Source organism: Bufo gargarizans, chromosome 8, assembly GCF_014858855.1.
Source record: "Bufo gargarizans isolate SCDJY-AF-19 chromosome 8, ASM1485885v1, whole genome shotgun sequence".
Lineage (NCBI taxonomy): Eukaryota > Metazoa > Chordata > Amphibia > Anura > Bufonidae > Bufo > Bufo gargarizans.
Window position 1 is genome coordinate 24589908 of NC_058087.1, and position 122004 is coordinate 24711911.

A 122004-nucleotide genomic window follows, 5' to 3' on the forward strand; every position below is an offset into this window, starting at 1 on the left:
TTAGTAGCCGGATTAAGGAACATGTTCCCTTTCATCATGAGGTTGCAGTTAATGCAGTGATAACAAGGGTAGCAGCCAGTCCGCGTGGAGCCACACATTGCTCTCACACTGGTCTTGGCACTACCCACGTCAGACTTCACCAATTTATCCCCCAAATTGCGTCCTCTACGATAGGAGAATAAAGGAGGTGTATCAAACTCCTCGACCTGAGGGAAACTATTCCCTATCATCCTCCAGTGTTTCCGAATGACAGCCGCGATTTGCGGACTGTCAGCGAAAAACTGGGAGATGAAGGGAATAAGGGATTTTTTGGGGACCAATTTAGAATTTGTGTAGTACCTTTATTATGCACTCGCCGAATTCTATCTCTGATCAATTTTTTGGAATATCCACGAGTGGCAAATCTCTGACCCATTTCTGTGAATCTTATGTCTCTGGTGTGTCCACACTTCACGATCCTCTGGACCCGGAGGAACTGACTGAAGGGTAATGACCGAATCATGGGGCGGGGATGATGACTGTCATAACGCAGCAGCGTATTTTTGTCGGTAGGCTTCACAAACAGGTCAGTCCTCAACCCCCGTCCCATGATCCGGACCTCCGTATTAAGGAACTGTAACTTCTCAGTTGAGTGGACCACAGTGAATTTGACTGTTGGATTGACTTCGTTGAGAAATGCGTGGAACGTGAGAAGGCCCATCGTGTCGCCCGTCCACACCAGGAAGATATCGTCGATATAGCGCCACCAGCCCAGAACAGGTCTGAAGTGGTGGCTGCCATATATGGACGACTCCTCAAGGTGGGCCATATAGATGTTGGCATAAGTGGGCGCCACGTTGGACCCCATCGCCGTCCCACGCATTTGTCATCCTGAAACAGAAAATAGTTTTTGGTTAAAACAAATCTCAATAGTGATAGCATGAAAGTTTGGCAAACCTCAGTGTAATCAGATGTTTTAAGGCATGTTTCCACCGCCTGGAGGCCCAGCTCATGGTCAATCGACGTGTATAAACTACACACGACGAATGATACCAGAGTAGCGCCCAAAGGTATATCAAGGTCACTTATCTTGGATAAAAAATCACCTGTGTCTCTAATAAAAGACTTCACAGAGATGGCATATTGGCGCAACATTTTATCCAAGAAAATAGCCACTTTACAGAATAGTGACCCCCTCCCGGAAACGATTGGACGTCTGGGGGTGGGGGGGACACCAAGCTTCTACAATAAAGAATGTAGAATATAACGAATATACGAATTCGCGAATATATGACGAATATTCTACAAAATATTCGCTAAATATCACAAATTCGAATATGACCCCTGCCGCTCATCACTACTGTCAGTGTTGGGTCTTCCATGCATGTAAAATCCTAGGATTAAGACAAATTTGGAGCAGTAGAGCAAATGCATTTGGCTCTGACTGAGAGCATCTTTAACAGTACCCCGACACCCTGAGCGGACTCCTTTTCCCAAAATAAATTGTCCAAGGATTAAACTTTGGTTCCTATACTTCTATATGGTAACTAAACATATAGGTCTAAATGTGAACAGAGCCTTACATTGATCCACTGTAATCTAATCCTCTTCTCCCTGCCTGCAGCCGAGATCCCAGCCCCCACCACACAAACACTTCTGCTATGGGGGAAGTTTATTTTTTGATTGACATGGGGTGGGGCTTCTAATCATGTGTGAGGCTTTCCAAAAGCAAGAGTCATCTTGGTGGAAGGTTAGAGATCTTTGAATCTTTCAACTGGGCCACTTACCAGAATGTAAATGATTAAAGTAAGCTCTGTACAGACACACAGCCTGCAGGCAAAGTTGAGGGATTTCAGCTCTGAAGCCTGCAGACTAGTGAGAGCAGCTCTGAAGTATAATACAGAATGTAACTCAGGATCAGTACAAGATTATGTATATACACAGCGACTCCACCGGCAAAATAGTGAGTGCAGCTCTGGAGTATTATACAGGATATAACTCAGGATCAATACAGGATAAATAATGCAAATGAGCTCTTAAAAAGCTTTGCCTCTAACATCTGGTGGCATTAGAGACAAAGCTTGTTAAGAGCTCATTTGCACTTCTTCCCTCCCAGAATTCCAGAGGAGCATGTATGGCCTATAAGTCTCCTCACACTGATTAAGGTGCTCTCTCCCTAAGGAGAGTTAGTTCCCCCCTTGCTAGGATAAGTAATGTAATGTATGTACACAATGACTCTACCAGCAGAATAGTGAGTGCAGCTCTGGAGTATAATACAGGATGTAACTCAAGATCAGTACAGGATAAGTAATGTATGTACACAGTGACTGCACCAGCAGAATAGTGAGTGCAGCTCTGGAGTATAATACAGGATGTTGTTTGTGATTGAATAGGTATGCTAGTGTAGCATTCATTGCGATGTACAGTGTAGGTTATATAAGTGAAAGTAGAGGGATGGCACTCAACACCTGAGGTGTATGGAAAAATAGTGTTTAATAAAGAATAGCTGATGTTAAAAATATATTAAATATAATGGCTGTATATGTACATAATTAGATAAATAAGTACATGATGGTAATAGAGATTAAAAGATAAAAAACACAAATATAAAAAATACAATAAAAAATATGAGTGAAAAATATGAGGGTGGTTAAATGTCAATTCAATTAGATCCTGCTGGAAAAAAAGGATGAATCCTGCTGGAAAAGGAAACAGATAATCTGCTGAAAAAAAGTCTTTTTCTTATATTGTAATGACCAGTGATATGGTGGCCAATATTATCCTGGTACAGTGTCAATGATGTGGAATCCTGTTGGGAGAGAAAGATGCTCCTTCCTATAAAAGGTCTAATTCATATATCCCAAGATTTTGGGTTTAAAACTCAATCCAATTCTGGTATTGATTATTTATTCACAGATCCAGTGTTGGTGGGCTGTGGAATAGAGACTGCTTAGTAAGCAGGTACGTTACCCTCCTTGCGGCTGTTGATGCGCTGTTCAGCGGCTCCTGTCCGGGCGGCGATGTCCACGTGTGCCGTTCCCGCTCGCTGGTATCTCCGGCCGTTGGTTGCTATTAGGTGTCGTCACTTCCGGTGACGTCACCTGCGTTCCTCGGATCTCCCGCTCAGTGCTGATGGAGCTTGCCACGTGGAGGCTAATGGCGGGAAGTGGAGACTCTGTAGCTTTTTAGGAGGGAAGTGGATAGATAGCTCCGGAGCTCATCTGTAGTTGTGGGATCCTTCTTATTCGTTGCTAGCTAGATGTCATAGGCTTACTCAATGCCCCATACGCGTTTCAGAGCTTCCTGCTCCTTCATCAGTGGGAATGAGTAGCCTATTTCTTTTTGGGAATATATATGCATCTGATTAGGTCCAATTAGTGGATATGGGTGTGGTTAAAGTTTTTTTCAGATATGGGAGTGGTCAACAGTTTGTTTAAAAAAAAAAAGGTTTTTCTTCTTCTTTCTTTCTTTCTTCTCTCTTCTTCTTTTCTTTGGATAATAAATTGATTCAAAGTCAAGGACAATTCCTTGTAATGTAGAGGATGTAAGCGCAATTGGCGACAATGGTCACGTGCCTGGTGTGGGGGAGTGTCCCCTATCCACCCGAATCTCAGTTATGATCATACAGTGTAGGTTAGCCTGTACTTTACATAACAATACCATGCTCGCAAAGACGATTGTAAGTAATTTATTATGTACTGATTCGTGGCCTGTACTGCGTCACAGTACTAAAGTATGTATGTATGAATGACGACTGATTGTAATAAAGGTGTTTCAATCAAAAACAGGATAAGTAATGTAATGTATGTACACAATGACTCCACCAGCAGAATAGTGAGTGCAGCTCTGGAGTATAATACAAGATGTGATTTTCCGGCAGGGCAGACTGGGAACTTAAAGTGGCCCCATGTTGGAGGTTGGCCCAAATCGACAGAAGATGGGACAACAGATGTAGGCAGGGCTAGCAATACCATAGTGCTGAACAAAATACTGCCCCAGCAGTACCAGATACCACAGTACAGCACAACATACTGCCCATGCTACAGTATGAAATCGTATCATCGTCCTGAGAGAGGCAATACAGTTGAATACAGGAGGGCACCTGCGGAACATAAATACCTAATGCTTCTACAATAATCAATAATGAGAACATCAGATCTTTATATACCCGGCTGGCTGCCAATAGGAGTGCTTGGGCGGGACGCTGTACATCGCCCACTGGGAAATTTCCCTGTAGGCTCTATGGTCAGTCCCATGTTCTAAGACTAACGAAAGAGTAAAGCTTCTACAGTTTATAACTAAGCATTGCAAAAAGCATATTTTAGTGTGTCAATAGCAGTGTTCTGTATATTTTTCCAAATTACACCAGTTTTTCTCCAAAAACCTGTCGCAATTTTTCTACTGTTTATAATGAAAAAAATAGACATCAAAGGAGACATCAGATAGTCATACTCAATTTTTCTGGATGATTGAAGCACTGGCATATCCATCTATTCAAGTTTCATCCAATGTCAAAAGAAGGAGGGACAGCTGGAACCCATCATATACATAAAACCCCAAAATAAGAAATTGACTTTTTAAAAAGTTCAAACTTTACAAAAAGTTTTAAAAAGTAAAAAAAAAAAAGAGTATAGAGCCAAGTTTATTGTTCTACTTAGTCACATTTATTAAACATTATAGATTAATCAAAGCAGAATCGCAAACCTAAAATAAAAAGCCCTTACAAGAAATAACAAGACGAGTGGCGAGGAGCGAGGCACCATCCTTTGCAGGAGCACTTGACATGGCAGCATGACCCAGGGACTTCTATTGCAGTTTATTCCTTTTAGCTTGTTAGCACAACCGGCCCATAATAACCAGTGACTAATTAAGAAGATGGTGCCATATTTAAAAATCAGAACTATGGAAAACAGGACAGCCTTAGACAGCCTTAGAGCTCATATTATTAGCATTGAGATTCTTAAGGTCAGCAGCACCTGGGTCTCAGGTCTCAAGGGGCTGGTTGTATTGTCTTCGTCTTGGGTAAGGTTGGTTCCTTGACTTGTACAAGACATTCACTAGGAATGTTGTTTTTCTTAGGCTACTTTCACAATAGCGTTTTTACAGATCCGGCAGAGTTCAGCAAAAACGCTTCCGTTACTGATAATACAACCATCTGCATCTGTTATGAACTGATCCGGTTGTATTATCTTTAACATACCCAAGACGTATCCGTCACAAACTCTATTGAAAGTCAATGGAGGAAGGATCCGTTCCCATTGACTTGCCATGCCGCATCCGTCTTCCTCCGCATCCCAGGACGGAAAGCAAACTACGGTTAAACTTTTGCGGTTTGCTCTCCGGTCTGGGAACGCAACTAAATGGAACAGAATGCATTTTGGAGGATTCTGTTCTGTTCAGTTTTGTCCCCATTGAAAAAAGTTTTTTTCCCGGTATTGAGCCCCTATGACTGATCTCAATACCGGAAAACTAAAACGCTAGTATGACAGTAGCCTTAATATGGTTGTCCGGCCAAAACATGTGGCATGGAAAGGCGCTGCTGCATGGCAGACGGGGCAGCTGACGATCTGACATCGAGCATGTAGAGGCGAGTATGGGTAGAGATGAGCAAATTGATTCTACAATAATGAAATTCAGTTTGAATTTCCTAAAAACTTTTGTTGCCAGCAAATCCAAAACAATCCAACATGAACCGCTCAAAATGTTGCCTGCTATTTTACAGATCCGAAGGCTCTTCACTTCCTGGTCCCGAATCGACTTATCCGATCACTTGTGGTGGACCACCTTAGCCCGTGATTGACTTTTCCAGGTATTTGTGGTGCATTAAACTGGGACCTAAACAAAAAATTTATACAATGGGATAATCCTATAGTAGGACACATGCACAAAACTAGGTGTTGGACCCATCTTTGTGACTCTTACCTATTGAGAAGAGTCCTGTTGCCGATTCTGTGTGTCTAGTGCCCCATATATTTAAACAGAGGGCTGGTTAAGCTTGTATATGGCGCTCTGCATTGGACGTGTATGAGACTTACGGATGGGGCATTGATTAAATTATGGATGGAGAGATTGTAGGTTTTGTCCCTTGACCCAAAAAAACTAAATATGAGGAAAAAGCATAGACTATGGAGAGGTGTAGAGAACCCCTAAGCCTTCCCACCTTGTTCCTGAATTCCACTACATTTACAGTTCCCATAATAGCAAAACGGATGACCCCCAATCTTTTTAAACATCGCATCTAAAAACAGTAAAAAGGAGTCAAGATTTAGAGAATTTTTGCAATCACTGAGACCAGTTGCTTGGACGCGCCCATTGTTCCTCATATCTATCCACTCCCCACCACTATAGCACTAAGATTACCATTTAAAATGATCTTTCCCTCTTTAACAGAGCTGTACTTTGGGCACTTGAGATCTTGAAGTATTTCCTCTCTCAGCTCGGGAGGGGCATTTTTGTTAAAATCATACGTCAACGTGAGAAAATCCAACATCAAGTCCCCGTTCCTGTTCCCATCGATGAAGCATTCCGTGATGTTAATATAAGATGGCAGCTCATAACTCTGATACTTTGTGCCCTCTGATCTCAGCACGTCTGCAATGTCGTCCGCTGAGATGCACTGGTCCTCTTCTGGTCCGTACTTCTTCCATATAATAGCAGATCCGCTATTTCCTGATGGGAAGAAAGAAAAGTTGGATGGAACTTGAGGAAGGGACATAACTTATAGAAAATGATGTGATATAAAACCAGGCCCGATCAGTAGGATCTGCTTAAATAGAATCTCTAAGTGGCCATCACTTGACAGTCCCTCCTTCAGATCTTTAGACATGAATCGTCTGTCACATGGCAGTCACTCCTTTCTGTACTGATATCTGTGGATCATCCTCCTGTTTTGAACTAGCTATCTCAAGTCTGGCTGTCCAGTAATGAAGCCCGGGAGTCGTGCCCAAATGATCCGTCTTCAATATGGCCAGATCATATGGGACCTTATACTGAGACAGGATAATCTGCCAATAGGCTCTTTACCTTACCGGATACAAGTATTATAAGGAGTTTTCCATTCGGTGTCAATAGGCTCCTGAAGAAGGTCAGTGTTGCTGGCACATCTTCTACATAGTACAGCATCTGGAAGCATAAAGAACAATAGACATCTATGCCGAGGACATATTTCCACTTGTGTACTCTTCATGTAGATGCAGTCAGTCTTCTTGTGTGTATTTTATTTTGCTACTGTTGTGTATTTATGGACCTGTTGAAATAAATGCACCTCAAGTATGTAGGTGGGCATGAGTTTTCAAAACGGAGCTGTCACTTCTCCTGACATTTCTGTTTTAAGTAACTACTTGCATTCCCCTTGTACTAACTCTGTGGTGTGCCATTCCTTATATTATTCATGCTAGAAGTTATGAATTGCTAGCAGTTTGCAATGAAGGTCCAGCTGGGTGTTACCAGTTGGGGGGGGGGGGTGTCCCTGCACAGTCTGACACTGGCAGAACTAATTGTATAGTTTCAGACTGTACTGGGACACCTCCTCAACTGGTAACACCCATCTGAACCATCATTGCAAACTGATAGCAATTCATAACTTCTTGCAGGAATAATAAAGGAATCGCACAACACAGAGTCATAAGAATAGATGCTCCAGAATTGTCATTGCATGGAAAATGTGAGTAGTTACTAAAACTGACATGTCAAGAGAGACAAAAAAAAATTACTTTCATGTGTAGTACCACAGATTGGGTACTACCATACCTACACTGTGCTACTGTCCCGAATGGCTAACCAATAATGTCATCTGTGTATTTATTCCAGGTCCTCCTATACTGTGCTTTAATAATATTGCTATGTAACGTATGTATTTTTATTACATCTAATCATGTAATGTGCCTGTCTCACCAGCAGGTGGTAGTGTATCTGGCAAAGAGATCTTTAGATAGAATGGAACTTACTATTCCATTCTCTCTACATCCCCCTTCCCCCATGTTGGGCAGAAGTGGGCTAGTCCTGCTTCCTACCAAGGGAGGGGTTGCAGAATTGTACCGTTAGTTGAGTCAAGAGTTGGAACCAGGCAGGTCAAGTCATGGGGTAGTGAGTAGAGTTGAGCGAACACCTGGATGTTCGGGTTCGAGAAGTTCGGCCGAACATCCCGGAAATGTTCGGGTTCGGGATCCGAACCCGATCCGAACTTCGTCCCGAACCCGAACCCCATTGAAGTCAATGGGGACCCGAACTTTTCGGCACTAAAAAGGCTGTAAAACAGCCCAGGAAAGAGCTAGAGGGCTGCAAAAGGCAGCAACATGTAGGTAAATCCCCTGCAAACAAATGTGGATAGGGAAATGAATTAAAATAAAAATTAAATAAATAAAAATTAACCAAAATCAATTGGAGAGAGGTTCCATAGCAGAGAATCTGGCTTCCCGTCACCCACCACTGGAACAGTCCATTCTCAGATATTTAGGCCCCGGCACCCAGGCAGAGGAGAGAGGTCCCGTAACAGACAATCTGTCTTCATGTCAGCAGAGAATTAGTCTGCATGTCATAGCAGAGAATGAGGCTTCACGTCAGCCACCACTGCAACAGTCCATTGGCATATATTTAGGCCCAGCACCCAGGCAGAGGAGGGAGGTCCCGTAACAGAGAATCTGTCTTCATGTCAGCAGAGAATTAGTCTGCATGTCATAGCAGAGAATCAGGCTTCACGTCAGCCACCACTGCAACAGTCCATTGGCATATATTTAGGCCCAGCACCCAGGCAGAGGAGGGAGGTCCCGTAACAGAGAATCTGTCTTCATGTCAGCAGAGAATTAGTCTGCATGTCATAGCAGAGAATGAGGCTTCACGTCAGCCACCACTGCAACAGTCCATTGGCATATATTTAGGCCCAGCACCCAGGCAGAGGAGGGAGGTCCCGTAACAGAGAATCTGTCTTCATGTCAGCAGAGAATTAGTCTGCATGTCATAGCAGAGAATGAGGCTTCACGTCAGCCACCACTGCAACAGTCCATTGGCATATATTTAGGCCCAGCACACACACAGGCAGAGGAGAGAGGTCCCGTAACAGAGAATCTGGCTTCATGTCAGCAGAGAATCAGTCTGCATGTCATAGCAGAGAATGAGGCTTCACGTCAGCCACCACTGCAACAGTCCATTGGCATATATTTAGGCCCAGCACACACACAGGCAGAGGAGAGAGGTCCCGTAACAGAGGATCTGGCTTCATGTCAGCAGAGAATCAGTCTGCATGTCATAGCAGAGAATCAGGCTTCACGTCAGCCACCACTGCAACAGTCCATTGTCATAAATTTAGGCCCAGCACCCAGGCAGAGGAGAGAGGTCCCGTAACAGACAATCTGGCTTCATGTCAGCAGAGAATTAGTCTGCATGTCATAGCAGAGAATGAGGCTTCACGTCAGCCACCACTGCAACAGTCCATTGGCATATATTTAGGCCTAGCACACAGGCAGAGCAGAGAGGTCCCGTAACAGACAATCTGGCTTCATGACAGCAGAGAATCAGTCTGCATGTCATAGCAGAGAATGAGGCTTCACGTCACCCACCACTGCAACAGTCCATTGGCATATATTTAGGCCTAGCACACAGGCAGAGCAGAGAGGTCCCGTAACAGAGAATCTGGCTTCATGTCAGCAGAGAATTAGTCTGCATGTCATAGCAGAGAATGAGGCTTCACGTCAGCCACCACTGCAACAGTCCATTGGCATATATTTAGGCCCAGCACACACACAGGCAGAGGAGAGAGGTCCCGTAACAGAGAATCTGTCTTCATGTCAGCAGAGAATTAGTCTGCATGTCATAGCAGAGAATGAGGCTTCACGTCAGCCACCACTGCAACAGTCCATTGGCATATATTTAGGCCCAGCACCCAGGCAGAGGAGGGAGGTCCCGTAACAGAGAATCTGTCTTCATGTCAGCAGAGAATTAGTCTGCATGTCATAGCAGAGAATGAGGCTTCACGTCAGCCACCACTGCAACAGTCCATTGGCATATATTTAGGCCCAGCACACACACAGGCAGAGGAGAGAGGTCCCGTAACAGAGAATCTGGCTTCATGTCAGCAGAGAATCAGTCTGCATGTCATAGCAGAGAATGAGGCTTCACGTCAGCCACCACTGCAACAGTCCATTGGCATATATTTAGGCCCAGCACACACACAGGCAGAGGAGAGAGGTCCCGTAACAGAGAATCTGGCTTCATGTCAGCAGAGAATCAGTCTGCATGTCATAGCAGAGAATGAGGCTTCACGTCAGCCACCACTGCAACAGTCCATTGGCATATATTTAGGCCCAGCACACACACAGGCAGAGGAGAGAGGTCCCGTAACAGAGGATCTGGCTTCATGTCAGCAGAGAATCAGTCTGCATGTCATAGCAGAGAATCAGGCTTCACGTCAGCCACCACTGCAACAGTCCATTGTCATAAATTTAGGCCCAGCACCCAGGCAGAGGAGAGAGGTCCCGTAACAGACAATCTGGCTTCATGTCAGCAGAGAATTAGTCTGCATGTCATAGCAGAGAATGAGGCTTCACGTCAGCCACCACTGCAACAGTCCATTGGCATATATTTAGGCCTAGCACACAGGCAGAGGAGAGAGGTCCCGTAACAGAGAATCTGACTTCATGTCAGCAGAGAATCAGTCTGCATGTCATAGCAGAGAATGAGGCTTCACGTCACCCACCACTGCAACAGTCCATTGGCATATATTTAGGCCTAGCACACAGGCAGAGGAGAGGTTCATTCAACTTTGGGTAGCCTCGCAATATAATGGTAAAATGAAAATAAAAATAGGATTGAATGAGGAAGTGCCCTGGAGTCCAATAATATATGGTTATGGGGAGGTAGTTAATGTCTAATCTGGACAAGGGACGGACAGGTCCTGTGGGATCCATGCCTGGTTCATTTTTATGAACGTCAGCTTGTCCACATTGGCTGTAGACAGGCGGCTGCGTTTGTCTGTAATGACGCCCCCTGCCGTGCTGAATACACGTTCAGACAAAACGCTGGCTGCCGGGCAGGCCAGCACCTCCAAGGCATAAAAGGCTAGCTCTGGCCACGTGGACAATTTAGAGACCCAGAAGTTGAATGGGGCCGAACCATCAGTCAGTACGTGGAGGGGTGTGCACACGTACTGTTCCACCATGTTAGTGAAATGTTGCCTCCTGCTAACACGTTGCGTATCAGGTGGTGGTGCAGTTAGCTGTGGCGTGTTGACAAAAGTTTTCCACATCTCTGCCATGCTAACCCTGCCCTCAGAGGAGCTGGCCGTGACACAGCTGCCTTGGCGACCTCTTGCTCCTCCTCTGCCTTGGCCTTGGGCTTCCACTTGTTCCCCTGTGACATTTGGGAATGCTCTCAGTAGCGCGTCTACCAACGTGCGCTTGTACTCGCGCATCTTCCTATCACGCTCCAGTGCAGGAAGTAAGGTGGGCACATTGTCTTTGTAGCGTGGATCCAGCAGGGTGGCAACCCAGTAGTCCGCACAGGTTAAAATGTGGGCAACTCTGCTGTCGTTGCGCAGGCACTGCAGCATGTAGTCGCTCATGTGTGCCAGGCTGCCCAGGGGTAAGGACAAGCTGTCCTCTGTGGGAGGCGTATCGTCATCTTCCTGCCTTTCCCCCCAGCCACGCACCAGTGATGGACCCGAGCTGCGTTGGGTGCCACCCCGCTGTGACCATGCTTCATCCTCATCCTCCTCCACCTCCTCCTCATCCTCGTCCTCCTCGTCCTCCAGTAGTGGGCCCTGGCTGGCCACATTTGTACCTGGCCTCTGCTGTTGCCAAAAACCTCCCTCTGAGTCACTTCGAAGAGACTGGCCTGAAAGTGCTAAAAATGACCCCTCTTCCTCCTCCTCCTCCTCCTCCTGGGCCACCTCCTCTTCCATCATCGCCCTAAGTGTTTTCTCAAGGAGACATAGAAGTGGTATTGTAACGCTGATAACGGTGTCATCGCCACTGGCCATGTTGGTGGAGTACTCGAAACAGCGCAACAGGGCACACAGGTCTCGCATGGAGGCCCAGTCATTGGTGGTGAAGTGGTGCTGTTCTGTAGTGCGACTGACCCGTGCGTGCTGCAGCTGAAACTCCACTATGGCCTGCTGCTGCTCGCACAGTCTGTCCAGCATGTGCAAGGTGGAGTTCCACCTGGTGGGCACGTCGCATATGAGGCGGTGAGCGGGAAGGCCGAAGTTACGCTGTAGCGCAGACAGGCGAGCAGCAGCAGGATGTGAACGCCGGAAGCGCGAACAGACGGCCCGCACTTTATGCAGCAGCTCTGACATGTCGGGGTAGTTGTGAATGAACTTCTGCACCACCAAATTCAGCACATGCGCCAAGCAAGGGATGTGCGTCAAATTGGCTAGTCCCAGAGCTGCAACGAGATTTCGCCCATTATCACACACCACCAGGCCGGGCTTGAGGCTCACCGGCAGCAACCACTCGTCGGTCTGTTGTTCAATACCCCGCCACAACTCCTGTGCGGTGTGGGGCCTGTCCCCCAAACATATGAGTTTCAGAATGGCCTGCTGACGTTTACCCCGGGCTGTGCTGAAGTTGGTGGTGAAGGTGTGTGGCTGACTGGATGAGCAGGTGGAAGAAGAGGAGGAGGAAGCCGAGAAGGAGGAGGTGGCAACAGGAGGCAAAGAATGTTGCCCTGCGATCCTTGGCGGCGGAAGGACGTGCGCCAAACAGCTCTCCGCCTGGGGCCCAGCTGCCACTACATTTACCCAGTGTGCAGTTAGGGAGATATAGCGTCCCTGGCCGTGCTTACTGGTCCACGTATCTGTGGTTAGGTGGACCTTGCTACAGATGGCGTTGCGCAGTGCACACTTGATTTTATCGGATACTTGGTTGTGCAGGGAAGGCACGGCTCTCTTGGAGAAGTAGTGCCGGCTGGGAACAACATACTGTGGGACAGCAAGCGACATGAGCTGTTTGAAGCTGTCTGTGTCCACCAGCCTAAATGACAGCATTTCATAGGCCAGTAGTTTAGAAATGCTGGCATTCAGGGCCAGGGATCGAGGGTGGCTAGGTGGGAATTTACGCTTTCTATCAAATGTTTGTGAGATGGAGAGCTGAACGCTGGCGTGTGACATGGTTGAGACGCTTGGTGACGGAGGTGGTGGTGGTGGTGTTGGTGGTACATCCCCTGTTTGCTGGGCGGCAGGTGCCAACGTTCCTCCAGAGGCGGAGGAAGAGGCCGAGGCGGCAGCAGCAGAATAGGCCGAGGCGGCAGCAGCAGAAGAGGTAGCAGGGGGAGCCTGAGTGACTTCCTTGGTTTTAAGGTGTTTACTCCACTGCAGTTCATGCTTTGCATGCAGGTGCCTGGTCATGCAGGTTGTGCTCAGGTTCAGAACGTTAATGCCTCGCTTCAGGCTCTGATGGCACAGCGTGCAAACCACTCGGGTCTTGTCGTCAGCACATTGTTTGAAGAAGTGCCATGCCAGGGAACTCCTTGAAGCTGCCTTTGGGGTGCTCGGTCCCAGATGGCTGCGGTCAGTAGCAGGCGGAGTCTCTTGGCGGCGGGTGTTCTGCTTTTGCCCACTGCTCCCTCTTTTGCTACGCTGTTGGCTCGGTCTCACCACTGCCTCTTCCTCCGAACTGTGAAAGTCAGTGGCACGACCTTCATTCCATGTGGGGTCTAGGACCTCATCGTCCCCTGCATCGTCTTCCACCCAGTCTTGATCCCTGACCTCCTGTTCAGTCTGCACACTGCAGAAAGACGCAGCAGTTGGCACCTGTGTTTCGTCATCATCAGAGACATGCTGAGGTGGTATTCCCATGTCCTCATCATCAGGAAACATAAGTGGTTGTGCGTCAGTGCATTCTATGTCTTTCACCGCTGGGGAAGGGCTAGGTGGATGCCCTTGGGAAACCCTGCCAGCGGAGTCTTCAAACAGCATAAGAGACTGCTGCATAACTTGAGGCTGAGACAGTTTCCCTGGTATGCATGGGGGTGATGTGACAGACTGATGGGGTTGGTTTTCAGGCGCCATCTGTGCGCTTTCTGCAGAAGACTGGGTGGGAGATAATGTGAACGTGCTGGATCCACTGTCGGCCACCCAATTGACTAATGCCTGTACCTGCTCAGGCCTTACCATCCTTAGAACGGCATTGGGCCCCACCATATATCGCTGTAAATTCTGGCGGCTACTGGGACCTGAGGTAGTTGGTACACTAGGACGTGTGGATGTGGCAGAACGGCCACGTCCTCTCCCAGCACCAGAGGGTCCACTAACACCACCACGACCATGTCCACGTCCGCGTCCCTTACTAGATGTTTTTCTCATTGTTATGGTTCACCACAACAACAAATATATTATTTGGCCCAATGTATTGTATTCAAATTCAGCGGGATATAAATTTGAGGCCTAGTATTTAGGCGCTGGGTGACCGGTATGGATTTAGTGACAGAATTAGACTTGGAAATGCACAGAAGCGTGTGTGTGTGAAGTTATTCTGAATGACCCAATGTGCACCTTGAATATTATATACCCTTTTAGGGATAGATTTCAAATAGCTCTGATATAGCAGAAACCACTAAATTATGAAATTGCTAAATTGGGAATTGTATTTCAACCCAGAACAAGAAATGTGCTTGAACGGACACTAAATAACTCGCCCAGCTACAGCACTAACGAGAGATTTAGCAGGATATAAATTTGAGGCCTAGTATTTAGGCGCTGGGTGACAGGTATGGGTTTAGTGACAGAATTAGACTTGGAAATACACAGTAGCGGGTGTGTGTGAAGTTATTCTGAATGACCCAATGTGCACCTTGAATATTATATACCCTTTTAGGGATAGATTTCAAATAGCTCTGATATAGCAGAAACCACTAAATTATGAAATTGCTAAATTGGGAATTGTATTTCAACCCAGAACAAGAAATGTGCTTGAACGGACACTAAATAACTCGCCCAGCTACAGCACTAACGAGAGATTTAGCAGGATATAAATTTGAGGCCTAGTATTTAGGCGCTGGGTGACAGGTATGGGTTTAGTGACAGAATTAGACTTGGAAATACACAGTAGCGGGTGTGTGTGAAGTTATTCTGAATGACCCATTGTGCACCTTGAATATTATATACCCTTTTAGGGATAGATTTCAAATAGCTCTGATATAGCAGAAACCACTAAATTATGAAATTGCTAAATTGGGAATTGTATTTCAACCCAGAACAAGAAATGTGCTTGAACGGACACTAAATAACTCGCCCAGCTACAGCACTAACGAGAGATTTAGCAGGATATAAATTTGAGGCCTAGTATTTAGGCGCTGGGTGACAGGTATGGGTTTAGTGACAGAATTAGACTTGGAAATACACAGTAGCGGGTGTGTGTGAAGTTATTCTGAATGACCCAATGTGCACCTTGAATATTATATACCCTTTTAGGGATAGATTTCAAATAGCTCTGATATAGCAGAAACCACTAAATTATGAAATTGCTAAATTGGGAATTGTATTTCAACCCAGAACAAAAAATGTGCTTTGACGGACACTAAATAACTTTCCCAGCCACAACAGGACAGCGTTAACGAGAGATTTAGCAGGATATAAATTTGAGGCCTAGTATTTAGGCGCTGGGTGACAGGTATGGGTTTAGTGACAGAATTAGACTTAGAAATACACAGTAGCGGGTGTGTGTGAAGTTATTCTGAATGACCCAATGTGCACCTTGAATATTATATACCCTTTTAGGGATAGATTTCAAATAGCTCTGATATAGCAGAAACCACTAAATTATGAAATTGCTAAATTGGGAATTGTATTTCAACCCAGAACAAGAAATGTGCTTGAACGGACACTAAATAACTCGCCCAGCTACAGCACTAACGAGAGATTTAGCAGGATATAAATTTGAGGCCTAGTATTTAGGCGCTGGGTGACAGGTATGGGTTTAGTGACAGAATTAGACTTGGAAATACACAGTAGCGGGTGTGTGTGAAGTTATTCTGAATGACCCAATGTGCACCTTGAATATTATATACCCTTTTAGGGATAGATTTCAAATAGCTCTGATATAGCAGAAACCACTAAATTATGAAATTGCTAAATTGGGAATTGTATTTCAACCCAGAACAAGAAATGTGCTTGAACGGACACTAAATAACTCGCCCAGCTACAGCACTAACGAGAGATTTAGCAGGATATAAATTTGAGGCCTAGTATTTAGGCGCTGGGTGACAGGTATGGGTTTAGTGACAGAATTAGACTTGGAAATACACAGTAGCGGGTGTGTGTGAAGTTATTCTGAATGACCCAATGTGCACCTTGAATATTATATACCCTTTTAGGGATAGATTTCAAATAGCTCTGATATAGCAGAAACCACTAAATTATGAAATTGCTAAATTGGGAATTGTATTTCAACCCAGAACAAGAAATGTGCTTGAACGGACACTAAATAACTCGCCCAGCTACAGCACTAACGAGAGATTTAGCAGGATATAAATTTGAGGCCTAGTATTTAGGCGCTGGGTGACAGGTATGGGTTTAGTGACAGAATTAGACTTGGAAATACACAGTAGCGGGTGTGTGTGAAGTTATTCTGAATGACCCAATGTGCACCTTGAATATTATATACCCTTTTAGGGATAGATTTCAAATAGCTCTGATATAGCAGAAACCACTAAATTATGAAATTGCTAAATTGGGAATTGTATTTCAACCCAGAACAAGAAATGTGCTTGAACGGACACTAAATAACTCGCCCAGCTACAGCACTAACGAGAGATTTAGCAGGATATAAATTTGAGGCCTAGTATTTAGGCGCTGGGTGACAGGTATGGGTTTAGTGACAGAATTAGACTTGGAAATACACAGTAGCGGGTGTGTGTGAAGTTATTCTGAATGACCCAATGTGCACCTTGAATATTATATACCCTTTTAGGGATAGATTTCAAATAGCTCTGATATAGCAGAAACCACTAAATTATGAAATTGCTAAATTGGGAATTGTATTTCAACCCAGAACAAGAAATGTGCTTGAACGGACACTAAATAACTCGCCCAGCTACAGCACTAACGAGAGATTTAGCAGGATATAAATTTGAGGCCTAGTATTTAGGCGCTGGGTGACAGGTATGGGTTTAGTGACAGAATTAGACTTGGACATACACAGTAGCGGGTGTGTGTGAAGTTATTCTGAATGACCCAATGTGCACCTTGAATATTATATACCCTTTTAGGGATAGATTTCAAATAGCTCTGATATAGCAGAAACCACTAAATTATGAAATTGCTAAATTGGGAATTGTATTTCAACCCAGAACAAGAAATGTGCTTGAACGGACACTAAATAACTCGCCCAGCTACAGCACTAACGAGAGATTTAGCAGGATATAAATTTGAGGCCTAGTATTTAGGCGCTGGGTGACAGGTATGGGTTTAGTGACAGAATTAGACTTGGAAATACACAGTAGCGGGTGTGTGTGAAGTTATTCTGAATGACCCAATGTGCACCTTGAATATTATATACCCTTTTAGGGATAGATTTCAAATAGCTCTGATATAGCAGAAACCACTAAATTATGAAATTGCTAAATTGGGAATTGTATTTCAACCCAGAACAAGAAATGTGCTTGAACGGACACTAAATAACTCGCCCAGCTACAGCACTAACGAGAGATTTAGCAGGATATAAATTTGAGGCCTAGTATTTAGGCGCTGGGTGACAGGTATGGGTTTAGTGACAGAATTAGACTTGGAAATACACAGTAGCGGGTGTGTGTGAAGTTATTCTGAATGACCCATTGTGCACCTTGAATATTATATACCCTTTTAGGGATAGATTTCAAATAGCTCTGATATAGCAGAAACCACTAAATTATGAAATTGCTAAATTGGGAATTGTATTTCAACCCAGAACAAGAAATGTGCTTGAACGGACACTAAATAACTCGCCCAGCTACAGCACTAACGAGAGATTTAGCAGGATATAAATTTGAGGCCTAGTATTTAGGCGCTGGGTGACAGGTATGGGTTTAGTGACAGAATTAGACTTGGAAATACACAGTAGCGGGTGTGTGTGAAGTTATTCTGAATGACCCAATGTGCACCTTGAATATTATATACCCTTTTAGGGATAGATTTCAAATAGCTCTGATATAGCAGAAACCACTAAATTATGAAATTGCTAAATTGGGAATTGTATTTCAACCCAGAACAAGAAATGTGCTTGAACGGACACTAAATAACTCGCCCAGCTACAGCACTAAGGACAGATTTAGCTGGATATAAATTTGAGGCCTAGTATTTAGGCGCTGGGTGACAGGTATGGGTTTAGTGACAGAATTAGACTTGGAAATGCACAGTAGCGGGTGTGTGAAGTTATTCTGAATGACCCTATGTGCACCTTGAATATTATATACCCTTTTAGGGATAGATTTCAAATAGCTCTGATACAGCAGAAACCACTAAATTTTTAAATTGCTAAATTGGGAATTGTATTTCAACCCAGAACAAAAAATGTGCTTTGACGGACACTAAATAACTTTCCCAGCCACAACAGGACAGCGGTAACGAGAGATTTAGCGGGATATAAATTTGAGGCCTAGTATTTAGGCGCTGGGTGACCGGTATGGATTTAGTGACAGAATTAGACTGGGATATGGCCAAAAAATAACCACACTATTGCTGGTTAAATGCACTTGGTGATGGGCGCAGCTTGCCCCTGATGTAGTATATGGCCAAAAAATGAACAGACTATTGCTGGTTAAATGCACTTGGTGTCACAGCTTGACCAACCACACTACTGAGGGTTAAATGCACTTGGTGACGGGCGCAGCTTGCCCCTGATTTAGTATATGGCCAAAAAATGAACAGACTATTGCTGGTTAAATGCACTTGGTGTGATAGCTTGACCAACCACACTACTGAGGGTTAAATGCACTTGGTGTGACAGCTTCACCCTGATGTAGGCTTTAGCCAAAAAACAACCACACCATTGAGGGTTAAATTCACTTGGTCGCAGCTTGTGCTGGCGCACCACAAGACACAAAATGGCCGCCGATCACCCCAGAAAAATGTGACTGACAAACGGTCTGGGCAGCCTAAAAACAGTGAGCAATTGAGGATCAGCAGCTCAATGATCCACAGCTGCAGATCGATCAGTTAATCAAGTCCTTTGGAGGAGTTAATCTGCCTAATCTCGCCCTACTGTCGCAGCCGCAACCTCTCCCTACGCTAATCAGAGCAGAGTGACGGGCGGCGCTATGTGACTCCAGCTTAAATAGAGGCTGGGTCACATGGTGCTCTGGCCAATCACAGCCATGCCAATAGTAGGCATGGCTGTGATGGCCTCTTGGGGCAAGTAGTATGACGCTTGTTGATTGGCTGGTTTGCAGCCTTTCAAAAAGCGCCAAGAAAGCGTCACAAAAGCGCGAAGAAAGCGACGAACACCGAACCCGAACCCGGACTTTTACGAAAATGTCCGGGTTCGGGTCCGTGTCACGGACACCCCAAAATTCGGTACGAACCCGAACTATACAGTTCGAGTTCGCTCATCCCTAGTAATCCTAGTGAGGGAAATCCCCCCCCCTCCTTCCCAAGGGAAACAGCTCATAGAGCACCCTGACGCCTTACAGATACAGAGCATTACGAGGGGGTCAATAGCCAAAGGTATCCCCCTCAAAAGATACCAGAACTGTCATAGAGTCCAGCTACCAGAACAAAGCCAGTCTAGCACAGCAAAGAAAGAGAAAGTAAGGTATCTAAGTTTGACTGCCATTTTACGCTAAAACCTTCTGGAGCCAAGAGAGAAACCAAATTGTCTGTATGCAAGTTTATTCAAGTAAAGTTGTTGAACTTTTACAAAGTTTGGACTCTTACTCCACCAACTATCATTCTCCTCTTTATTGCTACGGAGCCTTATTATGGGGGGCAACAGTATCCAGGTAGGAGCACAGTTACACACACAAAACTAATAAGGCCACATCACCACTCAGCATTTCTAAAAACCTGGGACATGATCGGCACTGGGGGGCAGCATGTTGCACATGCGTAAAGTTATTGCTCAGGAAAGGCATGACTAGGGTATTGGTGACTAGGGGTCTTCCTAAACTCTTACCCTTCTTGCTGCCCCCTGACAAATAAGAGCCGGACTCAGAATTTGAATTAATTCAGCAACAGCAGCTGTTTTATTAAATAAATAACATAACAAATTATGAATAAATTAACATAAACCCCCAATAACCTGAGTAAAAGACAAGGGAGGTACTAGAAGCCCAAATGAAATAAAATAACCAAAACAAACTGGCAACTCCATCTTGCCCCCAGCCGATGAACGCCAGCTCGGAGGCACCAACTGATGGGCGCCTAATGCCTCGATTTCTGTTAACCGATGAGAGTCCAGCCCCACCCGTGGGGGCCCTCCCATTCTCAATGACCACCATATCGACCAACTTCTAGGACCTCCCACCGTCAACGACGCGCAACTTTACCCACTTAAGCTTGCGCGTTCCTCCACATTCTCAGGGCTATCTCAATACCAACCTTGGATTCCCAAAGACTATAAATCAATTCCAACCGTGTTGAAGTGCACCCCATCAGCCCTCCAAAATTCACCCACTCCTCCTTCCAGCTCAGCATGCCGAAAGGCAACCGCACCTGTTACAATCCTACAGGCTCACCTGAGTCAGAGGACAGCTGGCTGGAGGTGGGAGCCCAGTGGCAAGGACCGCAGTCAGGTTGTAGTTGCAGGAAGTCAGGCAGAGGCGTAATCGGTTGGCAGGCGGTGGGTCAGGGCAGGCGGCAGTGAGCGTGGTCAGACAATCCGGATCGGGTACGGTGGTAGCAGTTCAGTTGGTAGGGACAAGCAGAAGAGTAGTCGGGGACAATTCCGAGGTCGGCAGCAGTCGAGTTGGTAGCAGTAGCAACAGAGGAACAGCAGTAGATGCAGCAGGATCAAGTCCAGAAGAACAATAACCAGCAGGGATCTGGTGCAAGGCTTTATAAGGCTTATAAAGAGGATGTAGCAGGTGCAAGGAATCACAGAGATTAACAAGGCAAGGCTGGATCAAAGAGTTCAGTAGAAGGAAAAGTCCAGAAGGGTTGGTAGTCTAGTGGCTAGAGCTGCCGCCTGGGACATGGCCGGTCATGGGTTCGAATCCTGTTCCTAGGCATAAATCTGCCGACCACACTATTGACCTTAATGCGGGCCTTATTCAACCTGTCCAGTGACCTTGCTCCCCTCCAAGTCTGCCTTGGCACAATGTCCAATCACATCGTAACCATGTTTGGAAACAAAGCCCATAAGCTCAAGAGATCAAATTTGATGTCTCTAATTAACTCCCTGAATGGCCGAGCTCCAAGATCATTCCCCCCAACGTGTAATACCAAAACATCTGTGGGGCGATCTAACTGGCTTCTTCCCTGATGTGACCGCCCATCTGGTCTAACTTCTGCTCTTATTGCCCCCCAAAACACACTATTATCCACACCAAGGCGGCCTGCGAACCTGCAAATAAACAACAAAACAAAAGCAATATTACCCAAAAACCTCACATAAAAGCGGAATCGAATAGATTCCCAACCCCCTATTTTCTTTATCACCTCCTTGCTCAACCCCAAAAGCACCGCCTCCGTTGCCGCCCCCAATCCTAAACAAATGCCCTGTATATCCCTCAGAATCAACCCCCAATACTGTCAAGCATCTTTTGAAAATAGCTATGAATTGAAACCGAGACTGTTATGATCCATCCTCGTGCCGCAAGAAGGGCCCAGTCCCGGTACCACTCTCCCCTCCATAATCCCGCAAGCACCTAATCGGACAATGAATACATCCCGGAACCTCAAACAAAGTCACCTGCCATCCTCTGCTCTCAGTCCGTTTTAGATTTGTGAATGCATATCTCCACTCTAGCCCCATGCAAATCCACCTCCTCTGTCCGCAAACCCCCTGCCCTAGTGACACTGCTACTTACCAACTCCCCAACCGAAAAGCCCCCAAAAACGCTAACGAAAATGCGGCTTTTAATAATCTAACCTCCCATTGCAACTGACCCCAATTTAGCACCAATATCTATTAACAACTTTAACGACATCGGCCTTCTAACATCTTCAGCCCGTTTATCTCTTCTCCACCCCCTTAACACTTGCTGAACCAGAAATGTTTTTGTAACATCCATAGTACCCTGTAAACAAAAACCAAACGCTAAGCCCGCCACGCACCTATTTAACTGTGCCACTGGCTATCCTTCTTCCCTGATGTGACCAAAAAATAACAACCCCATTTCCTTGTCCATCTCCTGTGTCCCTAACTGCACACACCACCTCTCCCAAGCCTCCCATGCCTTACCGTACGCAGCACAAGTGCCAGGACTCAATGATGCCCAAACCAGCCCCATTACCATTCCTCCAAGATTTCCCACAGACAAGCTGGACACTCCAACCCCTTGGCCTCCACCTCTGGTGCCAGTTAACGAAAATGCTTCCACTGAGAACGAGAAAGGGCATCCGCAATATAATTAAAAACTCCCGGAACATGGACTGCCACTATCCACGCATTTATGGACAAACATCTGAGCACTAAAAACTGCAACAGCTTAACAACTGGAGGGGACGACGCGGACAAACTATTGCCTTCACTACCCCCATGTTATCGCAATGGAAACAAACCTTCTTATTCGCAAACCTATCTTCCCACAGCACCACCGCCATCACAATAGGAAAAAGCTCCAGCAGCGCCAAAGTTTTGACCCAGGCCTTAGTAACCCAAGAGTCGGGCCACTGTCCCGCACACCATTGCCCATGGCAGTATGCCCCGAAATCTGTCCCACTGGCCGGATCGAAAAACAGCTTAAAGTCAACGTTATTAACAGCTTCACCCATAACTAACATCCCTAGTTATAGCCCCCCAGATACCCCGCCCAAACATCTAAATCCCCCCGCAACTCTTTTTCTAGCCGGATAAAATGATGTGGCACTTTAACCCCAGAAGTCGCAGATGGCAATCGCCAGCAAAAAATACGCCCCATCGGCATAATGCTACATGCAAAATTAAGCTTGCCCAACAGTGAGTGTAACTCCTTTCATCTGATTTTTGCCGCCCGTTTTGCCTTGCCGACTTCTAATCAAAAATTTTTTAACTTATCCTCCGGCAGCCTGCACTCCATGTTTTCCGTGTCAATAACAATCCCCCAAAAATAACACTCGGTTGTCGGTCTTATCCACCGCCAATGAAACCCCGAACTCCCCAAAATCCGACTGTACGTGAACCCGCTGGACCAAGACACAAGAAATCGTCTTAGTAATGAATAACTGATAAACACCCGGACACCTCAACTATTACCCATTCAAGAAATGAACTAAATGTCTCAAAGTAGGCGCACGACAGTGAGCACCCCATTGGCAAACACCTATCCACGAAATAACACTCTTCCCAAAAACAACCTAATAAGTGCAAACACTCTGGATGAACCGGTAGCAAGTGAAACGCCGCCTTCATATCCGTTTTTTCTAGTAATTTCCCAGGGCCCAAATTCCTTACCTATGCCACAATGACGTATAAACCACCGAACATAATTCAGGATCAATACCATCATTGACTGATGCACCTTTCGGATAGGACAGGTGATGAATGAGTCAAAACTTATTCGGCTCTTTTTTTGGGAACCATAATGGAGGGCCCGCCATTCGTTCCAACATTATCTCCCTAGCCAACTTATTCGGAGACTATCTCAGGGTAAATTAGCGCCGACCTCAAATTCTTGTGAGCTACAGAACCTTGCGACGGAATTGACGGAATGCAAAAACCCGACTTAAAACTTCCTTCCAATAACTTTGCCGCCTCCCGATGCGGATACTTATTTAAAAACCGCGCCATCTTTTCCACTCGCACCGGAGTCTGACCTTTTTCCAACGTTGCCCCCCCCCCCCCCTTTATCTCGACCTCCCTTAAAGCATCTATTCGCTCCGTGAGTTCCGCCACAAGAGGGGCACTCATGTTTGAACTTTGCGCCAAATTTGCAGTTTCCTTCATTAAATAGGAAACACAACCCTTTTGTTGATGCCGCCGCAAAATTGCCCTGTCCTGACCCCCCAACATCCCCCCGAAAGGACTGTCCCGACCTCACCGGGGCCGTAACCCTTAACCAGAGCCCGATATCATTATGGTCCCAACGTATGCTGGGCCGTACCGCCTTTCTCTGCCTAAATTATTCGTCGTACCGGAGCCAGCCCGTACCCCGTAAACCCGGTACGCCTCCCCTACCGCATCCATGTAACAGAACAGCGCCGAACAAAATTCCGGTGCCTTTTCCCCAATGACGCTGGCCAAAATTGCAAACGCCTGCAAACAGTTTGCAAACGTCCGCGGAATCAAGCGATAACGCTGCTTCTCTTCCTCCTCGTTTCTACCTTCATCTTTCTTCCCTTTATCCAAATGAAATCTCTCCAAAGGAAGTAGGAAAAATATTTCCACATACTCCCCTCCCCCCCATCACCTGAGTCTGTACCGACACTGAACCACTTGCCCTACTAGCCGTATCTGTGTCAGGTGCCCCACTCCCTGAAACCACCGCCCAAGCCGGCAGCGGCGATGCTCCCCCAATCCCTAAACCCGATAACCACCCCGCCAATCTGCCCAAAAGTTGTCCCAGACCCCTTCCTACTTCACCTAGACGTCCCACTTCCCGACACCCCCGGACAGCTAAGAATAGAAAGAAGAGGACCCCAAGCAATCTCACCAGGCTGCACAGGCGCTGTGGAATTCGCAGCCGCTGATCCTGTATCCAGCTGCTCCTGATCTCCGTTCCGCTGATGTACTTGCCACGCTGAACCTGCAGTCCGACCTCCCAGCTTCTTCTCCATTAGCGTTACTTCTGTTCTTTGATAAGATGGCACAGCCCGTCCTACAGCCGCATCTCTCCCTAGCTGAGCGGACCTCCCAGAGCCAGGACACCTGGTACGGACCGCAGACCCTGGTCCTGATCCTGCCGCCATGCTGCAGAGAGCGGGGGAGGGAGGGTTAAACTCCCCAATCTGCTCAGGGGCCTGCCAGTGCATAGGATTCCTCCCATGGCGGGAGCGCCTGACTGAAGCCTGCTGCGCTGCTACCCGTCATGGAATGTCCCCAAAGGGCCTCCAAAATCGGCGCCTGACCAGCGGGGTTTCGTTGGAGGCTCAAGTGAGCCGGCAGGCGGACCCGCCGCGCCTGTCTAGCCCCTTGCGCTGGGATCTCCGCCGGTACTGGGGGTTCCTGAAGAAGGCCTCTAAATTGCTCCCTCAGCCATCCCACTCCCCTCAATCAATCCTGATCTGGGCCAGCATCGCTTCTATGGACATGGTGAGTGCTGACTACACTACAGTTTGCTGTCTACTTATAAAATGGCGTCTATCTCCTACTCACTACCGCTTTTTAATACCTCCAACCACACCCACCCCAGTTACCCCGACAATGCCCCCACCTCCAAGCTACTGGGCCATTAACCCTTTCACTTACCGTCTCCTCGCCAACCAAACCAGCATCATGCTGGCCTCCCCTCAGTTCTGCCCCAGTCCGGCCTCACTTGACGAGGGAAACCTAGAGCACTAAGGCATTGGCTGGTCAGGTGCAATTAGCATGTACTGGTTCCTTAAAATGGAGGGATTTGGCACATGTGCACAAGTCATGTCCAGGGATATAGGAACTGATGTGGTGATCGCCCACTGTGTACAGCGCTGCACAATATTTAGGCACTGTATAAACCATGGGAAACAAGTGAGTGTAATCATACAAATCATCCTGGCTTTTGTCTCATTGGCTCTCGTCGGTGCAGAATACGCGATCTCTACGGTACACTTACCTCTATCATATGGATGAAATCATACTTTCTTTCTGATGTCTCTTCCTTCACTTGAACCTCAAACTCAAAAGCTGTTTTGTTGATCCAGTTAAAATGAACATTTTCAAGTCCCGGGGTCTTGGCCACGTTCTCTGCAACACATGGAGCAGAATCAGATTACTGCCATAAAACAGCCAGAGAAGGTTTTGTTGTGTCCAATGTCCACAGAAAAGTGATTCAGCGAGCCCCGGAAGAGTTGGTGCAGAGAATGGGAGTGGTAGTAGCCCTAATGATGTGTTGTGTCAGTGTACTCCATCAAGCTATTGCTTCCTTGGGATTGGTTTAGTGGATTTGTAATAGTGAAGAATGAGGCCAGAATTAAATGTATAAAGGTCTCTTAATAACTGCAATGTAGAACTTCAAATACCTTTAATAGCACCTGATTTTAAGTGCAATCTTCTCTCTTGCACCAGTAAGGATGATGGAGGCAGATTGATTGGCTGAAGTTTAACACTATGTATTACTGGCCTAGTAGTATTCTAGATAATGGGTGTCTAAGGCTACTTTCACATTAGCGTTCGGGGCTCCGCTTGTGAGTTCCGTTTGAAGGCTCTCACAAGCGGCCCCGAACAGATCCGTCCAGCCCTAATGCATTCTGAGTGGACGCGGATCCGCTCAGAATGCATCAGTCTGGCACCGTTCAGTCCTCCGCTCCGCTCAGCAGGCGGACACCTGAACGCTGCTTGCAGCGTTCGGGTGTCCGCCTGGCCGTGCAGAGGCAAACGGATCCGTCCAGACTTACAATGTAAGTCAATGGGGATGGATCCGTTTGAAGTTGACACAATATGGCTTAATTTTCAAACGGATCCGTCCCCCATTGACTTTCAATGTAAAGTCTGGACGGATCCGTCTGAGCTACTTTCACACTTAGATTTTTTTCTACAATATAATGCAGACGGATCTGTTCTGAACGGATCCCATCGTCTGCATTATATGAGCAGATCCGTCTGTACAGACCCCAGACGGATCCGCTATGAACGGAAGTGTGAAAGTAGCCTTAGCTGTAGTCCCTCACCTAACCTCTGTCTTTAATGCTGGTTGTAACTGTTCAGTCTGTTGTCTGTCTTTTCAATGATATACTTGAGGCTGTGTTTAGATGTTATTCGGTTTGGAGAATCCTTCTTAGGAGCAGGAGCTCAGCAGTGTGCTTCCTCTCCACTCTCAGATTCCTCTGGAACTTCCCCCTGGCAGGAAGCAGGACCAGCCCACTCCAACCAAGAGGAGGAGAACAGGGTGGTTAGCTGTGGTCCTGTCAACCTTTGCCAACCATATCCTTACTGGTAATAACTGCCATAACATACAAAACACGTAAGAATATAAACATAACTATATACAATTGTAGTACCCACATGTCTGGGCTACTAAAGTGACTCCTTGACAGGCACCAAAAGAGGGCAAAGTACAGAGAATAAGGATTAGGGAGGACACACTTACCCTTGTAGCTGAGGATCTGCTCTGGGCTTGGCTCAACAATATCAGTATGGATGGGGACTCCAGGATATCGAGCTTGTATTTTGGAGAAGATTTTTAGGTCTATTTCACCTAAATATGGAATTTACAAGAAAGTGTTTCAAAGAAACCAGTAAAATCTTCTTACAAAAAAAAAAGTGCCTCTGCAGATAAATTAAAGTATTGCAAGGCACCTATTCCAATCACTGCATGTCTGCTCCAGCTGCAAACATCGCTTATATTGACAAAACCGTATTGGTTGGTGGTCAGGCTAACCTGTATGTGGGAATCCAGCAGAAACAGATGGATCATGGTATCCTCTTAATGATGTCTGCTCCTGCCCCTCCTTGCACCTGATGTAATAATCTATTAGTCCCACTTGGTGGCAAGCTCGGGGCCAAAAATTAAATCGGGCTGGGACAAGACACCTGATGAAGGGAGGTGTACCTTCAAAATGTGTAGAAGAATTGTTTGCCCCTCTGGACTATCCTTAGTGGTAGTGACATCACCCTACTGATCAGTCTGATTCACTTCTGATAGGTACAGGCTGACCAATTACCGATATCGTTTTGTCAATATAGATGCTGTTTGCAGCTGGGTCCAGGCACAGAGTGCATCCTCTGGGTTTTTGCGGTTTAGGAAGTGCAAGTTATGGTCCAATTTACTTGTAAAAGGATTTTAGCGCTTAGGCGGGCCAACATTTTCACTTGCAGCAGTTTCTGGTAACCCATGTAACTGCATTTATCCATTGACCATTATATTCACTACTACATGTTGTCTTCCGACTTCTGCCCTGTACACAGACGTTACAATGACTCTATGGCACCAACATTGATCTTACCTGATCCACTTCCTACTCCAAGGACATTGATGGTCGTCTTTCCATCCCCTATACTGAAAAACAGATACTGGTTGATATACACAATACAGGAATGCCTAGAGGCATAACTTGTGTTATTCTGGACTAGAAAAACTAAAGACCGACTGTTAGGATAGGCCAACCATTTAAGATCAGTAGGATCAAAGTCTCAGCACCACTGGCCATCAGCTGATGAAGGTGCTCCAGTAAGCACTACGCTCCCTTCATATTGTACCCGGCACAGCACCATACTTTTAGTAGTGGCTGTGTCTGGTATTGCATCAGTCCCATTTACTATGGTACTAGGCTGTTCATACTTATTTTCTGTAAGGGTCAGCAATAAAGAAAATGTTTATATTGGTTATTGGGGAATACATAATTTCTAACAGGTGTTGGCAGCCTGCCTCTCCTACTGAAAGGATCATCCTTACCTACCCCCCGCCACTCTGGTCCTCTGCACTTGCTCTTTCGCCTACATCTTCTGGTGCCGGGCTTGTTTATTTCCTCCCTGGCATGGTCATGGTCACCTGATCCTCCTCAGCCAACTGCTGTCTACAAGAGACACAACGCCGTTGAAGTCAGCGTTGGCTGAAGAGGATCGGGTGACGATGCCCATGACAGGGAGGAAGTAAACAAGCCCTGGACTGGAAAATGGAGACGTGGGACCGACATGCTATAGTGGAGCAGCTTACCACCAAAATGAACAGGGGCCAACAGATGTGTATATAACAGTTAAGTGAACCCTACTGGGGTATGGGAATCTAGAACAGATGGATGGTCACTGCACCTCTGATAACGAAGCTGCAGAAAAGGCTTCATTTTTCATGGCAATATCAGAATTAGACCTCCACTGACTGGTAAATGGCTGTCTTCTCCCATAAGTCACGTTTTCTGCTCCATGGAACGGATGGACGTTGGCGTGTCAGGAAAGAAACATCAGAGAACAAATACCCTGCACCCATTACTGGAAGAGCACAAGCTGGTGGGGGCAGCTTCATGGTTTGGGGGAAGATTTTCCTGGCATTCTCTGGGCCAGTTATCCATGTGGAATGCATTCTCAACCGATTTAGGTAAGAATCCATCCTTGCAGATTACGTACACCCATACATGCTGATTGTTGTCGCAGGATCTTCCAGCAAGACAAGGCGACATGTCGCATTGCTAGAAATGTCTGATATTGGTTGGAAGAACATGACCAAGACTCCCAAGTACTTCCCTAGCCCCCTTCCCCAGACTTGAACCCAACTGTGCATCTATGGGGCCACCTGAATGGTTATGTTCTCTCTATCGATCCCCCACACGTCCCCTCCAGCAGCTGTGGGATGCTCTGCAGTCAGCATGGCTTCAGATACCTGTGACAACCAACCAGAACCTTATGGAGTCAGCCCCAGCCCGTCTAGCTACTGTCCGAGCTGCATATAGTGGTTACTCTAGAACAGTAATCAGCAACCTCCGGCACTCCAGGTGTTGTGAAACTACATTTCCCATCATGCACACTTGCTTGGCTGTTGTCTGAACTCCTACAGAATTGAAAGGAGCATGCTGGGAGTTGTAGTTTCACAACAGCTGGAGTGCCGAAGGTTGCTGATCCCTGCTCTAGATATTATCTTGTGCTGAGAATAATGGGACTTGCCTGTCTATAAAGTGAGGGTGACTTACCTGGAGAAGGCGTCCGGCAGCCAGGTCTCTATAAACTGCTGCATGCACTGGTGCTCAGTGGAATTCTTAAGGAAGAAGCGGAAGGACTTGAGGTATCTGCTTTTATCTGAAAAAAGTTTTATTATTGCAGTTTCCATCTTTCTTCCTGAGCAGCGAGGAGGAGAGCAGTGAACGAGCTGTTCTTGTGTTTCTTCTCCTCAGCACAAGTATTTTTAGGTCTTATGCAGGGCCGGCCTTAGGTGTTCAGGCGCCCTGTGCGAGCTAACCTTGTGGCGCCCCCCCCCCCCCCAAAAAAAAATAAAAACACTGCTTGTTGCTGGCATCATGGCATAGGCTGGCTGACTATCCAACCAAGTAGTTACCAGCCCTCACACCCCAAAGGCCGGTGTAATGTTATACTTCCCTAGTTCGTGAGATTTCCCTACCCTCGTCACTTCCGGTCGCACCGGACATGACGTGAGGAGGTGTGCAGCGCCGCGCAGGCGCACAACGACAGGTTAGGGAAATTTCACAGCAGAGTGCGCATGCGCCAGGAGCCTCGCCGGCGGTTAGGGTAGGGAAAAACTATGGGCCAATGCGCAGTGATCGGATGGATGTTTTCAGCTGAACACCGGCCGACACTGCGCATGCACCGGGAGCCTCACCAGCGGTTAGGGAAGGGAAAAATTACGTACGGGCCAGTGCTTTTTCCCTACCCTAAACGCTGGTGAGGCTCCCAGCGCATGCACAGTGTCGGCCGGTGTCCAGCTGAGAAAATTTGTTTCCAATGTAGTATTAATAACTAAACAATTAAATAATAAACATATTGCATTGTCTACTTACCACCAGGACAATAAGATGATCTGGACTCTGGCTGCAGTCTGGCTCTGGGGACTCCATTGTCATTCTCTCCCCCCCCCCCCCTTCCCTTGTCACTCTCATTATCCCCCCTCTCCCTTGTCACTCATTATTCCACCCGCCCTCCCTTGTCACGCTCATTATCCCCCCCCCCATCACTCTCATTATTCCCCCCCCATCACTCTCACTATTCCCCCCCCCATCACTCTCATTATTTCCCCCCCCCCATCACTCTCATTATTTCCCCCCCCCCATCACTCTCATTATTTCCCCCCCCCCATCACTCTCATTATTTCCCCCCCCCCATCACTCTCATTATTTCCCCCCCCCCCATCACTCTCATTATTTCCCCCCCCCCCCCCATCACTCTCATTATTTCCCCCCCCCCCATCACTCATTATTTCCTCCCCCCCCCCCATCACTCATTATTTCCTCCCCCCCCCCCATCACTCATTATTTCCTCCCCCCCCCATCACTCTCATTATTTCCTCCCCCCTCCCCCCTTGTCACTCTCTCTCTTCCCTCCCCCCTTGTCACTCTCTCTCTTTCTTTCCTCCCCCCTCGTCACTCTCTCTTTCTTTCCTCCCCCCTTGTCACTCTCTCTCTTTCTTTCCTCCCCCCTTGTCACTCTAGTGTACCTCTAGTGTAGCGTGGCCGAGCTCTGTTCGATCCGCGGTACAGGAGCATTTGTTTCCTGTACCCGGCCGGACTGACAGGAAGTGCACACTAAGTGAGCACTTCCTGTCAGTCCGGCCGGGTACAGGAAACAAAAGCTCCTGTACCGCGGACCTAACAGAGCTCGGCCACGCTACATTAACAGGCGCAGGCAGGATTCTTTAGAGCGGCAAGCCACTCAGGCGGCGCAGAATGAGGGGCGCCGCCAGCCGCCCCCAACTTATATAAGCAACTTTTTTTTTTACCGCAACGGGCGCCGGGCGCCCCCTGCTGAGTACAGGAGGGGGGGGGGAAACATAAGTGCCGCCTCGCCTGCCCATATTACATTGCGGGCTGTCGGCCGCCCGGCGCCCCTGTTGCTATGGCGCCCTGTGCGGCCGCACAGCCCGCACACCCCAAAGGCCGGCCCTGGTCTTATGTTATCTATCCCCCAGGGGATGGGCTGCTCTGTCATGAGATGTCACCTGTAAACAAGCAACATTTCTTTAGATCAAGCATTTCGTGGGTATAGATATTAGGAGACCTTTATCAAATCAAATGCCATTTTTGTGGTGTAAAAGTTGCAAGTCATGGCAACCCTCACAATTGGTCAATTTTGCGACATTTCATGTTCCTCGCCACTTTTCGAAGTGGTCTATGTTTAGGAGCTAAAAGTGAGATTAGACCTGAGTTATGGCTCATTTACTATGTGCGACTTTTGCAAAAGTGACAACCTACACCAGGCAACCCCCTGGTCTACTTCTACACTGATGCCACATATATTATTGCTGTGTGCCGTTTCAGAAGTTTGGTGCAACCACACCGTTGTGAGTTTAATGCTCATTATAATACAGTGCGCCAAATCATCGGGGATCCACAGCGGACGAACGGGAGGGGGGTTGAAAAAAAATATATACACCCATGGCATCAGTGGGGGCCGCCCTACAGGGTAATACCATAATTAGACTATCTCAAAACTGTTGAAAGGTCCTCTTTAACTCCTTAAGGACACAGCCTTATTTCACCTTAAGGACCAGGCCATTTTTTGCAAATCTGACCAGTATCACTTTAAGTGGTGATAACTTTTAAACGCTTTGACTTATCCAGGCCGTTCTGAGATTGTTTTTTCGTCACATATTGTACTTCATGACACTGGTAAAATGAAGTAAAAAAAAAATTTCATTTTTATTTATAGAAAAATACCAAATTTACCAAAAATTTGAAAGAAATTGCTAACTTCCAAGTTTCAATTTCTCTACTTCTATAATACATAGTAATACCTACAAAAATAGTTATTACTTTACATTCCCCATATGTCTACTTCATGTTTGGATCATTTTGGGAATGATATTTTATATTTTGGGGATGTTACAAGGCTTAGAAGTTTGGAAGCAAATCTTGAAATTGTTAAGAAATTTTTAAAAACCCAATTTTTAGAGACCAGTTCAGGTTTGAAGTCACTTTGTGAGGCTTATATAATAGAAGCCACCTAAAAATGACCCCATTCTAGAAACTAGACCCCTCAATGTATTTAAAACAGATTTTACAAACTTTGTTAAACCTTTAGGTGTTCCACAAGAGTTATTGGCAAATGGGGTTGAAATTTTTTTGAAAATTTCCTTTTTTTGCCACATTTTCCATTGTAACCCATTTTTTCCACTAACAAAGCAAGGGTTAACAGCCAAACAAGACTGTATCTTTATTGCCCTGATTCTGCCGTTTACAGAAACACCCCATATGTGGCCGTACGGGCACACAGTAGGGCGTAGAGGGAAAGCTGCACTATATGGTTTTTGGAATGCAGATTTTGCTGGACTGGTTTATTTACACCATGTCCCATTTGAAGCCCCACTGATGCACCCCTAGCGTAGAAACTCCCTAAAAGTGACCCCCATCTAAAAAACGACATCCCTTAAGGTATTCAAAACTGATTTTACAAACGTTGTTAACCCTTCAGGTGTTGCACAAGAGTTATTGGCAAATGGGGGATGAAATTTGAAAATTTCATTTTTTTGCTAAATTTTCCATTTTAACCAATTTTTTCCACTAACAAAGCAAGGGTTAACAGCCAAACAAGACTGTATCTTTATTGCCCTGACTCTACCGTTTACAGAAACACCCAATATGTGGCCGTAAACTACTGTACGGCTCCACGGTGGGGCGTAGAGGGAAAGGAGAGCCGTTTGGTTTTTGGAGGGCTGATTTTTATGGACCGTTTTTTTTACACCGTGTCCTGTTTCAACCCCCCTGATGCACCCCTGGAGTAGAAACTCCCTAAAAGTGACCCCATTTTGGAAACTACGAGATAAGGTGACAGTTTTGTTGGGACTATTTTTAGGGTACATATGATTTTTGGTTGCTCTATATTACATTTTTGTGAGGTAAGGTTACCAAAAATTTTAATTCTGAAATTTCATCTCCATTTGCCATTAACTGTTGAGGAACACCTAAAGGGTTAATAAAGTTTGTAAACTCAGTTTTGAATACCTTGAGGGGTGTAGTTTTTTAGATGGGGTCACTTTTAGGGAGTTTCTACTCTAGGGGTGCATCAGGGAGCTTCAAAAGGGACATGGTGTCAATAAAATAGGCCATCAAAATCGGCCTTCCAGAAACCACGTCGGTCCTTTCCTTTTGCGCCCTGCCTTTTAGTGATACAGCAGTTTACGACCACAAATGTGGTGTTTCTGTAAACTGCAGTATCAGGGTAATATATTAAGTTTTGTTTGGTTGTTAACCCTTGCTTTGTTACCGGAAAAAACGGATTGAAATGGAAAAGTGCCAAAATAGCTGTTTTTGCACCATTGTTTTTTTTTTACCGTGTTAATCTGGGGGGAGATTCTTATGGACGCGGCGATACCTAATAATTTTATTATTTAGGTTTTAGACTATATTATCTTTTTTGATACAAAAAAAATCTTTTTTGTATCTCTAAAGTCTAAGAGTCAATTTTTTTGCTTTTTAGCCCATTATCTTATGTAGGGGCTAATTTTATTGTGGGATGAGAGGACATTTTATTGGCACTATTTTTGGGGCTATATGACTTTTTGATCGCTTGCTATTAAAATTTTTGTTATGTAAGGTGACAAAAAAAGTTATTTTTTTGCACCGTTTTTTGTTATTTTTTTGGACCATGTTAATCTGGGGGGTTAGGTCATAGGGTATTTTTATAGAGGCGATATTACCGACGAGGCGATACCTAATTTGTATACTTTTTTTTAAATGATTTTAGTTTTTACAATTTTTTGGGGTGTCTCAAGTCTGAGATGTTTTTATCCGATAGTGGCTAAATTGGGATATAAATTTAGTACTCCATGGAAGTGTGATACTCCCTGAAGCAACCGTCAATGCAGAGGCCCAGGTGATCGGGGCACGTGTCGCACTGAGTAGTGGTGTCCTTCCGTATCCCCCTCCTGCGACACACTCTGCACTTTTTGGGGTATCGTCCCTTCTTTCCAGTATGGCCTCCAGTTCCCGAGGTACTCCGGCCTGCTCTTTCCCAGTCCGAAAAAAGATCAGGTCCTTGAGGACTGCCTCATAGAACTGAAGTAATGTCCCTGTGTTGCCAGCGCTCCGGGACAGCACAAAAGAGTTGTACATGGCAACCTGCACCAAGTAGACCGCAACTTTTTTGTACCATGGTTTTGCGCATGGTGTTATATGGCTTGAGGACTTGATCAGAGAGATCAACTCCTCCCATATATACCGATTGTAGTCGACGATACAATCGGGCTTGAGGACCGTTGCCGCGGTACCTCGCACAGGGACAGGGGTGATGCCGTTACCATGAATTGTGGACAGTACAAGGACATCACTCTTGTCCTTATATCTGACCAGCAACAGGTTTCCAGTGGTAAGGGCACGGGTCGGACCCCTGAGGATAGGTACCTGGAGGGGGTGGGCAGGGAGGTCGGGTTGATTTTTCCGCACAGTCCCACAAGCGGACCTGGATATGGCGGCGAGGAACTGGAACAAGGGGATACTAGTATAAAAGTTATCCACGTAAAGGTGGTAACCCTTATCTAGCAGTGGGTACATAAGGTCCCACACAAGTTTCCTGCTAACACCCAGAGTGGGGGGACATTCTGGGGGTTGAATACGGGAATCTCTCCCCTCGTACACACGAAACTTGTAAGTGTACCCTGAGGTACTCTCACAAAGTTTGTACAGCTTAACGCCATACCTCGCCCGCTTTGAGGGAACATACTGGCGGAAAATGAGTCTCCCCTTGAACGCAATGAGAGACTCATCAACCGCGACCTCCCTTACAGGTACTTAGGCCTGTACAAATTTGGCCTCAAAGTGATCGATGACCGGCCGTATCTTATACAGACCGTCATAGGCAGGATCACCTTGGGGGGGACATGCTGCATTATCTGAAACGGATCCGTCTCTCCGGATGTCATCCAGAGAAATGGATCTGTTATATATTTTATTTTCAAATTTTTATTAATATTCTATTGAATATAGGGCTATATATTAGTTTTTTAGAATATTCGTCATTTTTTTCCATCTGAAGTCATGATTCCTCCCTGCTTAAGTTGCTTGTGGGACAATGACTCATTGGCCCACAAGCAAGAAGAAGGGAGGAATCATGTGTTCAGATGGAAAAAATGACGAATATTCGTAAAAACCAATACATAGCACTATATTCTATAGTGCTATATATTCGTTTTTGCCCCACGCCTGTATTGAGCGCGTAATATTCGCATATTACAGGATCATTACCTTGCCGATTTTCGCATTAAAAAAAGAATGTAGAATATAACGAATATACGAATTCGCGAATATATGATGATTATTCTACAAAATATTCACTAAATATCACAAATTCGAATATGACCCCTGCCGCTCATCACTACTGTCCATGCATGTAAAATCCTAGGATTAAGACAATTTGGAGCAGTAGAGCAAATGCATTTGGCTCTGACTGAGAGCATCTTTAACAGTACCCCGACACCCTGAGCGGACTCCTTTTCCCAAAATAAATTGTCCAAGGATTAAACTTTGGTTCCTATACTTCTATATGGTAACTAAACATATAGGTCTAAATGTGAACAGAGCCTTACATTGATCCACTGTAATCTAATCCTCTTCTCCCTGCCTGCAGCCGAGATCCCAGCCCCCACCACACAAACACTTCTGCTATGGGGGAAGTTTATTTTTTGATTGACATGGGGTGGGGCTTCTAATCATGTGTGAGGCTTTCCAAAAGCAAGAGTCATCTTGGTGGAAGGTTAGAGAACTTTGAATATTTCAACTGGGCCACTTACCAGAATGTAAATGATTAAAGTAAGCTCTGTACAGACACACAGCCTGCAGGCGAAGTCAGCAGAATAGTGAGTGCAGCTCTGGAGTATAATACAGGATGTAACTCAGGATCATTACAGGATAAGTAATGTATGTACACAGTGACTGCACCAGCAGAATAGTGAGTACAGCTCTGGAGTATAATACAGGATGTTGAAACAAATCTCACGCCCTATTAGGGACCCTCGGGATGTTGTAATCAATGTAACATGCGGTCAAAAGACCCCAAAAATCCCTTTGGGGGTCTCTAGCTAATGTTAAAATATATCTTTATTAATTCATTGCTAAAATAATGATGCACAAATTCTATAAGGAAGATCTAATGTTAAAATTATCAGAATACAGTTGAGATATTGGATATATAGTCTTCTCCTGTATTAAACTATCCACTGTTGCTTTTGGCTAGCAACAACTATGGGGTATAGTTATGTCGAGTGAGTGTTCATATACACTCACCTAAAGGATTATTAGGAACATCTGTTCTATTTCTCATTAATGCGATTATCTAGTCAACCAATCACATGGCAGTTGCTTCGATGCATGTAGGGTTGTGGTCCTGGTCAAGACAATCTCCTGAACTCCAAACTGAATGTCAGAATGGGAAAGAAAGGTGATTTAAGCTATTTTGAGCGCGGCATGGTTGTTGGTGCCAGACGGGCCGGTCTGAGTATTTCACAATCTGCTCAGTTACTGGGATTTTCACGCACAACCATTTCTAGGGTTTACAAAGAATGGTGTGAAAAGGGAAAAACATCCAGTATGCGGCAGTCCTGTGGGCGAAAATGCCTTGAACATGACAATGAGTTCACTGTACTAAAATGGCCCCCACAGTCACCAGATCTCAACCCAATAGAGCATCTTTGGGATGTGGTGGAACGGGAGCTTCGTGCCCTTGATGTGCATCCCTCAAATCTCCATCAACTGCAAGATGCTATCCTATCAATATGGGCCAACATTTCTAAAGAATGCTATCAGCACCCTGTTGAATCAATGCCACATAGAATTAAGGCAGTTCTGAAGGCAAAAGGGGGTCCAACACCGTATTAGTATGGTGTTCCTAATAATTCTTTAGGTGAGTGTAGGTTCCTATCTTGGTATTTCAACCATGAAGGTACTTGGTGCAGGGAATCAGTTTAATGTCCTCATGTGTGTCCAGTTAGACCAGAGCTCCATATGGCTATCACTGTACTGTCATAACCCTAAAATATGGGCCAGATAAGAGTTGGTTAATTTTGATTTTGTGTAATTTGTACTGTACCACTCAGTACACCGTGTTCCTACACCGTAGCCACTTAGTAGTGGAATGTTTGTATCAGCTGTTCAGACACATCCAATATTGTCTGTCACTTGTTATCTTAGAGGAGATTTTATTTCAAGACACGGAGGCTCTTATTGCATAATCTCTCTTTACTGACAGCCACAGCAGCAAAGAAAAATGAAAACCCAATGAAACCAAATTAACATATTGCCATAGCAACCGTCCCCTCCCACATTAGTCCCCTATATAATGTCCACCAGTCCATAGTACTTCCTCTTTCTTTGCTGCTGCCACAAAGATAAGTACCTATTGTTTAGCAGCCTATATCTTATTATATTTACTGTGTGGTATATATATTTTATTGACCTTATTTTGTTTGGTCTGTATATTTTTTTCCCAGTTTTTTTGTGCTGGGGCGTCTAGATTTATCTGCTTTTTTTCCCCAGTTTTCGGTGCCTTATTCAGCTTCCCCTATCTCTGCTTTGCCGAGGGGGTATTTTAGTTGCCCTGCTGCAGCAGGGGGGCTCCGACGGGGTTAATTATGTTTTTTTCTTGTTCCCTGCGGACCCGCACCTTTTCTCCCCTTCCCTTCACTTACTTGGTGGGGGGGAGACAGAGCGCTCGCTTCTCGGAGCAGTTCTGCTCTCTTACCCCGTCTTTCCCGCCGCTTGCTGCTTTGTCCCGTAGTCTCGCGTGATTTCGGCCGGCCGCGTGATTTCGGCGGCCATTTTGTTGTAGCCTATTTCTCTCGTTCTGCTTCTTTTTTTCCTGCATCCTTTCCCTCTGGCGTTCCTCGTTTCCTTCCGATTCTTGGCCACGCCTTCCACCCTGCACCCTCTCACCATTCGGCTCTCTCTCTCCTTGCTCCGGCTCACTGCTGGGTGACTACCCACTGTGAGTTCCTTTTCTCCTTCCCTCAGGTTAGCTCTCCTGTTAGATCTCACCCCACTGGGATTTTACTACCCTCCACATTTGTGCTGCCCTGTTTGACCGCTCCTCTGGCTGTCTTAGTCAGACCCTGATAGCAAAACTGTACATTGTCACTGCAGTGATGTCTCACCCATCTGGCCATACTCCATCACAGAGTTTAGAAGCAGGCAGAGACACAGTCTCTTCTCCGACACCTGCACCTGGTGGCTCTGCTTTTTCTGCGGATGCTTTCCAGCGCTCTGTTTCTGAGGCCATTATGGCCGCTATGGGCTCCGTGACCCACTCCCTCACCAAATCCATCTCGGATGCCCTCTCAGCTCGCCCAACTGTCTTCAGTGACATGGCGCAGCCCGATTTACCTGTACCTCACGCCTCCAGAACACCTTTGATTGGTGAGTCTAATGCCATCCCAGAGAGCGCGACCTCACTCAAAAGAGCCTCATCCCGCCAGGCAGAACGGGCGAGGAATTGGAAGTGCGCTAGAGCCCAAACTGAGTTAGAGATTGACTCTGAGGTCGACTCTGAGGAGGAGGCTAGATTTGAGGATATTGATTTCCCCGAGGAAGATCTGTCTGATTCTGCCCATGCCGATCCTACTCCGACACCCATCCCGGCGCCTCCTGGCGTTTCGTCTGCGGACGCATTGCAGGGGCCGTCTGGTGTATTAACCGATCCTCTAGGTGAACCCCTTTTCGATCCGGACAGTCTTCACCACCCCAGATCTGCCAAATGGCTCCCCCTTGACCACGTGGCTCAATACCTTGAAGCGCGTGTTCGTCGCCCTCTGACTAAGGAGGCTCACAACAAACTGAAGGCCGAGTGCCCAAGACCCATTATTGCAAACAAGGTTTGCGAGACCCCGTCTGTGGACCCCCAAAATGGTCAAGTTTTTAGCGAAATCTGGGTGGAACCCTAGAAGGGGGCTGGAATCGGCCCTAAAAGCGTGCCAGGACAAACTCCTGGACGTTTTTGGCCCGTTGACTAAGATTTTTGAGATGGCGGAAATCGCCAGAGAGGCTAATACTCCTGTGGATCCTGAGGAGCTCCGGGGATGGGTCCAGCGGGCCATATGTATAGCAATGTGAATAGTTCCCTGTCAATAGAACGGCGCAAAGCCATTCTGTTCAAAATAGAGCCAAAATTTGTGAATCTAGCTCTCACTGAGGCTGGGAGAGAGGCACAGGGTCTCCTGTTTGGCGAGTCCTTCATTAAGGACATGGGCAAGTTCGTTGGTGCCTTTATTGCTCTGGACAAGGCACAGTCTTCCATGAAGAGGGTGTTCCAGGGCCGTTTTTCCTCGAGGGCCGGCAGTTACAGGGGCCGTTCGGCCGGCCGCTCTGCATTTCACGCCCGTGGTACGGGCAGAGGCTCCTGCGGTCAGAGACCCTTTACTCAACGATTCTCATTCCAGGACACCAGGCAATCGCACGGTTTCTTTCCGTCCCGAGGTGCACCTAGCCACAGGCCTTTCAGAGGAGGTTCCGGATTCCGTCGTCCCCTTGGTAAGTGTCCCTTGTTTTCCTTTTTCTCCAGTTTGTGTAGGGGGCAAACTCCAACATTTTTCTCATGTTTGGGAGTCAATCACGTCAGACGGTTGGGTTCTATCCACAATATGGGGCTTCCAGATAGAACTGGTGCAGAACCCACATCATATTCCGTTTCCCCCTCCTATCCCATCCTCCGGGGCCGCGTCTCAGGCCATAGACAAGGAACTAACAGAACTACTTCACAAGAGTGCCATCGAGATTGTCCCGTGCTCCTCAGAGGGCCTACTCAGCAGTATCTTCCTCGTGTGGAAGAAAAGAGGGCAGATGCGCCCCGTCATAAATGTCAAACCTCTAAACAGATTTGTGCGCTACAGGCACTTCAACATGGAGGGTATTCACCTCCTCAGGGACCTTCTCCTCCAGGGAGATTAGATGGTGAAATTGAATCTGAAAGATGCCTATCTCACCGTACCGGTCGCTGTTCCTTCCAGGGACCTTCTCAGTTTCTTTTGGAGAGGACAAATATGGCGTTTCTCTTGCCTTCCCTTCGGCCTGTCGTCAGCCCCTTGGTGCTTCACCAAGCTGTATCAGACGTCCTAGAGTTTTTGACGACCTTATTTGAGGAAGGTAAGGCGTATCGTACAATCAATCTCTTCCGTTCAGCGATTTCTTCCTTTCACCAGGGATTTGAGGGCCACCCTGCGGGTCAACATCCCCTGGTATGCCGACTCCTCAAGGGATCTCGTATGTCGTGGCCCCCTCGGCCGCGTTTTTCTTCCACCTGGGATGTCTCTTTGGTCTTGGATCTTTTCACGACGTGGCCATCTAACTCCCAACTTTCCCTACGCCAGCTTTCGGCCAAACTGGTTACCCTCTTTTGCCTTATATCTTGCAAAAGAGTTTCTGACGTCAGGGCTTTAGATTTTGATGCCAGGTCATTTTTGCCGGAAGGAGTCACTTTCAATATCTCCTGCCGGACCAAGACTCATATTCGTTCAGTCTCTTATCCCAGTTTTCCGGCTGTTCCGAACCTTTGCCCGGTCACATGTCTCCAGGAATATGAGGCTAGGACCTCCGTGCATAGATCTGCTGGGAACCCTCAGTTGTTTCTCTCGTATCGACGACCGTTTGCCCCGGTTTCCACTCCTACTCTGGCGCGTTGGGTTAAATGTAGTATGTCTTTAGCGGGTGTGGACACCTCGGTGTTCACGGCCCATTCTACTAGGAGTGCTGCCTCCACCTCCATGTTGGTGTCTGGGGCTCGTTTGGAGGACATCATGAAGATTGCCGACTGGTCTCGGGCTTCGACTTTTAAAGAATTCTACTTTCGCCCTTCTCTACATGCCTTTTCTTCGGTTATTTTACAGCTTTAAACTTGCAATAAGAGCCTCCGTGTCTTGAAATAAAATTGTTGGATTTTACTAGTTTATGACGTAAAGTCATGATTTTATGAAAGACACGGAGGCGAGTATTGCCCACCCTGGGTGTCTTCCCTCCCTTGGGTTATTGCTTGTTATGATGTATAGTTTCATTTGTGCTAATCTGTATTATTGTGGATTCTTGATGGTTTGTCGTGTTTGCACGTGTCATACAGATGGAACATTTCCTTTCATGCATTTTGTTCTCTTTGCAGGATGATTTCGTTGATGGGTGTGAGGAATATGGATTAATATTTACTGTCAGCCATGTCCTCACACCCCCCATTTGCTGACAGACAGCAGAGGTAGGGATTTCCCTGCTTCAAAGCCCCCCAGCCCTGATTGTAATTTTATGCACCTCTTGGCATGATTGAGTGTACATGCCAAATAAGTTTCCACCCCCCCCCCCCCAGCCAACTGAGTGTCAGTTGGCCAGGAAGACACCCCTCAGGGGGTCCAAGCTTCAAGGAGAAGTTCACACCTCTGTGCAGCAGTTGGGAGCCACCTGAATCTGCAGGAAAACCCCCTGCTGTGGGTATCTGCTTTTGCCTGGATCAATGAGATTTCCTAGACATATTGGCACCTACCTCTCATAAGGAATTATGAATCACCTGGCCATCGCAGGCGCAAACCGGATACATATTTGTGTCCCGGTGGCCACGAGGTACGGTCCCATGGTCTTTGTTTACTCGTACCCAGTCGGGGTAGGGAGATACCCATATCTCCCCATAGAAGCCACCTACCGGTACCAGGTTTGGGCTCTACTTGTAGCCGGAACCCAGGCAGGTCCATTAGTCCCAGAACCATCTCCCTGTGACCCTCTGGTCTGGAGCTATGACCTCTCAAGGGTTTTGTGGGTCATTCACCGTCAGCCCAGAAGAGGGGGAGTTGACCCGTCCCTGTGGCAGGGAGGGGATGGGCCAGCTACAGGTTAAAAGCCTGGTGCCAGCAAGTAGGCGGCGTCTTTTCTCTGAAGAGGGGTCACATCCTACACATGTGTTTAGAGGGACCCAGGAAATAGCAGGAGATCACAGCCCCTCGTGTGGCCTCCGGCTCAGGACATCCCAAGGAACTTTCATCATATTTGGTAACTTACTTTCACACTGCTTAATCCTATTGTACCCATATAATCTGTATCTGTAACCTCAGACCACTGTATATATTGTCTGTGTATATTGTGTCACATCTAGTGTGCTCGTACAGCGATTAAATCTATAATTTAATCTTGTGCTATCTTGTATCTCGATCACGAATCCCCACGTCCGTGTTTTGGCCTAGTTATAAGCTACCGTGGGTTGGTTTCTGACCCTATATAATCCCGTTAGCGGACCGGGCTTATATCAAACGAGAAACTGGTGGCAGTTACCCGGGCTGAGTGTGTGCTGTTTTCACTGCGGCAGTGAAAAGGCTCTCTCAGCTTGTTGCCTCTCTGTGTCCGCGTGGACAGGAGGTGTGTGTGTAAACTATACCAGCCTGACCTTACGTGCTCCTCTGGAGGGCGTAACTTCACGTTTTTGGTAAACCCTGTGATCATACCAGGTCTCGTGAGCTCAACGTGGTTGACGTCAGCGGGCACGAGGGGTGGTATTCATCACAATGGGTGATACCCGTTTGTTCCTGTGGAGTAGCTTCTTCCTGTTCCAGTTCAGCGGTTGCAGGTTCAGAGGAGTAACCCCTTTTTTGCCAGACGTTCCGGAAGAAGGCTCTGTTGTTATCCCTTTCGGGGTGTTTCGAGTTCGGATGGTTCCAGTTTCATGCGGTTCAGTTTGGAGTGTCCAATGTCCGGTCCGGTAGGAGTGGCATTCGCCAAGAAAGAGGAAGTACTATGGACTGGTGGACATTATATAGGGGACTAAGGTGGGAGGGGACGGTTGCTATGGCAATATGTTAATTTGGTTTCATTTTTTCTTTGCTGCTGTGGCTGTCAGTAAAGAGAGATTATGCAATACTCGCCTCCGTGACTTTCATAAAATCATGACTTTACGTCATAAACTAGTAAAATCCAACAATTATACCTTGTTGCAACAACTGGCAATGTTTCCACCAGTTGGCAGCACTTCTCTCTCTATATATTGGTGATCCTGTGTACTGACAGTTGATTTGTAACACAGTGACTGAGTTTGAGAATCGCTTCTTATATTCGATTCACTCTGAACGATGCCTCATGTTGCTGTACATCTGTGCTTGAGCTTGCTGGATAATGACAAGGTGCCTTTGCACAATCGCTATCTGGTCTGTAACTGGTCCTGTATTCTCCTGCTAATTCGCTCTCTGTATTCTGTCTAAACTGACCGCTACACTATGGCACCCCTCCCGACATGTTTCGCCACTGCTGTGGCTTCGTCAGGGAAAGTGGGGTCCTAAGCGTGCACGCGATCAAGATGACCACTATTTATGCATTGCAAGTCTCCGCCCCACCGCTGCTTACAGCCAATCATCACATTTCTACTTCCACTGGGAGGTGCGTCGTTGGTGTCTCCTCCCCTCCACTCGCGTCGGCCGTCCATCACACCGAACGGACCTCAGACTCCTCCTCCTAAAGTTAGTATCTCCTCCCCTCCACTCGTGTCGGCCGTCCATCACGCTGAACGGACCTCAGACTCCTCCTCCTAAAGTTAGTATCTCCTCCCCTCCACTCAGGCCGGCCGTCCATAACACTGAACAGACCTCAAGCTCCTCCTCCCTCTACATTTATCTGTCATCCTGGATAGGATTGACAACAACCCATGATGGTTCTAGATCCTTAGCACTAGACTCTCATGAGAAATCTACCCCCTATATGTGAGCTAACATGCTCTTTTTAGTTGTTTGGTATATTACTCATCACTCTATACTCCATGCTTAACACTCTGCATACTCATATAACTACTTGTTACTATCATTAGTGGGGTATTTAGATGTTTTTGCACTCTAATTCACTTAATCACATGCCACGTTTTTTTTCCCCCCTTGGCATGACCGCTATTTATGCATTGCAAGTCTCCGCCCCACCGCTGCTTACAGCCAATCATCACATTTCTACTTCCAGGGGGAGAAAAGGGGGGGGGGGGGGTTGGAGAGATTTGGTCCTGGCAGTGTCTGATACTGTCCAGATCTTTTTTGAAGCACCGCCTCAGTTTTTTAACACTTCCTAGGTGGCCAAGTCTCTTTCTGGTGAAGTAATTTTTGTATACATTACTTATTGCAATTGTCCAGTGAATACCACTTGCCCTGAGAAAATATGGCTGATTTTGCTCTAGTAGTGGGATTGATAGAAACTGTAGATTTAATTGGTGGGTGTGAATTTTTGCAAATTATGCAATGGTCCATGAGGATCCCTTATTGTTAATTTTTATGGAATCATATGTTTATGTTACTTTCTTAATAGTGCAATGTTGGCATGTTAGATGAAGGCTGTATACGAAAAGCCCTCGTTCAGGCCTTTTGGACTAAGGGTCTGTAATCTGTGGATCCATTTTGCTTCTTCCTATAGAAGTTTCTGGTCCAAATTGCCACTTCTTGGTCCCAATTTAATTTTAGCCAGTCCCCAAAATTATAGGGCTTCTAAGTTACCACTGTGGGTATATGTAATGTGTCTATACAGTGAGGTGTCCTTTTCTGTGTTGATGGCATTGATATGCCCTGATATTCTCCATCTGAGTTCCTTTTTTTAAATCAGATATTTTTATTTGATTTTCACAAGCATATTGAGAACAAAGGTAACCCAACCTACCCTCCCACCTCCTTCCCCCTCCCCCCCTCCTCTCTGCGCTTCACTAACAGCTAGCGACGGGCAATCCTCTAACACTTTTTCCCACTGTTCCTCAGTGAGGTCCGATATGTCCGACTTCCACTTGGCAAATAGTTGTAAAGGTGTATTTTTAACTTGCATATCAATAAATGCACTGTAGTGAAGTGAAATAACACCATTAGTGGTACCACTTGTCGCTGTGAGGTCTATAATACTGTGTTTTGAAGCAGGGGCAACTTTTTCAGACTTGTCTTGCGTTTTTATGGCGTGTCGGAGCTGTAGGTATAAATAATAGAATTTCTTAGGGATATTAAATTCCTGTTGTAACTGAGCGAAATCTTTCAATATACCCTCCGAGTACAACTGGGTCATTCTATTCAGGTTATACGAATTCCACACACGGAATTCCGCAAGTTTATTCAACTCTTTGTACATATAGTTAGGCCAAATTGGGGTATATGCCGTATACCACCGTCTGAGTTCCTGTATAGTTTTCCCTACATATAATTTGGGGCAGGTACACGACGCCACATAAATAATACCACTGCTGCGGCAATTGAAGAAATCTCTGATTGTGTATTCACGTCCATCAACTGGGTTCTTGAATTTCTTTATTCTCGGAATATACTTACAAAATGTGCAATTGCCACATGGGAAGGAGCCTACGGTGCTGGATTTTAACCAGTTTCCACTTTTTATTTCTCTTGGAGGTAAAAAACTATGGACAAGTTTGTCCCTAATGTTCTGTCCCCTTCTATATGTGACACTGGGGTATGGTGATAATACCGTATTCAATTCTCCATCGCTGGTGAGTATTTTCCAATGTCTTTTTAAAATTGTCATTATTTGTTGATGATTACAGTCATAGGTTCCGATGCACCTTATCTTTTTGGTATCCTGCGTAAGATAATTTTTGTATTTTTGGGATAATAAATCCTCTCTTTTCAAATTTTTGCATGACTAAATGCCCTTTTTAAACTTTTCCGCGGATACCCTCTCGCTCTAAACCATTTAAAGAGCTCATCCGCCACTTTTTTGAAGGCCTCTTCGGTGTTACAATTTCTCCTCACTTTCAAATATTGTCCCACTGGTATTCCTTTTTTCAATGTAGTTGGATGCCAACTAGACCAGTGGAGGAGACTGTTTGTAGAGGTCGGTTTACGGTAAATCTCTGTTAAAATTTGGCCCATTTCTCCATTTTGGATCATTAGATCCAAGAAACAGATTTTGTCTGGGTGAATTTCAAAAGTAAAGTGCATCCCTATGTCATTGTGATTAAGTGCAATGACAAACTCAATAAACTCCTGCTTGTCGCCCACCCAAAATAACAAACATCATCAATGAATCTACCCGAAAATAATATGTGACTAGTGAAGTGTGTCTCGAAAAAAACAATAGTGTCCTCCCACCACCCCAAAAATAAATTTGCAAAAGTTGGTACACACGGTGTCCCCATAGCGGTACCTTTCATCTGCTGGTAAAAGGTACCATTACACAGGAAGTAGTTGTGGGTAAGTATAAATCTCAATAAGCTTATGACAAAATTATTGTGTTCATGGAAGCACATGCTCTTAGTGTCCAGAAAGTATTTGACAGCTTTGATCCCTAATTCATGCTCGATATTGCTATATAGCGCTTCCACGTCCAGGCTAGCTAAGAATGTGGATGCCGATAGTGAGATGCCACTGATTCGGGTCAGCACATCAGTGGTGTCCTTTATGTATGAAGGCAATGATGTAACAAATGGTCTCAGTATAGCATCCACATACTCGCTTGCCGATTGAGTCAGGGAATCATTAGCCAAAACTATCGGACGCCCGGTTATTAGATTTTTATTTTTGTGCACCTTTGGCAGTGCATAAAATGTCGCGATCGTGGGCTTTTGTTGTTTAAAAATTCTGATTCTTTTTTTGAAATCAGGCATTGGTCCCTTGCTGTTTTCAGGATCTTCTGCAATTCACTCAGATATCTACTTGTTGGATTTTCTTTGAGGGTCTTATATATTTCTTTATCTGATAATAGTCTATTCACCATCTGATCATAATCCTCCCGATTTGAATCACTATATTTCCCCCTTTGTCACTTGCTTTCACCACAATATCCCTGTTGTTAACATCAGAATGTCCCCAATCCTCACAGGCTGGCGAACCCTCCTTGTTGGGTGGCTTTACATTCTCCAGTACAACTGGAATGGCATCCCAAGTACAAATGGACAGTTCAAATACTACAAGACAAAAAACAATGATGGAAGTACAGAGTATCCCACCAACAACATCATCAGGACCCTTACACTTAGGCACAAATACCACAAACACAACAGTGCAACAGACTCAGGGTCAATTAATGCCTGGCCAGCCAAATATTTCTTCGATCCCCCCTGTAGTCCCCCTTTTTTTAGGACAGAGCAATGTCCAACTAAGGGACAGGGAAAAATGGGGGTACAACACAAAATAATTGGGGCTGACAATGAACTAAATGACCTGGACGACTATGTAAATGTGAACTTTGCCAATGAGAGAATTGACAAAGGTGATGAACCAACGGAAAATTCACAGACGACCCAGATAATCAATCTGTCAACACTGTTCTTATCAGAAGCACAAATTGCCTTATTAAAGAGAGGACTTACATTCACGCCTGTACCACGATTTGATAAGTTTAGTTGGGTGAAGGACATTAATTTATTTGCACAGAAGATAGCACTGCACAAACAATTCGCCAGGACCAGTTCTGACACTGGCAAATTATTTCAGAGAGAACAACAAGCACTATACACTTTAGAAAGTCTACAGATGGAAAGTGAGGGCCTTTATTCTGAAATTACACCTCCATTGACAGATCTAAAACCCAGATCAAAATGGGCCCCCTCCTTTTCCCAATTTTAAAATATTGAAACCTTTGTGGACCTTGTCTGTAGACAAGGTCCACAAGAGATAGATAAATTAAAAGTGAAAACAGATACCATCGCGTGAAATTTAACACCTGAGGAATCTGTTGCTCTTGAGGAACTAAGATCCAACAGGGATATTGTGGTGAAAGCAAGTGACAAAGGGGGAAATATAGTGATCCTAGATTGGGAGGATTATGATCAGATGGTGAATAGACTATTATCAGATGAGAAAATATATAAGACCCTCAAAGAAAATCCAACAAGTAGATATCTGAGTGAATTGCAGAAGATCCTGAAAACAGCAAGGGACCAATGCCTGATTTCAAAAGATAAATCTGAATTTTTAAACAACAAAAGCCCCACGATCGCGACATTTTATGCACTGCCAAAGGTGCATAAAAATAAAAATCCAATACCCGGGCGTCCGATAGTTTCGGATAATGATTCCCTCACTCAATCGGCAAGCGAGTATGTGGATGCTATACTGAGATCGTTTGTTACATCATTGCCTTCATACATAAAGGACACCACTGATGTGCTGACCCGAATCAGTGGCATCTCACTATCGGCATCCACATTCTTAGCTAGCCTGGACGTGGAAGCGCTATATAGCAATATCGAGCATGAATTAGGGATCAAAGCTGTCAAATACTTTCTGGACACTAAGAGCATGTGCTTCCATGAACACAATAATTTTGTCATAAGCTTATTGAGATTTATACTTACCCACAACTACTTCCTGTGTAATGGTACCTTTTACCAGCAAATGAAAGGTACCGCTATGGGGACACCGTGTGTACCAACTTTTGCAAATTTATTTTTGGGGTGGTGGGAGGACACTATTGTTTTTTCCGAGACACTTGCACACTTCACTAGTCACATCATTTTTAGGGGTAGATTCATTGATGATGTTTGTGTGGGCGACAAGCAGGAGTTTATTGAGTTTGTCATTGCACTTAATCACAATGACATAGGGATGCACTTTACTTTTGAAATTCACCCAGACAAAATCTGTTTCTTGGATCTAATAATCCAAAAAGGAGAAATGGGCCAAATTTTAACATAGATTTACCGTAAACCGACCTCTACAAACAGTCTCCTCCACTAGTCTAGTTGGCATCCAACTACATTGAAAAAAGGAATACCAGTGGGACAATATTTGAGAGCGAGGAGAAATTGTAACACCGAAGAGGCCTTCAAAAAAGTGGAGGATGAGCTCTTTAAACGGTTTAGAGCGAGAGGGTATCCGCGGAAAAGTTTAAAAAGGGCATTTAATCATGCAAAAAACGCGAAAAGAGAGGATTTATTATCCCAAAAATACAAAAATGATCTTACGCAGGATACCAAAAAGATAAGGTGCATCGGAACCTATGACTGTAATCATCAACAAATAATGACAATTTTAAAAAGACATTGGAAAATACTCACCAGCGATAGAGAATTGAATACGGTATTATCACCATACCCCAGTGTCACCTATAGAAGGGGACAGAACGTCCATAGTTTTTTACCTACAAGATAAATAAAAAGTGGAAGCTGGTTAAAATCCAGCACCGTGGGTTCCTTCCCATGTGGCAATTGCACATTTTGTAAGTATATTCCGAGAATAAAGAAAGAACCCAGTTGATGGACGTGAATATACAATCAGAGATTTCTTCAATTGCCGCAGCAAATTCAGGGCATATCAGTGCCATCAACACAGAAAAGGACACCTCACTGTATAGACACATTACATATACCCACAGTGGTAACTTAGAAGTCCTAAAATTTTGGGGACTGGCTAAAATTAAATTGGGACCAAGAAGTGGCAATTTGGACCAGAAACTTCTACAGGAAGAAGCAAAATGGATCCACAGATTACAGACCCTTAGTCCAAAAGGCCTGAACGAGGGCTTTTCGTATACGGCCTTCATCTAACATGCCAACATTGCACTATTAAGAAAGTAACATAAACATATGATTGCATAAAAATTCACAATAAGGGATCATCATGGACCATTGCATATTTGCAAAAATTCACACCAACCAATTTAATCTACAGTTTCTATCAATCCCACTACTAGAGCAAAATCAGCTATGTTTTCTCAGGGCAAGACGTATACACTGGGCAGTGCTTCAAAAAAGATCTGGACAGTATCAGACAGTATCTGCCAGGACCAAATCTCTCCAACCCCCCCCCCCTCCCTTTTCTCCCCCTGGAAGTAGAAATTTAATGATTGGCTGTAAGCAGCGGGGGGGGGGGGGGGGGGGGGATGGGGGGGCGGAGACTTGCAATGCATAAATAGTGGTCATCTTGAGCGCATGCACACTTAGGACCCCACTTCCCCTGACGAAGCCACAGCAATGGCGAAACATGTCGGGAGGGGTGCCATAGTGTAGCGCTCAGTTTTAGACCAGTTATAGACCAGATAGCGATTGTGCAAAGGAACCTTGTCATTATCCAGCAAGCTCAAGCACAGATGTACAGCAACATGAGGCATCGTTCAGAGTGAATCGAATATAAGAAGCGATTCTCAAACTCAGTCACTGTGTTACAAATCAACTGTCAGTACACGGGATCACCAATATATAGAGAGAAGTGCTGCCAACTGGTGGAAACATTGCCAGTTGTTGCAACAAGGTATAATCTCCTCTAAGATAACAAGTGACAGACAATATTGGATGTGTTTGAACAGCTGATACAAACATTCCACTACTAAGTGGCTACGGTGTAGGAACACGGTGTACTGAGTGGTAATGTACAAATTACACAAAATCTAAATTAACCAACTCTTATCTGTCCCATATTATAGGGTTATGACAATGCAGTGATAGCCATATGGAGCTCTGGTCTAACTGGACACACATGAGGACATTAAACTGATTCCTTGCACCAAGTACCTTCATGGTTGAAATACCAAGATAGGAACCTATATGAACACTCACTCGACATAACTATACCCCATAGTTGTTGCTAGCCAAAAGCAACAGTGGATAGTTTAATACAGAAGAAGAATATATGTCCAATATCTCAATTGTATTCTGAATTTTAACATTAGATCTTCCTTATAGAAGTTGTGCAGCATTCTTTTAGCAATTAATAAATAAAGATACATTTTAACATTAGCTAGAGACCCCCAAAGGGATTTGTTTGGTCTTTTGACCACATGTTACCTTAATATAGGATGTAACTCAGGATCAACACAGGATAAGTAATGCAAATGAGCTCTTAACAAGCTCCGCCTCTAATGCCACCAGATGTAAGGTAGCTATCCTATAAGTCAATATTCAGCTCTTAAAATAAGCCAGCACCTCATCTGCAGACAGCTGTTTCAGGATGATTGCCCCTCGTTAGTGCAGAGCAGAGAGTACTGGCTTAACTGGGTAGGAGGCCTTTGTCCGAGCAAGGGGGGAGCTAACTCTCCTTAGGGAGAGAGCACCTTAATCAGTGTGAGGAGACTTATGGGCCATACATGCTCCTCTGGAATTCTGGGAGAGAAGAAATGCAAATGAGCTCTTAACAAGCTTTGCCTCTAACATCTGGTGGCATTAGAGACAAAGCTTGTTAAGAGCTCATTTGCATTTCTTCCCTCCCAGAATTCCAGAGGAGCATGTATGGCCTATAAGTCTCCTCACACTGATTAAGGTGCTCACTCCCTAAGGAGAGTTAGTTCCCCCCTTGCTAGGAAAAGTAATGTAATGTATGTACACAATGACTCTACCAGCAGAATAGTGAGTGCAGCTCTGGAGTATAAAACAGGATGTAACGCAAGATCATATCTATAAAGAATAAATCAAGGCAACTGGACGTACTGTAGATTTCTTGAAAACGTTTCACTCGTTCTTCCAACGAGCTTTCTCAATTCTGCAGAATTGAGAAAGCTCGTTGGAAGAACGAGTGAAACGTTTTCAAGAAATCTACAGTACGTCCAGTTGCCTTGATTTATTCTTTACAGATATACCATGACCTGGATAAATGAGAACCTTCACAGACATAACTCAAGATCAGTACTGGATAAGTAATGTAATGTACACAATGACTGCACCAGCAGAATAGTGAGTGCAGCTCTTGAGTATAATACAGGATGTAACTCAGGATCAGTACAGGATACGTAATGTAATGTATGGACACAGTGACTGCACCAGCAGAATAGTGAGTGCAGCTCTGGAGTATAATACAAGATGTGATTTTCCGGCAGGGCGGACTGGGAACTTAAAGTGGCCCCATGTTGGAGGTTGGTCCAAATTAACAGAAAATGGGACAACAGAAGTAGGCCGGGCTAGCAATACCATAGTGCTGAACAAAATACTGCTCCAGCAGTACCAGATACCACAGTACAGCACAACATACTGCCGCCCAAGTTACAGTATGAAATCGTATCATCGTCCTGAGAAAGGCATTACAGTTAAATACAGGAGGGCACCTGCGGAACATAAATACCTGATGCTTCTACATTAATCAATGCTGAGAACATCAGATCTTTATATACCCGGCTGGCGGCCAAGAGTAGTGCCTGTGCGGGTCGCTGTACATTGCCCACTGGGAAATTGTCCTGTAGGTTCTATGGTCAGTCCCATGTTCTAAGACTAACGAAAGAGTAAAGCTTCTACAGTTTATAACTGAGCATTGCAAAAAGCATATTTTAGTGTGTCAATAGCAGTGTTCTGTATATTTTTCCAAATTATACCAGTTTTTCTCCAAAAACCTGTTGCAATTTTTCTACTGTTTATAATGAAAAATAGAGACATCAGAGGAGACATCAGAGAGTCATATTCAATTTTTCTGGATGATTGAAGCACTGGCAATGTCCATCTATTCAAGTTTCATCCAATGTCAAAAGCAGGAGGGACAGCTGGAACCCATCATATACATAAAACCCCAAAATAAGAAACTGACTTTTTAAAACGTTCAAACTTTACAAAAAGTTTTAAAAAGTAAAAAAAAGAGTATAGAGCCAAGTTTATTGTTCTACTTAGTCACATTTATTAAACATTATAGATTATTCAAAGCAGAATCGCAAACCTAAAACAAAAAGCCCTTACAAGAATTAACAAGACGAGTGGCGAGGAGCGAGGCACCATCCTTTGCAGGAGCACTTGACATGGCAGCATGACCCAGGGACTTCTATTGCAGTTTATTCCTTTTAGCTTGTTAGCACAACCGGCCCATAATAACCAGTGACTAATTAAGAAGATGGTGCAATATTTAAAAATCTGAACTATGGAAAACAGGACAGCCTTACCAGAGCTCATATTATTAGCATTGTGATTCTTAAGGTCACCAGCACCTGGGTCTCGGGTCTCAAGGGGCTGGTTGTATTGTCTTCGTCTTAGGTAAGGTTGGTTCCTTAACTTGTACAAGACATTCACTAGGAATGTTGTTTTTCTTAGGCTACTTTCACAATAGCATTTTTACTGATCCGGCAGGGTTCAGCAAAAACGCTTCCGTTACTGATAATACAACCATCAGCATCTGTTATGAACTGATCCGGTTGTATTATCTTTAACATACCCAAGACGGATCCGTCACAAACTCCATTGAAAGTCAATAGAGGAAGGATCCGTTCCCATTGACTTGCCATGTCGGATCCGTCTTCCTCCGCATCCCAGGACGGAAAGCAAACTACATTTTGCGGTTTTCTCTCTGTTCTGGGAACACAACTAAATAGAACGGAATGCATTTTTGGAGCATTCTGTTCTGTTCAGTTCAGTTTTGTCCCCATTGACAATGAATGGGGACAAAACTGAACTGTTTTTTTCCCGGTATTGAACCCCTATGACAGATCTCAATACCGGAAAACTAAAACGCTAGTGTGAAAGTAGCCTTAAAGGGGTTGTCCGGCCAAAACATGTGGCATGGAAAGGCGCTGCTGCATGGCAGACAGGGCAGCTGCCGATCTGACATCGAGAATGTAGAGGCGAGCATGGGTAGAGATGAGCAAATTGATTCTACAATAATGAAATTCATTTTGAATTTCCTAAAAACTTTGGTTGCCAGCAAATCCAAAACAATCCAACATGAACAGCTCAAAATGTTGCCTGCTATTTTACAGTTCGGAAGGCTCTTCAATTCCTGGTCCCGAATCGACTTATCCGATCACTTGTGGTGGGACCACCTTAGCCCGTGATTGACTTTTCCAGGTATTTGTGGTGCATTAAACTGGGTCCAGGAATTGAAGAGCAGCAGGGACTGGAGCTTGGTGAAATCAGTATGGCCTTTATTTTTAAGCCACTGGGTGTCCTAAACAAAAAATTAATACAATGGGACAATCCTTTAGTAGGACACATGCACAAAACTAGGTGTTGGACCCATCTTTGTGACTCTTACCTATTGAGAAGAGTCCTGTTGCCGATTCTGTGTGTCTAGTGCCCCATATATTTATACAGAGGGCTGGTTATGCTTGTATATGGCGCTCTGCATTGGATGTGTATGAGACTTACGGAAGGGGCATTGAGTAAATTATGGAGGGAGAGATTGTAGGTTTTGCCCTTGACCCAAAAAAAAACTAAATATGAGGAAAAAACATAGACTATGGAGGGGTGTAGAGAACCCCCAAGCCTTCCCACCTTGTTCCTGAATTCCACTACATTTACAGTCCCCATAATAGCAAAACGGATGACCCCCAATCTTTTTAAACATCGCATCTAAAAACAGTAAAAAGGAGTCAAGATTTAGAAAATTTTTGCAATCACTGAGACCAGTTGCATGGACGCGCCCATTGTTCCTCATATCTATCCACTCCCCACCACTATAGCACTAAGATTACCATTTAAAATGATCTTTCCCTCTTTAACAGAGCTGTACTTTGGGCGCTGGAGCTCTTGAAATATTTCCTTTCTCAGCTCGGGAGAGGCATTTTTGTTAAAATCATAAGTCTCCGTGAGAAAATCCAACATCAAGTCCCCGTTCCTGTTCCCATCAATGAAGCATTATGTGATGTTAATGTAAGCTGGCAGCTCATACCTCTGATACTTTGTGCCCTCTGATCTCAGCACGTCTGCAATGTCGTCCGCTGAGATGCACTGGTCCTTTTCTGGTCCGTACTTCTTCCATATAATAGAAGATCCGCTATTTCCTGATGGGAAGAAAGAAAAGTTAGATGGAACTTGAGGAAGGGACATAACTTATAGAAAATGACGTGATATGAAACCAGGCCCGATCAGTAGGATCAGCTTAAATAGAAGCTCTAAGTGGCCATCACTTGACAGTCCCTCCTTCAGATCTTTAGAAATGAATCGGCTGTCACATGGCAGTCACTCCTTTCTGTACTGATATCTGTGGATCATCCTCCTGTTTTGACCTAGCTATCTCAAGTCTGGCTGTCCAGTAATGAAGCCTGGGAGTCTTGCCCAAATGATCCGTCTTCAATATGGCCAGATCATATGGGACCTTATACTGAGACAAGACCTAGCTAATCTGCCAATAGGCTCTTTACATTACCGGATACAAGTATTATAAGGAGTTTTCCATTCGGTGTCAATAGGCTCCTGAAGAAGGTCAATGTTGCTGGCACATCTTCTAAGAAGTACAGCATCTGGAAGCATAAAGAACAATAGACATCTATGCCGAGGACATATTTCCACTTGTATACTCTTCATGTAGATGCCGTTATCTTCTTTTGTGTATTATATTTTGCTACTGTTGTGTATTTATGGACCTGTTGAAATAAATGCACCTCAAGTATGTAGGTGGGCATGAGGTTTCAAAACGGAGCTGTCACTTCTCCTGACATTTCAGTTTTTAGTAACTACTTGCATTCCCCATGCACTAACAATTCTGGAGCATCTATTCTTATGACTCTGTGGTGTGCCATTCCTTTATTATTCCTGCTAGAAGTTATGAACAGCTGGACCATTATTGCAAACTGATAGCAATTCATAACTTCTTGCAGGAATAATAAAGGAATCGCACAACATAGAGTCATAAGAATTGATGCTCCAGAATTTTCATTGAATGGGAAATGTGAGTAGTTACTAAAACTGACATGTCAAGAGAAAAAAAAAAAAAAAAAAAATTATTTCATGTGTAGTACCCCAGATTGGGCACTACCATACCTACACCGTGCTACTGTCCCGAATGGCTAACCAATAATGTCATCTGTGTATTTATTCCAGGTCCTCCTATATTGTGCTTGTAACGGCATACAAGGGAATGCTCCAAACTCCCGAACGGAACCTCACGAATAGCTGCTAGCAGACGAATAGGAAACGCACCCAAGCGGCTTACACTCCTAGCAATCAGTCTGTAACAGCATACAGTGAATCCCCCCAAGAACGAGACAAGGCTCTGTGTTGAGGGTCAAGCAGTGGACAGCCAGAGCTGTGTGTTTATTGTTCTTATATAACATTGTTACACATTAGTACCACCCCCAGGGTTTTGTAAAAACAACCAATAAACACGTACAATACAGTAAAACACTCCCACACAAAATCCTTCCCTCTGCCTGTGATACAATTACTTTACACAATGGGTTGATGTAATTATCACAGGCAGGAGAATACACAGTTTTTAAACAATGTCTTCTGTCCTGGAGACAACTGAGGAGTAATTCAATTATCTCTCAGGACAAAGGGAAATCGCCAATACACACGTGGGGGCAATAGGACAGACATCACTACTCAAATATACAATGTCCCAACCATTACAGTAAACATAGACATTTAACATATCCCCAGATGGCTTGGATCTGAGCGCTCAATATATCCAAACAGCGCTCAGATGCCACAAACACAGTCAAATTGCCATGGGGATTAAGTTTAGCATGGGCTGATGAGAGGGCCCATAATCCTGGCCAAGAGGCTGGCAACCAGGCTTCTCCACCACCCAGTGGCGAGGTTGGTTTCGCCACATTTCTCCCCTTTACCAAACAGACTAACAAGATATCTGACCTTCTGCCGGTCAGTGCCCTTGTTAGTCCAGCAGCCCACCCACAAAATAGAAACAGCAGTACAGCCCACCCACAATTAATGGTTACTACACTTGAGCAACAGATAAACTTGTCCATGTCCATGTGCCTCACTACGGCTGTGTGGGGGACTGGTAGACTGCCTTGGTGGGTTGCTGAGTGGGCAGAGACCAGCGGTACTTTGCCCTGGTGCCAGCGCTACCACGGAAGAAGCCTGGTTGTAGCCTGGTTGTTGGAGGGGGAGACCGACTGTCTCCCCTTTAGATAAACCACCATGCTGCTGTGGGGAGAGACCGACTGTCTCCCCTTTGGCTAAACAGCCCTGTTGCTGGGGGACAGGAACGACTGTCCCTACCCTGTGCTGTAAGTGCAGAGACCACGGTCCCATCTGCATGGTTGTGGGCCTTACTGTCTCCCCCTGGTACGTTAAGCTGCGTTGGGGAATGGAGACTGGGCTCCCAATTCCCAACAAATCTTTCTGTTGCTGTGGGATGGAGACTGGGCTCCCAATTCCCAATAGATCATGTTGCAGCTTGGGGACAGGACCGACTGTCTCTGCCCCCTGTAACTCAGCCTGCCACTGGGGAATGGAGACTGGGCTCCCAATTCCCAATAAATCACATTGCCGCTGAGGAGATGGGGTAGCAAGCTCCTCTCCCATACATACTTCCAGCCTCTGGGGAGGAAGACCGGCTGTCTCCGCTCCCAAAATACAGTGTCCTGTTGCTGGGGAAAGGAGACTGGGCTCTCTATTCCCTGTAGGAAACTCTGCCGCTGGGGGACAGGACCGACTGACTCTGCTCCCTGTAACTCAGCCTGCAGCTGGGGAATGGGGACTGGGCTCCCAATTCTCTGAGACCTCGGTCCCACCTCCACCGGCCACCTGTGTTTCTTCCCAGTAAATTTCCACAATATCTGCCCAGCTGAATGGGTCTGGATCCGGGTCTGTCATCTTGCTGTCCTGCTGAGCCTTCCCAATGGAGTGGAAGAGATCTCGGTAGTCCTGCTCCAGTTCCCACTCCAGGGTTGCTAGGTGAGCCAGGTCTTTCTCTACCTCATGGGGGTCATCCCAATCCTGCCTAGCCTCCCTCTCATAGAAAATGTCCTAAAGTCTGGACTGTGCAGGGCTCCCGAAGTCAGACTCTGCAAAGGACTCCCATAACAAGCCAGGACCATCAAACTCCTCTCCCTCTGACTTGTCATGCTCAGCTGTCCAGGGTATATACTGTGCCATATACCACCAGAGCGCTTGGTAGGCATCCTCCAGCCATAGCTCCTGCCATACCCGGTGCTCAAGTTCCTTCACCCATTCCTCAAGGGGTTGCTCTCCCAGTAAGAGCATCCGCAGGGCCACTTGCTTCTGAAATCGCTGCTCTTCACTGGGGAGACTCTCGCCTCGCTGGTATTGTACATTATCCAGGGCCTGGTATCAGATGCCTTTCCTTAATGCATCCCGGTCATCCAGGTCTTCCTCATCATACTCCACTGCTGGTTCCATTCTGGAGCAGTCAGGGTCGCTATACTAGGACATGCGTTGCCCTTAAATTGTAAAATCTATGGAATGGTGTCTCCTCTAGTTCTCCTTCCGGCTGTGGGAATGATCCCACTGCTGCCACCAATTGTAACGGCAGAAGTTGGCTAGTCCTGCTTCCTACCAAGGGGGGGGGGGTTGCAGAGGCAGAGTTAGTTGAGTCAACAGTTGGAACCAGGCGAGCCAAGTCATGGGGCAGTGAGGGAAATGCCCCCCCCCTTCTGCTTTAGGAGTCTCCCAAGGGAAACAGCTCATAGAGCATCCTGACTCCTTACAGATACAGAGCATTACGAGGGGGTCAATAGCCAAAGGTATCCCCCTCAAAAGATGCCAGAACGAAGTCAGTCTAGCACAGCAAAGAAAGAGAAATTAAGGTATCTAAGTTTTCCTGTCAGTTTACCCCAAAACCTGCTGGAGCCAAGAGAGAGACTAAATTGTCTGTATGCAAGTTTATTCAAGTAAAGTTGTTGAACATTTACAAAGTTTGGACTCTTACTCCACAAACTATCATTCTCCCCTTTATTGCTACGGAGCCTAATTATGGGGGGCAACAGTATCCAGGTAGGAGCACAGTTACACACACAAATAAGGCCACATCACCACTCTGCATGTCTAAAAACCTGGGACATGATCGGCCCTGGGGGGCAGCACGTTGCACATGCCTAAAGTTCATTATTGCTCAGGAAAGGTATGACTAGGGTATTGGTGACTAGGGGTCTTCCTAACCCCTTACCCTTCTTGCTCCCCCCTGACAAATAAGAGTCAGACTCAGAATTCGAATTAATTCGGCCACAGCAGCCGTTTTATTAAATAAATAACATAACAAAACATGAATAAATTAACATCAACCCCCAATAACCTGAGTAAATGACGAGGGAGGTACTAGAATCCCAAATAAAATAACCAAAACAAACTGGCAACTCCATCTTGCCCCAGCTGATGAACGCCAGCTCAGAGGCACCAACTGATGGGCGCCTAATGCTTCGATTCCTGTTAACAGATGAGAGTCCAGCCCCACCCGTGGGGGACCTCCCATTATCAACGACCACCATATCCACCAACTTCTAGGACCTCCCACTGTCAACGACGCGCAACTTTACCCACTTAAGCTTGCGCGTTCCTCCACATTCACAGGGCTATCTCAATACCACCCTTGATTCCCAAAGCCTATAAATCAATACTAACCGCGTTGAAGGGCACCCCATCAGCCCTCCAAAAATTCGCCCACTCCTCCTTCCAGCTCAGCATGCCGAACGGCAACCGCACTGTTCCTAGACACAAATCAGCCGACCACCCTATTGACATTAATGTGGGCCTTATTCAACCTATCCACTGACCTTGCACCCCTCCAATTCTGCCTTCGCACAATGTCCGATTACACCGTAACCATGTTCGGAAACAAAGCCCAAAACCTCAAGAGATCAAATTTGATGTCTCTAATTAACTCCCTGAACGGCCGAGTCCCAAGATCATTCCCCCAACGTGTAATACCAAAACGTCTGTGGGGTGATCTAAATGCACAAACCTATGCACCTCCTGCAACACCCCGCCCCAAAGCATACCTCTCATCCCGATCCACCGCAAAACCACAACCTCACGCGCGAAACCCAATTGCCGTCCGTCTGGTCCGACTTCTGCTCTTATTGCCCCCAAAACACGAACAAGTGTCCCATTATCCACACCAAGGCGAACCTGCAAATAAACAACAAAACAAAAGCAATATTACCCAAAAACCCTTCAGAACCAACTCAAAATCTACCCAACCTCACATAAAAGTGGAATCAAATAGATTCCCAACGCCCTATTTTCTTTATCACCTCCTCGCTCAACCCCAAATGCGCCACTTCCGTCGCCGCCCCCAATCCTAAAAGAATGCCCTGTATATCCCTTTGAATCAACCCCCAATACTGTCAAGCATCTTTTGAAAATAGCTATGAATTTAAACCGAGACAGGAATGATCTATCCTCATGCCTCAAGAAGGGCCCAGTCCCGGTACCACTCTCCCCTCCATAATCCCGCAAGCACCTAATTGGACAAAGAATACATCCCGGAACCTCAAACAAAGTCACCTGCCTTCCTCTGGTCTCACAGTCCATTTAGATTTGCGAATGCATATCTCCACTCTATCCCCATACAAATCCACCTTCCCCGTCCGCAAACCCCCTGCCCTAGTGACACTGCTACTTACCAACTCCCCCAACCGAAAAGCCCCAAAAAACGCTAACAAAAATGCATTGCAACCTACAAACTGACCCCAATTTAGCACCAATATCTATTACCAACTTAAAGGACACCGGCCTTCTAACATCTTCAGCCTGTTTATCTCTTCTCCACCCCTTTAACACTTGCTGAACCAGAAACATTTTTGTAACATCCATAATACCCCGTAAACGAAAGCCAAATGCTAAGCCCGCCACGCACCTATTTAACTGTGCCACTGACCAACCTTCTTCCCTGATAACGAAAAATAACAACGCCATTTCCTTGTCCATCTCCTGTGTCCCTAACTGCACACACTGCCTCTCCCAAGCCTCCCATGCCTTACCGTACGCAGTCCAAGTGCCAGGACTCAATTATGCCCAAACCAGCCCCATTACCATTCTTCCAAGATTTCCCACAGACAAGCTGGACACTCCAACCCCTTGGCCTCCACCGCTGGCTCCAGTTGACGAAAATGCTCTCACTGAGAACGAGAAAGGGCATCCGCAATACAATTAAAAACTCCCGGAACATGAACTGCCACTATCCACGCATTTAAGGACAAACATCTGAGCACTAAAAACTGCAACAGCTTAACAACTGGAGGGGATGATGCGGAGAAACTATTAATTGCCTGCACTACCCCCATGTTATCGCAATGGAAATCAAACCTTCTTATTCGCAAACCTATTTTCCCACAGCACCACCGCCATCACAATAGGAAAAAGCTCCAGCAGCGCCAAATTTTTGACCCAGCCCTTAGTAACCCAAGAGTCGATCCACCGTCCCGCACACCATTGCCCATGGCAGTATGCCCCGAAATCTGCCCCACCGGCCGGATCGAAAAACAGCTCAAAGTCAACATTATTAACAGCTTCACCCATAACTAACGTCCTCCCGTTATAGCCCTCCAGAAACCCTGCCCAAACATCTAAATCCCCCCGCAACTCTTTTCCTAGCCGGATAAAATTATGTGGTGCTTTAACCCCAGAAGTCGCAGACGGCAATCGCCAGCAAAAAATACACCCCATCGGCACAATTCTATATGCAAAATTAAGCTTGCCCAACAGTGAGTGTAACTCCTTTAATCAGATTTTTGCCACCCGTTTTCTAATCTAAATTTTTTTAACTTATCCTCCGGCAGCCTACACTCCATTTTTTCCGTGTCGATAACAATCCCCAGAAAACACAACTCGGTTGTCGGCCCCTCCGTCTTATCCACAGCCAATGGAACCCCGAACTCCCCAAAAACTGACTGAGAACACCCGTGAAGCCGCTGGACCCAGACACAAGAAATTGTCTAAGTAATGAATAACTGATGAACAACCGGACACTTCAACTATTACCCATTCACTAAATGAACTAAATGTCTCAAAGTAGGCGGGCGACAGTGAGCACCCCATTGGCAAACACCTATCGACGAAATAACACTCTTCCCAAAAACAACCTAATAAGTGCAAACACTCTGAATGAACCGGTACCAAGCGAAACGCCGCCTCAATATCCGTTTTTGCTAGTAATGTCCCAGGGCCCAACTTCCTTACCTATGCCACAGCCGCATCAAATGACGTATAAACCACCAAACATAATTCAGGATCAATACCATCATTGATCGACGCACCTTTTGGATAGGACAGGTGATGAATGAGTCAAAACTTATTTGGCTCTTTATTTGGGAACCACCCCCCCCCCCTCCATTGCCAAAGGCAGGTCGGAAAACGGGCCCGCCATTCGTTCCAACACTACCTCCCTAGCCAACTTTTTGGAATCTATCTCAGGGTGAATTAGCGCCGACCTCAATTACTTATGAACCACGGAACCTTGCGATGGAATTGACGGAATGTAAAAACCCGACTTAAAACCTCCTTCCAATAACTTTGCTGCCTCCCGATGCGGATACTTATTTAAAAAATGCGCCATCTTTTCCACCCGCACTGGAGTCTGCCCCTTTTCCAACGTTGCCCCCCCCCTCTTTATGTCGACCTCCCTTAAAGCATCTATTCGCTCCATGAGTTCCGCCACAATAGGCGTACTCATGTTTGAACTTTGCACCAAATTTACAGTTTCCTTCATTAAATAGGAAACACAACCCTTTTGCTGATGCCGCCGCAAAATTGCCCTGTCCTGACCCCCCAACATCCCCCCGAAAGGACTGTCCCGACCTCACCAGGGCCGTAACGCTTAACCAGAGCCAGATATCTCTGACTAAATTATTCGTCATACCGGAGCCAGCCTGTACCCCGTAAACCCGGTACACCTCCCCTACCGCTTCCATGTAACAGAACAGCGCCGAACAAAATTCTGGTGCCTTTTCCCCAATGACGCTGGCTAAAATTGCAAACGCCTGCAACCAGTTTGCAAACATCTGCGGAATCAAGCGATAATGCTGCTTCTCTTCCTCCTTTTTTCTACCTTCATCTTTCTTCCCTTTATCCAAATTAAATTTCTCCAAAGGAACAAAGGAAGTAGGGAAAATATTTCCACATACTCCCCCTAGCCGTACCTGCGTCAGGTGCCCCACTCCCTGAACCCACTCCATAAGCCGGCAGTGGTGACGCTCCCCCTGTCCCTAAATCCGATAACCACCCCGCCAATCCGCCCAAAAGTTGTCCCAGACCCCTTCCTACTTCACCCAGATGTCCCACTTCCCCGACACCCCCGGACAGCTAAGAATAGAAAGAAGAGGACCCCAAGTAATCTCACCAGGCTGCACAGGCGCTGTGGAACCCGCAGCCGCTGATCCTGTAACCAGCCGCTCCTGATCTCCGATTGCACATTTCGCTGATGTACTTGCCACGCTGAACCTGAAGTCCGACCTCCCAGCCTCTTCTCCATTAGCGTCACTTCTGTTCCTTGATAAAGATGGCTCCTGACACTTGGGGGGTGTGACCTTCTTCTTCATCCCAGGAAGCATAGGGCCTGTGCACGTCCTTGGCAGCCTCCTGCACAGCCCGTCCTACAGCCGCATCTCTCCCTCGCTGAGCGGACCTCCCAGAGCCAGGACACCTGGGAGAGACCGCAGACCCTGGTCCTGATCCTGCCGCCATGCTGCAAAGAGCGGGGGAGGGAGGGTTAAACTCCCCAATCTGCTCAGGGGCCCGCCACTCCATAGGATTCCTCCCACGGCGTGAGCGCCTGACTAAAGCCTGCTGCGCTGATATCCGTCGTGGAGGGTCCCCTGAGGGGCTCCGCAATCGGCGCCTGACCAGTGGGTTTTCGTCGAGACTCAAGCGAGCCGGCGGGCGGACCCGCTGCGCCCGTCTAGCCCCTTGCTCTGGGATCTCTGCCGGTACTGGGGGTTCCTGAAGAAGGCCTCTAAACTGCTCCCTCAGCCATCCCACTCCCCTTGCCTCAGCCTCAATCCTGATCTGGGCCAGCATCGCTTCTATGGACATGGTGAGTGCTGACTACACTACAGTTTGCTGTCTACTTATAAAATGGCGCCTATCTCCTACCCACTACCGCTTTTTAATACCTCCAACCACACCCACCCCAGTTACCCGGACAACGCCCCTACCTCCCAGCTACTGGGCCATTAACCCTTTCACTTACTGACTCCTCGCCAACCAAACAGCGTCATGCTGGCCTCCCCTCAGTTCCGCCCCAGTCCGGCCTCACTTGACAATGGAAACCTAGAGCACTAAGGCATTGGCTGGTCAGGTGCAATTAGCATGTACTGGTTCCTTAAAATGGAGGAATTTGGCACATGTGCACAAGTCATGTCCAGGGATATAGGAACTGATGTGGTGATCGCCCACTGTGTACAGCGCTGCAGAATATGTAGGCGCTGTATAAACCATGGGAAAAAAGTGAGTGTCATCATACAAATCATCTCGGCTTTTGTCTCATTGGCTCTCATCAGCGCAGAATACGCGATCTCTATGGTACACTTACCTCTATCATATGGATGAAATCATACTTTCTTTCTGACGTCTCTTCCTTCACTTGAACTTCAAACTCAAAAGCTGTTTTGTTGATCCAGTTAAAATGAACATTTTCAAGTCCCGGGGTCTTGGCCACGCGCTCTGCAACACATGGAGCAGAATCAGATTACTGCCATAAAACAGCCAGAGAAGGTTTTGTTGTGTCCAATGTCCACAGAAAAGTGATTCAGCGAGCCCCGGAAGAGTTGGTGCAGAGAATGGGAGTGGTAGTAGCCCTAATGATGTGTTGTGTCACAGTGTACTCCATCAAGCTATTGCTTCCTTGGGATTGGTTTAATGGATTTGTAATAGTGAAGAATGAGGCCAGAATTGAATGTATAAAGGTCTCTTAATAACTGCAATGTAGAACTTCAAAAACATTCAATAGCACCTGATTTAAAGTGCAATTTTCTCTCTTGCACCAGTAAGACTGATGGAGGCAGATTGATTGGCTGAAGTTTAACACTATGTATTACTGGCCTAGTAGTATTCTAGATAATGGGTGTCTTAGATGTAGTCCCTCACCTAACCTCTGTCTTTAATACTGGTTGTAACTGTTCAGTCTGTTGTCTGTCTTCTCAATGATATACTTGAGGCTGTGTTTAGCTGTTATTCGGTTTGGAGAATCCTTAGGAGCAGGAGCTCAGCAGTGTGCTTCCTCTCCACTCTCAGATTCCTCTGGAACTTCCCCCTGGCAGGAAGCAGGACCAGCCCACTCCAACCAAGAGGAGGAGAACAGGATGGTTAGCTATGTTCCAGTCAACCTTTACCAACCATATCCTTACTGGTAATAACTGCCATAACATACAAAACACATAAGAATATATACATAACTATATACAATTGTAGTACCCACATGTCTGGGCTACTAAAGTGACTCCTTGACAGGCACCAAACAAGGACAAAGTACAGAGAATAAGGATTAGGGAGGACACACTTACCCTTGTAGCTGAGGAGCTGCCCTGGGCTTGGCTCAACAATATCAGTATGGATGGGGACTCCAGGATATAGAGCTTGTATTTTGGAGAAGATTTTTAGGTCTATTTCACCTAAATATGGAATTTACAAGAAAGTGTTTCTAAGAAACCAGTAAATTATCTATCATGTAAATCTTCTTACAAAAAAAAGTGCCTCTGCAGGTAAATTAAAGTATTGCAAGGCACCTATTCCAATCACTGCATGTCTGCTCTAGATGCAAACATCGCTTATATTGACAAAACCGTATTGGTTGGTGGTCAGGCTGTGGGAATCCAGCAGAAACAGATGGATCAGTGGTATCCTCTTCATGATGTCTGCTCCTGCCCCTCCTTGCGCCTGATGTAATAATCCGTTCTTCAATTAGTCCCACTTGGTGGCAAGCTCGGGCGCCAAAAATTAAACCGGGCTGGGACAAGACACCTGATGAAGGGAGGTGTACCTTCAAAATGTGTAGGAGAATTGTTTGCCCCTCTGGACTATCCTTAGTGGTGGTGACATCACCCTACCGATCAGTCTGATTCACTTCTGATGGGTACAGGCTGACCAATTGCCAATATAGTTTTGTCAATATAGATGCTGTTTGCAGCTTGGTCTAGGCACAGAGTGCATCCTCTGGGTTTTTGAGGTTTAGGCAGTGCAAGTTTCTCATTGCTAGAAATGTCCGATATTGGTTGGAAGAACATGACCAAGACTTCCAGGTACTTCCCTAGCCCCCTTCCCCAGACTTGAACCATACTATGCATCTATGGGGCCACCTGAATGGTTATGTTCTCTCTATCGATCCCCCGCACGTCCCCTCCAGCAGCTGTGGGATGCTCTGCAGTCAGCGTGGCTTCAGATACCTGTGACAACCAACCAGAACCTTATGCAGTCAGCCCCAGCCCGTCTAGCTACTGTCCGTGCTGCATATAGTGGTTACTTTAGAACAGTAATCAGCAACCTCCGGCACTCCAGGTGTTGTGAAACTACATCTCCCATCATGCACACTTGCTTGGCTGTTGTCTGAACTCCTACAGAATTGAAAGGAGCATGCTGGGAGTTATAGTTTCACAACAGCTGGAGTGCCGAATGTTGCTGATCCCTGCTCTAGATATTATCTGGTGCTCAGAATAATGGGACTTGCCTGTCTATAGTGAGGGTGACTTACCTGGAGAAGGCGTCCGGCAGCCAGGTCTCTATAAACTGCTGCATGCACTGGTGCTCAGTGGAATTCTTAAGGAAGAGGCGGAAGGACTCGATGTATCTGCTGTTATCTGACAGAAGGCTCCTCATTGCAGTCTCCATCTTTCTTCCTGAGCAGCGAGGAGGAGAGCAGTGAACAAGGCGTTCTGTGTTTCTTCTCCTCAGCACAAGTATCTGTCTTATCGTTCCTACAGGGGATGGGCTTCTAAAGTTAAAATTGTCAGCTATGTCTGACTAGTATATTCTTGGTCATCCTATGTCTGATTATAAGGACCATCCACTAAAGGGCACTCTGCACTTCTATCTGTTGTCCTCTTAATTTCTTTAGTTATGGCGTAATCTATGCTCGGACAGTGCTCACTGTTAATTGCACAGTGTGCTGCCTCCTGGCAGCGATTGCCTTAGTGGACTATATTCCTCTTCCTCATCTATCTATCTATCACACTACTATTAGTTCAGACATGCGCTGGCTAAAAGACACACTGTTATCACTATCTGCCCCCCCGACATGTTTCGCCAGGAACTTGGCGTCTTCAGGGGTATGGGCATACCCCTGAAGACGCCAAGTTCCTGGCGAAACATCAGACGGAAAAGAATATTATCTTTATATAAAAACTATCTTACTTCAGGGCAGACTCTCACGCTCTATCCCTGCTGATGCCTGGGCTGGATCGTGACACAATGCTGTGCTGCTGCCTGCTGCTGCCCGCGCTGCATCAGTGGACTGCTTTTCCCAAAAGGAATTGTCCAAGGATTAAACTTTGGTTCCTATACTTCTATATGGTAACTAAACATATAGGTCAAAATGTGAACAGAGCCTTACATTGATCCACTGCATGTAATCTAATCCTCTTCTCCCTGCCCGCAGCCGAGATCCCAGCCCACACCACACAAACACTTCTGCTATGAAGGGGGCAGTTGCTTTTTTGATTGACATGGGGTGGGGCTTCTAATCATGTGTGAGGCTTTCCAAAAGCAAGAGTCATCTTGGTGGAAGGTTAGAGAACTTTGAATCTTTCAACTGGGCCACTTACCAGATTGTAAATGATTAAAGTAAGCTCTGTACAGACACACAGCCTGCAGGGGAAGTTGAGGGATTTCACCTCTGAAGCCTGAAGAATAGTCAGAGCAGCTCTGGAGTATAATACAGGATGTAACTCAATGATTTTCCTAGTCTACGACGTAAAGTCATAGTTTTATTAAAGACACAGAGGCGAGTATTGCTTTCTCCTTCTTTACTGTCCACCAATAGCAGCAAAGAGAAAAAATTTACATACAGGAAATAACCATAGAAACCACGGTCCCTCCCCTATGGCCTCTATATTAGGCCGCTCTTCCTCTGGACCTTCCTCTTTCTTTGATATCCTGGTGCCAACATCACGAACACCGCAATGAGAAAACTCCAACTGTAACTGGAACGGATAAGTCCTACACCATGAAGCGTAACCAACTAGCCAACCTGGCCAAACTGTGGTAAAGGCATCAACCGGGAGCACTGCTTCTGATCCTGGATAGCTTTTCAACCTGAAAAGGAGAGCAGATCATAGACCCAGGTGAAACAAACACGTCAGGACCAAGCACGTCCGGAATCCCTCTACTCAAAACGACACATTAGGGATTAAAGGACTGAAAACAATATAACTCTCAATAAATAATATATATGATGATGATAACTGTTAATAATTATAATAACAATAATGACAATGAATATAATAACAATCATAAACCTACAAAGATGTAAATAATGCAAAGACCCCTGTAAGGCTACTTTCACACGAGCGTTCTGCTGTCCGCTCGTGAGCTCCGTTTGAAGGAGCTCACGAGCGGAGCAGAACGCTTCCGTCCAGCCCTGATGCAGTCTGAATGGATGCGGATCCGCTCAGACTGCATCAGTCTGGCGGCGTTCAGCCTCCGCTCCGCTCGCCTCCGCACGGCCAGGCGGACACCTGAACGCTGCTTGCAGCGTTCGGGTGTCCGCCTGGCCGTGCGGAGGCGTGCGGATCCGTCCAGACTTACAATGTAAGTCAATGGGGACGGATCCGTTTGAAGATGCCACAATATGGCTCAATCTTCAAGCGGATCCGTCCCCCATTGACTTTACATTGAAAGTCTGGACGGATCCGTCTGAGGCTATTTTCACACTTAGCTTTTATATGCCAATATAATGCAGACGGATCCGTTCTGAACGGAGCCTCCGTCTGCATTATTATGATCGGATCCGTTCAGAACGGATCCGATCGAACGCTCGTGTGAAAGTAGCCTAAGAAAAACACAGAGAAAAGAAGCAAGGGAGGGAAAAGGGCGGGCAAAACTTGCCTCCGTGTCTTTAATAAAACTATGACTTTACGTCGTAGACTAGGAAAATCATTGAGTTTTACAGCAAGACACGGAGGCTCATATTGCAAGTTCAAAGCCTCTCTACAATAGAAGCAAACAAATGAGCCTGAGGACGAAAATAGAATTCTCTGAACGTGGTGACATTGGACCAATCCGCATCACATCCTCCAATCTGGCCCCTGAAAACGCCAAGGCGGTGGCAGAAGCACTCCGCGCAGAATGGGCAGTGAAAACGGAAGTGTCGACACCCGCCAGAGCCATGATCCACTTAAGCCAGCGAGCCAAAGTTGGGCTAAAAACCGGCCCGAAAGGGTGGCGGATAGAAGGGAACAATTGAGATTTGTCAGGAGACCGATGGGCCCTAGTCCTGGATTCGTATTCCCTAAGGCAAGTTACAGGACACAAAATCGTAGACGAAGGGAAGCTGGGATAGGAGACAAACCTGATATTAGTCTTGGTCCGTCGTGAAATGTTAAAAGACCGAGCGTCATAATCAAGAGCCCTAACATCTGAGACCCTTTTGCAAGAAATAAGGCAAAATAACGCCAACAATTTTGCAGACAACTGCCTCAATGAAAGGGCCGAATTATCCGGCCAAGAAGACAAAAAGGAAAGGACCAAAGAGACGTCCCAGGTAGTAGAAAAACGGGGCCGAGGAGGACGAGCCAAGTGAGAACGGCGCAACAACAGACGAGATACCGCCGGATGTTGGCCCGCAGGTACGCCCTCATAACCTCGATATGTAGAGGAAATAGCAGACCTGAACAGGTTAATGGTACGGTATGCTTTACCAGCCTCGAAAAGTGATGTGAGAAACTGCAACAGGTCGGCTACAGGTGCCGAAACGGGATCCAAGTTCCGTTCCACGCACCAGCCAGCCCAATTTCTCCAGGCTGCCCGATAAGACTTTCGGGTACCGGGAGCCCATGCATTGTCCAATAACCGTCGAGTCGCCTCCGAAATTCCATCGACAGCTCCAGGTGTCCGGAGACCCGGCAAGCCAGCAACCGAAGCGAACCCTCGAGGAGAAGCGGGTGGTGTAGACCCTGAAGGCTGCAAAGGAGATCCGCCCGGGACCGGAGAAGAAGAGGCACTTCCACTAGGATCCCCAGTAAGGATGGGAACCAGACCTGAGACCCCCAGAATGGAACCACCATCACCAAGTCCGCTAGATGTCGTTGAACCTGAAGGAGCGTCCTCGGAATCATCGAGAACGGAGGGAAGGCATAAAGGCGGGACACCGACCAATCCTGGAGGAACGCGTCCACCGCCACCGCCTCCGGATCCGGCCGCCAGCTGAAAAACCGGGGAAGTTGCCTGTTGAGCCGAGACGCAAATAGGTCGATGGACATCGGGCCCCAAACGTCCGAAATCACCAAGAACACCTCCGGGTCCAACTGCCAATCGCTGCCGTCCGACAGGTAACGCGAATTCCAGTCCGCCCGAACGTTGTTCAATCCCGGTAAGTAGTCCGCCTGTACCATGATGTCTCAGGAGAGGCAAAATGACCAGAACTCCTTGGCTAACCGGGTCAAAGTCGCCGAATGAGTACCGCCCAATCGGTTGACGTACTGCACTGCCGAGATATTGTCCATCCGCAGCCTGATGCACGCGTTGGCGATCCCGTTGGAGAAGCTCTTGACTGCAAACTAACCGGCTAGGAGTTCCAAGGCGTTGATGTGAGGAGAGACTCCTCCGCTGACTAAGATCCCCCCGTGGAGACTCCGTCGCAATGAGCACCCCAACCCCAGAGGCTCGCATCCGACTCGATGGTCAATTCCTGCAGGAATCCGAAGATCGCTCTGCCATTCCATGCTTCCAGATTGGCGATCCACCAGCTCAACTCCTCCCGGGCCTCCGCGTCCAGGACTACCACGTCCGCAAAGGAGGCACCGGCCCGAAGATGGGCGATCTTCAGCCTCTGTAGAGCCCGATAGTGCAACGGGGCCAGAAACACGGCTTGAATCGACGAAGCTAAGAGACCGATGATGCGAGCCAGTTGACGCAAAGAGAGGTGGGGAACAAGAAGCGCATGTCTCAACTCCTTGCGGATCGACCGCAACTTTGCCATAGGAAGACTGAGGGATTCCGAGATCGAATTCACCATGAAGCCCAGGAATTCCATCTGTTGAGATGGGGCGAGGCATGACTTCTCCCTGTTGATGAGGAAACTGAGGCCCGTCAGTAAGTTCACCGTCCACTGCAGGTGTTGTAGCAGACCCTCTCTGGACTCGTGTAACAGGAGGATGTCGTCCAGGTAAACGATGAGACGAACACCACGACTCCTCAACCATGAAACGACAGGACGTAGCAGCTTGGTGAAGCACCAAGGAGCGGAAGACAGCCCGAATGGGAGACATGTGAACCTCCAGGTCTCCCCTCTCCACCAGAATCGGAGCAGATCCCTGGAGAGAGGGGCCACTGGTACCGTCAGGTAAGCATCCTTCAGATCCAGCTTTACCATCCAATCCCCAGGAGCCAATAGGTCCCAAAGTAGGTGAATCCCCTCCATTTTGAAATGACGGTAGCGTACCACCGCATTCAGGGCGCGAAGGTTGATGACAGGTCTCATCTGACCTCCTTTTTTCTGCACAAGGAATATGTTGCTGATGACACCCCCCTCCGTAGGGGGAACCGGCTCTATTGCCTGTTTTTGCCGGAGAGAGTACAACTCTGTGTCTACAAGTGCGCGATCTGGGTGTGATAGCGTTATGGGCGGGGGGGGGAACAAGATCTGGAGACCCCGTGAGTTCTATACGGAAGCCCCTGACCGTGGAGAGTACCCACAGATCTGACGTGATTAGGCCCCAAGCATGAGAAAAACTTAGGAGTCTGCCCCCTACACAAGGTACCGTAGAATCCCCAATCTGGGGAAGACTTACCCAAGGTTCTGCGAGAGCTAGGGTTGCCCCTGAAAGAGCGAGCTTGCCACTGGCCTCCTCTGGTCGAGAAGAAGGGTGATGGGTTACGCTGCTCCTGGAAGGGAGGTCGTTGTCCGAAGGAACCACGTCCTGCGCCACGGGCCTGAAAGTTTGCACGGCTGGACAGGCGGCCCCTACTACTGTCGGCCCGATTAGAGACCCGACCCTGGAACACCCGGCGCATAGAAGACTGGGCCTTGTCTAGCGCGGTGAAGGTACCTACAAATCGGCTCATATCCTTAATAAAGGATTCACCGAACAGGAGTCCCTGGGCCTCTTTACCCGCCTCCGTGAGAGCCAAATTGGACAATTTCGGGTCGATTTTAAATAAAATGGCTTTTCGCCTTTCAATCGCCAAAGAAGTGTTGGCGTTTCCGGCAATACAGATTGCCCTCTGGGTCCAACCCCGCAATTCTTCGGGATCAATTGGGGAGCCCTCAGTTCTAGCAGCCTCGGCAAGCTCAAAGATCTTGGCCAGAGGGCCGAAAAAAGTACCTTGTCCTGGCAGCTACGCAGAGCTGAATCCAGGCCCTTCTTGGGGTTCCAACCCGTTTTGGCCAGGAATTGAGACATCTTGGGGTCTACAATTGGTGTGTCACACACTTTGTTAGGTACAAGAGGCCTGGGGCACTCGTCTCTAAGCTTGTTCCGTGATTCACGGCTTAAAGGGTGACGGGCCCAGTGCTCTAGATAATTACCCACATGTTCAGTGGGAAGCCATTCTGCCGATCTAGGGTGATGCAATGTTTCGGGATCGAACATAGGCATACCCGCCGAATCTAGTAGGGCATCAGATCGGTTAACGGCGGAGGAGGATGAACCGTCCTTAGCAGAGGAGGCCGCAGTAGCGGAGGTTGAGGGGCCCTGAACTGGGGGAGCAACATCCTCCTCTGACATGTAATCCGCATCCGCAAAAGCCTCCTCGTCTGACACTCTGTCCGAGTCAGACTCATTAGGGGATTGCGCCCTAGCGCACTTCCATGTTCGCGCCCATTCTGCCTGGCGTGATGAGGCTCTTTTCCGTGAACTATGCACGGCATCTGGGGTGGCAGGATGAGCACCAGTCAAGGTCTCCTGTGGTACAGGAGGTTCATTACAGGTAGGCTGCGGTGTGGTAGCGGAGTCTAGTGAGGGCATTCTAGAAGGCTGAGCTAGTGCCTGAGTAATACTCTGGGAGAGAATGCTCGACATGGAGCCCATGGCAGCCATTATGACACAGCATCAGACACAGAGCGCTACAGGGCCAGCGTCTGTGCATCCACCTCAGGGTTAATCAGACCCTCAGGAGAGGAGGGGGGGGACATTAGGAAGATTTTGTGAAGGGCTAGACATGGTACCCCTGGGGCTGACACAATGTGGGTATATTGCAGGATAATGCTGGGTAACCTGTGAGGCCAATTGTGCAATTTGCTGGGTAACCTGTGAGGCAAACACTACAGTAGCAGGGCGCCTGAGGAGCAGAGGACCGGAGCAGCAGTGCAGGAGCCGGCGGCCAGGAAAACTGCGTGACCGGAAGGCTGCTGCGGACGAAATCCCGCGAGAATCGCGGCACCAAGGCCAGAAAATGGCCGCCGAGATCTCGAGGTCCGAATACATCCAGAAGCGCTCCAGCAATGGCGCCGCGGCAGAGAGAAGGAGCGGAGCTCCGCCCCCAAGCGCCGACCGTGAAGTGTGTGCCCTACTCCGTGCGCAGCACTACATGCCGGTAATAGATACTGCAGGGGGGAACAAGGGATGCCACAGAGGGAAACTCTGACCGCAAGGGAAAAGCGCTATGCAAGGGTAATAAAGCGCAAGGGGGGCACCACCTAAAGGGGGAAATCTGAAGTAAAAATAGCAACACCTAAAATAATAAATGTGGATAGAAATCCACATAGGGAGCGCTGCCTGTAGGGTAAGTCACCTTGGCAGGGGCAGCGCAAACAGAACAAGACAATACAAGCACAATAGTAAACTGACAGAACTATAGGTGCACTTAACTGGTGGCAGCAGCAAAGAAAGAGGAAGGTCCAGAGGAAGAGCGGCCTAATATAGGGGCCATAGGGGAGGGACCGTGGTTTCTATGGTTATTTCCTGTATGTAAATTTTTTCTCTTTGCTGCTATTGGTGGACAGTAAAGAAGGAGAAAGCAATATGAGCCTCCGTGTCTTGCTGTAAAACTCAGTATCAGTACAGGATAAGTAATGTATGTACACAGTGACTCCACCAGCAGAATAGTGAGTGCAGCTCTGGAGTATAATACAGGATGTAACTCAGGATCAGTACAGGATAAGTAATGTAATGTATGTACACAGTGACTCCACCAGCAGAATAGTGAGTGCAGCTCTGGAGTATAATACAGGATGTAACTCAGGATCAGTGCAGGATAAGTAATGTAATGTATGTACACAGTGACTCCACCAGCAGAATAGTGAGTGCAGCTCTGGATTATAATACAGGATGTAACTCAGGATCAATACAGGATAAGTAATGTAATGTATGTACACAATGACTCCACCAGCAGAATATTGAGTGCAGCTCTGAAGTATAATACAAGATGTGATTTTCCGGCAGGGCGAACCGGGAACTTAAAGTGGCCCCATGTTGGAGGTTGGGCCACATTAACAGAAGGTGGGACAACAGAAGTAGGCAGGGCTAGCAATACCATAGTGCAGAACAAAATACTGCCACCCATGCTACAGTATGAAATCGTATCATTGTCCTGAGAAAGGCAATACAGTTGAATACAGGAGGGCACCTGCGGAATATAAATACCTGATGCTTCTACATTAATCAATGCTGAGAATACCAGATCTTTATGTACCCGGCTGGTGGCTGTGGCGAAACCAACCTCGCAACTGGGTTTTGGAGGGGCCTGGCTACTAGCCTCTTGCCCCAGGATTATGGGCCCTCTCATCAGCCAGGCCTCCGTTGTTCACAAAGGACTTGGACTAACTTGAACCCCTGGTCTATTTCGTGCCATTTTGGGATGTTAAATGTCTATGTGTATTGAAAAGGGTGGGACATTGTATACATTGAATAGGGAGGTCTGTTCCATTGTCTCTCTGTGTGTATTGGCGATGTCCTTTGTCCTGAGAGATAATTGAATTACGTCTCGGTTGTCTCCAGGACAGAGGATATTGTGTATTCGCCTGCCTCTGATGATTGCATCAACCCAGGGTGATGTAATTCTATCACGGGCAGAGGGGAGGATTTTGTGTGGGAGTGTCTGAGTGTATTGTACGTGGTTATTGGCTGTTTTTACAAAACCCTGTGGGTGGTAACCTTTTTGGAAGATGTGTATAAAATGCTTGTGTGTTAAAATAAAGAGGCTGCTTTATACCTTCATGAAGTTTTGGCTCATGTTTGGGGAATGCAATAACTGCACTCTTGGGGATTGCTATATCACAATACTCCCCTGAGTATAAGCTCTTGTAAGAGCTTGTTCATGGTTCCTGCTCTCTGGATATAGGAGAGGTTCACCCACTGGAAGCTGAAGCCCGGTCTTGGGTCCAGCGGGGGTGGAGGACGGTGAGACCCCAACCAAGCTGCGGCGGTTCGTGTGGTCTGCAGTGCGTACGGTGTCAAGTGGAGTGCTTGGAGTCCTCGAAAAAGCACTAGGAGCATCTATCGGCGGAGGTACCCAGTCGGGGTGCCAGGAGATCCGTTACAGTGGCCAAGAGGAGTGCTTGGGCGGGTCGCTGTACATTGCCCACTGGGAAATTTCCCTGTAGTCTCTATGGTCAGTATCATGATTTATGACTAATGAAATAGTAAAGCGTCTACAGTTTAGAACTAAGCATTGCAAAAAGCATATTTTAGTGTGTCAATAGCAGTGTTCTGTATATTTTTCCAAATTATGCCAGTTTTTCTCCAAAAACCTGTCACAATTTTTCTACTGTTTATAATGAGAAAAGAGACATCAGAGGAGACATTAGAGAGTCATACTCCATTTTTCAGGAATGATTGAAGCACTGGCATATCCATCTATTCAAATTTCATCCAATGTCAAAAGCAGGAGGGACAGCTGGAACCCATCATATGCATAAAACCCCAAAATAAGAAACTGGCTTTTTAAAAAGTTCAAACTTTACAAAAAGTTTTAAAAAGTTCAAAAAGAGTATAGAGCCAAGTTTATTGTTCTACTTAGTCACATTTATTAAACATTATAGATTAATCAAAGCAGAATGGCAAACCTAAAATAAAAAGCCCTTACAAGAATTAACAAGACGAGTGGCGAGGAGCGAGACACCATCCTTTGCAGGAGCACTTGACATGGCAGCATGACCCAGGGACTGCTATCGCTGTTTATTCCTTTTAGCTTGTTAGCACAACCGGCCCATAATAACAGAGTGACTAATTAAGAAGATGGTGCAAGATTTAAAAATCAGAACTATGGAAAACAGGACAGCCTTACCAGAGCTCATATTATTAGCATTGTGATTCTTAAGGTCACCGGCACCTGGGTCTCAGGTCTCAAGGGGCTGGTTGTATTGTCTTTGTCTTAGGTAAGGTTGGTTTCTTGACTTGTACAATACATTCACTAGGAATGTTGCTTTTCTTAGACTACTTCAGAATAGCGTTTTTGCTGATCCGGCAGGGTTCAGCAAAAACGCTTCCGTTACTGATAATACAACCATCAGCATCTGTTATGAACTGATCCGGTTGTATTATCTTTAACATAGCCAAGACGGATCCGTCACAAACTCCATTAAAAGTCAATGGAGGAAGGATCCGTTCCCATTGACTTGCCATGGGGGTCATGCTGGATCCGTCTTCCTCCACATCCCAGGACGGAAAGCAAACTACATTTTGCGGTTTGCTCTCCAGTCAGGGAACGCAACTAAACGGAATGGAATGCATTTTGGAGGATTCCGTTCTGTTCAGTTAAATTTTGTCCCCATTGACAATGAATGGGGACAAAACAAGCGTTTTTTTCCCGGTATTGAGCCCCTATGACAGATCTCAATACCGGAAAACTAAAACGCTAGTGTGAAAGTAGTCTTAAAGGGGTTGTCCGGCCAAAACATGTGGCATGGAAAGGCTCTGCTGCATGGCAGACGGGGCAGCTGCCGATCTGACATCGAGCATGTAGAGATGCCGCTGCACAGCACTCAGGACAGTTGCTGGGTAGAGATGAGTAAATTGATTCTACAATAATGAAATTCATTTAGAATTTCCTAAAAACTTTGGTTGCAAGCAAATGCAAAACAATCCAACATGAACCGCTCAAAATGTTGCCTGCTATTTTACAGATCCGATCACTTGTGGTGGACCACCTTAGCCCGTGATTGACTTTTCCAGGAATTTGTGGTGCATTAAATTGGGACCAGGAATTGAAGAGCAGCAGGGACTGGAGCATGGTAAAATCAGTATGGCCTTTATTTTTAAGCCACTGGGAGTCCAATACAACGGGACAATGCTTTAGTAGGACACATGCACAAAACTAGGTGTTGGACCCATCTTTGTAACTCTTACCTATTGAAAAGAGTCCTGTTGCCGATTCTGTGTGTCTACTGCCCTATATATTTAAACAGAGGGCTGGTTATGCTTGTATATGGCTCTCTGCATTGGACGTGTATGGGACTTACGGAAGGGGCATTGAGTAAATTATGGAGGGAGAGATTGTAGGTTTTGCCCTTGACCCAAATAAAACTAAATATGAGGAAAAAGCTTGGACTATGGAGAGGCGTAGAGAACCCCCAAGCCTTCCCACCTTGTTCCTGAATTCCACTACATTAACAGTCCCCATAATAGCAAAAAAGGATGACCCCCAATCTTTTTAAACATCGCATCTGAAAACAGCAAAAAGGAGTCAAGATTTCGAGAATTTTTGCAATCACTGAGACCAGTTGCTTGGACGCGCCCATTGTTCCTCATATCTATCCACTCCCCACCACTATAGCACTAAGATTACCATTTAAAATGATCTTTCCCTCTTTAATAGAGCTGTACTTTGGGCACTTGAGATCTTGAAATATTTCCTCTCTCAGCTCGGGAGGGGCATTTATGTTGAAATCATACGTCAACGTGAGAAAATCCAACATTAAGTCCCCGTTCCTGTTCCCATTGATAAAGCATTCAGTGATGTTCCTGTAAGATGGCAGCTCATAACTCTGATACTTTGTGCCCTCTGATCTCAGCACAGTCTGCAATGTCGTCCGCTGAGATGCACTGGTCCTCTTCTGGTCCGTACTTCTTCCATATAATAGCAGATCCGCTATTTCCTGAAGGGAAGAAAGAAAAGTTGGATAGAACTTGAGGAAGGGACATAACTTATAGAAAATTACGTGATATGAAACCAGGCCCGATCAGTAGGATCTGCTTAAATAGAATCTCTAAGTGGCCATCACTTGACAGTCCCTCCTTCAGATCTTTAGGAATGAATCGGCTGTCACATGACAGTCACTCCTTTATGTACTGATATCTGTGGATCATCCTCCTGTTTTGAACTAGCTATCTCAAGTCTGGCTGTCCAGTCATGAAGCCCTGGGAGTCGTGCCCAAATGATCCGTCTTCAATATGGCTAGATCATATGGGACCTTATACCGAGACAAGACCTAGCTAATCTGCCAATAGGTTCTTTACATTACCGGATACAAGTATTATAAGGAGTTTTCCATTCGGTATCAATAGGCTCCTGAAGAAGGTCAGTGTTGCTGGCACATCTTCTACATAGTACAGCATCTGGAAGCATAAAGAACAATAGACATCTATGCCAAGGACATATTTCCACTTGTATACTCTTCATGTAGATGCAGTCAGTCTTCTTTTGTGTATTATATTTTGCTACTGTTGTGTATTTATGGACCTGTTGAAATAAATGCACCTCAAGTATGTAGGTGGGCATGAGGTTTCAAAACGGAGCCGTCACTTCTCCTCACATTTCTGTTTTTAGTAACTACTTGCATTCCCCTTGTACTAACAATTCTGGAGCATCTATTCTTATGACTCTGTGGTGTGCCATTCCTTTATTATTCCTGCTAGGAGTTATGAATTGCTAGCAGTTTGCAATAAAGGTCCAGCTGGGTGTTACCAGTTGGGGGTGTGGGTGTCCCTGCACAGTCTGACACTGGCAGAACTAATTGGATAGTTTCAGACTGTACTGGGACACCCCCCCCCCAACTGGTAACACCCATCTGGACCATCATTGCAAACTGATAGCAATTCATAACTTCTTGGAGGAATAATAAAGGAATCGCACAACATAGAGTCATAAGAATAGATGCTCCAGAATTGTCATTGCATGGGAAATGTGAGTAGTTACTAGAAGTGACATGCCAAGAGAGAAAAAAAAATATATAACTTACATGTGTAGTACCCCGGATTGGGCACTACCATACCTACACCGTACTACTGTCCCGAATGGCTAACCAATAATGTCATATGTGTATTTAATCCAGGTCCTCCTATACTGTGCTTTAATAATATTGCTATGTAACGTATGTATTTTTATTACATCTAATCATGCAATTTGCCTGGTTCACCAGCAGGTGGTAGTGTATCTGGCAAAGAGATTTTTAGATAGAATGGAACTTACTATTGCATTCTCTCTACATCCCCCTTCCCCCATGTTGGGCAGAATTGGGCTAGTCCTGCTTCCTACCAAGGGAGTGGTTGCAGAATAGTACAGTTAGTTGAGTCAAGAGTTGGAACCAGGCGAGTCATGTCATGGGGTAGTGAGGGGAATGTCCCCCCTCCTGCATCAGGAGTCTCCCAAGGGAAACAGCTCATAGAGCACCCTGACTCCTTACATATACAGAGCATTATAAGGGGGTCAATAGCCAAAGGTACCAGAACTGTCATAGAGTCCAGCTACCACAACAAAGCCAGTCTAGCACAGCAAAGAAAGAGAAAGTAAGGTATCTAAGTTTGCCTGCCATTTTACGCCAAAACCTGCTGGAGCCAAGAGAGAAACCAAATTGTCTGTATAAAGTTTATTCAAGTAAAGTTGTTGAACATTTACAAAGTTTGGACTCTTACTCCACCAACTATCATTCTCCCCTTTATTGCTACGGAGCCTAATTATGGGGGGCAACAGTATCCAGGTAGGAGCACAGTTACACAAACAAAACTAATAAGGCCACATCACCACTCAGCATTTCTAAAAACCTGGGACATGATCGGCACTGGGGGGCAGCACGTTGCACATGCCTAAAGTTCATTATTGCTCAGGAAAGGCATGACTAGGGTATTGGTGACTAGGGGTCTTCCTAACCTCTTACCCTTCTTGCTGCCCCCTGACAAATAAGAGCCAGACGCAGAATTCGAATTAATTCAGCCACAGCAGCCGTTTTATTAAATAAATAACATAACAAAACATGAATAAATTAACATCAACCCCCAATAACCTGAGTAAATGACGAGGGAGGTACTAGAAGCCCAAATGAAATAAAATAACCAAAACAAACTGGCAACTCCATCTTGCCCCCAGCCGATGAACGCCAGCTCTGAGGCGCCAACTGATGGAAGCCTAATGCCTCGATTTCTGTTAACCGATGAGAGTCCAGCCCCACCCGTGGGGGCCAATTCCATTCTCAATGACCACCATGTCGACCAACTTCTAGGACCTCCCACCGTCAACGACGCGCAACTTTACCCACTTAAACTTGCTCCACATTCTCCACGTTCCTCCACAATCTCAATACCACCCTGGATTCCAAAGCCTATAAATCAATACCAACCGCGTTAAAGTGCACCCCATCAGCCCTCCAAAATTCACCCACTCCTCCTTCCAGCTCAGCATGCCGAAAGGCAACCGTACTGTTCCTAGACAAAAATCTGCCGACCACCCTATTGACCTTAATGCGGGCCTTATTCAACCTGTCCACTGACCTTGCTCCCGTCCAAGTCTGCCTTGGCACAATGTCCGACCACACCGTAACCATGTTCGGAAACAAAGCCCATAACCTCAAGAGATCAAATTTGATGTCTCTAATTAACTCCCTGAACGGCCGAGCCCCAAGATCATTCCCCCCAACGTGTAATACCAAAACGTCTGTGGGGCGATCTAAACGCACAAACCTATGCACCTCCTGCAACACCCCACCCCAAAGCATACCTCTCATCCCGACCAACCGCAAAACCGCAACCTAACGCGCAAAACCCAATTGCCGCCCGTCTGCTCTTATTGCCCCCAAAACACGAACGAGTGTCCCATTATCCACACCAACGCGGCCTGCGAACCTGCAAATAAACAACAAAACAAAAGCAATATTACCCAAAAACCCTTCAGAACTAACTCACAATCTACCCAACCTCACATAAAAGCAGAATCGAATAGATTCCCAACGCCCTATTTTCTTTATCACCTCCTTGCTCAACCCCAAACGCGCCGCCTTCGTCGCCGCCCCCAATTTTAAAAGAATGCCCTGTATATCCCTCAGAATCAACCCCCAATACTGTCAAGCATCTTTTGAAAATAGCTATGATTTGAAACTGAGACTGTTATGATCCATCCTCGTGCCGTAAGAAGGGCCCAGTCCCGGTACCACTCTCCCCTCCATAATCCCGCAAGCACCTAATCGGACAATGAATACATCCCGGAACCTCAAACAAAGTCACCTGCCTTCCTCTGCTCTCAGTCAGTTTTAGATTTGTGAATGTATATCTCCACTCTATCCCCATACAAATCCACCTCCTCTGTCCGCAAACCCCCTGCCCTAGTGACACTGCTCCTTACCAACTCCCCCAACTGAAAAGCCCCAAAAAACGCTAACGAAAATGCAGCTTTAAATAATCTAACCTCCCATTGTAACCTACAAACTGACCCCAATTTAGCACCAATATCTATTAACAACTTAAACGACACCGGCCTTCTAACATCTTCAGCCCGTTTATCTCTTCTCCATTCCCTTAACACTTGCTGAACCAGAAACGTTTTTGTAACATCCATAGTACCCTGTAAACAAAAACCAAACGCTAAGCCCGCCACGCACCTATTTAACTGTGCCACTGGCCATCCTTCGTCCCTGATGTGACCAAAACAACGCCATTTCCTTGTCCATCTCCTGTGTTCCTAACTGCACACACCACCTCTCCCAGGCCTCCCATGCCTTACCATACGCAGCCCAAGTGCCAGGACTCAATGATGCCCAAACAAGCCCCATTACCATTCCTCCAAGATTTCCCACAGACAAGCTGGACACTCCAACCCCTTGGCCTCCACCTCTGGCGCCAGTTGACAAAATTGCTCCCAATGAGAACGAGAAAGGGCATCCGCAATACAATTAAAAACTCCCGGAACGTGAACTGCCACTATCCACGCATTTATGGACAAACATCTGAGCACTAAAAACGGCAACAGCTTAACAACTGGAGGGGACGACGCGGACAAACTATTGCCTGCACTACCCCCATGTTATCTCAATGGAAACAAACCTTCTTATTCACAAACCTATCTTCCCACAGCACCACCGCCATCACAATAGGAAAAAGCTCCAGCAGCCCAAAGTTTTGACCCAGGCCTTAGTAACCCAAGAGTCGGGCCACTGTCCCGCACACCATTGCCCATGGCAGTATGCCCCGAAATCTGTCCCGGATCGAAAAACAGCTCAAAGTCAGCGTTTTTAGCAGCTTCACCCATAACTAACATCCTCCCGTTATAGCTCTCTAGAAACCCCACCCAAACATCTAAATCCCCCCGCAACTCTTTTCCCATCCGGATAAAATGATGTGGTACTTTAACCCAAGAAGTCGCAGATGGCAATCGCCAGCAAAAAATACGCCCCATCGGCATAATGCTACATGCAAAATTAAGCTTGCCCAACAGTGAGTGTAACTCCTTTAATCTGATTTTTGCCGCCCGTTTTGCCTTGCTGACTTCTAATCTCAAATTTTTTAATTTATCCTCCGGCAGCCTGCACTCCATGTATTCCGGGTCAATAACAATCCCCAAAAAACACAACTCGGTTGTCAGCCCCTCCGTCTTATACACCGCCAATGGAACCCCGAACTCCCCAAAATCCGACTGCCCGTGAACCCGCTGGACCCAGACACAAGAAATCTTCTTAGTAATGAATAACTGATAAACACCCGGACACCTCAACTATTACCCATTCAAGAAATTAACTAAATGTCTCAAAGTAGGCACACGACAGTGACCACCCCATTGGCAAACACCTATCCACGAAATAACACTGTTCCCAAAAACAACCTAATAAATGCAAACACTCGGTAAACACAAATGCAAACCGGTAACAAGCGAAACGCCGCCTCAATATCCGTTTTTGCTAGTAATTTCACAGGGTCCAAATTCCTTACCTATGCCACAATGACGTATAAACCACCAAACATAATTCAGGATCAACACATCATTGACCGATGCACCTTTCGGATAGGACAGGTGATGAATGAGTCGAAACGTATTCGTCTCTTTTTTTGGGAACCATAATGGAGGGCCCGCCATTTGTTCCAACATTACCTCCCTAGCCAACTTATTCGGAGACTATCTCAGGGTTAATTAGCGCCGACCTCAAATTCTTGTGAACCACAGAACCTTGCGACGGAATTGACTTAAAACCTCCTTCCAATAACTTTGCCGCCTCCCGATGCTGATACTTATTTAAAAACAGCGCCATCTTTTCCACCCGCACCGGAGTCTGCCCCTTTTCCAATGTTGCCCCCCCTTTATCTCGACCTCCGTTAAAGCATCTATTTGCTCCGTGAGTTCCGCCACAAGAGGGGCACTCATTTTTTAAATTTGCGCCAAATTTACAGTTTCCTTCATTAAATAGGAAACACAAACCTTTTGCTGATGCCGCCGCAAAATTGCCATGTCCTGACCCCCCAACATCCCCCCGAAAGGACTGTCCCGACCTCACCAGGGCCGTAACCCTTAACCAGAGCTCGATATCCTTATGGTCCCAACATATGCTGGGCCGTACCGCCTTTCTCTGCCTAAATTATTTGTCATACCGGAGCCAGCCCGTACCCCGTAAACCCGGTACGCCTCCCCTACCGCATCCATGTAACAGAACAGCGCCGAACAAAATTCCGGTGCCTTTTCCCCAATGACGCTGGCCAAAATTGCAAACTCCTGCAACCAGTTTGCAAACGTCCGCGGAATCAAGCGATAACGCTGCTTCTCTTCCTCCTCTTTTCTACCTTCATCTTTCTTCCCTTTATCCAAATGAAATCTCTCCAAAGGAAGTAGGGAAAATATTTCCACATACTCCCCTCCCCCACCTGAGTCTGTACCGACACTGAACCACTTGCCCTACTAGCCGTACCTGTGTCAGGTGCCCCACTCCCTGAAACTACCCCCCAAGCCGGCAGCGGCGATGCTCCCCCAGTCCCTAAACCCGATTACCACCCTGCCAATCTGCCCAAAAGTTGTCCCAGACCCCTTCCTACTTCACCTAGACGTTCCACTTCCCGACACCCCCGGACAGCTAAGAATAGAAAGAAGAGGACCCAAAGCAATCTCACCGGGCTGCACAGGCGCGTGGAATTCGCAGCCGCTGATCCTGTATTCAGCCGCTCCTGATCTCCGTTCCGCTGATGTACTTGCCACACTGAACCTGCAGTCCGACCTCCCAGCTTCTTCTCGATTAGCGTTACTTCTGTTCCTTGATAAGATGGCTCTTGACACTTGGGGGGGGGGGGGGCGTGGCCTTCTTCTTTATCCCAGGAAGCATAGGGCCTGTGCACGTCCTTGGCAGCCACCTGCACAGCCCGTCCTACAGCCGCATCTCTCCCTCGCTGAGCGGACCTCCCAAAACCAGGACACCTGGTACGGACCGCAGACCCTGGTCCTGATCCTGCTGCCATGCTGCAGACTCCCCACTCTGCTCAGGGGCCCACCAGTGCATAGGATTCCTCCCATGGCGGGAGCACTTGACTGAAGCCTGCTGCACTGCTATCCATTGTGGAGGGGCTCCGCAATCGGCGCCTGACCAGCGGGTTTTCGTTAAGGCTCAAGCGAGCCAGCAGGTGTACTTGCCACGCCGTCTAGCCCCTTGCTCTGGGATCTCCGCCGGTACTGGGGGTTCCTGAAGAAGGCCTCTAAATTGCTCCTTCAGCCATCCCACTCCCCTTGCCTCAGCCTCAATCCTGATCTGGGGCAGCATCGCTTCTATGGACATGGTGAGTGCTGACTACACTATAGTTTGCTGTCTACTTATAAAATGGCGCCTATCTCCTCCCCACTACCACTTTTTAATACCTCCAACCACACCCACACCAGGTACCCCGACAACACCCCCACCTCCAAGCTAATGGGCCATTAACCCTTTCACTTACCGACTCCTCACCAACCAAACCAGCGTTATGCTGGCCTCCCCTCAGTTCTGCCCCAGTCCGGCCTCACTTGACGAGGAAAACCTTGAGCACTAAGGCATTGGCTGGTCAGGTGCAATTAGCATGTACTGGTTCCTTAAAATGGAGGGATTTGGCACATGTGCACAAGTCATGTCCAGGGATATAGGAACTGATGTGGTGATCGCCCACTCTGCACAGCGCTGCAGAATATGTAGGCGCTGTATAAACCATGGGAAACAAGTGAGTGTAATCATACAAATCCTGGCTTTTGTCTCATTGGCTCTCATCAGCGCAGAATACGCGATCTCTACGGTACACTTACCTCTATCATATGGATGAAATCATACTTTCTTTCTGACGTCTCTTCCTTCACTTGAACCTCAAACTCAAAAGCTGTTTTGTTGATCCAGTTAAAATGAACATTTTCAAGTCCCGGGGTCTTGGCCACGCGCTCTGCAACACATGGAGCAGAATCAGATTACTGCCATAAAACAGCCAGAGAAGGTTTTGTTGTGTCCAATGTCCACAGAAAAGTGATTCAGCGAGCCCCGGAAGAGTTGGTGCAGAGAATGGGAGTGGTAGTAGCCCTAATGATGTGTTGTGTCACAGTGTACTCCCTCAAGCTATTGCTTCCTTGGGATTGGTTTAGTGGATTTGTAATAGTGAAGAATGAGGCCAGAATTAAATGTATAAAGGTCTCTTTTACTAAGTGCAATGTAGAACTTCAAATACATTCAATAGCACCTGATTTTAAGTGCAATCTTCTCTCTTGCACCAGTAAGGATGATGGAGGCAGATTGATTGGCTGAAGTTTAACACTATGTATTACTGGCCTAGTAGTATTCTAGACAATGGGTGTCTTAGCTGTAGTCCCTCACCTAACCTCTGTCTTTAAAGGGACACTGACAGGGCCAATAACCATAATTAGCTGTACATATCCATGCACAGGTCTTCTAATGTGCATTAAAAACATATAAGTATCCCCCCTGTCCACATTATGAATACAGTTAACTCACGTTTTATAACCTGAACTAATCACTGTTCTTTCTGCCCAAGGGGCGGGGTTTCAGCTTCTCCTGCGCCCAGCCAGCATTATCCCAACCGCCGTTTTTGAAGCGCCGCCCAGCTCATCAATATTCACTTAGCTGGGCGGCTTCTGCAGTCCCCGACCTTCCGAGATCCGGCACATGCCCAATAGAAAGCTATGGGTGCCGGGCTCATGCGCAGAAGCTGAAAGTGAGTCCGATGCCCATAGCTTTCTATTGGGCATGCGCCGGATCTCGGAAGGTCGGGGACTGCAGAAGCCGCCCAGCTAAGTGAATATTGATGAGCTAATTGTACAGCTAATTATGGTTATTGGCCCTGTCAGTGTCCCTTTAATGCTGGTTGTAACTGTTCAGTCTGTTGTCTGTCTTCTCAATTATATATAACCGATTGAAGGAGTAAGATAAGTAAAGTATACTTTAATTTAAAGAAAATATACTGCAATAGTACAAAAATACTCAATTTTATTAAGAAAATCACAAAAGACACATGATCAGCACTGGTCACAAATAAGACAATACATACAGGTTACAATACATGTTAAAAACCAAGTGAACCGATGGTGGGCTGCCAATACATATATCTAAGGTAAAGTGCAAGTGCATAATTATACCCAAATGGTCATGAGTAGTGGGCATATAGTATCCAAAAGCTGTAGCTGTTAGACACCACAAATATCCACATGTATATATGTGTCAGAATTTGCCACAAGCCGGTGTGAAGATATACACCAAGGTTATCAAAATTAGGGCAATAACAATAGTCAAAATTGTATTTGACACATGATGGAAACCATTATATATACTGACCAATTGATTCGATTGTATCGTGCAGCAATACCACCAGTCCACTCCCCAACGCACGTTTCGCGTACAGCTTTTTCAAGGGGTATTGGTTGGCAGAGAGGAGGGTCATCCATAAATAGGTCAGGTGGATACATTTGATTGGTTGTTGGACTAGTATTTGATTGCATTTAAGGCTCACCTGGGTATTATCACATGGCGGACATTACTGGCGCCTGGCCTCTCAGTCGCATGCCACCACATCCGGTGACGCCGCGCCAGGTCTCAATTATATACTTGAGGCTGTGTTTAGCTGTTATTCGGTTTGGAGAATCCTTCTTAGTGTCATGGAACCATGAACCAGACGTACAACAGAGATGAGTGGAAATAAGAACGCTTTATTGGAAATCAAGCCGTAGCAAAAGTCCAAACGGATGGCTAAACCGAAGCAGGGTCTTGCGTAGACAGAGGTCAGGAACCAGGAGGGTGGTCAGACGAAGCCAGGATCAGGAACCAACGGGGTAGTCAGACGAAGCCAGGATCAGGAACCAACGGGGTAGTCAGACGAAGCCAGGATCAGGAACCAACGGGGTAGTCAGACGAGGCCAGGATCAGGAACCAGAAGCAGCAGCAGTCTTAGAAGCATGTGAACACAGGAGGACCAAGCAAGGAACTGAAGCCACAGACCTTCTATATATGAGCTAGGCATCCAGCTCCTCCCAGTGGGAAGGAGAAGCCGCAGGGTGGGAGGCTACAAGAAACCCAGAAACCAAGATGGCCGCCAGCACATGTCAAACGAAGGTAAGACCATGACAGTACCTCCCCCTCAAGGGCCCCTCCTCCGTGGAGTAAGGAACGGTTTCTGAGGGAAGCGTGCGTGGAAGGCTCGGAGCAAAGCAGGAGCATGGACATCTGCGGAGGGAACCCAGGAACGCTCCTCTGGACCATAACCACGCCAATGGACCAAAACTGCAACCGACCGCGGACCAGGCGTGAGTCCAGGATATTGCTCACCTCATATTCCTCACGATTGCCCACTTGGACCGGACGGGGCCGAGGAACCGAGGAAGTGAAACGATTACACACCAACGGCTTCAACAGGGAGACATGAAACACGTTGGAGATCCGCATGCCAGGAGGAAGCGCAAGGGCATAGGCTACCGGGTTTACCCTGCGAAGCACTCGGAAGGGACCAACAAAGCGAGGCGCCAGCTTGGGAGTGGGCACTCGAAGGTTGAGGTTGCGGGTGGACAACCATACACGGTCTCCGACCTGGTAGGAAGGAGCGGGCGCTCGTCTGCGATCAGCCTGGAGTCTCTGGCGCTGCGCAGAGACCTCAAGGGACCTCTGGATCTGTACCCAAGAAGCACGTAGGACGGAAAGGTGATCCTCCACAGCCGGAGTATCCTGGGGAGAGAATACCTCCGGTAACACGGCAGGTTGGAACCCATAATTGGCCATGAAGGGAGACGTCCCAGAGGAAGAGTTCACCGCCGTGTTCCTGGCAAACTCAGCCCAAGGCAGGAGGTCAACCCAATTGTCTTGGTGATCGGAGACATAGCAACGAAAGAATTGCTCCAAGGCCTGATTAGATCGTTCTGCGGCCCCATTGGACTGAGGGTGGTAGGCCGAGGAGAAAGAGAGATGAATCCCCAACTGGGAGCAAAAGGCGCGCCAGAACCTGGACACAAACTGACTCCCCCGATCCGACACAATCTCCTTGGGCAAACCGTGCAACCGGAAGACCTCCCTGGCGAAAATCGTGGCCAACTCTTGTGCAGAGGGTAACTTCTTGAGAGGAACACAGTGGCACATTTTGGAAAACCGGTCCACAATCATGAGAATGACCGTATGGCCTCGGGATGCAGGGAGGTCCACAATGAAATCTATCCCCAGGTGTGACCATGGGCGCTCCCCGGTGGCTATGGGTTGCAAAAGGCCCAACGGAAGGTGCCGAGGGGACTTACTCTGGGCACAAACGGAGCATGCCGCTACATATGCGGCGATGTCGGAACGTAGAGAAGGCCACCAGAACAGACGTGAAACAGCCCAGGACAGCTGATTCTTTCCAGGATGCCCCGCGGCCTTGGAGTTATGGTAGGTTCGCAACAACCGAGTGCGCAACTCCTCAGGCACAAAACACCTGCCGTTGGGTCTCCCAGAGGGAGCACCAGATTGAGCCGCCAAAATCTGCTCACCCAGGGGAGAGGTCAGGCTGGTGCGAATGGCGGCCAGGATCTGATTCGGAGGTATGACCGAAGTCGGAATCGACTCCTCCCCAGACAGCTCGGAGTACTGCCGTGATAAGGCATCCGCTCTGATGTTCTTGGAACCGGGTAGGTAGGAGACCACGTAATTAAAACGTGACAAGAACAGAGCCCATCTGGCCTGACGTGGTGTCAATCTCTTGGCCTCAGAAAGGTAGGTCAGATTCTTGTGGTCCGTCAGGATGAGAACCGGAACCACCGAACCCTCGAGCAAGTGCCTCCATTTTTTAAGGGCCTGCACGATGGCCAATAACTCCCTGTCACCAATCTGATAGTTGCACTCCGCGGAAGACAGTTTCCGGGAGTAAAACCCACAGGGAAGCAGAGGACCCTCTGGTGTTCTACGCTGAGACAGAAGGGCGCCTAGTCCCGTCTCAGACGCGTCCACCTCGAGGACAAAGGGCAACCCAGGGTTGGGATGCGACAGAATCGGAGCCGACACAAAGGCGGACTTTAGAGCCTCAAAAGCTCGGATGGCCTCGAGCGGCCAGACCTGGAAATTACTGCCCTTCCTGGTCAGATCCGTGAGAGGCTTGGCTAGCATGGAAAAGTCCCTGATGAACTTCCGATAATAATTGGCGAAGCCCAAAAAGCGCTGCAGGGCACGGAGACCACTGGGCTGGGGCCACTGTAAGACAGCCGAAACCTTCTCAGGATCCATGGAGAACCCCTCAGCGGAAATGATGTAACCTAAGAAGGTTACCTGGGATCGGTGAAATTCGCATTTCTCAAGCTTACCGAACAGCCTGTTCTCTCGTAACCGTTGCAACACTCGTCTGACATCCATAATGTGGGCCTCCATGGATTCAGAATATACCAAGATGTCATCCAAATAGACCACCACACACTGCTGCAACAGGTCACGGAAAACATCGTTGATGAATTCCTGGAAGACTGCGGGCGCATTGCACAACCCAAAGGGCATAACCAAGGATTCATAATGACCTGGTCCTGGTGTTAAACGCGGTCTTCCACTCATCGCCCGCCTTGATCCTTACCAGGTTATATGCCGCCCTCAGGTCGAGTTTGGTAAAGACCGTGGCCCCTTTGAGGCGATCGAACAGCTCGGAAATCAAGGGTATCGGGTAAGCGTTCTTGATCGTGATGCGATTGAGACCCCTGTAATCGATGCAAGGCCTCAACTCGCCGCCCTTCTTTTTCACAAAGAAAAATCCAGCCCCTGCCGGGGACGAGGATTTGCGAATGTGTCCGCGTGAAAGCGCCTCCCTCACGTACTCCTCCATGGCCTCATTCTCCGCTACCGACAGTGGATAGACTTTGCCACGAGGAGGAACGGCACCTGATTGTAACTCTATGGCACAATCGTATGGGCGGTGCGGAGGTAGGGCAACCGCGCGCACCTTATCGAATACATCCCGGTACTCTTCGTATTCAGGAGGCAACAGAGAGTCCGAGGAAGTACACAGCAACTTGACAGGCCCATGGATGCAACTAGCCCCACACTGCGGTGACCACGAGAGGATCTCGACCGATCTCCAATCGAAAGTCGGATTATGCTTCTGGAGCCAGGGGTACCCCAAGACCACCGAGTAGTGTGGAGACGAAATAACCTGGAGACAGACCGACTCTCTGTGAACGGCACCAATGGCTATCCCCACTGGAAGGGTCTCATGAGTCACGTGTGGCGGCAGAAGGGGTCTGCCGTCTATCGCCTCAAGAGCCAGTGGGGAACCTCGAGGCTGCAGAGGAATGGAATTGGCGGCAACGAACACTCTATCAATGAACAAACCACCAGCACCAGAGTCCACCAACGCCTGGGTCGTCACCGAGCCCCCGACCCAGGAGAGGACAACCGTGATCAGTGGTTTGTCAACACGGGAAACCGGGGACGAGGAGACTCCACCCAAGATCTGCCCCCGACAGGACCTCAGGTGCGAGCGTTCTCCCGGACGGTTCGGACATGCCAACCGAAAATGCCCACCGAGACCACAGTACATGCATCGGCCCTCGCGTCTCCGGAGTACCCTCTCCCCCTCGGACAGGCGAGCAAACCCCCGCTGCATGGGTTCACCCCCAGACAAGTCATCCCCAGGAGGCGTGGGAGGAGAGGGAGGCACGGGTGGGACAGCAAACGTAGGCGCCAATCTGTTAGGAGACCTCCGCAGGCTCTCCTTAAAGGAAGGTCTCTCCCTGAGTCTGGTGTCAATCAAAATCAGGAAAGAAATAAGAGACTCGAGCTCCACTGGTAGGTCCTTAGCTGCAACCTCATCCTTCAAGGCATCCGAGAGACCATGAGAGAAAGCAGCGACCAGAGCCTCATTATTCCAGCCCACCTCTGCTGCCAGGGTACGAAACTCAATGGCGTATTCAGCTACGGATCGTGAACCCTGTCTGATGGACATAAGGAGCTTCGCAGCAGAGGCAGCACGAGCCGGCACATCGAATACCTTCCGAAGAGAAGCAACAAAACCGGAAAACTCGGCAACCACCGGATTGTTGTTCTCCCATAAAGGGCTGGCCCAGGCCAAGGCCTTGTCCGAGAGCAGCGAGATCAAGAAGCCCACCTTTGATCTCTCAGTAGGAAAGGCATGTGGCAGCAACTCGAAATAAATGCCCACCTGGTTAAGGAAACCTCGGCACTGAGTTGGCTCTCCCCCAAAGCGCTGTGGAAGGGGGGCAGAGCCGGTCATACCCCGAGACACCGCAGGCGCAGCAACAGGTGTCGGGGTAGACTCTGGCGCAACAACCGGAGCGGCAGTAGGAGCGGGCCCAGGAGCGACAACCGACCCATCGGCAACGGAAGCGAAATGAGCCGTGCGTTCAAGCAGGGTTTGCAACGCCACAGCGAACCGACCCAACAGGTGATCCTGCTGATCAAGTCTGGCAACCAGCGTAGGTAGCGAGGATGGCCCTGTACCGTCAGAATTCATGGCTTGGTCCTAATGTCATGGAACCATGAACCAGACGTACAACAGAGATGAGTGGAAATAAGAAGGCTTTATTGGAAATCAAGCCGTAGCAAAAGTCCAAACGGATGGCTAAACCGAAGCAGGGTCTTGCGTAGACAGAGGTCAGGAACCAGGAGGGTGGTCAGACGAAGCCAGGATCAGGAACCAACGGGGTAGTCAGACGAAGCCAGGATCAGGAACCAACGGGGTAGTCAGACGAAGCCAGGATCAGGAACCAACGGGGTAGTCAGACGAGGCCAGGATCAGGAACCAGAAGCAGCAGCAGTCTTAGAAGCATGTGAACACAGGAGGACCAAGCAAGGAACTGAAGCCACAGACCTTCTATATATATGAGCTAGGCATCCAGCTCCTCCCAGTGGGAAGGAGAAGCCGCAGGGTGGGAGGCTACAAGAAACCCAGAAACCAAGATGGCCGCCAGCACATGTCAAACGAAGGTAAGACCATGACACTTAGGAGCAGGAGCCCAGCAGTGTGCTTCCTCTCCACTCTCAGATTCCTCTGGAACTTCCCCCCTGGCAGGAAGCAGGACCAGCCCACTCCAACCAAGAGGAGGAGAACAGGGTGGTTAGCTATGTTCCAGTCAACCTTTGCCAACCATATCCTTACTAGTAATAACTGCCATAACATACAAAACACATAAGAATATATACATAACTATATACAATTGTAGTACCCACATATCTGGGGTACTAAAGTGACTCCTTGACAGGCACCAAACGAGGGCAAAGTACAGAGAATAAGGAGCAGGGAGGACACACTTACCCTTGTAGCTGAGGAGCTGCCCTGGGCTTGGCTCAACAATATCAGTATGGATGGGGACTCCAGGATATAGAGCTTGTATTTTGGAGAAGATTTTTAGGTCTATTTCACCTAAATATGGAATTTACAAGAAAGTGTTTCTAAGAAACCAGTAAAATCTATCATGTAAAATCTTCTTACAAAAAAAAGTGCCTCTGCAGGTAAATTAAAGTATTGCAAGGCACCTATTCCAATCACTGCATGTCTGCTCCAGCTGCAAACATCGCTTATATTGACAAAACCGTATTGGTTGGTGGTCAGGCTGTGGGAATCCAGCAGAAACAGATGGATCAGTGGTATCCTCTTCATGATACAAACACACATTATCCAGCTCACCTTCCTGGTCAATGTATGCTCTCGACTCCTGAAACCTTAGGGGAGTGTCCCCATTGCAGTCTGCATGGAACTTGAAAAAGGAATGGTCTCAGATTCAAATAGAGATCCTCTTAAAAACTTCTTCTTTATTAGTACATTCATTTACAGCAGACACAGCCACTTGGTACAGGAGACAAGTTGACGCGTTTCGGGTACTTGACCCTTAGTCGTAACAATATCACATAGTGAGACACTGAAATTTAAATGCATTCAGTGCCCGCCCCTCCAAAATTCGGGGGAGGAGAGCACATTCTTCATTGGTTGTCTCACTATGTGTCACACCCATCATCTAAGCTGCTAATCACAGGATAGATGTATTTCACATTGTGCTGAAGCTCTAGATCCAATTAACCCCTAGGGAACTATAGTCCCGTCATATTGACTAGAAAAAGGGGAAAGAGAAACCGCACAGTGTGAATAGTACACTACACATAAAAACATATAATATCATAACTAATATGACCTTGATCCCGCCGTTGGATTCCTAACTTAAGGGATTACATCCGTTACCCCTAGGAAAATAATATGTATAATACATTGCCCCCTGAGTTGTAAATTTACTGATAGATTTACATTAGCTCCCTTTTTAAATTTAAGCCAGCCGGGACTCTACTGTTTAATCTGAATATCCAAAACGCCTCCCTTAGGAGGAGTTTTTTCCAGTGGTCACCCCCTCTCGTGGGTGCAAACACCCTCTCTATTGCAAAAACATTAAAGCTTTTTACTTTACGGGCATGCATTTGCACAAAATGTCTCGCTACATTGGAGATATTTAATGCATTGGGATTACTAATATAATTCAGATGCTCCAAGAGTCGATTCTTGAACTTCCGAATTGTACTCCCAATGTACATCAAGTCACATTCGATACAACGGATAATGTAAACCACTCCTGCAGTGTTACAATTAATGTAACTTTGAATAGGAAAACTGCAGGAGTGGTCCGAATTTTCAAAAGATTGCAAGGGAGTCACATAGTTGCAAGTTTTGCATGGATTGCCCCCGCACCTTGTGAACCCCTTGTAACTGAGCCAGCTTTGTTTTTTGTTAACCCCTGATCTATTGGAGGTGAATAGAGACGGAGACAGAGAGCAGGACAATGTAGTAGCCCTCCTGGGTACGATTTTACGCCAGATTTTAATGTGTTATATAGAATCTCATCGTCATATAGGATAGGTAAACATCCCTTAATCACAGAGCTAATTTTATTAAATTCCTTACTATTAGTCCCACTTGGTGGCAAGCTCGGGGCCAAAAATTAAATCGGGCTGGGACAAGACACCTGATGAAGGGAGGTGTACCTTCAAAATGTGTAGGAGAATTGTTTGCCCCTCTGCATTATCCTTAGTGGTGGTGACATCACCCTACCGATCAGTCTGATTCACTTCTGATAGGTACAGGCTGACCAATTACCAATATAGTTTTGTCAATATAGATGCTGTTTGCAGTTTGGTCCAGGCACAGAGTGCATCCTCTGGGTTTTTGAGGTTTAGGCAGTGCAAGTTATGGTCCAATTTACTTGTAACAGGATTTTAGCGCTTAGGCGGGCCAACATTTTCACTTGCAGCAGTTTCTGGTAACCCATGTAACTGCATTTGTCCATTGACCATTATATTCACTACTACATGTTGTCTTCCAATTTTTACCCTGTACACAGATGTTACAATGACTCTACGGCACCAACATTGATCTTACCCGATCCACTTCCTACTCCAAGGACATTGATGGTCGTCTTTCCATCCCCTATACTGAAAAACAGATACTGGTTGATATACACAATCCAGGAATACCTAGAGGCATAACTTGTGTTATTTTGGACTAGAAAAACTGAAGACCGAGTGTTAGGATAGGCCAACCATTTAAGATCAGTAGGATCAAAGTCTCAGCACCACTGGCCATCAGCTGATGAAGGTGCTCCAGTAAGCACTTCATATTGTACCTGGCACAGCACCATACTTTTAGTAGTAGCTGTGTCTGGTATTGCATCAGTCCCATTTACTATGGTACTAAGCTGTTGATACCTATTTTCTGTAAGGGTCAGCCATAAAGAAAAGGTTTATATTGGTTATTGGGGAATACATCATTTCTAACAGGTGTCGGCAGCCTGCCTCTCCTACTGAAAGGATCAGCCTTTCCTACCCCCCGCCACTCTGGTCCTCTGCACTTGCTCTTTCGTCTCCATCTTCTGGTGCCGGGCTTGTTTATTTCCTCCCTGGCATGGTCATGGTCACCTGATCCTCCTCAGCCAACTGCTGTCTACAAGAAACACAACGGTGTTGAAGTCAGCGGTTGGCTTTAGAGGATCGGGTGACGATGCCCGTGACAGGGAGGAAGTAAACAAGCCCTGGACTGAAAAATGGAGACGTGGGACCGACATGCTACAGTGGAGCAGCTTACCACCAAAATGAACAGGGGCCACTAGATGTGTGTATAACAGTTCAGTGAACCCTACTGAGTATGGGGATCCAGAGCAGATGGACGGTCACTGCACCTCTGATAACGAAGCTGCAGAAAAGGCTTCATTTTTCATGGTAATATCAGAATTAGACCTCCACTGATTGGTAAAAGGTTGTCTTCTCCCATGAGTCATGTTTTCTGCTTCATGGAACGGATGGACGTTGGCGTGTCAGGAAAGAAACATCAGAGAACAAATACCCTGCACCCATTACTGGAAGAGCACAAGCTGATGGGGGCAGCTTCATGGTTTGGGGGAAGATTTTCCTGGCATTCTCTGGGCCAGTTATCCATGTGTAAGGCACTCTCAACCGATTTAGGTAGGAATTCATCCTTGCAGATTACGTATACCCATACATGCTGATTGTTGTCCCTGGGGTGGATAGGATCTTCCAGCAAGACAAGGCGACATGTCGCATTGCTAGAAATATCCGATATTGGTTGGAAGAACATGACCAAGACTTCCAAGTACTTCCCTGGCCCCCTTCCCCAGACTTGAACCCAACTGTGCATCTATGGGGCCACCTGAATGGTTATGTTCTCTCTATCGATCCCCAGCACATCCCCTCCAGCAGCTGTGGGATGCTCTGCAGTCAGCGTGGCTTCAGATACCTGTGACAACCAACCAGAACCTTATGGAGTCAGCCCCAGCCCGTCTAGCTACTGTCCGTGCTGCATATACTGGTTACTTTAGAACAGTAATCAGCAACCTCCGGCACTCCAGGTGTTGTGAAACTACATTTCCCATCATGCACACTTGCTTGGCTGTTGTCTGAACTCCTACAGATTTGAAAGGAGCATGCTGGGAGTTGTAGTTTCACAACAGCTGGAGTGTCGAAGGTTGCTGATCCCTGCTCTAGATATTATCTGGTGCTCAGAATAATGGGACTTGCCTGTCTATAAAGTGAGGGTGACTTACCTGGAGAAGGCATCCGGCAGCCAGGTCTCTATAAACTGCTGCATGCACTGGTGCTCAGTGGAATTCTTAAGGAAGAAGCGGAAGGACTTGAGGTATCTGCTTTTATCTGAAAAAAGGCTTCTCATTGCAGTCTCCATCGTTCTTCCTGAGCAGCGAGGAGGAGAGCAGTGAACGAGCTGTTCTTGTGTTTCTTCTCCTCAGTACAAGTATTTATTTGTCTTATCCTTCCCCCAGGGGATGGGCTGCTCTGTCATGAGATGTCACCTGTACACAGGCAGGATTTCTTTAAATCAAGCATTTCATGGGTATAGATATTAGGAGATCTTTATCAAATCAAATGCCATTTTTGTGGCGTAAAAGTTGCAAGTCATATTTTGCGACATTTCATGTTCCTCGCCACTTTTCAAAGTGGTCAATGTTTAGGAGCTAAAAGTGAGATTAGACCTGAGTTATGGCTCATTTACTATGTGCGACTTTTGCAAAAGTGACAACCTATACCAGGCATCCCCCGGTCTACTTCTACACTGACGCCACATATATTATTGCTGTGTGCCGTTTCAGAAATTTGGTGCAACCACAGCGTTGCGGGTTTAATGCTCATTATAATACAGCGCGCCAAATCATCAGGGGGCCACAGCGGACGAACGGGAGGGGGGGTTGAAAAAATATATATACACCCATGGCATCAGTGGGGGACGCCCTACAAGGTAATACCATAATTAGACTATGTCAAAACTGTTGAAAGGTCCTCTTTAACTCCTTATGGACACAGCCTTATTTCACCTTAAGGACCAGGCCATTTTTTGCAAATCTGACCAGTATCACTTTAAGTGGTGATAACTTTTAAACACTTTGGGCCAGATTTATCATTAGCTCAGGTAAGAATAATGGAGTGAAAAAGTCCCAAAAAAGTCCCAAACGCTAAAACTGCGCACAAATTTGCGACTTTTTTCTGCTCTGCACTATGCTCGCCAGTTTTCTGGGCGTGTTTTCTTATGTAAATGAATCTCTAGACAGATTTACTATTGGGACTATTTAAAAAGTCGCAAAAAAGTCGCAATTTCACTCCAGTGAGGTCCATGCTTATCTTATGAGACTTTTTAATAGAACATGCGACTTTTTCATAAAAACGTGTGACTTTTTCATAAAAACGTGCGACTTTTTCGTAAAGCTGCTTACTGACGGATAAACTGCTACCGTCAAACCACATTTATTACAGTCTTAAAGGGCCGATCATAAATCTGACTTGGCTAAAACTGACTTTAGCCATATGTGAAAGTGGAGTGAGCTGTCAGAGTCATGATAAATCTGGCCCAATGACTTATCCAGGCCATTCTGAGATTGTTTTTTCATCACATATTGTACTTCATGACACTGGCAAAATGAATTTAAAAAAAATTAATTTCTATTTATAAAAAATTACCAAATTTACAAAAAATTTGAAAAGAAATGCTAATTTACAAGTTTCAATTTCTCTACTTCTATAATACATAGTAATACCTACAAAAATAGTTATTACTTTACATTCCCCATATGTCTACTTCATGTTTGGGAATGATATTTTATATTTTGGGGATGTTACAAGGCTTAGAAGTTTGGAAGCAAATCTTGAAATTTGTAAGAAATTTTCAAAAAAACAATTTTTAGAGACCAGTTCAGGTCTGAAGTCACTTTGTGAGGCTTATATAATAGAAACCACCCAAAAATGACCCCATTCTAGAAACTACACCCCTCAAGGTATTCAAAACTGATTTTACAAACTTTGTTAACCCTTTAGGTGTTGCACAAGAGTTATTGGCAAATGGGGATGAAATTTGAAAATTTCATTTTTTTGTATTGTAACCCATTTTTTCCACTAACAAAGCAAGGGTTAACAGCCAAACAAGACTGTCTCTTTATTGCCCTGATTCTGCCGTTTACAGAAATACCCCATATATGGCCGAAAACTACTGTACGGCCACACAGTAGGGTGTAGAGGGAAAGGTGCACTATATGGTTTTTGGAATGCAGATTTTGCTGGACTGGTTTATTTACACCGTGTCCCATTTGAAGCCCCACTGATGCACCCCTAGAGTAGAAACTCCCTAAAAGTGATCCCATCTAAAAAACTACACCCCTCAAGGTATTCAAAACTGATTTACAAACTTTGTTAACCCCTCAAGTGTTGCACAAGAGTTATTGGCAAATGGGGGATAAAATTTGAAAATTGCATTTTTTTGCAAAATTTTAAATTTTAACCAATTTTTTCCACTAACAAAGCAAGGGTTAACAGACAAACAAGACTGGATCTTTATTGCCCTGACTCTACCGTTTACAGAAACACCCCATATGTGGCCGTACACTACTGTACGGCCACACAGCGGGGCGTAGAGAGAAAGGAGCGCCGTTTGGTTTTTGGAGGGCAAATTTTTATGGACCGGTTTATTTAGACCGTGTCCTGTTTCAACCCTCCGATGCACCCCTGGAGTATAAACTCCCTAAAATTGACCCCTTCTAAGAAACCACACCCCTCAAGGTATTCAAAACTGATTTTACAAACTTTGTTAACCCTTCAGCTGTTGCACAATAGTTATTGGCAAATGGGGCTGAAATTTGAAAGTTTCATTTTTTTGCCAAATTTTCCATTTTAACCCATTTTTTCCACTAATAAAGCAAGGGTTAACAGCCAAACAAGACTGTATCTTTATTGCCCTGACTCTGCCGTTTACAGAAACACCCCATATGTGGCCGTACACTACTGTACGGCCCCACGGTGGGGCGTAGAGGGAATGGAGCGCCGTTTGGTTTTTGGAGGGCTGATTTTTATGGACCAGTTTATTTACACCGTGTCCTGTTTCAACCCCCCTGATGCACCCCTGGAGTAGAAACTCTCTAAAAGTGACCCCATTTTGGAAACTACGGGATAAGGTGGCAGTTTTATTGGGACTATTTTTAGGGTAGAAATGATTTTTGGTTGCTCTATATAAAATTTTTGTGAGGTAAGGTTACCAAAAATTGAAATTCTGAAATTTCATCTCCATTTGCCATTAACTGTTGAGGAACACCTAAAGGGTTAATAAAGTTTGTAAACTCAGTTTTGAATACCTTAAGGGGTGTAGTTTCTTAGATGGGGTCACTTTTAGGGAGTTTCTACTCTAGGGGTGCATCAGGGGGCTTCAAAAGCGACATGGTGTCAATATAAAAGGCCATCAAAATCGGCCTTCCAGAAACCATGTCGGTCCTTTCCTTTTGCGCCCTGCCTTTTAGTGATACAGCAGTTTACGACCACAAATGTGGCGTTTCTGTAAACTGCAGTATCAGGGTAATAAATATTAAGTTTTGTTTGGTTGTTAACCCTTGCTTTGTTACCGGAAAAAACGGATTGAAATGGAAAAGTGTCAAAAATAGCTGTTTTGGCACCGTTTAGTTTTTTTGACCGTGTTAATCTGGGGGGTCAGGTCATGGGGTATTTTTATAGAGGAGATTCTTACGGATGTGGCAATACCTAATAAGTCTACTTTTTTACAATTATTTAGGTTTTAGACTATATTATCTTTTTAGCCGATTATCTTATGTAGGGGCTCATTTTTTGCGGGATGAGAGGACGGTTTTATTGGCACTATTTTGGGGGCTATATGACTATTTGATCGCTTGCTATTCAAATTTTTGTTATGTAAGCTGACAAAAAAAAGTTGTTTTTTTGCACCGTTTTATATTATTTTTTTGGACCATGTTAATCTGGGGGGTTAGGTCATGGGGTATTTTTATAGAGGAGATATTACCGACGCAGCGATACCTAATTTGTATACTTTTTTTTTAATTATTTTAGTTTTTTTGGGGTGTCTCAAGTCTGAGAACCAGTTTTTTTATCCGATAGTGGCTAAATTGGGATATAAATGTAGTACTCCATGGAAGTGTGATACTCCCTGAAGCAACCGTCAATGCAGAGGCCCAGGTGATCGGGGCACGTGTCACACTGAGTAATGGTGTCCTTCTGTATCCCCCTTCTGCGACACACTCTGCACTTTTTTGGGGATCGTCCCTTCTTTCCAGTATGGGGGACCACACCTGGAAAGTGTTGGCCAGGGACGATCCGGGCGCCTCCAGTTCCCGAGGTACTTCGGCCTGCTCTTTCCCGGTCCGAAAAGATCAGGGCCTTGAGGACTGCCTCATAGAACTGAAGGAATGTCCCTGTGTTGCCAGCGCTCCGGGACAGCACAAAAGAGTTGTACATGGCAACCTGCAAGTAGACTGCAACTTTTTTGTACCATGGTTTTGCGCATGGTGTTATATGGCTTGAGGACTTGATCAGAGAGATCAACTCCTCCCATATACCGATTGTAGTCGACGATAGAATCGGGCTTGAGGACCATTGCCGCGGTACCTCGCACAGGGACAGGAGTGATGCCGTTACCATGAATTGTGGACAGTACAAGGACATCCCTCTTGTCCTGATAGCTGACCAGAAACAGGTTTCCAGTGGTAAGGGCACGGGTCGCACCCCTGGGGATAGGTACCTGGAGGGGGTGGGCAGGGAGGTCGCGTTGATTTTTCCGCATGGTCCCACAAACGGACGTGGATCAGGCGGCGAGGAACTGGAACAAGGCTATACTAGTATAAAAGTTATCCACGTAAAGGTGGTAACCCTTATCTAGCAGTGGGTACATAAGGTCCCACACAAGTTTCCCGGTAACACCCAAAGTGGGGGGACATTCTGGGGGTTGACTATGGGAATCTCTCCCCTCGTACTCACGAAACTTGTAAGTGTACCCTGAGGTACTCTCACAAAGTTTGTACAGCTTCAAGCCATACCTCGCCCGCTTTGAGGGGACATACTGGCGGAAAATGAGTCTCCCCTTGAACGCAATGAGAGACTCATCAACCGCGACCTCCCTTACAGGTACATAGGCCTGTACAAATTTGGCCCCAAAGTGATCGATGACCGGCCATATCTTATACAGACCGTCATAGGCAGGATCACCTTGGGGGGGGACATGCTGCATTATCTGAATAATGCAAACATTTCCGGATGGCCTCAAACCGGGAGCGTGTCATGGCCGTACTGTAAAGTGGGGGCTGGTAGAGGACGTCCCCACTCCAGTAATGCCTGACACTAGGTTTCTTGACTAGGCCCATATGCAGCACGAGGCCCCAAAATGTCCTCATCTCGGCTACACTGACCGGGGTCCAGCCACCAGGCCTAGCAAAAAAGGAGCCCGGGTGTTGAGCAACGAACTGTTGGGCGTACAGGTTTGTCTGCTCCACCATTAGATTTACCAGTTGGTCACTGAAAAAATGACTAAAAAAGTCATATTCAGTGAAGCCCACTGTGGAAATCTGGATTCCTGATTGGCCTACAAAATCAGGAATCACGGCTCATATCGCTCTGGGGTACACCAGACAAGTTCACCCGCAGGGTGCTCTGGTGGATTTACAGTTGCAAGAAAAAGTATGTGAACCCTTTGAAATAATATGGATTTCTGCACAAATGGGTCATAAAATGTGATCTGATCTTCATCTAAGTCACAACAATAATCACAGTCTGCCTAAACTAAAAACACACAAATAATTAAATGTTACCATGTTTATATTGAACACACCATGTAAACATTCACGAGCTAATTTGAGTGAGGTGTCAGCCAACTGGAGTCCAATCAATGAGATGAGATTGGAGGTGTTGGTTACAGCTGCCCTGCTCTATAAAAAACACACCAGTTCTGGGTTTGCTTTTCACAAGAAGCATTGCCTAATGTGAATGATGCCTCACACAAAAGAGCTCTCAGAAGACCTACGATTAAGAATTGTTGACTTGCATAAAAATGGAAAGGGTTATAAAAGTATCTCCAAAAGCCTTGTTGTTCATCAGTCCACGATAAGACAAATTGTCTATAAATGGAGAAAGTTCAGCACTGCTGCTACTCTCCCTAGGAGTGGCCGTCCTGTAAAGATGACTGCAAGAGCACAGCGCAGACTGCTCAATGACAAGAAGAATCCTAGAGTGTCAGCTAAAGACTTACAAAAGTCTCTGGCATATGCTAACATCCCTGTTAGTGAATCTACGATGCGTAAAACACTAAACAAAAATGGATTTCATGGGAGGATACTACAGAGGAAGCCACTGATGTCCAAAAAAAACATTGCTGCACATTTACAGTTTGCACAAGAGCACCTGGATGTTCCACAGCAGTAATGGCAACATATTCTGTGGACAGATAAAGCCAAAGTTGAGTTGTTCGGAAGAAACACACAACACTATGTGTGGAGAAAAAGAGGCACAGCACACCAACATCAAAACCTCATCCCAACTGTGAAGTATTTGGGGCTGCTTTGCTGTGTCAGGGCCTGGACGGATTGCTATCATCGAATGAAAAATTAATTCCCAAGTTTATCAAGACATTTTGCAGGAGAACTTAAGGCCATCTGTCCTCCAGCTGAAGCTCAACAGAAGATGGGTGTTGCAACAGGACAACAACCCAAAGCATAGAAGTAAATCAACAACATAATGGCTTAAACAGAAGAAAATACACCTTCTGGAGTGGCCCAGTCAGAGTCCTGACCTCAACCTGACTGAGATGCTGTGGCATGACCTCAAAAAAGCGATTCACACCAGACATCCCAAGAATATTGCTAAACTGAAACAGTAAAGAGGAATGGTCAAGAATTACTCCTGACCATTGTGCACGTCTGATCTGCAACTACAGGAAACGTTTGATTGAAGTTATTGCTGCCAAAGGAGGTTCAACCAGTTATTAAATCCAAGGGTTCACATACTTTTCCCACCTGCACTGTGAATGGTTACATGGTGTGTTCAATAAAAACATGGTAACATTTAATTCTTTGTGTGTTATTAGTTTAAGCAGACTGTGATTGTCTATTGTTGTGACTTAGATGAAGATCAGATCACATTTTATGACCCATTTGTGCAGAAATCCATATCATTTCAAAGGGTTCACATACTTTTTCTTGCAACTGTAACTGGTGGGCTGGAAAACTAGTACGAGCCCCAGCGCTGCTCGTACTAGGGTGGACCACAGGGTCCCTAGCATGGCGATCCCCATGCTCCGCCACCTTGGGGGCTCATCATCATCGCTAGATGATGAGGAGGACGCGGATGACAACAGGAAAGTGGGGTCATCATCTTCCTCACTGGGACTCTCGGAGTCGGAGGTAAGCTGGGTGTATACCTTCTCGGCTGAGAACGTCCGGCGGGCCATAGAGGAGTGTGTGTCTGCGTGTGTATGTGCGTGTGTGTAAATCTTTATTTGGTGTGCGTGTGTGTGGGGGCACGGGTGTTCACATACTTTATCCCTAAAACTAACAGAAAAAAAAAGACTAACTAAAAAAAGGGGAAAAAAATTGAAAAAAAGTAAAAAAAAATATTCAAAACCGCTGATCAACCATCCAAAGTTGATCAGTGGTGGGGTGTGCGATGCTCTAACAGCGGCCGGACGCTAAGAGTGCCGGCCGCAGTCCGCGTATGCAAAAAAAAATAAATGAAAATGCCTGCGCCCCAAAAAAGTTGGCAAGCAGCAGCACCCCTGGGGGGTCTAGGGTCACACAGCTGTGCTGTGGACCCAAGACACCCTACTTAGGGTGATGCAATCCAACTTTTTTTTACCACTAACTTTCCCTTTTATATCCCTGCCTAGCCCAACCTTTCCCTATACTTTCCCTAATTACCTGCAGATAAGATGGGGGGTGCTGGGGCAAGGATGGGTGCTGGGGCACAGATGCTGGCTCAGATCACAAGTGCAGGCAGCACAAAAGGAGGAGGAGAGCAACGCTGCTATCATTTGAATCTCTTGCCGACCCACCCTCCTACCAATCAGAAGCGATCCTGAGAGGTGATGTCACCATCACCACTCAGGATCGCAGGATGGTGATTGGTGGGGTAAAATCACACCACCGATCACCATCCTGTTCCGGGTTATCGGGTCCTCAGAGATCCGAATAACCCGGAAACACAGCAAACCGCAGGCCTGAATTGACCTGTGGTTTGCTGCGATCGCCTACACGGGGGCCCCGGCGCATTTGCCCCAGGTGCCTGCTCAATGGTTGCACAAACGTTATATAGGAGGTAATAAAAAATGACACTGAATGAATGTCACTGATATTTAGGATGCGCACACATTTTTTTCCATCTGAAGTCATGATTCCTCCCTGCTTAAGTTGCTTGTGGGACAATGACTCATTGCCCCACAAGCAAGAAGCAGGGAGAAATCATGTGTTCAGATGGAAAAAAATATTTTATATTCTATAGTGCTATATATTTGTTTTTGACCCACGCCTGTATTGAGCGCGCAATATTCGCATATTACAGGATCATTACCTTGCCGATTTTCGCATAAAAAAAAGAATGTAGAATATAACGAATATACGAATTCGCGAATATATGACAAATATTCTACAAAATATTTGCTAAATATCACAAATTCGAATATGACCCCTGCCGCTCATCACTACTGTCCATGCATGTAAAATCCTAGGATTAAGACAATTTGGAGCAGTAGAGCAAATGCATTTGGCTCTGATTGAGAGCATCTTTAACAGTACCACCAGGGGCGTAGCTATAGGGGGTGCAGAGGTAGCAGTCGCTACCGGGCCCAGGAGCCTGAGGGGGCCCAAATACCCTTGTGCTGCATAAGAAGACACACAAAGCACTGAGGGAAGGGGGGCCCCAAGTCTAACTCTTGCACCAGGGCCCATGAGCCTTAAGCTACGCCCCTGAGTACCACGACACCCTGAGGTGACAGTCAGCGGACTCCTTTTCCCAAAAGGAATTGTCCAAGGATGAAACTTTGGTTCCTATACTTCTATATGGTAACTAAACATATAGGTCTAAATGTGAGCAGAGCCTTACATTGATCCACTGTAATCTAATCCTCTTCTCCCTGCCTGCAGCCAAGATCCCAGCCCCCACCACACAAACACTTCTGCTATGAGGGGGGAAGTTGCTTTTTTGAGTCACATGGGGTGGGGCTTCTAATCATGCGTGAGGCTTTCCAAAAGCAAGAGTCATCTTGGTGGAAGGTTAGAGAACTTTGAATCTTTCAACTGGGCCACTTACCAGAATGTAAATGATTAAAGCAAGCTCTGTACAGACACACAGCCTGCAGGTGAAGTTGAGGGATTTCAGCTCTGAAGCCTGCAGAATAGTGAGAGCAGCTCTGAAGTATAATACAGAATGTAACTCAGGATCAGTACAAGATTATGTATATACACAGTGACTCCACCAGCAGAATAGTGAGTGCAGCTCTGGAGTATAATACAGTATGTAACTTATTGATTTTCCTAGTCTACGACGTAAAGTCATTGTTTTATTAAAGACACGGAGGCGAGTATTGCTATCTCTTCCTTTACTGTCCACCAATAGCAGCAAAGAAAATTTACATAATGAACAATGTAACCATAGAAACCATAGTCCCTCCCCAGACTGCCCCTATAACAGGCAGCTCCTCCTCTGGGTCTTCCTCTTTCTTTGGACACCTGACACCATCACTGGAAACCAACTGGAACCGTTAACTAGAACCGGAAACTGGAAGCGAAACATCACAGCTCCAACCGAACCGCACAACCGAAGCCAACATGGCTAACACTCCTGAAGAAAAACGTAGATGCTAGACGTCAGCGGCATCTCAACCTGAAAAGAAAATAAAGAACATGGCAAGTGTAAATACCAGGCTGGAACAAATCAAGTCAGGCAGTCGATAAACAGCAATGAACCATAAAACCATCAATGAAATAATAACATTAAATAAATATATAAACACCGGCAAAACCAAACCTCCTCCGAATATATAGGTAAATGGGTGGGCCGCAAACCAGGGTGGGCAATACTCGCCTCCGTGTCTTTAATAAAACTATGACTTTACGTCGTAGACTAGGAAAATCAATAAGTTTTACATCAAGACACGGAGGCTCCTATTGCTAGTTCAAAGCTGGGCAATCACAGAAGCAAATATATGAGGAGGAGGACGAAAATAATACTCCCTGATCGTCGTGACCCTAGACCAGTCAGCCAGACATAATATGTCCCCCAGACGTGCCCCCGAAATTGCCAAAGAGGTGGCAGATGCACCCCTCACTGAATGCGCCGTAAAGATAGAAATATCTATTCCAGCAAGGGACATAACCCACTTCATCCAACGATCCAAAGTCAGACTGGAGACCGGCCCAAAGTGATGGCGAATAGAAAGAAAAAGCTGTGGGACCAAGGGAGAGTGATAAGCCCTCGTCTGGGATTCTTATTCCCGCAAGCAAGCCACCGGACAGAGAGCCGGAGAGGACGGGAAACTAGGATATGAAACTTCCCTGATGTGAGTCTTGGTGCGTCTAGAGATATTGAAGGAGACGCCTTCTGGGGTGAAGGATCTGGCGTCATGATCCAGAGCGCGAACATCAGACACCCGTTTACAGGAAATAAGACAGAAAAGCACCAGCAACTTGGCAGATAATTGTCTCAATGAAAGATCCGGATTGCTGGGCCAAGCAGCCAAAAACTACAAAACCAAAGAGACGTCCCAAGTGGTCGCAAACCGAGGACGCGGAGGAGGAGCAAGGCGGGAGCCACGAAGCAAGCGACAAACCAAAGGGTGTTGGCCCGCAGGCGTACCCTCAAAGCCCTGATGAGTAGAAGAAATAGCCGACCGAAAAAGGTTGATAGTTCTATAAGCTTTTCCGTCCTCAAACAAGGAAGTAAGAAATTGTAACAAATGACTCACAGGTGCCGAAATGGGATCCACGTCCCGTTCCAAGCACCAATTAGACCAAGATCCCCAGGCTGCCCGATAAGATTTTCTGGTGCCGGGAGCCCATGCATTGTTCAGGAGGCGTCTAGTTGCATCCGAAACGCCCTCGACCTCTCCAGGGATCCTGAGATTCGGCACGCCAGCAGCTGTAGGGATCCTTCTAGCATAATTTTAAATAACTGTTCTTCTGAGCGTGTTTTTTCTTTTTCGTTTCAAATTTTTAATTAATAACCATTAAAGATATAAGTTTTAATATCAGTTAGGGACCCCTACAGGGATTCAAGGTCTCATTAGACCATCGCCATATATATATAAATATCCCGAGGGTCTCTAAAAGGGACTTTTGTTTATGAGATCCTTCTAGCAGAAGCGGATGACTCAACCCCTGGGATCGCGAAGAAGATCCACGTGGTCTGGGAGAAGAAAGGGTACGTCCACAAGGAGCTCCAGCAGAGCCGGGAACGAACTCTGAGTCCCCCAAAAAGGGACCACCACCATCAATTCGGCCCTCTGGCGACGAACTTGAAGCAGCATCCTCGGAATCATCACAAATGGAGGAAACGCATATAGAAAAGACCTCGACCAATCCTGCAGAAACGTGTCCACGGCCTACGCTTCAGGATCCGGGCGCCAGCTGAAGAAGCGAGGAAGCTGCACATTGAGTCGCGAAGCAAACAGGTCCACGGTGAATGGAACCACAGACATCTGAAATCTCAGAGAATATCTTCGGGGACAGCCTCCAATCGCTGCCGTCTGTAAAACAATGGGAACTCCGGTCCGCCTGAGTGTTGTGGAGGCCGGGAAGGTATTCCACCTGGACCACGATATCCTTGGACAGGCAATAGGACCAAAACTCCTTCGCAAGCCGAGCCAGAGTCGTCGATTGGGTACCACCCAAATGGTTGATGTAACGGACAGCAGAAACATTGTCCATACGCAGGAGGATGCAGGCATGAGCCATCCCATTGGTAAAGCTCCGAATGGCAAAGGATCCGGCCAGCAGTTCCAGCATGTTGATGTGAAGACGCGTCTCGTCCGTCATCCAGCGGACGCCCGTGGAGACACCGTTGCAGTGGGCTCCCTAGTCCTGTAGGCTCGCATTCGATTCTACCGTAATCTCCGGTTGAAGGCCGAAAAATCGCCTTGCCATTCCACGCCTCCAGGTTGTCGATCCACCAGTGGAGTTCTTCCCTGGCTTCCGAATCCAGGGTCACCGTATCCGCAAATGCCGCACCTGAACGAAGGTGCGCGATCTTCAGGCGTTGCAGGGCGCGATAATGCAGCGGGGCCGGAAACACTGCCTGGATGGAGGAGGCAAGCAGGCCAATGATGCGGACTAGGTGTCGCAAGGTCAACTGAGGGGCAGACAGGGCGTGTTGTAATTCCTTCTGAATTGAGCGCAGCTTCGACGTAGGGAGGCTGAGGGATTCGGACACTGAATCCACTGTGAACCCCAGAAATTCCATCCTCTGTAGAGGGGTCAGGCACGACTCCAGATTGAGGAGAAAACCGAGGCATGAAAGTAGATCCGACGTCCAGCCCAGATGTTCCAGCAAGGTCAACCTGGAATGATGCATGATAAGAATATCGTCCAGATATACAATTAAACGTACGCCCCGACTGTGAAGCCAAGACATGGCCGGACGCATCAGTTTGGTGAAGCACCAAGGAGTGGAAGACAGGTAGAAAGGAAGGCAAGTGAACCACCAAGTCTCCCCTCCCCATAGAAAACAGAGAAGGTCTCTGGACTGAGGAGCGATTGGCACCATCAGGTAACCATCCTTGAGGTCCATATTCACCATCCAATTTCCCGGCAGAAGCAAGTCCCTGAGGAGGTGAATCCCTTCCATCTTGAAGTGGCGATAGCGCACTATGGAATTCAGAGACCGAAAGTTTATAACCGGGCGCATCTGACCGCCCTTCTTCTGAACCAAAAAGATATTGCTGAGGACCCTCCTGTGAAAAGGAGGAGCCTGTTCTATCGCACGCTTGTGGGAAAGCTACACGAGCTCTAGGTCTAGCAGAGAGCAATCGGGTCTCAACAGTGCGAAAGGAGGGGGAGGAGGGAGGTGGTATGGGGAGTCTATAAGCTCGATCTGGAAACCCTTGACTGTGGACAAGACCCACGGGTCAGAAGTAATGTCTAACCAGGCATGGAAAAAAAGACGGAGTCTGCCCCCGATGCAAAGGACCGAAAAATCCCCCGCAGCGGGAAGACTTACCAAAGGGTCTCCTGGAGTTGGGGTTCCCACGGAAGGACCTGGAACGCCAATTGCCGCCTCTGGCCGGGAAGAAAGGCGAGGAGCTTCTTTAATCCTGGAAAGGAGGTCTCTGGTGAAAGGAGCCTTGGCCCGCGCCACGGGCCTGAAAGGCGGATCGGCCGGACAGGCGGCCCCTGCTACTGCCGGCCCTGGTGGAAACCCGTCCCTGAAATACTCTACGCATAGAGGACTGGGCCTTATCAAAGGCCGTAAATGCTCCAACAAATCGGCTCAGATCTTTAATAAAAGAGTCACCGAACAACAGCCCCTGCGCATTCTTACCTGCCTCAGTAAGGGCAAGATTAGCCAGCTTGGGGTCTATTTTAAAAAGAATGGCCTTACGCCGTTCAATAGCCAAAGACGTATTGGCGTTGCCAGCAATACAAATCGCTCTCTGAGCCCAACCTTGAAGCTCGTCGGGGTCTATCTGTGAGCCACCTGCTCTGGCTGCCTCAGCCAATTCTAACAGTTTAGTTAGGGGCCCGAAAACATCAAAGAGCTTGTCCTGACAGCTCCTCAAGGCGGAGTCCAACCCTTTACGGGGGTTCCAGACAGATTTTGCCAAAAACTGGGTCATTTTAGGGTCGACCACAGGAGTGTCACAGACCTTGTTAGGGACCAGGGGCCTCGGCCACTCAGCACGTAGCTTGTTACGAGCTTCTTTACTCAGCGGGTGACGAACCCGGGACTCCAGATACTTGCCCACATGGTCCAACGGAAGCCATTCCGCCGACCAAGGGTGGTGGAGGGTGTCTGGGTCGAACATAAGCTCTCCAGAAGGGTCTACCAAAGCAGATGCTAAATCGACCACAGGAGAAGCCGAGTCGACGACTAGGGAAGTAAAGAGTATGGGGCCCCTGGCATCAGGCCCTAGATCAGGGGTATCCTCATCAGAGGGATAACTGTGATCCGCAAACGCCTCCAAATCTGAACCCTTATCAGAGTCAGAATCAGTACCCGGTTGAGCTCTAGCACATTTCCACGAACGCGCCCTTTCTGCCTGGCGCGGCAAGGGTCTCTAGTGTGATCGTAGCAGTACGCGCACCAGTTCTATTATCCTGTGAAACAGGCTCATAAATGGCGTCACATGGTGGATCCCTAGCAGGGGCAGTCTGCAAAGCCTCTCTATGAGGGTGTGCAGCAAGGGCCTGATAAATGGTAGCAGACAACATATTGGGCATGGAGTCCATAGCAGCCATTATAGCGCTGGAGACAGACTGCTGCAGGGCTAGGGTATGAGGGTCATCCCTCTCAACCTCCATATCATCAGTAGGATGTGCGCAGGCCTGGGTGGAAGGCTGGTCAGAGGCTGACATGATGTAATATCTAATATACTATATAACACCCACAGAGCAGACTATAGGGCCGAAAAGGGGGGATACAGGACCCTCCCAGTACTCACAACACCTAACGCTGAAGAGGGAAGGAAGGGAGGGGTTAATCACCCCAAAAGCAATGCAGCAGGAGCAGGAGAACAGAGAGACTGCGACCCATCCGAAGCACAGCCGGGCGGGACTGAAGATGGCCGCTGAAATCCCGCGATAGGTGAGAGAACAGAAATCCAAAATGGCCGCCGGGATCTCGCTAGAGCACGCAAAAATACGGCAAGGCCGGTGAAAGAAGATCCGGCTGTCACAGAGAAGCGCCGGGCGCCCCAGAAGCCGAGGAAAGGAGGGGACGCCAAGCGCAGGTAAAAGGAGGAAAAGAGGGGCAAGCGCAAGCAGCGTGCAGAGAACAAGAAAACAAATAAGGGGAAATAAGCCACATAAAATAACGGGTGGGGGGAAACCCCCCCGAAATGGGCACAAGAAAAGAGCAAGCAGACCAAAAATAAAACCCTCAGAGCATGAGATAAGGGGAAAAAATACAGAAATATATGGGAATAACACCGCAATATAACAAGATACCAAACAAAAACAATGATGCCCCAAAACCTGTAAATAACAACTAGATCTGAAGCACTAAAACACTGAGAGAACAAAATTGCAGCACTTATCTGGTGGCAGCAGCAAAGAAAGAGGAAGACCCAGAGGAGGAGCTGCCTGTTATAGGGGCTGACAGGGGTGGGACTATGGTTTCTATGGTTACATTGTTCATTATGTACATTTTCTTTGCTGCTATTGGTGGACAGTAAAGGAAGAGATAGCAATAGGAGCCTCCGTGTCTTGCTGTAAAACTCAGGATCAATACAGGATAAGTAATGTATGTACACAGTGACTGCACCAGCAGAATAGTGAGTGCAGCTCTGGAGTATAATACAGGATGGAACTCAGACAAGTAAGGACATCCCAGGGAAAGATAAGTAACCCTGATGGGCAGATGCATTAGAAAGTAAAGCAAGGATTTAATTAATACCAGAGGAAGATATATTTACCAAGGATTTAAGCCACCATTTAGGCATCCGGGCCTTGGGATAGAAAGCCAGACAGGAGTTCTAGAAAGAACAGTGTACACTATTTCTAAGGAAAGGTACAACCTGATTCTGAGTGCATTGTGGATTTACCCTCTGAGTATCTTGCATAATTAATACCTGCCATTTTGTGGAGTAAGCCTACTTGTGAAGCTGTGAACTAAGAGACTGTGTTACCATCTGATGTACAAAGTTGGACTGTTTAGTAAAGCAACGTTTGGTTCACTATACCACCTGTGTACCTCACTTATTCCAACTATCAACCGGTGTGCCACCGTCAAAGGCACTGGCGTCACGAACCTTAAAGGGACCTTGCCCCAGGCACTCAAAATACCCGTAACATCCAGGGCACCTCATCCACCATCAGGCCTGGTCCCTCCATACAGAGTGTGCCCCAGAGGAACCGTGTCTACCTCTCCTTCACTGCCACATGCCTGCCCAGGGTTCTCCAATACAGTGAGTAACCCTTGATTGCCCATAACCGTGACCTCACTTCGCTATACCCTGCAGGTCTGGTGTGTTGCACGCTCACTTCTCCTTGACAGGTCACCGGCTCTACGACGTTGGTGTCTCCTCCCCTCCACTCGCGTCGGCCGTCCATCACACCGAACGGACCTCAGACTCCTCCTCCTAAAGTTAGTATCTCCTCCCCTCCACTCGCGTCGGCCGTCCATCACACCGAACGGACCTCAGACTCCTCCTCCTAAAGTTAGTATCTCCTCCCCTCCACTTGTGTCTGCCGTCCATAACACTGAACAGACCTCAAGCGCCTCCTCCCTCTACATTTATCTGTCATCCTGGATAGGATTGACAACAACCCATGATGGTTCTAGATCCTTAGCACTAGACTCTCATGACAAATCTACCCCCTATATGTGAGCTAACATGCTCTTTTTAGTTGTTTGGTATATTACTCATCACTCTATACTTCATGCTTAACACTCTGCATACTCATATACTTACTTGTTACTATCAGTAGTGGGGTATTTAGATGTTTTTGGGAGAAAAGGGGGGGGGGGTTGGACAGATTTGGTCCTGGCAGTGTCTGATACTGTCCAGATCTTTTTTTAACACTTCCTAGGTGGCCAAGTCTCTTTCTGGTGTAGTAATTTTTGTATATATTACTTATTGCAATACCTCTTGCCCTGAGAAAATATGGCTGATTTTGCTCTAGTAGTGGGATTGATAGAAAGTGTAGATTTAATTGGTGGGTGTGAATTTCTGCAAATATGCAATGGTCCATGAGGATCCCTTATTGTGAATTTTTATGGAATCATATGTTTATGTTACTTTCTTAATAGTGCAATGTTGGCATGTTAGATGAAGGCCGTATACGAAAAGCCCTCGTTCAGGCCTTTTGGACTAAGGGTCTGTAATCTGTGGATCCATTTTGCTTCTTCCTGTAGAAGTTTCTGGTCCAAATTGACACTTCTTGGTCCCAATTTAATTTTAGCCAGTCCCCAAAATTTTAGGACTTCTAAGTTACCACTGTGGGTATATGTAATGTGTCTATACAGTGAGGTGTCCTTTTCTGTGTTGATGGCACTGATATGCCCTGATATTCTCCATCTGAGTTCATGTATAGTTTTCCCTACATATAATTTGGGGCAGGTACACGACGCCACATAAATAATACCACTGCTGCGGCAATTGAAGAAATCTCTGATTGTGTATTCACGTCCATCAGCTGGGTTCTTGAATTTCTTTATTCTCGGAATATACTTACAAAATGTGCAATTGCCACATGGGAAGGAGCCCACGGTGCTGGAATTTAACCAGTTTCCACTTTTTATTTCTCTTGTAGGTAAAAAACTATGGACAAGTTTGTCCCTGATGTTCTGTCCCCTTCTATATGTGACACTGGGGTATGGTGATAATACCGTATTCAATTCTCCATCGCTGGTGAGTATTTTCCAATGTCTTTTTAAAATTGTCATTATTTGTTGATGATTACAGTCATAGGTTCCGATGCACCTTATCTTTTTGGTATCCTGCGTAAGATCATTTTTGTATTTTTGGGATAATAAATCCTCTCTTTTCACATTTTTTGCATGACTAAATGCCCTTTTTAGACTTTTCCGATACCCTCTCGCTCTAACCGTTTAAAGAGCTCATCCTCCTCTTTTTAGAAGGCCTCTCGGTGTTACAATTTCTCCTCGCTCTCAAATATTGTCCCACTGGTATTTCCTTTTTTCAATGTAGTTGGATGCCAACTAGAACAGTGGAGGAGACTGTTTGTAGAAGTCGGTTTACGGTAATCCCACACATCAGAACCAAGGTAATCCTGTTTTTTAAAAACTGAGGTGGATAGGCTTTACACGATCAGAACAAGAGGTTAATAAGGGTCAGGTAAATTAGGCTCAGCGCGGTGTCTCTCCCTTTTATAAAGCATGGGTTTACGGTAAATCTCTGTTAAAATTTGGCCCATTTCTCCTTTTTGGATTATTGGATCCAAGAAACAGATTTTGTCTGGGGGAATTTCGAAATTAAAGTGCATCCCTATGTCATTGTGATTAAGTGCAATAACAAACTCAATAAACTCCTGCTTGTCGCCCACCCAAAATAACAAAACATCATCAATGAATCTACCCCAAAATAATATGTGACTAGTAGGGATGAGCGAACTCGAACTGTATAGTTCGGGTTCGTACCGAATTTTGGGGTGTCCGTGACACGGACCCGAACCCGGACATTTTCGTAAAAGTCCGGGTTCGGGTTCGGTGTTCGTCGCTTTCTTGGCGCTTTTGTGACGCTTTCTTGGCGCTTTTTGAAAGGCTGCAAAGCAGCCAATCAACAAGCGTCATACTACTTGCCCCAAGAGGCCATCACAGCCATGCCTACTATTGGCATGGCTGTGATTGGCCAGAGCACCATGTGACCCAGCCTCTATTTAAGCTGGAGTCACATAGCGCCGCCCGTCACTCTGCTCTGATTAGCGTAGGGAGAGGTTGCGGCTGCGACAGTAGGGCGAGATTAGGCAGATTAACTCCTCCAAAGGACTTGATTATTGATCGATCTGCAGCTGTGGGTCATTGAGCTGCTGATACTCAATTGCTCACTGTTTTTAGGCTGCCCAGACCGTTTGTCAGTCACTTTTTTCTGGGGTGATCGGCGGCCATTTTGTGTCTTGTGGTGCGCCAGCACAAGCTGCGACCAAGTGCATTTAACCCTCAATGGTGTGGTTGTTTTTTGGCTAAAGCCTACATCAGGGTGAAGCTGTCACACCAAGTGCATTTAACCAGCAATAGTCTGTTCATTTTTTGGCCATATACTACATCAGGGGCAAGCTGCGCCCGTCACCAAGTGCTTTTAACCCTCAGTAGTGTGGTTGGTCAAGCTATCACACCAAGTGCATTTAACCAGCAATAGTCTGTTCATTTTTTGGCCATATACTACATCAGGGGCAAGCTGCGCCCGTCACCAAGTGCATTTAACCAGCAATAGTGTGGTTATTTTTTGGCCATATCCCAGTCTAATTCTGTCACTAAATCCATACCTGTCACCCAGCGCCTAAATACTAGGCCTCAAATTTATATCCCGCTAAATCTGTCATTACCGCTGTCCTGTTGTGGCTGGGAAAGTTATTTAGTGTCCGTCAAAGCACATTTTTTGTTCTGGGTTGAAATACAATTCCCAATTTAGCAATTTCATAATTTAGTGGTTTCTGCTGTATCAGAGCTATTTGAAATCTATCCCTAAAAGGGTATATAATATTCAAGGTGCACATAGGGACATTCAGAATAACTTCACACACACGCTACTGTGCATATCCAAGTCCAATTCTGTTAGTAAATCCATACCGGTCACCCAGCGCCTAAATACTAGGCCTCAAATTTATATCCCGCTGAATTTGAATACAATACATTGGGCCAAATAATATTTTTGTTGTTGTGGTGAACCATAACAATGAGGAAAACATCTAGTAAGGGACGCGGACGTGGACATGGTCGTGGTGGTGTTAGTGGACCCTCTGGTGCTGGGAGAGGACGTGGCCGTTCTGCCACATCCACACGTCCTAGTGTACCAACTACCTCAGGTCCCAGTAGCCGCCAGAATTTACAGCGATATATGGTGGGGCCCAATGCCGTTCTAAGGATGGTAAGGCCTGAGCAGGTACAGGCATTAGTCAATTGGGTGGCCGACAGTGGATCCAGCACGTTCACATTATCTCCCACCCAGTCTTCTGCAGAAAGCGCACAGATGGCGCCTGAAAACCAACCCCATCAGTCTGTCACATCACCCCCATGCATACCAGGGAAACTGTCTCAGCCTCAAGTTATGCAGCAGTCTCTTATGCTGTTTGAAGACTCCGCTGGCAGGGTTTCCCAAGGGCATCCACCTAGCCCTTCCCCAGCGGTGAAAGACATAGAATGCACTGACGCACAACCACTTATGTTTCCTGATGATGAGGACATGGGAATACCACCTCAGCATGTCTCTGATGATGACGAAACACAGGTGCCAACTGCTGCGTCTTTCTGCAGTGTGCAGACTGAACAGGAGGTCAGGGATCAAGACTGGGTGGAAGATGATGCAGGGGACGATGAGGTCCTAGACCCCACATGGAATGAAGGTCGTGCCACTGACTTTCACAGTTCGGAGGAAGAGGCAGTGGTGAGACCGAGCCAACAGCGTAGCAAAAGAGGGAGCAGTGGGCAAAAGCAGAACACCCGCCGCCAAGAGACTCCGCCTGCTACTGCCCGCCGCCATCTGGGACCGAGCACCCCAAAGGCAGCTTCAAGGAGTTCCCTGGCATGGCACTTCTTCAAACAATGTGCTGACGACAAGACCCGAGTGGTTTGCATGCTGTGCCATCAGAGCCTGAAGCGAGGCATTAACGTTCTGAACCTGAGCACAACCTGCATGACCAGGCACCTGCATGCAAAGCATGAACTGCAGTGGAGTAAACACCTTAAAACCAAGGAAGTCACTCAGGCTCCCCCTGCTACCTCTTCTGCTGCTGCCGCCTCGGCCTCTTCTGCTGCTGCCGCCTCGGCCTCTTCCTCCGCCTCTGGAGGAACGTTGGCACCTGCCGCCCAGCAAACAGGGGATGTACCACCAACACCACCACCAGCACCTCCGTCACCAAGCGTCTCAACCATGTCACACGGCAGCGTTCAGCTCTCCATCTCACAAACATTTGAGAGAAAGCGTAAATTCCCACCTAGCCACCCTCGATCACTGGCCCTGAATGCCAGCATTTCTAAACTACTGGCCTATGAAATGCTGTCATTTAGGCTGGTGGACACAGACAGCTTCAAACAGCTCATGTCGCTTGCTGTCCCACAGTATGTTGTTCCCAGCCGCCACTACTTCTCCAAGAGAGCCGTGCCTTCCCTGCACAACCAAGTATCCGATAAAATCAAGTGTGCACTGCGCAACGCCATCTGTAGCAAGGTCCACCTAACCACAGATACGTGGACCAGTAAGCACGGCCAGGGACGCTATATCTCCCTAACTGCACACTGGGTAAATGTAGTGGCAGCTGGGCCCCAGGCGGAGAGCTGTTTGGCGCACGTCCTTCCGCCGCCAAGGATCGCAGGGCAACATTCTTTGCCTCCTGTTGCCACCTCCTCCTTCTCGGCTTCCTCCTCCTCTTCTTCCACCTGCTCATCCAGTCAGCCACATACCTTCACCACCAACTTCAGCACAGCCCGGGGTAAACGTCAGCAGGCCATTCTGAAACTCATATGTTTGGGGGACAGGCCCCACACCGCACAGGAGTTGTGGCGGGGTATAGAACAACAGACCGACGAGTGGTTGCTGCCGGTGAGCCTCAAGCCCGGCCTGGTGGTGTGTGATAATGGGCGAAATCTCGTTGCAGCTCTGGGACTAGCCAATTTGACGCACATCCCTTGCTTGGCGCATGTGCTGAATTTGGTGGTGCAGAAGTTCATACACAACTACCCCGACATGTCAGAGCTGCTGCATAAAGTGCGGGCCGTCTGTTCGCGCTTCCGGCGTTCACATCCTGCTGCTGCTCGCCTGTCTGCGCAACAGCGTAACTTCGGCCTTCCCGCTCACCGCCTCATATGCGACGTGCCCACCAGGTGGAACTCCACCTTGCACATGCTGGACAGACTGTGCGAGCAGCAGCAGGCCATAGTGGAGTTTCAGCTGCAGCACGCACGGGTCAGTCGCACTACAGAACAGCACCACTTCACCACCAATGACTGGGCCTCCATGCGAGACCTGTGTGCCCTGTTGCGCTGTTTCGAGTACTCCACCAACATGGCCAGTGGCGATGACGCCGTTATCAGCGTTACAATACCACTTCTATGTCTCCTTGAGAAAACACTTAGGGCAATGATGGAAGAGGAGGTGGCCCAGGAGGAGGAGGAGGAGGAAGAGGGGTCATTTTTAGCACTTTCAGGCCAGTCTCTTCGAAGTGACTCAGAGGGAGGTTTTTGGCAACAGCAGAGGCCAGGTACAAATGTGGCCAGCCAGGGCCCACTACTGGAGGACGAGGATGAGGAGGAGGTGGAGGAGGATGAGGATGAAGCATGGTCACAGCTGGGTGGCACCCAACGCAGCTCGGGTCCATCACTGGTGCGTGGCTGGGGGGAAAGGCAGGACGATGACGATACGCCTCCCACAGAGGACAGCTTGTCCTTACCCCTGGGCAGCCTGGCACACATGAGCGACTACATGCTGCAGTGCCTGCGCAACGACAGCAGAGTTGCCCACATTTTAACCTGTGCGGACTACTGGGTTGCCACCCTGCTGGATCCACGCTACAAAGACAATGTGCCCACCATACTTCCTGCACTGGAGCGTGATAGGAAGATGCGCGAGTACAAGCGCACGTTGGTAGATGCGCTACTGAGAGCATTCCCAAATGTCACAGGGGAACAAGTGGAAGCCCAAGGCAGAGGAGGAGCAAGAGGTCGCCAATGCAGCTGTGTCAATGCCAGCTCCTCTGAGGGCAGGGTTAGCATGGCAGAGATGTGGAAAACTTTTGTCAACACGCCACAGCTAACTGCACCACCACCTGATACGCAACGTGTTAGCAGGAGGCAACATTTCACTAACATGTTGGAACAGTACGTGTGCACACCCCTCCACGTACTGACTGATGGTTCGGCCCCATTCAACTTCTGGGTCTCTAAATTGTCCACGTGGCCAGAGCTAGCCTTTTATGCCTTGGAGGTGCTGGCCTGCCCGGCGGCCAGCGTTTTGTCTGAACGTGTATTCAGCACGGCAGGGGGCGTCATTACAGACAAACGCAGCCGCCTGTCTACAGCCAATGTGGACAAGCTGACGTTCATAAAAATGAACCAGGCATGGATCCCACAGGACCTGTCCATCCCTTGTCCAGATTAGACATTAACTACCTCCCCTTAACCATATATTATTGGACTCCAGGGCACTTCCTCATTCAATCCTATTTTTATTTTAATTTTACCATTATATTGCGAGGCTACTCAAAGTTGAATGAACCTCTCCTCTGTCTGGGTGCCGGGGCCTAAATATATGCCAATGGACTGTTCCAATGTTGGGTGACGTGAAGCCTGATTCTCTGCTATGACATGCAGACTGATTCTCTGCTGACATGAAGCCAGATCCTCTGTTACGGGACCTCTCTCCTCTGCCTGGGTGCTGGGCCTAAACTTATGAAAATGGACTCTTACAGTCAGGGCTGTGGAGTCGGTAGATAAATGCTCCGACTCCGACTCCTCAGTTTTTTGTACTTCCGACTCCGACTCCCCGACTCCGACTCCTCTGTATTTAATATGCAAATGTATTTTATACATTCCTTGAAGGAAAGAAAGAAGTTCTTCTAAGCTCTTCTAGCACAGAGAGGTAGTTGGGCAGAAGCTGCTGCCTTCTCCTTTGTGTGCTGATCTTCTGCTGAAGACAGGGCAGTGGGAGGATCCAAGAAGGGACATTTATTTTAAAACATGATTTCCCTAGAAGAATCCCATAGTCATGTTTAAAGTTTAAGATAACATTCTGAGTTTACACGTTTTATAGCCTTAGCTGAATGACAGCAGTTTTTCCAATGGTTTACAGCAGGGATGTCAAACTCGTGGCCCTCCAGCTGTTGCAAAACTACAACTTCCATCATGCCTGGGCATACTACAGCTATCAGGGAATGATGGGAGTTGTAGTTTTGCAACATCTGGAGGGCCATGAGTTTGACATCCATGGTTTACAGCTTCAGTCTTGAACTATTGACCCTCCATTCCCTTCACTTATACAAGTGTCTCTAGTCCTGCAAAACACATATTTACTTAATCCCTTATCAGTGAGAGGCGAGGTAAACCATGGGCATTGTGTTCCCTGTAACATCAGAACACAACACAATGGAAAGTATATGTATTGCCACTCCTAATTGTGCATTGCGTGCCATATAGTGAAGCATATGAAAAGCATGCTTCTTCACATCACTGAACGCGTTTGTTTTGCGGTTACGTGAGGCACTGCATGCATTGGCCTTTATTCTTACAGTAGAGAAGTCATTAATTATAACTGTTTATGAATTCGGACATTTAAACTTGCTTTATTTTTTTATTCCAATTTAAATTTAGTAGGAGTCGGAGTCGGAGTCGGTTCATTTTTTGCCGACTCCGACTCCAGGTACCCAAAATTGACTCCGACTCCGACTCCTCGACTCTGACTCCGACTCCACAGCCCTGCTTACAGTGGTGGGTGACGTGAAGCCTCATTCTCTGCTATGACATGCAGACTGATTCTCTGCTGACATGAAGACAGATTCTCTGTTACGGGACCTCTCTCCTCTGCCTGGGTGCTGGGCCTAAATATCTGACAATGGACTGTTGCAGTGGAGGCTGACGTGAAGCCTCATTCTCTGCTATGACATGCAGACTGATTCTCTGCTGACATGAAGCCAGATTGTCTGTTACGGGACCTCTCTCCTCTGCCTGGGTGCTGGGCCTAAATATATGCCAATGGACTGTTGCAGTGGTGGCTGACGTGAAGCCTCATTCTCTGCTATGACATGCAGACTAATTCTCTGCTGACATGAAGCCAGATTGTCTGTTACGGGACCTCTCTCCTCTGCCTGGGTGCTGGGCCTAAACTTATGAAAATGGACTCTTACAGTGGTGGCTGACGTGAAGCCTGATTCTCTGCTATGACATGAAGACTGATTCTCTGCTGACATGAAGCCAGATCCTCTGTTACGGGACCTCTCTCCTCTGCCTGGGTGCTGGGCCTAAACTTATGAAAATGGACTCTTACAGTGGTGGGTGACGTGAAGCCTCATTCTCTGCTATGACATGCAGACTAATTCTCTGCTGACATGAAGCCAGATTGTCTGTTACGGGACCTCTCTCCTCTGCCTGGGTGCTGGGCCTAAATATATGCCAATGGACTGTTGCAGTGGTGGCTGACGTGAAGCCTCATTCTCTGCTATGACATGCAGACTGATTCTCTGCTGACATGAAGCCAGATTGTCTGTTACGGGACCTCTCTCCTCTGCCTGTGTGCTGGGCCTAAATATATGCCAATGGACTGTTGCAGTGGTGGCTGACGTGAAGCCTGATTCTCTGCTATGACATGCAGACTGATTCTCTGCTGACATGAAG

At 46.8% G+C, this 122004-nt stretch overlaps 2 protein-coding genes and 2 pseudogenes across 4 annotated transcripts; all 4 read right to left on the bottom strand.

Annotated features, from left to right (window-relative positions):
• Positions 1 to 5955: 5955 nt before the first annotated feature.
• LOC122945170 (histamine N-methyltransferase B-like) lies at positions 5956 to 29989 on the bottom strand. The gene is made up of 6 exons (XM_044304099.1): positions 29780 to 29989; positions 28103 to 28155; positions 27247 to 27354; positions 25774 to 25904; positions 7008 to 7101; positions 5956 to 6648 (listed from the first exon to the last, which is right to left on the bottom strand). Exons 1-6 carry the CDS (start codon positions 29914 to 29916, stop codon positions 6305 to 6307), a joined length of 867 nt encoding a protein of 288 aa, XP_044160034.1. The 5' UTR covers positions 29917 to 29989; the 3' UTR covers positions 5956 to 6304.
• Positions 29990 to 55001: 25012 nt separating this feature from the next.
• On the bottom strand, positions 55002 to 65870 carry LOC122945172 (annotated as a pseudogene).
• Positions 58372 to 68184, bottom strand: LOC122945173 (histamine N-methyltransferase B-like). 3 transcript variants are annotated; one of them, XM_044304101.1, is made up of 3 exons: positions 67813 to 68184; positions 66955 to 67099; positions 58372 to 64931 (listed from the first exon to the last, which is right to left on the bottom strand). In XM_044304101.1, the coding sequence occupies exons 2-3, from the start codon at positions 67089 to 67091 to the stop codon at positions 64904 to 64906; spliced, it is 165 nt and encodes a 54-aa protein (XP_044160036.1). In that variant the 5' UTR covers positions 67092 to 67099; positions 67813 to 68184; the 3' UTR covers positions 58372 to 64903. The 3 variants fall into 3 exon arrangements, with proteins under 3 accessions (XP_044160036.1, XP_044160035.1, XP_044160037.1); XM_044304100.1 differs by lacking the exon at positions 67813 to 68184 and adding an exon at positions 67614 to 67792 and having other exon boundaries at positions 64801 to 64931; XM_044304102.1 differs by lacking the exon at positions 67813 to 68184 and having other exon boundaries at positions 64801 to 64931; positions 66955 to 67162.
• A 9924-nt stretch (positions 68185 to 78108) lies between these two features.
• LOC122945171 lies at positions 78109 to 97192 on the bottom strand (annotated as a pseudogene).
• Between the last annotated feature and the right edge of the window lie 24812 nt (positions 97193 to 122004).

Bases quoted from the DNA above. Each gene is read 5' to 3' on its own strand.
- LOC122945173 (XM_044304101.1), bottom strand. From the start codon at position 67,091: ATGGAGACTGCAATGAGGAGCCTTCTGTCAGATAACAGCAGATACATC. The intron at 64,932-66,954 runs GTAAGTCACCCT...CATGTGTTGCAG, and splicing joins CTGCCGGACGCCTTCTCCAG to AGCGCGTGGCCAAGACCCCG.
- LOC122945170 (XM_044304099.1), bottom strand. From the start codon at position 29,916: ATGGAAACTGCAATAATAAAACTTTTTTCAGATAAAAGCAGATACCTC. The intron at 25,905-27,246 runs GTAAGTGTGTCC...CATGTGTTGCAG, and splicing joins GCAGATCCTCAGCTACAAGG to AGAACGTGGCCAAGACCCCG. The intron at 6,649-7,007 runs GTAAGGTAAAGA...TCTTCCCATCAG, and splicing joins CCTTATAATACTTGTATCCG to GAAATAGCGGATCTGCTATT.